A 112,153-nucleotide genomic window follows, 5' to 3' on the forward strand; every position below is an offset into this window, starting at 1 on the left:
CTTTACGTTTTTCAGCTATCCGTGAAAATGTCATTTCAAAAGAACACATTCATCCACGTAAATGGGTCACATTATGCATATCGCAAACGAATCGGCCTGAAAATAAAACACGTGACTTTTAGCGGTTCCATGTACGAACCAGAGTAGGTATATTAATGTGCGACGTCGAAGGAATAATATAATAGTCGTTTTGAAATGTGTATAAAATGCGAACATGGTCACATTACATAATATCGTATAAGGACATCATACATAAGTATTGTATATAGGTATATGATAATAATATACATATACAATATAAATAAATGTGTCTGAGTGTATATTTATATAATAGTAAAGACGTTATTATTATTATTAATGAGTTTTTCATTGCTCGTGAATTGTTATTTCTGGTTGGTATATTATATGGTAATATTATTATAAATTATTGGATTGACTTTTAATATAAACGTTCACAGTGGCACACACGCGTACATGGTTTTCCAATTATAAGAGTGGTGAGGGAAAAACACTATTAAAAGTTTCTATGAACAAAAATATTATAATATTTATCGCAAAAACTGTGCATTTTATTAAATTTTATACGTAATTCTACTGAGCTGTGCATCGGGTGCTTATTTAAACATTCTCTAAAAGGGAAGGGCCACTAAATTTTGTTTTACATTCGCTTGCCCAAAAACCATAATTTACAATCGAAAATGTTTCAGATTATTTGAACTAAAAAATTTATGATTATATTCGACTCATTTAAATATTTTAGAGATATGATGAATAATGTAATTATACTTTCATAATATCATAAAATAATATTTAACCATGTAGCCATAACATACTAAGTAGATATATTAAATATTTTTTTTTTAATTTTTATAAATATTCATATAGTAATGCAAAAATACATAATATTACCTAACTAAAATTTAATAATATAATAATACATATTAATTGATTCAAAATATATTAACTAGACTAAAATAAACCATAAAATGCTGTGTATCCACTCCTATACATATGATATGAAATAATTATTTGATAATATTATAATTTTAAATTTAATAAAATTAAAATCAAATTGTTGTAAATATACATCAATCATAAAATTAAGAAACTAAATATAGCTCGAAGGGGGATAAATTGCCCCCCCCCCCTAAAATATGCACTGGTGTCACAGGATTTTAATACCCCTAAATGTTTTTACCCCCGGGGGTAAAATATACAAGGATATTTTGTAAAATTGTTCTACAGGGGGGTAAGAATATCCTAGTATATTTTATATACCAGTATATTTTCACCCCCTCTGGAAGCGTTTTACCTGGGTTGGGATAGGGTAAAAATATCCGGGGGTAAAAATCGCCTGTTACACGTTTTTCAATTGTATTATGATATTATGATGACTTATGTGTCGAATTTGTACAGGTAGAAACTTAATATGTTAATTAATATAGTTAGTATATGTTATAGGTACAGATTTAGAATTTCTTTTCTTAGCAATTTCAGATTTGGTTGGATTTGAGATAAATTAAATACAAATGTTTTTCACATGTATATTTTATAGTTTTGTACACAGAAAAAATATTAGTTTATACAGCACTGAGGAAATTATTATAGGTACCTAATGGCTAATATATCTTTATAATACGACATAACATTGTGTGCAGAGTGCGCAAAGATGACTTTGAGACATAATTATGCGTACAAATTGCAACATTAATTATTATAGGTATTATTATAGAGGTAAGTATAAATTTGAAAATGTTCAATATCGATTTATTAACGACTGTTCGCGCTATAGCTTAGATAGAGGGTTAGGGCAATGTTAATTTAATTTTTGCTTACATCTCCAGCACACCCGTCATTAGCAGGCCGTCGAACGTACCTACCTGCAGCGTAAAATGTGACTGATAAAAATGAATTCTATACTTTGTCCATAAATATTAACATGCTACGGTAATAATATGCTATATATACTATAATGTTATTGAGTCACAATTCGAATATTTTTACTGCGTATAACAATATTGACCAAAAATTGGTGACGATTTCAAATTTAAAAGCCATAAAAAATGACAGTATAGATACGCACTTACTATATATATTAAGGGTTTTGTTGTGAGAGTAATATTTTCACAGATAAATCAATATAATTTCATATGAAACAATAATCAGGTAACTTTTTATAGTTTTTAGAGGATAATGATAATCACCTCCTCGTATTGCATCCTCAGGATAACGCAAAATGTATTTTAAGAATGTCATAAAATAATTAGTACCTAATTCGATGTAATAAGGTCTGAGCATAATTATTTATATTCGAGCCGAGTTCACATGTCAATCATTTTAACATGAAAAATAATAATATTTTGAGCTTATAATAGACCTTTTGAAAAAAAGGGTAACATTTAATAGTGTTTTTAGAAAAATTTAACTAATTCAAAATATATTTATTTAAAAGAATAATAATCGTGACTTAACAAGTATTTTATTACTTATCAGTACGTAATTTTTGATAGTTGCGTGATGCTAAAATTTGATGTAATACTTCTTTTTTTTTTTATTAGAAAAAAATCTCGAGAAGGCTTAAAATGTAGCAAAATAAGTTGTTGTTTAAATTAATAAAGTAAGAGTGTAAAAACTGTTAAAATACCGTTGTTTTTAAATTGTTAATCTCGAAAAAATTAAAACTCGTCATCTGTGGCCATTAGTTATAGTTATGGATATTTCAAAGTTATATACAAATATATTTAAATATCGTTAATATCGTAAAAATCTTTACCTAAAATATATATAAACGACAGTATAAAATATTAACTTTTGATTAAAGTAGGATAAAAACCTGTGTTGTTGAAACCTTAATAAACTTATAAAAAAAATAAAAATATTGTTTAAAAGTTGTTGGACTTTTAAAAAACATTGTTCGTCGTCGTGGTCTTTTCGATTTAGGAGTTAATTGTTTAAGACGGGTGTCCGTGGATTAATTACACACCGTCGGAAAATGAGGCTCCCTGATCTAAACGTATATTTTTCGTTTTGAAAATACCGCGATAGATGGAATATAAGACCCGAGAAGAGTCCTGCAAGTTATTTCATACACTAAATACGATTTCCAAAGAGTATTTCCCCTCGGAGATGCGATCGACGTTTCATCTAAAACAGAAGAATATAATGTAATACTGCAATGCATTCGTAACCGTCAGCGTAGTATCAATTACAGGTACTGCGTGGGTCGTTGCTTATACATAATAATAATTATTGTAAGACATAAGGCAGCGATGTGGAAAAAGTAGAGTGTAGAAGAAGCTCGACTGGTAGAAATGATAGAGGGTGATCGACTTTTTCAGTACTTTCATCATTTATACATTCATAGTACTTCAGTATAAATCTTCAGGGAGGGATTGTTTGAACCCCTTGAATCACCCCTGTATACTGGCTTATGCGCAACTAAACTCTTGATACGCAGAGGGCTGCACGTTCGATGACTCGTGCATTATACAACTTCTTGATTTTTTTTTGTGGTTTTTTTTTTACGACAGTAATTTATTTATTTTTTATTCTAGTTAATGCCTATGTGAAAAAAACAATTATTGTGTTGTTGTAGCCAATAAAATCGTAAACATCTAATAGAAAAAAACCGATGCCCAGCACACTTCATATATCTAAGCAGTTAAGTAGGCAAGGCGCTATTCGCAATTTATAACAATATTGCACATTTAGAACTGTCGTTGTGTAATATTTTTATCCGCGCAGGTCACCGTGGTCGTTAGCACACTGAATCATTTTTACAAACCCATAAGGATATCCAATTAAAAAAAGGATTTGTAATATTATATTAATTAACGCGACAATTTCAAATTATTCAACCAGCTAAATCATCGCTATCGTCGCGTGTGTATGAAGGTATTTTAATATTATATTAAGAAATGTGACTGAAGGTATAAGGATGATTGGCATTGGAATTCATTACGAAAAATGTGTCACCATTATTGGGTAATTGGGTTACGCGGCGACGGAAGGTTATAATAATAATATTATTATTATTGTTATTATTTTGTATGTACGGTGTTTTGGTAAGAGATCAGATGCCTATATAATTGATATAAAAAACAAATCCGTTTTGACGATTGAATTTTAAAATGTCTCGCTTTTAAATGACTGTATATATTTTTCTATATACATTATATACATCTAATAATTTCGCTACAACTGCCCAACCTAATGGTATGTACATTACGATATTACGAAAACACGTTTAAATATTATTAATAAAAATTTATTTTTCGATGTTTTTGTAGGGCACTCGAGGCAATGTTGAATAGTAACGTGTTAAAAATGATTATAGAAAATAATATAATTTTAAATTTAATTAAATTAATCGTCGGTATCACGCGTGCTAGTTAGATCTGAATGATAATGTTAAATGGATTGACGAAATGAATTAGAAATAATACGATAACTATTACCCAGTTCCACGAATGCGTGTCAAAACGTAATTCATTAATTCATTCATCACTGATTTTACCGAAATGTTTAAAAATGTTGCATTCAAAAATAATTTTTACAATATTTATTTTTCTGTTTTGTAATTCAAAATAATGCAAAAATAAATTTCATACCATTATAAATATATACATTTTTTTTTTTTTTTGATCCAAACAAAGACTCATCAAATAACTATTTTTATCTGAATATGATGTCATTGATCATTTTTTATTTTAATCATATTGAAAATCGGTATGTTATTTACGGTACCGTATAATATTTTGAATGATATTAATAAAATCAATTTGAAAAACAATATTGGATATTATATTTTTCTACAAACATTTTATTATTTTATGTGTTGGAAACAATACTATTTCGCCAAAATTTATCAAAAAAACCAAAAACAGTGATGAGCTGATGGTGGATCAGGACGATGCTTCCGCAGAATTCTACTCTTTGGTATGAACACATCAGAGTTATTTATCATCGGAAGTATTTTAAGACCAGTGTATTGTAGATAGATAAAAAATATACATAGTGGTCAGCTATAATAAGTGTTGTCACCACTATTTTTTTCGATTTAATAATGCACTTATAAAAATTCTTAATTTTGGAATTTACAAGTATGATCTAGCATTATTTTTTTCAGATCTTTAGATTTTTATGCCATTCAAAGTTTGTCTTATGACTATAGAAATTAAAAACATATTTTTTTTCTGATACACTTTTTTTTTACGTTTGTAAGTAGTTTATATGAAAAAATAAGCGTATCTACTATTCTACATACCACAAAATTCAAACGAGTAGTTTCAGAAGCATTAAACGTCGATCATGTTATACTACACAGTAATAGTCCACAGTAATGATGACTAAAAATTATAGCAATTATAAGTATAACTAATTTTATGTTTGTTAGAATTGCCAGAGTATTAAAATAAGTACTACATTGAATAATACATAAATAAATATATTAGATGGTTGATGTACAGCCACATTATTATTTAGGGATTATTACCCTTGGAATAGGTACCTAAAGTTTTATAATTCAGAAACTATTTATTTAAATTTAAATTTAAATGTACCCGTCAACTTTTTCAAAATATTGGTAAGTGTACTGTACAAAAATCAGTATTTGAATAAATACAATAGATACAATCCGAGTGAACCACTCAGCAGTATTTTCAGATTGATTTGAAGTAAAATATTCATCTAGCAAGATGCAATTTTTAAGAGTAAGCTGAGCTCCAGGTTTTTAGTGAAACAGTAGATACATTTTACTATTGCTTTTGATTATAATAAAAATTCCCAGCACTCTATTTTATAAATATTTAATGACTCGACGATTCCAATTACTCTGATCGAGATAGCTTTTATTGTACGCACATTAGTACAACACACATTGGTATAACATATTACTCCGTTAGGTACCTACAGCTCTCGTGTAGTGAATGCGTACATGTATTATTTATATTCATTGCTAATTATTTTGAGCGGGTACCAATATTGCACCGTGAATAAGGGTTAGATAAGTGGTTTAGTACCCAAAACAATTGTGTGATGTGTACCTATGTGTATATGGGAGGCTGATAATAATAATAATAATAATAATAATATACATCGTGATGGTTTCAATGTATATTTTAGAACTTACGGTCAATTAATATAATATAATAATAATAATATTTGTATCCTTGATGAAAGTGATAATAGCGACCGACGATATATTATGTCGAGAACGAAAGAAAAAAAACCAATTTATTGGAAACGGCTGTAGACATTAGTAAATTATTATTTATTGTTACGATTACTGCGATACATTATATTTTGTATACACCACAGCGGCGCGGCGTCGTATTTATAACGCCCCAGGAATGTGTATTTATAGGATGCTGTTTCGAAATCTAAACAATTATACCAGTGCGTACATTAAATATTATTGTCACGACCTATTTGAAGCTTTTCGGTCCCGGATACAACGTCATGGTTTGTCTGGAAAACACTGTTAATAACAACACATTATGTACATCAACCATAAAACATATATATAAATATAACGGATATTACAGTATATATTGTATTTCCGGATGGGAAATGGCGCGGAGGGGGTAGGCCGACGAATTCGTGTATTTTAAACGCACTTCTCGAGAGGGCGCTGTAAAAAAATAAAACATGTATTATTTTAAATACAATTTTTGCGCATAAATATAATACTATGTCTTTATGATATTGAATTTTTTATTTTGTTTGATACAATTGGATAATTATGTACGCAGGTACATCTAGATTTCCTAAATGCGCCGGTACAGTGCATCGATATAGCAGGTGTAGCTGAATCCCTTATTCGGTGTGCATCTACGCCGATCAAACACGAAAACCATCCGAGCCGAACATATATACATTATATTCAATTAAATCTCCAACAACCTGTCACACACTGTCTACTATAGTACTATATATACATGTATTTGAATGTATGTATGAATAATTAATAATTAATAGTTTGTATAATCATTTCTCTATAAACGACGGATAGTGTCGTCATGTGCATACTATTATATTTTCCGACCATTCCGACCTTCGTAGTACGGACTCGGAAATGACTCGGATACGTATATAGTACGTACGTGGGTACCATATTATGCATGATGTATGCACCGTCCACCTGTCACGCATTGGGTCCGAAACAGAGGACCTGTTAGGAAAAAAAGTGACGTGACGGCGGGGGAAAAAAGCCGGAAAATATGAAGAAGAAAAAATGTATGAACACGCTGAAGAAGTTTCCGGTATTAATATTACGCTGTCGGGTTATTACCGCGCATCCCCGCCGTACATATAAACTAACCGGACGGCGGCGCAATGTCGGCGCTCGGATGACGAGAGAGGGTGTGCTACGAATGGAAAGTCCTATATACATCATCATAGCCGCCGCATCCTATCCGCGAACGACGTGCAGCGCGCTCAGCATCCCTCGCGTGGCGTTACTAGAGGGATGTTTGTGGCTGAAGGGGTGGGGGTGGATGGATTGGAGCTGCGCGAGGGTAGTTTGCGGAAAGTCGGGGCTGACGCGGACCGCGTGTCGGGCGGGGGATGGTGGCCGGATGATGGGGTGGACGGGGTTGGTGCCGATGGTCTCGCCGCCGGTGCTCACTGCACGAACCGTCGTCGTTTGTCGTGTGCCGGGGAATCAGTTTTGGCGGACCATCGTCGGCGGACGGACGGACGGACGGACAGACAGACAGGACCTGTACCATTTACGTCGTCCTCGTCGTCGTCGTAGTTTGGTATTTGGTATATATATATATATATATTATCGAATCAAGAACGTTTTATTTTTAACAAAATTATAATATATTTGTGCACGTCGGCGAAATATTTTCGTGTGCACTAGAACAAAATAATAATTATTATTATTTGAACCGATGTTGAACCTTCGGATTGCCGTTGGTGATGGTGATGCTTTCGAACCCGATGACTGCTTAGCCTTCCGTGACGCATAGTCACAAACGCCACTTGTTGTCTTCCCCGCCGTCCGATACCCACCGACAACACGCGTTCGGTGCCTTTTTCGGTGAGTGTATTTGTTTTTAAATGATCATATTATTACAAAATAAATATTATTATCATAATGTTAATTTATTATATTCACAAACTTTATCAGTTTATCACTATCTTCTGATTTGCAATATATACTACCCATCTAAATGACTTATCAAATGGGTTATGTGAAATCAAGTATCTTTTCTGCATGGAATCACACTCACGTGGAAGATAATTTGGGAGTTTCGTTGTGACTGCAAAATTAGTATTTGTCATAATATTTTTACGTTTGACTTTCCATTGTTTTGGATAGGGCAGTTTATTAAGTGCAATATAAGTGTATTAGATGACTTTTTCGCACCACTGATACATCTTTTAAAATTAGAACAACTACAGTTTAATAACATAAAAAGTTATTCTCTCGTCCTGTAAATTGTAATGTGCATATTGTTTTGTTTACTAATTATAAAAATAATTATTACCTAATATAATATAGCGTAACCGCAATTTTTTCTCCGAAAAACACATTTAAACATTTTATTTTTATCGACATATTAACAGCACAATATTTGAGCCAATAGATTAAATTATAATGATTTTAATATTGAACACAATTTTTAAATATTAACCTGCAAATTACGCAAATTTATAACATATGATACGAAACCTAATGAAAACGAAAGAATATTGTGAAATTCTATTGGAAACTGTTAGATCATTTTAAACTTAAAATGTTTAAGAGAAATTCATAATTTGTAATAAAGAATTATCGTATTATTATTTGTACATCACATAAATAATAAATTGACAACATAATGTATATGTACACTTCTTGCGGAGTGCAGTTTTGGTTAAATATGCGCATGCTAAGTAGTTTTAAAAAATATAATCTCAGTATATTTTCTCTGTTGCGAACCCTCTGGCAGATAAAATATAATCCGATTAAAAATTATAGCTGAAAGGCGAAAGCACTATATTATAATATATATATATATATATATATATATATATATATATATATATATATATATATATATATATATATATATATATATATAATGACGTACTTATTCACAGAGTACGAATTTGTCACTAAAACGTATAACGATGATACATAATATTATAACATTAGTATACATTATAATTATACAACGTAATTTTATTTAAATTTATCGTCAATATTAATTTGCTTATCTTTCACACCGAGTAAAAATTTGATAAATTACTCGAAAACATCATCGTGATGTGGAAATCGATTAAATTATTGAATTGGACCACCGAATTAACGTCCGGTTCAACGAAATCGAAATAATTTACATGTTCAGTCAAACTTAAATACCTGTCTACAGCGTATATATTTACTTTACAACTAGTGAGACCTGTACGAGTATACGACGAGGATCTTAATTAAATATTTGTAGAATAACGTATATAAACATAAATACAATAATGTAATAACTTTCTCGTCCGATAGAGGACATAATATTTATTTTTTCTCTCGTTTATTTTCATTGTCAACTTCAAAGGTTATTTAACTTACCTACCTAAATATTTGCATTCTTACATTACATAACACTGCGTATTTTAATTTTTCAAGATGCGAAATTCCGTTGATATAGGGTTTGAAAATAGACCAATTGTTTCATATAAATTTTCCGGAACGATAAATCAATTTCGACTTTGTGTTTGTGTTGTATGTCGGGCATAAGCAGTGGTTAAACGCACCTAAAATAATTCACGAGAAACCTAAAATTGATTCACTCCATCCAGCAATAAACACACGTACTTTATTATTATAGTATTACTATAATTATTATTTAGTAATTGTTTTTTCACTTTCGTAGATAGCACCCGTCCACTATTAGAAAAAAATCGAGAAGCGGGTAAAGGACTACTTTTCAAAGAAAACGTTTGTTGTCATAAAGATAAATTTGTCATTGTTATCATAATAGGTGTCTGTCTTTGAATTTAGTGTGGCCAATTTTTAGTTAACCTCTCTTTTCCTATACTTGACTTTAATAGAATATTTGATTCCTATCATTTTGACATTATATTTTATTATTCGGATATATATTTTATACAAATATATAACGTAAAATCTGCTAAATAAATATTCATTATTATTATTATTATTATTAAAATAAAATATCCGTTTTACGTTTAATATTATATCCACGTATACATCATATATTACCATTATATATGTTGCAGAATCGTTTTATTTTATTTTAGTCTCCATGTCATCGTCGTCATCGATATTATTGTATTATTATTATTATTATTTTTTTTTTAAGGAGAACCCGTGACAACATAGGCCATTGGATGTGGGGTGGTATGGTGGAAGTTGTTATTGTATATTTTTGTTTGTAGGTTTTTGAGTTGGTAAGATTATTGTAACTCGTGTTTGTGTATGTGTGGTAGGGATATGTTGCTAAAAATCTCGGGTGGTCACTCATCCGAGAGCTAGCAACTACGGCCAGTATGTACGTACGCTAAGTGTGTACCAAGCCATTATTATTATTATTATTTCTTTTTTCATAGGATAAAAGGAACCGAATACACGCTTGCGGTGCATATTATTATTATAAGTGTGTGAGTGAAGGTTTATTATTATCGATACCGATACGTTTTAACAACATTATTACGGCACCTAACCACTGAAGTTTTTTGAAACAAAGACGAAATTCATAACATTTCGTAGAGACATATTTTCGCATAAATACGTGAAACAAGCTTATTCCATTTGTAGCCATTTTCACGCCAATTCTTGTTATTCTATTATTGTATACGATACATTATGCAATGTGTCAACATTATATTATGTATTATATAATATATTATTATAGATATTTATATTTATAGTTTCACGTTTCACGTTTTCCGAATTCTTGTTTAAAGGTTTCACCAATTTAATTTAGTAGGTATACACTCTGTGCCGTGAGGCCAGGATTAGTATTTGGCAGCAACGCTGCAGCGATGGAGTTTTTCTGCAAAATGTGTCAGTGAGCTGCACCATGCAGGATGATATTATTATTAATTTAGTAATTTATTATACACATACGTTGCATAATAAGACGTGTCGGAGAACAGTCCAATCAATACAAAACAATTAAATACTATACAATATAATATTGTAGGTATTTATAGACTATAGCTGCGAGTTTTCCGATTTCCCTTTCCAAGGTTTCCCAATTTAAATTGTATGCATTTTGCGCCTCGGCCCGGGTCAGCACTCAGCAGAAGCAGAATATGGAGGGTACTATCATTAATATTAAATTATACATACGTTATATATTATACTATAAGCGTCAGAGAGCGAACCCATTATACGCTTTGCAATTTTGAGACCAACCAACACCTCCTTGTCTACACGCTGCCTAGTTGGATCATCGTGTATAATTTATTGTAAATTACAGTCGAATCTCGATAACTTAAATATTAAGGGGAACAAAAATAAATTCGATTTGTGTATTTTTCGAGTTACGGATTTCAAACAATACTTAAAAACACTTAAAAGGCACAAAAAAAAAAAAAAAATTGGGACATCGAGGTTTTCGACTTATCGAGACTCGACAGCAGTATGTCAAAATGGGTTTGGACGATTTACTATAATTAAAACGATATCGGATTGGTACGCCGTACCTGTGTAAGAGATAATAATAATTATAATAAATACACAGGTACCTATATATTATATTATCCGATATTCGTCTCGTTTAGACTTCCTTTGATCATAGTCTCCGTACCGAGTGTGAGTTGACAATAACGTACGCGTGTATACATTGTTATATTCTATAAGTAATTGAAAACTGGAGACGTTTGCTCAAAAGCGACACGGACTGAACGAGGATAATCTGTGATGAGTAATCTTCGATGTATGTAATATTACAATACTTTATAACGCATATGCATTAATGGCGATTTGATTATTTTAAGAGAGTTTTTTTTTCATTTCATTGAACAATGCGATGCAAAAGGGACGATTCGAAATAGAAACGGCAATAGGTTTGTTACACGTTAAAACCACGATTATAATCTTTATAATCGTGGTTAAAACAAATAATGAGGTTATAGTGATGGGGGCAGATCTTCAACCAGAGCTTTTCGATTCTGAGAGGAGCGATGAATGTAATAGTGATACAATGAAATATTTTTTGACATATTGTTTGTGTCAGTATACTGATTTTACTACTTTATACGATGTTCATCTTTAAAGATGACGTCTGATAAGGAATTAAATCTAGATTGTACTTTTAAGAGGTAAAAATTGAAAATTCTCAGAATTTTTTTAAATAATCAGAAAAACCAAGGAAAACAGGTTTTTGAAAAAACCGTCAGAGCCAAATCGTAACTACTTCATCGGTTTAGCCTAACCTATAAGAGATCTGAAGGGGGTCCGAGGTCGTGACGCACAGTGTACAGGCTAATCGAAATCGTTTTGTTTTTTGAAATTACTAATTAAGGGCCATTCTTACAATGCTCGGTTAGTGCCTGATAACACTAACCGGAAGAATTTATCATGAGTTAACCGATAGAATTCTACCGGTTAGTCTTAACCGACACTTAACCGGACATTGTAAGAACGGCCCTTACAATTATAATATGTTTTATGAAATATGATTATCGATGTGCCTGAAGTATTACCCGTTTCGATAGATTTTTATCGAGTTCAGTACAAAATAAAGAAGATTCAATTAATAACGCTCGTCGTCCAATTATTTTTCCAAAGTAAAACTCAATTTCACTTAGCTTGAAACACGAATAGAGTGAGTTTTCTTAAGACAACATTCGTAAAGTTTGAAAGCCCTTGTCATTTTCACTGTGAATGTTTACATTTATTAATATGATAAAAACCGTACAAATATTATTTTTATTTTTCACTCGAGAACTTCAAAGTTAATATTATTATTTATTGAACTTTCAATTTGTACGTTAGTGATACTAGGGTATAAAACCTTTTTTTTACGTATTTAAAGAGCTAGGTTTAAAGAGGCAAAAGTAAATTACTTTTTACATTATCATCACTCATCACCAACGTTAAGTTTGTTTAGTCAGCCTCTTTGAATGTATAATATAATATGCATAAATATTTTTTTGTTTCACCACTTTATGTTCATTTTTAAACAAACAATAGAACGAGTCAAGTATAATACCTGTTTATATATCTGACGACTGTATTTAATATAAAAAATGTAATATAAATGCATAGTGTATTCCTTAAATATTAAGACATAAAATGTAAATATCAATAAGAATATTCTATTGGTTTAAATATTTTATAATTCTTATAATCGGATTTACGCTACAAGCGATGTCTTAATAACCATCGCGAGACAAGCAATTTATTCGTATAAAGAAAAGGATTTAAGTTTTCAATCTGTTGAATTGATTGAATTGTAAATAACACATATTATTATAATATGCGATGACTTGCAGTGCCGTGTTATGGGAGGAGTGGAAATGAGGGACAGTTGCCGCGGGGGTGGCAAGCAAAAGTTTCCTGGCTTACCAGTTTGCAATATATACTCTTTATAAAGTATTATTAATTTATTATTAATAAACACGAATAAAATATTCATAAAAATTTCCGTGTAGGACATTTCACTGTGGCGATGATTGCTTTGGTTTCCTCTATGGTGATAAATATTATAATATTATATATGATCCATCGTCACACAATATATCGCATACCATACTGCAGTGGATGCAGTGATATCGCTATTTTGGAATGCGTGAAAATTCGTGTTCGAATATTTTTTTTTTGAGTTTAAAATTTATACACGTACACTAAATGGTATTATTCGAGTTTCCCTGTTGCAGTTGTGTTATAACTTTTCACCATAAAAGTCTTTTACGATTATTGCGTGCATTTCATATACTATGTACGTATTTTATAATTTAAAATGTTTTATTGCCTAGTAATTATTTTGGTTCAATTTCATCTGCAGATCAAAAAATATAGGTAGTACATGCTATCATCAAAGCGATTAAAACTGAGTGGTAAAAAATATTACTGATTGTGGTAGATTTATTATAATATTAGTATATAAGGGTAGTAAAGGGTGGCATATTGCTTAAAATTGCATTGGCAGTAAACCTCCTATATGAGGTATAGCATATAATAATATATTATTGTTATTGTAGATACCTACTGCTGCAGTCTCCTACGATTTCGAGGTCTCGGACAGCTAGTGATGGTTGTTATTGTTTTGGCATGAACGACCGTTGCGAATGCCAATGGATATTCGTCTTATATTATAATATGGTAAATGCGATGAACAATATAACGTCGACTCAGCTCTGCAAACGGGTCGTTAGCAGATAATTAATTAAAACGTCGGTAATCACTCAGTATATTTCACTTCATAGTTCATACACCAGAAATTCACAATAACATTTACATGGCGAGTTTGGTCGACGTATATATATATATATTTGTGTATATATAAAAATATTACTTCCACCCAGCTGAATGACCTGATTTGAAATATTAAAATTAATAAAATATACGGTGTAGATAGGTATACCAGTGTATATCGATTATTTTGGTATACTTCTGCTGTTTAAATATATTAACCCTGGTATACTTTCGAATGCTGTTAAAATTACTTTCTAAACTTTTCTGATATTCCCATGTAAGGAAAATCTTGAAAATTTTCATCAAAATCTGTCGAGGAGTTTTTGAGTTTAGCCGCAGGTAACAAACATAAATTAGAAGAATCATTAATTTATAATTGAGCTCACTTATTATAATATTTGTTTTAAGAATTAATTTGTGTATTCGAGAGCATAAACTTGACGATTTTATGCATGCTTTTACCTAATTTGACCGAGTAACCAATAGTTATTATATTTTGTACAAAAACAATTATTAAATATTATTAATTTTTTCAATTATTACAATTAATCATCTCAATCTGTAACCAATGGCAAACCTTTTTTATAAACAAAAATATAAATTTCCAGCATGAATGACAAAATTCTTGTGTAAAAACATTTCTAAAGAATGTGAATTTTGAAAAATCCTTTTTTAGTGATCCACGCTACACACGCCGATGGTATGAAGGTACGGTGAAAATGGCAAGTGTCCTATGGCTATTGTAGTTAAGGCTCTATATATGTTGATCTGTCAGTCAGTCAGGACGCGTTCGATTGTATACATAATAGTTGTACAAATAGGACGTGTCTGGAATATCGTTATTCTCTGCTGAAATTATATATTTTAAATATGCCGTCTTGACTTCCACCCGTACTGCCGGACTGTCGTAAATGTACACGACACGTGCGAAAGATGAGACCGTCACCGTATAATATATTATTATATCGGTTGCGTGTCCATCCGAGAAGTGCTCCTTAAGGGCTTATGCCACGACGATTTAGAGTTGGGTTAACGCACAAAGGTCCTTTCCTTCATCCGTCCTCCGTCATATTGCAATTGTTTTTTTTTTATTTTACCCGAAACGTGTGCCGAATATAAGAAAACGATATAATAACGATCTATATTATATATATATTATTATGTGTAGGCAGCGGCGCGTGCAGGGTTGACGGTGTGTCGTTTGGCGGGTCCAATCGTTCCGAGGAAACAATATAAAATTATAATGAATACGAGTCGCGGAGAATAGTTTTTTTTTTTTTACGTTTAGAAATTAATTGTCAAGTGTTGAGACAGAAACTAATTACGACCGTTTGACATTGTCTAATATAATGCTATTTCGTTCATACGAATATAAAAATAATTTAATTTTTAGATACATTCAAATGTATGTAAAATCGGAATTTGACGCATATTTATTAAACATTCACACGCCATGCATGATTTATAATACTTTTCGATATTGTGTTACATAAAAAAACAATAGGCACTTTTGTGTGTGCAAATTCATTAGCGGATAATAGAGGTATATACATAGTTTCTAAAATCGAAGTATAGTTAATATTGTATTCATTGTCGACCGATTATTTGTATACAATAACATGAATAAAGTTTATAATAATTTTTTAAAGACATTTCACATGAATTTCATCAAATAAGAAATACTATGCTTGAGTCTTGGACAAAGTGTCAAAATTAATAATCAGTTTTAATTTTATAAATTCTTTAATAGTCATCTAAACAAACGTAGTGTTTATTGCACATCATCTAACAATAAAACATAGGTAGTTATTCGATTGGCCTCATAATAAGGTTAGATCAACCTTTTAATTTATTCGAGGAAGAAACCCATTCTAAATATCACCTAAATATTTTTACTATTTTGTTTAGGTTAATCGCTCTTCTACTTATAGTTTAGTACTGAATTGGAGGTTACTGTATGCACTGATGTAATTAATATTAACATTAATCTTATGTTTATGTAATCAAGGCTCGTGGTATCTAATCCAATGGCTGATAATTGTGTTATATTAAAGTCACGATAACAGATACAGTGGAGAAAGACTTGAAAAAAATCGCTAATTACATTCAATGAAATCTCAAATAGATACATAATGAAAATCAATATAAATAAAACTGAAGTCACGGTATTAAATAAGAAAAGTTGAGTCTTATCGTTAATATACAATTAAATAATCAAAAAATGACTAATAAAACACAACAATACAATAATATATATGTTTCAGTACAATAATCGATAATTTATCACTCACCCTTTCCGATTTTAAAACAGTTTAAACATATCAGTCTTGAATAGATATCACAACTCGACACTCAATGAATATTAATTATAATTCCATATTAAGCTATTGGTGATAACAATTAAAAGCTCATAGGTTGAAATGTGATTTCGAGTGTCTCATATTCATTATTACTTCACTCCACAAACACGAATGATATAATACTTTTTTGAAGTCGAGTAGACGGAAATTGATTTCCTATGCATAAACATGACATAATGTGTTTGATGCAACGTTATATTTTCATTGCTCATTAATCAAGAATATGTTTGCACTTTTATGCTTATTCCTGTAAAACAACTACATTATATTATTATTAATATATGACTTGAGTATTTTATGTATTAATTGTGTACAGCTTATACTGTCACTGCGTGTGCTGCATCAAAATATCCAAACTTTTATATGTATACATATTATATAATTATTTGAGCACAATAAAAATGCAGCGACATAATATTAAACCGCGTAACTATTGAACACTTTGAAAAATAATGTTCTGCTATATTATACGGATGTAGCTATTTTGCCTACACATTACGCCGTGTGTACAATTTACGTTAATAATGAAAAATTCGGTAGGGTATAATAGCGACCAACCGATATACAAGACGGTAATGTCTTGTCTCAATACAAAAATATTTTTTAAAAATCAAGTGGTATGATATTGCGGAGTCTTTAGCTTTTTTTCCAAACAATGATAAACTTGCCTGTTTTGCAAAAAACTCGCCCATCGAAATAAAAGATATGTAATATATTCGCAACGGGCTCGATGAAGCTTTTCCGGGCGTTTTTTTTTTATTAATGTATGCTAAGTTTATACTATATACGATCGTTTACTTTTTCTCCCACACATGGCATTCGAACAATACCAGTTTTACGTGTATATACGTATATATACATACACACGATAAAATATTAATATACGTATATGTATATATAATATATATTTTATTTTTTATTGGCTCGGTGCCGAAAACCGTGACTGCGGATTTTTATCGATCGTCCCTGAAAAAATTCCCGGCGTTTTCCCGTCTAACTTCCTACGCGTTTTTCCGTGGATAAATAAATCTGTTCGCCGCACAGCGTTTCGGACATGGTGGCCGGTTCGCCTGCGCGATTCTCTTCGCTATCGAATGAATAATATTATAATTATTCAATATATACATCGAAAAAAAAAAGGTGAGGCAAATAGCATCTTTATCATTATAATACTTGGGAAAGCCACACTACTGTTAAGATGTTTTAGTTACTGTTACGTATCACATTAGTGTAAAAGCGCAACGCCAGCACAAGGACACTTATTTTCTCGAAAAATAGAAAAAAAAATATCTGTACTAGAAACACCGATCACTCGATAATGATTGGTGATAGAGGAGGGGGTAATCGACACACGATATCATAATATATTGGTATAGTTTTTTTTTTGTGTAACACGATATGGAAAAGTTTGATAAATAATGATTTATAGTGTGCGAATACTTAAAAAAAGAAGGAGAAAAGAAGAAAGAAAAGAAGAAGAAGACGAATACTTAAAAAATGTGCGTTAAATTTCAATAGATGGGTTATTAAAATACGTATTTCAAAAAATTGAATTCACTCCGCACTCGTCGAAAAGATTATGTCGATTGGTCGTGACTAGTGTTTGAGACTCAACAATTGATTTCTGTGCGTTTGAAACAAAACCATCCCATGCGAGTATTATTCTCGACAATATTGTTTCTCTCTAAAATAGAAACAATTTTAATCTAGATAAGATATACCGAACACTCAATGATTAGGAGGAACTCATCTGATTTGCTCGTTTCTGCGACAAAGGATATTTTAACAGATATGTATCGTTTTTTTGTGTAACATAATATATCTAAAGGTATAGTAAATCGCAATAATATAATATATGGTGTACAAATATTTAAAAAATGAGCGTTAAATTCTGTTAAATCCATGTCCAAGAGTTTCTAATGTGAAACTCTTATTCAATTAAGTTTTTTATTTTACCACCTTGTTTTGTATTCGTCATCACTAATTTACTTATTGTACCACTTATATTGTAAAGATCGCACATTTTCAGTCAATTACGATTTTTTTTTTTAAGAAGCATAAAAAAGTAGTGCTGGCCAACGATATCGATGTCGTGGGTATTTTCCGAATAATTTCGATATCAATATCTAAAAATAATTATCGAAAATACCGCGGTATCGGCTCGGAACAATTAAGTTGTCGGATATTCACTTTTATAACTTTTATCTACTAGATAATAAAAAATATCATTATATTACGATATATTTCAAAAAAAATAGTTACCACAATAAACAATTTATTCTAAATTCAGTGCCGTTCGTTAATTCGTAATTATTTTAAATACAATTTATTAAATAAATACTCAATGAATACTTTTCAGTCAGTATATTAAATAATTTAAAATTTATAATTAATTTACACTCATAATATATTAATGTAATATGTATTATATACTTTTAATATGTTTTTAATAAACTAAATTATATCAAATGTAACTTGTAATTATATAAAAATTTAAATCGATATCGATTATTAAAAATATATCGTTGGCCAACGATAAAAAAAAAGTTAGGTAATTAAAATATATTGAAAAGTGTAGGTACTCGACGAATTCAACTCGTGTGATCGCCGAATAGATTATGTCAAATGATCGTGACTGGCGCTTGACTTGGCAATTGATTTCTGCGCGTTAAAAAATAAAAACCTTTCCTGGTGGGTATTCGATATTGTTTCTTTCGAAAAATATTTAAAAAAATATGGACAAGACAGACCGATCACTCGATGGGGGGAGGGAAATCATATAATTTCGCTCATCGCCTCGGTACGCGATATGAATTATATTGACCAAGATTAACCCATCCCACTATGGCGTGAAAATATTTCGAAAATGTGCGTTATTAAAAATATATACCGGAAGATGACTAAAACCGCTGAATAGATTATGTCAAATGATTTTGACTAGTTTTTGACTGTAAACAATTGACTTCTGCGCTTTTAACACAAAAAAATCTTCCCGGCAAGTATTCGATGATATTGTTTCCCTGGAAAAATAGGAAAAAGAAACGGAATAATGTACACAGCCCACTCGATGCACACGTGGTATTTGTTCAACATCTCTCCGCAATAATAATTACAATGTTTATGCGTTATTTTGTTTATTTTTTATATTTATATTCTCTGGACCGAACTGGAATTAAAAATACAATCGTCCCGAGTTTAGTGGGTACCTGTTGTGCCACCGGCCACCGCCCAACAAAATTCCCATAGTAATAATAATAATAATAATAATAATACAATCGCACAGAGCTGTATAATATGCTTTGTATACAATAATAATTAATAGTGTGGTTACCAGCCGTGTTTGTTATTTTGGTGTCACACGGTTCACGTGACTTTTAAATGCATCCGGATTAATAATTAAACTCTGGCTGGCCAATTCGCTATGGCTGCGGTTGTTGTTATGATTATACAGATGTGTATATTATTTCATAATGATGTATGTGCAAGCCATCGTTTATTCACATTTTAACGATAAATTACTAATTTCCTATGATGATCCAAAAATATATACATATACATTTATAATTTTTTTTCATTTATTATATTTTAAAACGTGTCAACATATTACATGTTATTACAAGTTAATTAATAAAATTAATAATTTATATATTAAATATGGTATGATCAGAAGATATGTTATGTGTATGTTAATTTATTATGGAGTGGGGTTTTGTTTATTAGGCATGTTAGAGCAGCTAGGAGGGGGTTTAGGACTAATTTTAACTGTTTAAGGAAATTGGTGACGAGTTGCAGAGGTGATTAACTCGATCAGGGTGGTGGAGTGTTCGCTGTGGTTTCGGCATATGAAGGTTTTTCTTTTGGATTTGAGCTTAGCGCGTCATGTCTTCTTCTGTAAGGTGCAGGTGGTACAGCATCATGTGTTTGAATGTGTTGATGAACTGTTTCTGTCAATCTGGTTTTGGATTTGATGCGGCTTAATATTTTTTTAAAGGTTTGACATCCTTTATAACTAACAGAGTGGTTTCTCCCACAGTTTGCACATTTTGCAGGTTCCTCCAGCTTTTTTGTTAAATTTTTGGTGTAGCGTTCAGCTCCACATTTCACGCATCGCGGTTTGTGGAAACAGTAATTGCGTGTGTGTCCATACATCAGTGATCGCATTGGGAAGGGCCAAGTTGTTTCTGTGGGTATTCGAATTTTACAATTGAGTTTAATATTTTGACGATTCTGAATCTTTTACGATTACCTGTGTTGCGAACTAGGCTGATGTTAAATAGTGGAAGTGGCAATTTGTTCGTACGGTGTGTTATGTTTGTAATGCTGATTTCTTTATGCCAAAGGTCACTTAGACAGTTTTTGAGTGGTAGGTTAGGTTAGGTGTGGTAGGAGTCGTAAGGTGGAGGTGGCATAGTACGATACGGAATGGTTGAGGGGAACTGGAGAGATAAGAGTGGTATTCATGATCGGCGTCTATTAGATATGACTTAATATAGCCATGAACCCGTGTGTTCGGTCGTATGATAATATTAGATCTTATCGCTTTATACATGTGAATCCCTCTGGGCCCCCCATGCGAGATAAGTCCTTGTTAAATGTACTAAAATTGGTTACATTTGTTGGGACGATATTCGGAAGTTTACTTTGTTTTGTTGAGGTATCACCATATTGTGTGACGAGTTGAGCTTAATTCTAAATAAAAAATAGGATTCAAACATTTTGTGATTCGAGGTAACGGATTTTTCCAGATTTTAAACTATATAAATATTAAATGTATTACCGTTATTTTATTATAAACGATAAAAAAATCTATATTAGTTTATGATGCATATTTCTTTTTTTTATTAGAACAAATAAGAACATATACACAATTTATAATAGAAAATTGGTATTATGGATGTGGAGGGGGTCTGGGGGCGGATCCATAGTTTGGGAACTGTGAGTCAAGCCATTTCAAGAGACCATTTATATTAGAGATGAAATTGGATTAGAAATTAATACCTTGTAAAAAAAAAAACACAATATGCTCAAAAAATGTAAAAGTATATTTATATTAGATACCTACAGTTATTTTATTATAATAATTTTCTTCTATTTTTCATTTCTGCAAATGTTTCAATGACCTAACCTAATCTGCAGTACATTTTTCTATACTAAGTACTGCAAAGATTGATAATTTTTCTTCAGACATAGTAGAGCGTAAAAATGACTTCATAAATTTAAGCCGACTAAAACTTTTTTCAGCCGTAGCACTACTGACAGGCAGTGGATAAAATTTTTTATACAGGGTACATAAATTTGGATAGGACGAAACCATATCATAAGTTATTATAAATTTCAAAATTTCATTCATTGAAATATCTTCACATTCCTTATTTAAATGATAGTAAACACAACTAAATGACTCATATTCTGAAATAAGATGATCTTGATCAATATCAGTTTTGTAAATTTCAGAAAGCTTCTTAAGTTCACCAATGGATTTTTCATTGGTTTTTTTTTCTACAAAATCTTCAAACCTGTGATTTAAAAAATTAATGAATGAATCTAAAATTACAAAATATGTTTTAATTTTGAAACTTTGGTCAGCTGATTTATTTAAATGATCATCTACACCCATTTCATCAAACGTTTTTTTTTGCTTTTTTGTTTCTTTGTTCATCAAACGTTGTGATACTATCAAATTTTTCACACAACACAATCACATTTTTTTTAATTTCTATAAATTGTTCAGTAGTTCTCATGGATTTAATATTTTCTGAACAAGCTATGATCATATTGAAGGCAGCTGTTAAATCAATTTATGCATTTTTTTAATAGTAGGATAATATATAAGCTTTTGTTAAAATATTTTTACACACAACCAACAAAAAACTAAACTTAAGTATCATAACATGAAACAGCAAACCTTGTGCTTCTGAAACTTTGACGGTTGAAATATTGTAAAATGTAATGAAGTCTTATACAAATATAAATTACATATTTCTTATTATAACTTTTTTACAAATCTATAAACTATTTAAAAATCAAAAAAAAATTATATTTTTACTTTTGCTCTTACAAGTTTTCTGGCCCCACCGGAAAGACGATTTTTTTTGGAGGAAGCTGACATGGTTCCAATGGTTTCATACTTGTAGTTTGTTATTTTTTCACGGTGTAATCGATGTATTATTTATTAAAAGTTAAAACCACTAATTACTAAACACATTAATAAGATCATGTAATAAATAATCATATGCTGAACGCCTGAACACTTTTCCGTCAATAAAAATCGAGATAAATGATGGACGTCGAACAGTCGAGTTTGGTGTGATTACTGCGATTGTGATAATACGTGATCCGGGGAGAGATATAGACATAGACTTATTGGTAATTATCCAACTACGGATTTACATTAGATTATATTATATATATAGTTTTGTTAGTTCTGTGAATACACGTCGCAACCGGCACACACGATAGCCATTTCACATTTTTATAGGTACTATAAATAGACACAATATACCCAATAATGTTCAGTCATACGTCATACCACAGAACTGATTAAATTTAACCTATTCTGTGGTCATACTGCCGATAGAGACTTATTTACGATTTCTAAATATAATCTAATTTTATCAGCGCAACAAACGTACGGAATAAAATATGATTTACTCAACTTTCTACTAAAACGATATAATTAAAAATATAAATTATGAATTGTAATATTGTAAATTTGGAATATACATGGCACTCATTTTTCAAGTAACTCCGATGGGCCAACCGTCCAAGAGTCCATTCCAAGGTCTAAAAATGGACAAAAGTCGCCAAGAGGCCAATTTTGTCAACAAATTTTAATTGTGGGTCAGCTGACCACCTGACCCTCCCCTCCCCTAGATCCGTCCCTGGAGGGGGTATAAATATACAGAACCTAATGATATGAATGAAGGGGGGTCATTTGGACCCCCTATTCAATGAACCTACTTCATACTTAAAAGCTGTTTTTTAAAATTTTTTTTGTTTTTTTTTTTTTAATGTTGAGGAGGTCACTAGGCAAATTTCACTTAAGTCGGCGAGGTGGGTTATCAGGAAGTTTAAGAGGGAGTAAAAGATTAAATTAGTGGATTTGAATTTTTGTGGAACAAATAATTTAAAACAATAAATCGTTCAATAGCAATATTGTCGCTGAATATGCACAATGTAAAATGATTATCGATTGCCACACGCTTTTCTATACTTCTTCTGATAGTAAAACAATGATATTTTGTTATTCTAATATGCAAAACAAATATTATTGGTTTATTCCAGTGATGTATGTTATAGTTGTAGAACGTGTTACTATAAAATAGTATAGAATTTTAGGTGATTTTTAGGCACTTTTCAAAACTTTGCACCCTCACCATGTTCTTCCTCCCCATTACCCCCTCTTTAATCCGATTATAGGCTGCTGCAGAAAATAGCATCACGTAGTGTCAAAAACGATATTATATAATGTTATATTTTTATAATAAAAAAACTATTATTACTATCCACTTATTAAAAATTACATATTTTCTTTATTTAAATTTTTAAACAGCATTACACCGGATAATAGGCAAATAACAAATTGGACAAAATCTGAATCATGTACAAAAGTTGTTATTTCTTACGGTCAACTATATAGTTATAAATTATTATATTATATAGTTCTACATGTATAATTTTATGAACGATGCTCAACAAATCTGTACCATGATAATAACCTATTACTTTTGTTTAAAATATTATTATCGTCGTAGATTTTATTGGAATCGGTAGCGTTCGCGATGTATATATTATCGTGAAATTGTTTTCTTTACCGAATCAGAATTCGCAAAAACGCCGTGTCTTAAATATATCCGCAGTAACGGCTCTAAAATTGTGATAAGCCCGAGGGTGACATTTTATTATTATTTATTATAATATATTTTGTCTGATAATAATAATAACAACGAACGATGAGTCTCTTTCATCGTTGCATATCTGCAGGTGCGAGTCTTCCTATATATTAGTTTTCAGCAAGATAAAGGCAAATACTACTCGAAAAAAACAGACACACAATAGACCGTATATGAGTAAGTATATGCATACGCATATTAAAAAGTCGCAGCTGGTGTTTACTATAGGTATACAGTTTTTTTAAACTAAAATTTTCTGCTCGCAGGATATATTTTAATATTATATTGGTGCGCGTATTCTGTAGCCCAGTATCCCAAAATTAAATTTCGCATTTTTAATTTTTTAGTCAAAAACAGTAACTAATTTGTAATGTAAGATTTGGAAGCTGTAATACAAAATTTCACTTCGAGATTGATGTTTCAGTATAAGTGGCGCATTCTATTTAATTAAGAAATAATGATTTTTATTTAAAGCAATACTAACTTTTGATAACAATTGTTATTAATACTACACTCCTAACACCGAAACATCAATTCTAGGATGACATTTCGGATTACAAATTTGAAATTTTACATTAAAAATTATTACGAATTAGTTACTAACTTTCTTAAAAAAAAGTACGAAATTTTACTTTCGGTGTGCTAGACTGACGGAGCTCTATATAAGTATTCACACACTCTACGTCATAATTAATGATTTTAGCAATGTTGTGTAACTGTGTATCATAGATTATTACATTATTTTACATGATTCATAAAAAATGAAGACTGATTATTGACCCAGATTTACCCAAAATCACTGAAACATTCTATAGTGGGAAAAAAACAAATTTTTTTTTAAATTCTTGTACATCATTAGTTACATTGATAAAATAATCATGTTATTTTAAACGCAATAAACAGTGAATAATAAAATAATTATACATCCTTCATTAGACATTAGAATGAATGACATCCCAATACGAACCTCAAAATCAATTAAAATACTAGGAATCACATTCGACCGCAAAAATACCTGGAACCCACACCTTAAAGATCTCCGAAAAGCAACCATGCTAAGAATGAATATCCTCAAAACTCTAGCTCACACTTCTTGGGGAGCAAACTCCACAACCCTTAAACAAATATACACATCGCTCATTCTTTCCAAGCTAGAATACGGATCCTTCCTCTTTTTCAATTCTAAACCATCCAGCTTAAAAATGATTGACACCGTACACAACCTGGGACTGAGATTAGCCTCCGGAGCATTCCGATCGAGTCCAATTCCCAGTTTGCTCAACATCTCTTATACTCCACCCCTAAGTCTCATAAGAAAAAAAAACATCATGCTTCTATCTGCAAGACGAGCCCAGAACAACCTAGACATCCACCACGGCATCAGAACTGAACTACGAGACTCCAATTTCAAATTCTCTGACTTAATTAAACATGAATGTCCGACTACTCCCCCTTGGACTATGGACATTGACATCAACCTCAAGTTATCTTTCCTCCCGAAAAGCGAAACTACACCTAACATTTATAAAAGTGAACTACAAGCTATTCTCGAAGGATACCAAGACCACACATTCTTCTTTACGGATGGATCCAAAACAGACGCCGGCGTAGGCGCTGCAGTTACATTCGGTGAAACCAGACGAATGCTCAAGCTCCCTGACTATTGTTCAATCTATACGGCCGAAGCCTTGGCTATCTCCCATACATTAGATATTATAAAACAGGACTCAATAAACAAATCCATTATACTAAGCGACTCCCTTAGTACACTTACAAGCATCCAAAATTACTTCCAACCTAATAGCATTTCACAAAAAATCCAGAACCAGATATCATTTCTCCAAAACAACGCACAGACTATCTCCATGATATGGATACCTAGTCATATCGGCATACCTGGAAATGAGATAGCAGACACATATGCCAAACAGTCCATCTCATCTCCTCACTCTCTAATCATCGGCTCACATACTCTGCAAGACTCAAAAAACTTTATTATTGATCACATTCTAAAAAATTGGCAACACTCCTGGTCAACCCAACGTACTAAACTAAACGAAATCAAACCCAGCATTCTCCCATGGCCAACCACTCCACTTACCAGGCGTCAAGAAGTAATTCTTAATAGACTTAGAATCGGTCACACATGGTTAACCCACAAACACTTAATGTCTAAAACGGATCCCGAACCTTGTTTCTCATGCGGCGAAACACCTACAGTCAAACACATCATATGCTTCTGCCGTGAACACAACAATGTTAGAGTCAACCTCAAACTAGCTGACAATCTCTACGAAGCTCTTGGTCCTGACCCCGACAACACTCAGAAGATATTTACCTTTTTAAAATTAACTAAATTATATAACTTAATCTAAACACACCTTCACACCCCAAGCTTGAATTGTATAAATATCCCTCCTTTATCACCATATGTTAAATTTAACTTCAGCCAATAATCTTTGTTGTTGCGGCTTAATTTTAAATAAAAAAAATAAAAAAAAAAAAAAAATAATTATAATATTCATGCATCCACACAATTTTAACTAAACTTGTTGTGGTGTAAGGAGTTATAGTCACATATGAATTATCTTCAATTACACAAATTAATAAAAACGCATTTGATTTCTAAATTTAAATTTTCTTTTACTACTTTTTTAATACATATTATAATTACAATAAAATTGTATACATTGAATTATTCAATTTTAAACTATTAAGCATACAAATTAAACAATAATATACAATAAACGTTTTATGATTATAGAAAGTATAAATAAAATTAAAACATAAAAATAATAATTTGGTCAGAGGTATAGTCATCATAATGTGATATTATTTTATCGAATACCCTTGAATAATAATCGTAGCCTTCGGGTGTGATAGAAAATAAATATTTGAGTAATTCTAAATGTCATTCAATCGTTATAATAATCTAATTATAGTTTATGATAATCATAATAATAAACATCTGATTGGAACGTTACAATATCAATTTGTCATGATTTTGAACAATTATTTTATAAATTCATTGAAGTAATATTGAAATTATATTCATTTGCTCAAGAATAATATTAATTTATTAAAATATATACCAAATAATATTATTTATGTACCCAAAAGTGAAAATAATATTTTAAAAAAGTGATTACAGCAACTTACTGTTCACGCTCGCGTTGAGTATTTAAAACCATTATTATAATTCGTTCAGGCTTGAATAGAAAATCGCGTATTACAGCATATACCGTGTATAGTGTACCTACGTATATCAATGGAAGAATTTATATAATATCTGCGTGAAAAAAATGAACACGTTAGTTGTACACTCAAAACGTATTATCATTGTTTCGTAGATTAAGCCCTTGAAATATAAAAATGTCCTCCGAACATAACGTATTATTAAAACGTCGTCGTCGTTGTTATACTTCAGAAATACGTTCTGCTTTGTCATAAAACATTGTTCGTAATCAATAATCATAATATAGGTGTTATCAGGGATGATATAAGAATGCACAGGCTATGCAATTTTTTCACGCGGCCACTAATTGAGCAGTTTTTTGAGATTACAATACGAACGCATATTATTTTTTTTTTTTTTTTTTGTAAGGAGAACCCGCGGCAACATAGGCCATTGGGTGTGGGGTGGTACGGTAGGGATTATTTTTGTATGTTTGTTTGTAGGTTTTTAATTGGGTAGGGTTGTAACACGTGTTTGTGTAAGTGTGGCAAGGATATGTTGCTAAAAATCCCGGGTGGTCACCCATCCGGGAGCTAGCAACTGCGGCCGGTACGTACGCTCAGTGCGTTTCCGCAGATTGAGCGTACGACCGCGCCTCACCAAGCCACGAACGCATATTATTATTCATTTATTTGTTTGTATAATTAAATGGGGGAACTCAATTACAATTATTATAGGATTTTTGGAATAATATTTTGTAGTTACAGTTACTGTTACCTGTTGGTAACCTTAAATATTATATAAAAAGTACAAATAGTAATATAATAAAATTGGTTAATAGATAGGCTTAAGTATAATATGTGAGACGTTGTGAAACATATTAATAATACGAATGATTCACTATACATAAAAGAAAATGTTTTAAAAAAATTAAAAATTCTCCAACAATGAAACACTTAACACGATAATAAGAAATTGACATAGAACGATGTAACATTTGTCCGGCCGTAAGATGATTTAGTTAAAAATTAAAATCTATTTATTGATGTGCAGGAAAACATAACTATAGTATAACATAACAAAAGACCTTTTGCGGCTTTGCGGAAGTGAAAGACCGCCTTTCTCTCTTGTTCGGAAAAGACCGTTACCCACCGCGTTGCATGGCCTATCCATTCTTATATATTATCGATGGGTGTTATGTATAGCCCACTAGCAGTATGCTAATCAATTTTACAGGGTAATTATTTTTAACTGTAAGCACACATTTTATCTTAAAAATTTTATATTAACGTTCTTTTTGCTTACATGGTTTGAAGTAATATAACAACACAACATTTTTTTTATCGTTATTCATTTTTTTTTTTTATTATTTAGGTAATGAAATAATTATACATTTTTGATCTTTATATATTCCAATGCAATATTTTCGGAGTATTTCAATGAAATAAAATCACATTTCAAACGAAAATCTAATTAGTTAGAACTTATAAATTAAGCTTCTATGCAATTGGAGTGGCACAGTGGTACCGCAAAAATGTTGGACTGCTTATCCATTCATCAAAACTCCAATTACTTAAAACTAATTAACTGCTCGGATTTTTATACGACGAAATACCCAGGAAAATATTGTACTTCATAAAATTAAATTAAAGATATAAAATGTCATTCCAAATCATAAAAAACTGTAAAAAAGTTCTAAATTCTAAAATTTTAACTTTTTAAAATTTAGAAAAAAAAAAAAATATATTTTTTTATGTGTTGTTATAACTTCAAATGATCTAAAAAAATAATTAAAATAAAGCGTTATTCATTCTTTGTGTATTAACCTTTAAGAGAATCATCCAGTATAAATAATGTAGAAAAAATCGAATTTTTTTTTGTAAATGACACCGCTTAACTTTTATCCTTTTGGTTGAATAATAAATCACTATACATATCATTCCTATCTGATCGGTCGCTCAAAGTCGTTAATATTTTAATGAGATCGGAAATACCCATACAGCGAGCTGATATCTGTATAGTACTCGAGTTACATAATATATTATTAAGTTTAATAATAAATTGAATTGCAAGCGCAAAAATTGTGTTCATATTTGTTTTTTTATTTTATGAAAATAGTACTTATAAATTATACGCGAAATTTAGAATAAATTTTTTACAAAAACTTTACGATTATTTACCGTGTTCTAACTTATACACCGAAACACGCCAATCGCGAGGTAGGTACGTATATAAGACGTTAAATCTACGTATACCATCACCTGCACATTTCAGTTTATTATCACACTGTATATACACTTATATATAGCCACTTACAGAGACGCTACTGTTTTTTTTCGGGTGCTTTCACTTGATTATTTTTCATTTAATTTATGAGACGTTCGGCTCGCGTCAGCCCGACGAATCGCATTATAATATTATAATATTACACACATACGAGCAGGTTACTTGTCTACACGTACCTACGATGGATCGAATGCAATTTATAGTGTTTCAAATAGCTTTAAGCACACCTGCAGCAACTATTTTATTTGGAATTATGTACCATTTGAAACACACCACCAACCAAGGTCGTGTGTAACGTATACAATAATGGTGAGGTATTTTTATAAAAAAAAAAAATATATATTATATATATATTCTTTCGACCGCGAATGCTATTTGCCATAATCTGTGCGGTAAACGCCTGCGTTATATTATTATGAATGATATGCGCAAACATTCCTGTATTTGCACAGGTTTCAACTATATATTATAAATATATGTAGGTATATACATATGTGTGGGTATGACATGATATAGTTCTTCATCCATGAAGCATTTTGTTAGTATAATGTTTTACGTTTACGTACTATTCATATTTGTATTACCTAAGTATATAATATAAAAACGTATGGTATATGTTATCGTACCAAATTATGTTTATGTGCGATACATTTTGTAAACTATAATGATAAATGTGATGACATTTTTAAGCCCCAACTATCCTTATTTCAGTCCTATAAATAATTCACTCAACTATTCATAATGTTAAAAACAAAACAGTATTGAAGCATGCGATTCTTAAATTCATCTTATTATAAAAAATTTCATCTATAGGTACTGTATTAAATATGTAAGGGCGAATGGCGATGTGGAGTAGTACATTTAAATTGTCCTAATGTATTTTGTCTGTGGTTAATTAATATTTTTTTTTTTTTTTTTATTAAAGTAGAAAAAAATATACAATCTGTATAACATAATACAATAAGTAATTTAGATAACATTTTTACCAGTCTGGACGGCTTGAGGGAAGGGAGAGTCCATTGACACTACTTCCAATATGAACTTTGATTAAATTAAACTTTTATTGTACATAATAAGTGTATTTGTAATATAATTTTGATTTATTTAGTTAGAAGATCACGTGGCCATTTTCGTTTTAGACGACGGGGAGGGTTGTCAGGTAGGGTTTTAGATGCTAGCTTGGCGACTAGAGGATTAGGATGATTTAGGACATTTTTGTGGAAGTTATTGTAGTTGTACAAAGCTAGTGCAGATATCGTTGGAACGTTGAGATCATGGTGTAGGGATCTGTTACTTACATACCATGGAGCGTTTGTGGGGAGACGAAGGTTTATGGATTGGAAAGCTTGGAATATTTTCAGGTTAGACATTTTTGTAGAGCCCCATAATTGGATGCCATATGTCATTGCCGGGCGTATCAATTGTTTATAAATTAACATTTTGTTTTCAAGTGAAATTTTAGAGCGGAGTAGTTGCCTTAGCTTGTGCTGGTTAATTAATATAAAAAATAATTTGATATGGTTATACTGTAAGTTTCCTTTAAAGCACAAACATTAATAGTATACATTAATTTATACTTATCCTAGACGTACACACTTTATTTTATTAATTATAATGATTAAGATTAATATTAATATAATTTAATTTTTTTTTCTTATACAATATCTTATGAAACCACAACACTATTTGTGCTTATGATGTAAATTTTGCTTTATAGATTGTTCAATCACTAGATTAAAATAATAATAATAATAATAATATAACAATTTTAGATTCTGAGCGGAGCGAGGAACGTATTGATTTTACCATGATGTGTGTGTTTTTTAAAATTTTTTTTTGTGTCTGTCATCACGTTTTGGGGAAGTAAAAATGCTTTGAATTTCGACTTCAGTACTTCGTTCGATCAGAAAGTGAATCTAGTTGGTTCTTTGGGGGGTCAAAAGTAAAAAATTCTCAATATTTTTCTAAATAATCGGGATAAACAGACTAAAAATTAAGAGGAAAACTTGAAATTTTACGCACAATCAGTTAGTCAACAAAATTGATTTTGGTTTTTGATTAAAGATTAACTTTAAAACAAATAGACACAGATACATGAAATTTTCATCGAATGTTTATATAAGTATATTCTATCCACCATGCAATTTTTAAAAAATTTTGAAAAGTTTAACTATTTATAGGCACATGCAGTTTTCGATTATTAGTTTTTTTTTAAATTAATATCAATAAAAATTTATTTTTTTGGGTAAAAAAGCTTAAAAATGTAGTACAAGGCTCCTAACATATTGTTACAATAGCAGTTGAAAAATAATAAAGAAATACATAATCCCATTTTTTTTTACAAGCATTCGAAGTTTGAATATTGAGAACATACGTAAAAATCACGAAAATTCGCAAATTATTTTAAACTAGAAATTCATAAAAAAAATGTCTTTTTAAATCTAAGATTTGAAAATTTTTAATAATCTATAATATACCCTAGACAGATAAACCGTCTCCGCTCAGAATCGTTTTTCGTATACACTATACAAAATGATATAATATCAATAGATTCAAATTTAATTCCATCCATTACAGTACCTCATTTGTAGCCTATTGTACAGCAGAGTGATACATACTTTCTCGCTTTTTTGTTAGTAGTTTTGTCAAAAAAATAAAAACAGGAAAAATAAAATTTTATTTTATTCAAAATTTCCACTTTCTCTCTTCTATAAAAGTGTACTTAGAGTTGTAGGATTTTATTTATTACCTACCTATAGGTACCTCTATATTAGATTTTCTTTTTAATAGGCCAATAGGCGTGTAATTTAAATAAATAGGATGACTTTAAAATGTATTTATCACCGTTCGGATAAACCCATCAATATACGATTATCATTAAAATCATTGAATTGGTCATACATATATGCGGCGTTATTGTGTCGTTAAGACTATTATAATAAGACAATAAGTATAAGACTTTAAATAAAAGTTTGCAAAAATACGTGATTATTATAACATGGACATGTCGCATGATGTAAAAAAAGATCATCACACATCATATTCTCACCACACTGCAGACACGCGTATAAACGCAGGCGAATCGGATGAACGCGTGGCAGAGCGCCCTGTATAATAATAACGTATCTACGTCTGTTTTATTATGTAGACGAACATCATCCCTTATACGCAGGTATAATAATAATAATAATTTCAGTAATATTATAAAACACGAGTCGTATAATAATGGTCGTACGTACGTCGGGGGTTGGTTAGGCCGGCGCTCGTTTTAGTGGCGTTGGGATGGACGCTTTAGCCTGTAATCATTGCGAAACCTTTGCAGAGGCAGCGGTGGAGGTGACGGCAGTGGCCATTGTACTGGGCTAATAATTATAATGACCCAAGTTGCGTAATATAATATATAACTGCGCTTATACATGCAGAGTGTTCACCGATTTAGGAAACACTGAGTTTCTCGGCCGGATTATATCGGAATAAATAGAATTTTTCTTACAAGTTAGTGGTATATGAATACACATTTATAGATGCATTTAAAAATTCAATAAGTATAACAGTTTTAAGTATTTTAATGAATTGTAAAAACGTATAATTAATTAAAAATGAAATGGGTCTTATTCAATCAATTTTGAATTTAGACCATAGTTGATTCATAAAAATTACTTTAAATTTAAAAAAAATAGGCATATCTGAAGATAGTGTTCATAATAGGTGTTGTTATTTAAAAAAAACCTATTTTACTGCATATTATGCGCATACCAAAATAATGAAAATTTTGAAGTGTATCCATAAATGTGTATTTATCACAAACTTAAAAAAAAATCGATTTATCCCATTGTAATTAGGCTGCAAAATTCAGTATTCCCTAAATTAGTTAACACGTAGTATATATATTATGTATCCAAGAATATGTATTACTTTGTTTGAAGTTTCCCCAATAGTGTGTATTATAGTTACAGCCAGCTATTTTGTATACTTTTCGCGTAATATAATAATTATATTATATACAGTAATTATTACTATAAAAATGTAAAACTATCAACGGAAGTGGCAGTATAAAGAGAAGCAGTAGAAAAACACCACGTGCGTACAGGGTGGATAAGATGATTTCTTGTTTTTAACTACATAAAATTGTGTGTTTAATACCTATACAAAAAAAAACCGTGAGACGACTCAATATAGTCACCTACCTTATTATTATGATGTATATTGTATATTCATTAAACAATTCGACAGGTACGAATCTCTCAAACAACCATACTTATATATTGTTACAAATTGTTACGATCCACGTAGATATTAGGTATATGACGCGATAGTATATATATATATATATATATATATGTGTGTGTGTGTGTGTGTGTGTGTGTGTGTGTGTGTGTGTGTGTGCGCGCGCGCGCGCGCGCGCGTATTATTGTGCAATATATTATAATATGATACTCAATTGTATATTATATTGTCACGATTGAAACATTTGACAATGATCGATGGACCGGTCACCATGTGTAAATGATTACATATATTAATATATTATAATCGTAAATTTAGATAATCGCGTATATTATATTATAAATCATAGAAATGGCGAATATATATATTATATTATATATAGCATCCGTTTTGGACACATTTAATCCTCGTCGTGCTGATTATTATTTAATTACGTTCTATTCGAAATTAAAAAGCAAAATAATTGACATGGAAATATGAAATATATCAACTTTTTGGAAATAATTAATATTTTGAAATGTTTTATTAGCCAAAAATAAAATTTGATGGACTGACGTGTCAATGATTTTTTATTCATTATATTGAGAAAATCTAAATCAAAATTCCGTCATGTTGGTACCCACATGACATATTATTGTATTGTATGCATACTATTACATTAATATTAGTCTTAAAATTCATAAAATATTTTTACTAATCGTAGTTGTAATATCACATATGTACCTACTTAATAATATTTTAACTTAAAAAACAATATAATCCAGTAGCGTGGCATACTTATATAATCACGGTAAATGTTGTTTGCACTAGTTAATTGGAGTTTTATTTTTTAAGCTTTTTCTCGTGGATATTAAATATTTGTATTTTTAAATTTTTAAATTGGGTTATTTTAGGTGGTTTCTTATATATATATTTATATATACATAGTTTTATGGTTACATTTTATATTATTCCACAACAAACTAATAAACTGCTTCTAAAAAGTAATCAAATCAGTTCTGCTCAAATTTTTATAATTCATGATTTTATTTTGTATTATTGCATATCCATACCATGAAAATTAAAATTACATTTAGTAAGTTAATAATATATATACTATTATAATATTTTTTTTATCATTCAAATGAGATCAGTGGCTGGGGACTATGGATGACAGTTTTCAATTATACATAATATATTACCATTTTTTCTTTCTTTACTGGTTGATTCACCAAGCATATTTTTATCATGATTTCCTTTTATGTATACTTAAAAATGCCAAAAATAATAATTTGAATAATTTCACTATTAAATGAAAATATGAGGATGACACGCTTGGTTGGTGAATCATCATGTAGAATAACAAAAATATCGGTGACCCAATTAAATAATAATGGTTTTGAATATCTGTTTACAATCCATGATTATAAATAATTATCTAAGTTAGTACTTTTAAGAATTTCAGGACTTGTTCGTCGGCCATCACATTTTGTTTTAATGTTTGTAGGAGGGATTCAGAGACATTATTATTTCCTTCTGACAACTTCCGTCTTCTATGTCGATTGTTAAAAATAATATTATCATTTGATACCCATTATGTTGCTATGTAATGCAATGAATCACGCAAATCTCTAAAGTTCATAATATATTGATATAAGGTTATATATTTTTTTTTCGATAATTCACGATCATGTTTAGATTCCATAAACGTATTTAGTTCTAATTACATTGAAATGTTTTCAAATTATATTTGCAATATTATTTTTAGAACGGTATGAATTATCCGCAAAAAGAAAACTTAACAAAGTTTAGAACTAACATATTTTAAAACAGGGTTAATTTGTAATGGCGGCTTTCTGCTGTCGTTTCAATGGTTGAACGATGTGCTCTTTGCAAAACTTATTGTAGCTTATATATAGATATAATTGCGGCACAACTGTACATAAATATACGAAATTGAAAATATAATAATTGTTTGTAATGAAACTTAAAGGATTTTAAGATTTTATCATTACTTACATACTTACATGATATTATAAATTATAGTATTATGCGTTATCATATAAGGTTTTCTCGAATTACTACATTTTGATTTATTACTATTCTTATAGTGCCTACAGCTTATTTCTATTTATGGAACACGAGTTAAATATAAAAATATTATACACTTCTATATAATGTTTTAAAGTCATTACGAACGTTCTTTTATGAATTATGCATGATCGCCCGGTTATATTCATGCAATCAATCTTAATGCTATCACATATCCCTTTGTACACATTTTTACTTGTAAAGTAGCTGTAATCAATTTTATAGCAGCATATTATGTAACGAAAACTTCCTCTAAAGTATACCGCAATAATAATTATAACAAAAATCGATTCCGAGTATGATAATAATATGAAAACGATCAATCATTCCAATATTATATATACTTTAGGTAGGTTGTAGTATTGAAATTAACCTACAAATCGTATTATTTTTTTAATAAGCAATATTATATTTTATAAAAACTGACAAAAATGTCTATCTGACAGAGAGTCACTAATAATGATTTAAATTTTAAACGTAAATCATTATTTTTGAATAACTCATTTTATGTGATATTTAAATATTTTATGACGTGATCACATGAAGATTTGAAAACTATTAGGACTCTGCATTTTACTATCGACAGAAATTCTAAAATATTTGTATGACAATCTATAAAATTTCTCCAAGTAAATGTCCGTTTCTCACCAGTGGGTTTCCCATTTATAAACCTTCTCATCGGTGAACATAAATAATGATTTTAGACGATAAAAAAATGTTCTTTATTTCTTTATAAAATTACATATTTGAGTTTATTACGTTTCAGGTCATTGAGTATTTCGTTCTGTTGTCTATTTATTTTACACATGCCTCGATAATATATATTTCGTAATATCATTGAAAGTTCTGAATGTTTTGAACGAGCATTGTAATATTTGCAGCGTTCGGTCGATATGATTAAAATCCAAAATATCTTCGTAGACTTCGTAAAAAGCTGTAGATTTACTGCTGTTTGTCACCAGCTACAGATGAATCCCAGTATCCGTAGTACTGCGATATATAATATATATATAACCTAACGAAAGAGATGATCAATAATCGCATAATTATTTTGTCCAGATCTCATGTACCTGTCTATATATATTCTACAAGCATAAATAAAAACACGATCGGTATTTGGTAAAAATCTATCGACCTGTCCGGCCGTTCTCATCCGCGTGCGCGGTGGGTGAAAAACTATCGTCGAAATAATATATCGTTTTAAGAGTTTTTCGTTTCATTTCACTACGTCAGACGTACGGATAATTACAAAAGTTTTGTCGTTTTGTTTCTAAAACTTATTATATTTGATTTCCGGTGCAATTACTGTTAAAAGAACGTCGATTTCGCCTGTCCAATTACGAAATCGTATATAAGCTATATACACTTTTTGAAAGTAGCACACGTATTCCGTTCCCATCGAAAACAACGCGAATAGTACCAACAATAATATATTACTAATTATTAACACACTCATCGGTTCGACGTATTGGATATTCGTCCGTTTCGATGGTACTTTGGATCCCGTCATCGATATACTTTTATATATTTATTGATATAATAGAAATAGACTTCAGTTGTTAGCAATACATATGTTCTAGAAATTTCTTTAGTATAAAATAAAGGAAGTCCCATATAAAACAACATGTATTTAAAAGTGCGTTCAATTATAGGTACCATTTAGTCATTATTGTAATAACAATACAAAACCATGGTAGACCACTGGAGACGGCTGGGCGCTGACGATGTATTCTGTCAAAAACAGCACAAATAGTACAAATAATATTATATCATAAATAAATACCCAATTCAAAATTTTGGATTTTCGACTATTTCGTCAATGGTATACGTTTCGAATTCACCGTCGATGCAAATAAATTACTAAAAACTAAGAATAACATAAAATAAATATTTTTAACCCAAGCTAACCTGAATGGGTGGCTGAATATTAAAAATACAAAAAAACATAAGTAATGTAATAAAACAAAACAATTAGGTTTTTTACTGCAAGCGATCATTTATAGGATATTTAATTTTATATTTTGGGGTAGGCGGATCCTGTATGAGTGTATACCTATACAATACCATATATTATATTATTATTATTAATTTATAAACCCAATAATTACAGTAAGTTGGAACCACGTGACGCTGTTCGAGTGCTAACGTGTGTTCGACGTTTAAATTAAATAAATATTTTCGTCCGGTAGTATTGTCACGTTTTCCGTCGAGTTCACAAACGTCGTCGATCGGAATATTTTTCCCTTATTATTTTTCAGGGTGCATCACCGTAAACATAAAGGAAACAGTCGATGGTAATATAATATAATTTATTATTTTATATTTGCACGCGTAATGGGTAGAACATTTGTCAATATATATTATATAAATATATATGTGGAACTATAAACAACAATAATACTATGACGTACGTATTTGTAAAATAGTCGACTTGCTCAAAATGTCATGTTGTCAAACCCCACTAAGAGAGATCATTTCACATTTCGTTTTTTCGTTGTTTTTATATTTTCTCCTTTATTTTTCACTTTTTTTTTTTTTGACATAATAATGCTCGAGAGCTTTTGCTCCGTTCGTCGTTACTCCATTCCGACGGTTAGTCACGTACTCCAGACTGCAGCTGCTGCGGCATTTTACGTTTTTCGTAAGGTAAAAAATGTGCGTCAAAATTGAATTCCGTTTTTATTTCTACCACAACCGTGTCCTTATATTATATAGGGTTATTCTCCAAACATGGCCATTTCAATTTTATCTTTTAGTGATAATTTTTTTTGTTTTGTCATTCAAAAAGCTTTATTGTCAAATTAAATTTCTAATGCCATTTAGCTATTTATATAAGCTGGTACTACAATAATTTCCCGTGATAATAATCAGTTTAGATGATGTAAAGGTTAATTTATAATTTATTACATTGTTATGTGGATTTGAAAATTTGATTAATTGATATTAATTCATAAGTATTTTATAATATTATAGAAATTCACCGTCAGGATAATATATTATATTATAAGTATTACCTAGCATAAATGTCGTCATCGAAAAGCGGTTGCTTTTGGGTGCTTATAAGCATCCCCCCTACCCCCTACCCCCCCCCCCCCAACGGAATTTGAATAGCATCCCAAATAAAATTGTATTTACACAAATTTATCGTATAATAATCAGAGCGTATACTTTGAACGATATATTTTCTCCAAAAATAAATACCATCGCACGCTACTCGATATTTTTCATCCACGTGGAAAATTTATAAATCATAAATATTTTTTCGTTAAAAAGTAACTATTACAATAAACCCTTACGAAAAATCGTTCAGAAACATTTTATTGTACCCATCAAAAAACATAATATTTGTGTTAAAAATGCAAACAATAAAATATGGTTCTATGAGTAATAGATAGAGTTTTATGTGTACTACTTCTACTAGTACTATACTACTATTACAACATTGTTTTTTTTTTTTTTTGTTAATCGTCGAACCGGAAGAAACTGCCTATGCTTTACATTCTCACCGGTCTGCCATCATTTATTTTTAAAATTTCAATATTATAGACAACAGTATGTATAAAATTTTTCCAATTACAATAAATTACAGTTAACATGATAACGATTTACATAGATTATAAGTTATTACTAAACTACGATTTTCTAACGCGATTTGTCGTTGCGGCTGCTATGGCTGTCTATGGTGATTCTTTCTGTCTCTGTTGATCCTCTTTATCCTTCGTGCTTAATATCGTCGCGATGAACAGTTCAACTGTGTGCAAATTTACACTCGTACAATTGATTCCAGATTGATGTCCTCACCTATTGTGTTCTCCAGTTACTACTACTACTTTTTTTTTTAATCTGAATTGTCGAACTGGGGGGAGGACTGCCTGTGCTTTGATTTCCCGCCGGTCCGCCATCGTTTATTTAAATTACATAACAATATTAATTATATAACAGCATCTACATAAATTAAATTAAAGGTTTGCATTACAGATAATAATAATATTTACAGACTACTACTACTACTGTCTACTACTACTAGTACTACTAATACTACTACTACTACAACAACAATTACTACTACTATTATACTATTACTGGCTATTAGATTAAATATATAATCTATATTCTGTTAAATGTATAATCATGGCCATATATCTAATATGAAGAAATGTTGTACTTATTTCAAAATATTTAACAACTCAGGAACATTTTGTTGTGATTTTGATTTAGATGGATAAAAAACAGGGGGGGAGTAAAATATGATAATTTTTATTTGACAAAATGAATTCTTTAACCTCACCACGTAATGTAGGCATAACAAATCTGAGTATTTAGTAAATATATATGGACTTTACGCATACTTTAAAATATTTGAATAACCTGCAAAATTTCAATAATTTTACTCAATAGAGGGGTAAAAAGGGGTGTAAGCAGCATGCATGGTGAATCAGAAAGCTTGTATACGAATACACCAGACGGAATGTATATTATAATATTATATACATTATAATTTATAATATGTTTCATGTGACACTATGATTGCGCAATATACGAACTATTAAAACAGACGAAATCTATTAAAGTATTATTAATAACTTAAAGGTGTGAAATTTCACAACAAAACCTTCTGTAAATTAGTCTTTTTTTGACAATAGGTTAATAATTACGTGCTTTTATTTTCTTCTATTCGAACTATACCCTTTAAGACAAGTGAGTGTTTTCGAGAAAGAATTAAACACAGTGGAGAAAGTTTATCGAACGCCATTGTGGGAATAAAATTACACGCGCGAAAAAGTCCATGGGTGTGCGCGCGCATTTCGAGTTGAAAATGTCAAATGTGCACAATAGCTACCATTAAAGTTATATGCATCCCCTGGTATTCACTCATTATTCAGGTAGAAGTTTTCGGAAGTTTCGTACGTCATCAGAATATTATTTTCTGAACCATCAACGAGAACTCTACTTAAGACGATAATATTATTATTATAATAATAATTAAAACTCAGTTTTAATTGATGGTGATTGAAACACGGCAATTCAAATTACTAAATTAAACAATCGCATTATTGTTTAACGACTATGTCAATTTTGCTATGCATTATAATATATATTATATAACCTAATTTTATAATTATGTATTTCAAACTATGATAGGTATGAACATTAAAGTCTATTCGGTTAGTATTCGTATACACATATATTAACATTGTATGAACTGTTATATTATTATTATCATATCAGTAGGTATTTAATACTGAATCAATATGATTGAGGCAGTGATATAGCCATTTTTATTTAGTTATTTCTATTCGTGTAACTATTATTAATTATTAGAGATGAAAAAAAAAAATTTCAAAAGACATTATTTACAATTTTACATTACGATTTATTCTTACAAGAATGATTGATAGTAATTATATTGATTGTTGTTATTCGTGTTTACGTCGCTATTTACTTCATAATAATTATTACAATAATACCTGTGTTTAACGGACAGTGTTAAGGTACCATTAAAAGTGTCGTAATAGGCTTTGGCATTTATATAATGTATATACTTAATTGTATTTTGATTTTATTGTTTTAAAATTGTTTACATAATATGCTATAAGTATTATGAAAGTATTAGATATTCTTTCTCTGAAATAAAAATTGAAAATCGTAAACATATTTTTTTTATTTTTTTTTTTTTTTTTTGGGGGGGGGGGGTAAAGGGACAGTGGAAAGATATCTATGGTTGCGTGCTAGATTTAATTTGTTTTTATTGATGATTTGCGTTTATATGACAATAAACGAAGTGTGACGAAAATTGACCTCGTGAAAGTCAGTAAGAAAAAAATGAAGTACCCTGACCAAATATAATATAAGCCAATATAATAAATATATATTGGTAAAAATTACATTCAGGAACATGTATAATAGGTATAGCTTACATATTTGTTTAAACATTGTGCATTATTATAAAATTGTATCACTTAAAAAATATATAGGTAGGTTTAAGGTTATGATTGCACATTATCTTTTAAAAAAAAATTGAAAATTGATGTTGGTTTTTCGGATTTTGTTATTTCCAGCTTATGATGTTGGAAATTAATTCACTCACGTGTGCAGACCTTTTTTCGTCACCTTTCTTGAATAATCCATTGTGTGTGTCCAAGAGATTTTTCAGAAGTTTCTAAACATCTCAATTTTAGAGGAGTCTAATCGGTCATTGTTACTACTTTACTAGAGTTGCTCATAATCTGCTTTTGTAAGTTTTAATTCGGAGCGAAAGTTAACTATTTTTTTTGTCTGTGTCTTTTGTAGGATATTTGATTTTTCTAATAATGGTCGGCAAAATAAACCAGCAATTTCATCAGTCATAAATTACATTACGTTCACCTGTATCTCATCACTATGTCCATAATACCATAATAATTGATGTTCACTCATTGATAACTGTTACATATTTTGTAGAAGTGCTGATTCTCCACAAATTGATCTAAAAATATTATTTTGTGTCGTTCTTCGAAGTTCGAAGTATAACGAGAAGCCGTTGGAAGCTTTGAAACTGTCGTACTTGACGATTTAACAAGAAACTTCAAAACATCGGTTTAGACATTGGTAGGTTTTTATTTACCACTCCAAAACGACTTTATCAAAATAACACACCTGTGACCTGCCTCATTTCTCTAGAATCAGCAAAATTTGTCGTTTGTGGCGTTTTCATCTTATCGAAGTAAAATCCTCCTTTATTCTTCAAAAGTTTGGACACTATTGCGTTTTCCTGGACATTTTTCAACAAGTTTAATGAATAGGCAGGCTACTACAGAAGCCACTAGAGTATTTACACTGAATAAATTCCATCTGTTCGTTTAAGTTGAACGATTTACGCGAAATGATAAATCTTAACGCGAATAAATATAACATTTTCTTAAATAAAACGTTTTATTCATACACTTGTATCTAGTTATAATATTTTTGTCACCGTAATTATATTTATATTTATCGGAGATGCAACCATGGTATGTTATCTGTGTAGTAATCCATGTAATACTTGTAATTGAACGATAAGTTATCACGACCAGCAAAGCCATCGCGTTGTATATATTATGTTTGTATATATTATGTACGTATATATCATATACCAGTAGTCTAAAAAATGTGACATAATTTATTTTTCAAAAAAAAAAAATCAATAAATACGTAATAGAAGAAGCACACATTTTTGTCTCCATTTATTTTATTTATTTTTGACTTAGTATGAAGATGAGTAAAAATGTTGTGAAATAGGTACTGAAAGCATAGACCTATTAACCGGAATATTAACCTATTAACTGTTAATAGGTCTATGATAACAGCCACATAAATCTGATTATTTTCTTCTGAGTTACACTCATACATTTCGTTTATTATTTTCCGTTTTGATAAATAAAACAACAAATTTTGTAATGGTCGACTTGAACAATTCCAATGTAGGTTTGTTTACACTGCCAAAACATTAAATAAAATAAAATTTGTTTTAACGCCTCTGTCGCCGGAAAATGAAAAATATTGTGTTGCCGTGTCTTATAAGGGACAGTTGTTGAATTATGGGTAACCAGTTGTGAATTATTAGAATAAAAAGATTATGATCTCATTTTTATTTATTTAGAGTTATAAGTTATAATTTACCAGTTAGTTATACCATCATAGTTGTTCACAAGACAGGTTTGATCATTTTAAATTTCCTTTTATCCATCTTTGTATAATAATGGGTAATAAAATAATTTTAATTGAAAATATTATTATTTTATTTTATTTTAATACAAACCTAACATTCCATCGGATGAATGACTCGTCAAGAATGCTTCACTTCATCCATGCACTTCATCGCTCATAACAATATTTTTTTTTTAGATTTGTCTATATTTGTGTTCATTGCTTACTTTGTCGCAAAACATCTGCGCGTATTTGGTTGTGCCGTACATATAATTTGTTTTTATTATAATATAAATAAAATTATTATCTATATCCGTCCTAATGTCCACGGACCCGTCGAATAACAGCTGTGCTGTCGAGATTCTTGTGATTCGAAACAAAACGGTTCGTGCTCTCTTCGCGGATCGGAGAAAACTTTAGAATTTTCGCAACAAGCGATAGTTTTTGATAAATTCGCTTACGACAAAACTCCGGGATGCAATTCGTATTCACACCACGTATCTGCAGTGTGTTCGCATTATCACAAGACGTGGGCAAATATTCGTATACGTATATACTCAACGACTTGCGTCTAATTGTTCGCACCAAATTTGTTAATTTTAAATGATATTATAATGTCATATGTACGTCATAATATAATCCATGTAGATATTGTCGAATAACAGCTGTGCCGTCGAGATAATTGTGATTCGAAACAAAACGGTTATTGTTCGTTCAACTGATGCTCGTGATCTCGTCGCATGTGGAGAAAACTTTACGATTTTCGTAGCGCACAATATTATAATATATGATAAACGTCCATATGAAGAGGGGAGGGTACACGTTCGTTTTTCACACCTTTCCTCGATTCGCTATACTTTCTGGCGCTCGTAAATTTTTATCAGTTTGGTACTCTATCGTACTCAAGTCGTGCTTTTTCCACAGCGTGCACAGCACCACCCAACTCGTCTTACGATCCGTTGAGATACGATGTATATGCATTTCGTATTCCAAATGAAAACTCGTGGCTTCTCTACGTGGGATTGAATAATATATTGAACTTGTGTAATGTGTACAAATATTTATTTATATATCGTACATATATATGTTCAATGTTCATTCACTTTATAATATATATGGAATATGTTCGATTCACGTTAACGACATGTCACGTATATTTTTTTTTTTTTAGTAATATATGAGTACTGTTTTATACGTTTTTTATATTCTCACGCATTACTTTATTGAACGAGTACATATGATATTGTGATGTTTGCTATATTGCTTCTTACATATGACGGCATTGGATATTGATATGATATATAGGTAATAATATAATAGCTGACAAATCGGATTACGTACTGTAGATAATGAATCTTTTTCATGTTTTATAATATTATGGTATATTATAATTTGTCGGGAATTAACAACGCAGTTCAATTTGAAAATAATTATATAATACCTAAAAAATGATCACTATATTAAATACAAATTGGTTTATATATATATTATATTTATGTAAAGATATTATATAATAAATGAAATGATCTAACATAACTCATAAGTAAGTACATGATATTATTATAGTTTCGGAAAATAATAAATGTTTTTTTTTTAATTAATTAAAATAAAAACAAATGTAATAGAAAAAAACTTCATTAAATATTACATTTATATAAAAAAATTAATATATATAATATACGTCTCATAACATCATAGAGTATGTTATATGCTAGAACAAAATACTTATGACCAGTTTGGTTAACATTCGATCTCTTGGATTCAACGATTTGATATACATTTTCCAATATTATCCATATTAGTTCGATAGTTTTTCTAAAAAAATATGCTCTCGTGACTCATGAAGTTTCAAAAAAATGGTGCATCTAAATTGCATCTAACTGTCAATTTAATAATTGCATACATAATTTTATATTATATCGAATTATATTATGGTACAATTAATTGAGAAAATATAATACCATATTTAATGATATAAATAATAATAAAAATAATATATCCATTCGAAAATATATAAGTCGTTTTATTATTTTTAATTTTAATTTAAATAGTGTATAGTATCATAAATTTAATTTAATGTATACTTTCCTATTATAAATGATTATGTACTCAATATATATTAATTATTCATTTAAAAATATTCTAACTATGTAATGTTTACAGATACTCAATTTAAGAAGTAAATTGCATGATGAATGACAACAACTCTATTCCAACACTATACACAATATAGGGGTGAAGAGGAAACTGTTCATTTGGAAAATAACAATACTATATTTTTCAACCTTTTCTGTAAGTTTTTATGTTCTTTTTTTTGATTAACTTTTCAGTCAGTACCTACTACTAGTTTTCTACAGTTTATTTTTTAAAACTATTGAATGATATTATTAGTGATAAATCAAAATACACATAACATGTACAAAATATTAAACGAAGCATACCAATTACCATTTTTCTTTTAGTAATGAATATTTTTGAATTTTGAATACAGTTTAGAATTATGTGACGATCCCAACTTATTTTTTTGAAAACTTTGATGTTTATATTTAAATTTTGATTTAAACTAATAATAGAGGTAATAAAATAATACATTTTAATTTAATTTGTTGAATTCTTAACTTTATATTGTAAGTATAAGTCCACGATATTATAATAATTATTGGAGGATATAGGGACTGCATGATTGGAATATTACAGTTATTAATATTAATAATTTAATATTTTATAATTTATAACAATTCAATAGCATAATAGACACTATATCAAATTTAAAACTATTTTTAATGACTATTATCCTTTAAATAAACATTTGAATCAATAAAAAAAAATGATACGTTCAAACATTCATTCGGATAAATCAATATTTTTATAAAAATAACTTTTAATAATCTACAATAAAAAAGCTTTGTAGTTATTTATAGTAAGCTATTGTATTATCAAATATCTGTGGGCTAGTGTTTAAAATTATTGAAATAGGCGTGCGTCTTAACTACAAATTAACATATTATCACTGATAATTATTATAATTATTTTTCTACTGAAAAATGTAGGTATTATTGCTATCAATATGGAAATAATGGATATTTTAAGTAACTGAATGTCTGAGTGTATGAAATGGATTTGGGGAGATTTTTGAAAAATAAGGTGTATATAAAACATAATCTATACTCACTGATATGTTACTTAGTTATATATTGTATTTAAAATATAAAAAAGTTGAAATGCTTTAACTAAGTTGAAATTTAGTATTAAAATTTGAAGAATGTGAAGGTTGGGTGGGAGGCAAAGCACTTCACTGCAGGTTGATGTTAAATAATTTTGCACTTCAAACGCAGTTTCAAAATTTTTGAATTGTGCTTCTCTACTTTATAATTATCAATAATTTGAGCCTTGGTAATAGATATATTGTCTCACCACACTGATGCTTGTCTTCGTAATTCCAAATCAAGAGTGTTAGAATTCTTGAGTGATTTAAATATTAATGAATTTTATTTTTCCTTCATACAGACATCTGCTTTGCGTCTAACAGATTTTCAGATATTTAATATTTCTTGTCACCACACAACTGCAATGGACAGTCGATAGTATTTTCCCCGAACGCGGGAACGATCTTTCGAAATATCTCATATAAAATAGGTATATAAAAGACACTCCACGCGTAAAGTGTTCATATTTTATCTCTGTTGACATTATCATTTATCATTCTCCTCCATTGCCGTAATTGATAATATTATATGTCCTCCCCTGCAGAATGATTATTTAATCTACGTGAGTTTTAAGTATGCCCGAACGGCTCTACATTTCAACATCCACCGAGAGTGAACACGAACAGGAGGTGAATGTGCAGGATAATAATGCATTATTGCTTTTCGAGATGTCAGCAACTGCGTGTACATATATTGCCAGGATTAAGTGATAAATCGCTTTCATGTGACACTTGTTCGTTAACACCGTGATGTATTGGTGTTTCATTGCTGCGACGCATAACAAAACCAACAAGACGTGATTTTATAGTAGTAATATTGTATGGCAATGACCTTAAAATGTTAAAATTCAAAGCTTACACATCAAACCACAGTGGTCTGGTATACGTAGTTATCTGCCTCCTAAATAGAGGTAAAATATGTTGAAGCTTTATATGTTTTGAAAACCGTTTTGAAATGTTCTATTGTATCTGATAATCTGGTTTTGAAGTGTGATTATCGTTCAATTATGTTTTTTCTTGTCTCAACAAAATACAAGTATGGTGTTAAATTTTAATTAACACATCGTTATATATCTATTGAGAATAAGAATATTATTTTTATTTTGAACTATACAATGCACATTTTCAGATCAAAGTCATTGAGTCGCAGTTATCACATTAGAATATAATGCTAATAATAAATGTTCGACAACAGTAAATGTTATCTTACCTAGGAGCACCTAAATATCTTTTTCACTGAATTCAAAACATTAAATTGAGAAAGTAGAAAACGATTTTTCATCACAAACAGCCATCCAAAACGCAATGTTCAATTTTAAACTGTACTACGTTTAATTTATGTAAAAGAATAAAGTTTGTGTGGTGAAATGTTGTCATTTACAAATGAAACGAGAGAAAAGCGTATTTTAACGCAAAAAAGGATTTAATAAATAAAATAAATGGATTCAAACAAGCAATTTATAAGTTAATTTCTGTAAATCAAATAAGTTTTTAGTTGACAGTTGAGCAGCGCTTTTGAATTCGAAATTTGTTTGTCTGAGACTAAAACTGCGATAAAAAGTTCAATTGTCTAGCGAATCGTGATAAATATTTCCAATGGTAGAACAATTTCGTGAACTTTTTGATTCATTGGTATTATACTTAGAGGAAAAAACGAAATATTTAAGAGAAAACTGAATTAATTTATGAAATAATTATCAACGTTCTCTTTATTGAAATATAACATATTAATAAAATATGATTGCGAAATATTTAAAATGTTTTGTTTGGATACAATGAAATGGATCACTATTTAGATGAAACTATTATATTATATTTAGGTTTTAGTGCAAATAAAAACGAAAATTATTTACCTTTGAAAATATAATAACATCACTGTAATATAAGACTAATGATTCTTCTTCGGAGTTAGACATGAAATGAATGAAAAAGTATTTGGGTTTTATAAAATATAGAATTTATAAAAAAAAGTCAAGACGATTTTGTAAGCATCAGTATAGATCGTTAATCACTATTCTCTTACAATACTAAGAAACTAAAAAAAAAAAACAATATAATCATTTTCCTGAAAATTTTTTCCAGTTACTTTCCTATTGCAGTAGCCCAGTAGCTGGTAAGACAATAAATACGTTTTATTAATAGTGCAAGATTGTTTCTTAAAACTCACACGCGTTAGTAGGTAATTATTATAAATAACAAACGATTCTCAAACTTCTCTCGTTGAATAATGTTAGAAGAGAAAAAACCTAACAACTACAACTGCCTTAATATTAATAACTTTATTAACAATTTTATTAAGTACTTATTTCTAGCATCATATTGCTACGTCATTGTATCGAGTTTTTTTAAAATTATTTTTAATCTATTCTCAAACTAATAATTAAACAACAGATTTAGATATAGTTATAATCATAGAAATTTGTCACTTCCAAGCCTCTGACTACGTGGAAGTGAAAATCCTAATTTAAATATTATAAATAAAGCAATATCGTATTCACAAGATAAGGGGAAATTGAAGGTTATTACATTCCCTCAAAGGAATATTTATTTTATTTTATACTTTATTATTCTCATTATCTATTGATTACAAGTCAACAGTCCTATTTAATTTATAAATATATTTTTTTTTAAATTAAAATCAGAAGTTATAGTTTAGAGATATTGTTATGAATCAGATATTTTTGTTAATTATTTGTTAATTATATTATGTTTTCAACACCTTCAATACAAGCTTAGCTTATAGGAGGTGAACAGACGCTCATATATTTATATTCAATGACCCTGTTGTAAATTGTTTGTTTTAAAAATAAATAAATATCAAATATCAAATATCAAATAAGTTATAGACATTGAATAATATTTATAATTAACACTTCTCTTACAAAATCCTTGCTACGCCACAGTAAATAGTACATAATTTCCACGTTATAATTTGGTATGTAATATAAAATGTCTACATATCACTTTGATGCGGTTAGGTCAATAGTAAATGTCAATTTAGATTTGTGCGTACTATTTTGGTGGAATTCGACGTTTAGAAATGTCTAGGTAAAGTAAGGGATGGTCATCATTATTCCCTAGACGGAAGAAACGATTTCTCGAGTGTATAACACGTGCAAAAGAACAACTAACATGATAATACAGCGATATATTGTGGCTTTTTATACATCGAAATCATATACGTATCGAAAAGTGTCAAGTATTGTTATTACCGGTAATCATCACTTTTCTCGTGAAAATAAACATCGATTGGCTGCTGGATGAGTTTCGTTGGGGTGCTTGCGAAGAGTGTCCTTTACTAAACAAATAATTAAACGTAGTGCATGTTCAGCTGCTATGACTTACTATCGCAACCACTTATATATGATACACAATTTCGGTAAGCCCGCTTGACTTATAAGTGAACTTTTTACTCGCAATATTGCAAGAGAATACCTGTAAACGCTTCGAATTTCGAAAATTTTTTATAGTTATTTGCATATTTTTTTTCTTCTTTTCGTGTTGTAATGTGAGCAAAATTTTCATTTTACAAATTACAATCTAATGACTTTATTAAGTTTTTTTAAAATTATTATTTTGGTAATTTTCTTAAAAAATTCAATATTTATATAATTTATGATTTATGTATGACGTTTTAATGTAATTTTAATGCATATGTATAATATTTCTTATTTTCATATTTAAAGTTTGTATGTATATATTTGTCATACGTTTTTCACCTGTAATTATTATAAGTTTGTCTTAAAAAGCAACCGAGTATGTTAACGAAATGAGATATGTATTTCAAATTAGGTTCGTTCCAATATTATTAATTATTATTTAATTATCGATAATTCTGGGTTTTCCATAAAATGATTAATTATAATTTGTATATGTTTTTCTTGTGTGTTGCGCAAATCATTTGAGTATTGCTTTCATTGCAATTGCTTAGAAAAACATCATACAATAATAAATGTGATTATGCTAATAATTTTAATGAAAATGATCAAGATCGAAAATATGATCTTTTAGTCACTATCACTGAGTACTTTATTGTTTGGGCTCCCGATGACGATAAAAACCGTCTTGTTCAAACAACACTTCGATCTATGTGATGTGTTCCAACACATCAGCCATCTAATATATTGTGATTGTCGGTATGCCGAACACACTCTGTCTCATTGGAAAATAATAAGGTTTCTCACCAGCCCAGAAATGTATGATCACTATTATGACCGAATGACTTGACACACACACACGCATGTGTGATACAACTTACTTTCTTTTAAATGGTAACACAAATTATTTTTTATATATTCGGATACAGTACTTTTTTCTAAGCAATTTATGTATAAAAAGTTTTTTCTAATTATGAAATTTAATATTCACGAATAATTTGTTTTTTTACGAAATTTATACTAAATTCAACTTATTGTTACTCATTACTTTATTCGTATCTAATATTGTTAATACCTGTTTTCACACAGATAAGAATACTCATAAATATTAAATTTCATCGTTAAATTGCATATGCCAATTTTGTAATTAGAAAAATACTTTTTGCGCATAAATTGTACAGAAAAAAATACTCTATCCGAATATGTAAAAAAGAGTTGGTGTTACTATTAGATAAAAAAATAAGTTGTATCGCGCATGCGCGTATCGAACGTGTTAAAAACTTTAAATTTATCAAAAATGTGTATTTAAGTACTATCTGTCATTCAGTGAAAACCCCATTTCAATACAAGGTAATTGAATTTAAATATTTAGTGGTACCTCTCTTAGCGTGAATACACTGTATAGTTAAAAGTGAAGTCCTTATAATGAAACTTTTAACTACGGTTCTAAACAATTTATATTATACATCATGAGTATACACCTAAGTATAGACATATTATTTAGGGACACTTGCACTATTAAACCTTCAAAATGTAGATGCAGAATGATATAATGATTGTCAGCCAAATGAGATTATCTAACGGTGTTACTGTACATTACAATGGACAAAGGTTTATAAATAAAATTAAAAAAATTTTTGGATTTTTTTATACACCACAGTCGTAATATCCTAAAAATGCGTTAGTGACCTCACACGACATGGTATCATTATTATTATGGCCTGCATTGGCCACCGCCGGTTGGGTGTAAGATCGAACACTCTCTTGTGTTAATGTTTTTATATTGATGACAGTTGCAGAAGTGTTGTACTTTGGTTGTTAGCAACTTTTTAGAGAGTAATTGTGTAAATTCGCTTATCGCTGGCAAGAAAAGATATCACACAGCGCCTTAGATGTAATTTGATCTTAATCTGAACTTGGTCCTAGTTTGATCCTATACATCCACACAATTAGTCAATATTTTTTCGGAACACGGTTAACGAATGTGTATGCTTGATATAAAATTAACCAAGCAAACCAACTCAAACTAACTCTCATTTTATCTTTTCAGTGAGTTTTGGAATTTTAAAGTATACTTAAAGACTTTAAATCTTTAAAGGAATTCATCCAATTGACATGAAATATGGAATATTTAAAATTTTTTATTTTTACAGTGAACTTATAAACTTAAAGAATCAGGTTTCTAATAAATGCATAGTTAGAGGATTAAGGGAGGGGAACGAGCATGTTTATAGGTATTTAATTTTACGAATTTCTTGACACTTTATAATGTCGATGTTCAGTGGCTGTCGACTTTAAATTTATACTCAGCAACATTAAACGCAATATAATATGTTATTGACGAGATCAGTATCATAAAATTCGATGCCTCCTAAAAGCTCTACAATGGTTTTATTTGACTTTTCTTAATTAACTTAATTAATTTTTGATGTTTTTCTCGTCATATTATTTCTACTAAGCAAGCGGACGGATTTTCAAATTTCATGTCCATAGGTACAGTTATTACTTATTTTATAGCTACAAATTACGACGCTTTTGAATTTAAATTTCTACAGTTGCAATTACATTTTAAATCGCATTTCTAAATAAACACTTAGCAACAAAAAGATCTATAATAGAGTGGTTTTCAATTACTCATATTTAATTCTTTGTTGATTAAAGTTTTTAAAAGAACGACCAAATCGAAATTAAAAATGTATACACAGATTGGTACTATACATATACCTACACTTGCATTGTTTGCATAGTCACACAAGAATACAGGTAAAGTGAAAAATTATAAAATTTAATTTAAGATCTGGAGCTTGAAAAGGTGTTCTAAAATATATAAATTGCAATTAAATATTTTTAAGATGTTTCAAATACCTAATGAAAATTATATAACAAAATAATGATTGAAATTCATACTATAAACAATATTAAAAAAATTTTGTTTAAAAAATTGATTTTATAATATTAAGGTATAAAAGATGCACATAATATGCTGGTTTAAGTATTTATACCAAGGCTTAAGATCCACTTAAAGTCAATAGTCCACAAATGACACGAAATTTAAATGTGAGCAATGTGTTCAAGTGAACAAATACAATATAACAATACATGAAATTAATATAATTTTATATAATTAATGTAACATTTTTAAGCTTGTTCGATGTACCTATATTGCCTATTCAGTGCGCCGTCTTACAAATTAAAAATATATATACAACAAATTAATAATAACAGATATCAAATTGTTTAAGAGCTCGTCTTGATCAATCGACTTCAATGGAGGATAAAACTGTGTAATGAGTTAAATTTGAAAGAAATACTAAATCATTAAATCAAAGTATTTGATAAACTATTAGATATGTAATTCGGATAAAATATAAAACCACGATTTCTTAATAAAATGTAGGTCGTCGACAGTGTTCTTTCATGCATTTTGAAAACGCTATTGAAAAATATAAAAAATAGCCTATTTAAAGTACCAACAAGTCTCAATTTTCAATCAATATACACGTTGACACGTGAAACTTTTTAAGAACCTACTTTTTATATTATAAAGTTCGCAGAAAAAAAAATTTTGATAGAAATCATTGTAAAATAAATACATTCCTTGGTTTACACTTTATTTGGTTTATCATAGACATATCCCACATTTTTTTTTTATAATAACTGAACACAGATCAATTAGATTTATTAAAATATTTCATAAAAAGAAATTTGTAGATAATTAAACTTTATTTACATAATTTATTTGTATACATGCAAACTATTATGATTTATAATAAATAGCAAAGATCATCTTATAAAAAAATTAACAAGATCTGGCTACTTTACATGGCGTGAGGGTATTTCTTGTAAGACATGTTTTTGTAACACACTGATTCCGATGCCTTTAAAATAATGTTTTCAATACAATAAGAAAATTTTAAAAATAGCGATCTATTAGAATAAAATATTATATTTTATTAAATCAAATGTGCTAAGAAATATTTGGTATAAAAATTTAACGAACCAGTATCTAAAAAGGCGGGTAAGTGGATGTCGCTCTGCTGTACATTTGGTGGTGGGCTGGACCTCTGTCTAGGGTAGGTTAGATTTGAATGCAATGATAGGTATCATTGTATACGAAAAACGATTCTGAACGGAGATGATTTGTCAGTCTAGGATATATTATATTTAAATATTGTCATATATTCTATTTTGAAACAAATATTTTATTTTTCAATTAGGACGCATTTTGCATAAGGCATGGTTAATCAATTTTTCCAAAAACATTGCATATAACTATATAATTCTATATAACTATCATAATTCATAATACCTTATATTATCATAGATATACATATACCTGATTTCATAAAAATTTAAAACTCAAACACTCAAAACATTTTTCCTATAGTGACGCTTCGAGTTTTCTCTATAGCTACTTGAAGAAAAACTTATGGAAAACTTAGTGTTGTATTTTTAATCCTTAGTTATGAACACAAAATTTTTTATGATTTTTCAACTTCAAAATAATTTACAAATATTCATGGTTTTTACGAATTTTTGTCAATATTTGAACTTCAAATGCTAATAAAAAAAAAATTGTGCCTATGTATTCTTATAATTTTTTAATCACTATAAGAATTACTTTTTTTTTTTATTAGATAAAATAGAATATTTACAATCTGTAATTTATATACATGCAATAAGTAAATATGATAACAAAGAAAAGGTAGGTATAACATGAATGGCGTGAGGAGGGAGGCCCATCAGTGTGGATATCCTCTAACTTGGGGGAGAGAGTTTTATTTTATTTTATTTTTAATTTTTTTTTTTTCAATTAGTGCAGGTCGGGATTTAGGAGATCACGACACCAGTGTCTTTTTAATCGACGTGGGGGGTTATTAGGCATGAATTCACTGGCCAAGTTGGAAATCAATGGATTTATGTGGTTAGCTGTTTTGGTGTGTAACTTTTTGTAGTAGTTTTTGGCTGTTTTGGAGACTGTTTCAATTTTAAGATCCTTGTGAAGTGAGAGGTTTGGGACGTACCATGGCGAGGATGTTATTAGGCGAAGGGAAATAGACTGGAAGGCTTGTATGGTCCGTATTTGGGAAGGCTTGGCACATCCCCAAATTTGTATGCCATATACCCAGATAGGTTTTAGCATTGATTTGTATAATAGTAATTTGTTGTCAATAGAGAGTTTGGACTTGAGGATAGGTCGTAGTAGATGAAATCTGGTGTTGAGAGTCTTTCTTTTAATTTTGAGGTGTGGGCCCCAAGTTAGACGCTGGTCTAAAATTAGACCTAAGTATTTGGTTTGAGTTGTGGTTTGGATTGGATTGTTTTGAAAATAGATTGTAGGAAGAACAGCTTTTCTTAAAGTAAAAGGAATGTGAAAGGACTTGTCTGTATTGATTTTTATTCTCCATTTGGTGGACCATTGTGAAATATTGTCAAGATGAATTTGTAGGTTTTGGTATGCTGTTGTGGAATCGGGATGGGATGAGAGGATTGCCGTGTCGTCGGCGTAAGTGGCTATCAGTGTATTTTCGGAGTTGGGAATGTCAGCTGTATAAATGTTGTAGAGGTCTGGTGATAGATCACTTCCAAGAATTGCTTATGAGAAACTTTGTATTAAATTTTCAAATATTTTGATAGGGCCAAAAAAATCTTATCGACACTTAAAAAAAAAAATTTTTCAGAAAAATTGAAAATTTCAGTCGTCTATAAATATCTCAAAAAAAAAGTCAAAATATTTTGAAAATTAAACTGTATATAGATATTACTAACATAAACATTTGGTGAAAATTTCAAGTATTTATAGTGATTAGTTTTTGAATTAAAACCATATAAAAAAATCGATTTTTTTGAAAACTGTTGGAAAATGTTTACTTTTGACCTCTATAATGCACCAAGGCTATTCACTTTTACATCGGAGACTACCCCCAAAGTTTGAAATTAAAGCATTATTTCGACTAGTTATGCTGTACACAGCCCTAAAAAAAAAAAAAATAAAAAAACACACATCATTGTAAAATCAATACATTCATCACTTCGTTCAGAATCTAAAATGATAGGGTAGGTAGTACTTAGATACGTAATTTTTCATTCTGGCATTCTATGATATATATAATTAAGAAAAAATATTTTTTACATTATTTTAAATAAACACAGTAACAAAAAAAAATTAATGATTTTTTTTGCTTTTTAATTTATGTATAATATTGTTGTTATGTTATACTCTATAATTAATTTGCTTTTCAGAGAAGCTATAAACTTAGTTTATTTCAAATCATTACTATTTATGTTTTGTTAAAATAAACGTAATAAAAATATTTATAGATATTTGAGTGGTATTGCGTTACAGCCTTAAAAATAATAATTTAATAAAAAATATACACCGCAATGACTGAAAATAATTAATTATATTTTACTTATATAAATATTTTGTAAACAAAATAACAAAATAAGTCGATTTTTAATCGGAATAAAATATTTTTATTCTAATTTAGTAATGTTAAATATATTTATGATGGAAGTAATAATATTATTGCTAGACTTTGGAATCTCCATCATCTGTGTAACTCACTGTAACTTATATATTATTTATTATGATAATATATACTAATAATAATACACTTAAGAATATCAAACTAATCCTTTTGTGGAATTAATTATTTTAGATGAACATTATGTTAACTGCTGTAACGTAAACGTTGTGTGAACTAAAATAGTTAATTTACGGATCAAATTTATCTCTACTGGTCTACTCGTTTACACATTTTGTAAATCAAACTACCAAAAAGTTAAAGACGCTAACCTACTTAATTTAAGTATACAATTCAATATTGAGTTATCAATGCAAATTATGCAATTTAAAAGTACAATACAAAAAAATATGGGTTTATATTATAAAATTAAAATACATTTTAAGATTTGCCCTCACGTTATTTATATTACGAGTAAGTTGCTATAACTATTAAGTGTATCAGTGACATAACCGAATGAAGAATATGAGATGGTTTTTATAAGACGCACTACGGTTAACCTAGTACAGTAAATCAACGCACTTTTAATGAAATATCGTTGTATGGAATGCAAATATCGTTATATATTTTACTTTACCAATTATCTGGTAGTACAGTGCACAGTCTTGTTAAAAATACTTTTCAAATTTATTCAGAATGAATATTTAAATATAAATAAAAATACATTTTAAAAGTATTCAAACTACTTTAAAAGTACTTTTTTATATTAAAATAAAATTTAAACGTTTATCACATATAAGTATTATATATATTTATATTATTTTTAATAAATATTAAAATTAAATATTTAATAAAAATAATTTTTAAATGTTTCAAGAATTATGCCAGATTCCATGTACCTATATTTTATTCTAATCTGGCCATGTTAACTTCAGCTTGATAGATATTAATGTTAGCTCTCGTGTATTTTATGATATCTTATAAATTCTCAGAAGCATTTTAAAATTATTTTATGAACGATTATTAAAATAGTAATTTATACGGAACAAAAATATAAGTCATTGAATATAATAAACAAAGAAATAGTATATTTAAAAACACTTGTCAAAAAATATTTGCGATAATATCAATTGGACCAAAAAATTGTTTAAGTACAATTCACGCTTAGATACTAAACAATACTAGAGCTAACGATGTAACATAACTGCTTTGGCACACAGATTTTTGCTGTGAACAAGAGGGATATTATTAAATTTTTTAGTAAAGCGATCAAATAAAATTTGTGGGGATAGAACTCCGTGATGAAATAGAAGGAATTATATGTTAGAATGAGTGATGACTGATAACATGCTACGCTCATGTTTTGATAAAAATACACATATAATATATATGTATTGTATATTCTAGATTAACTATTAAGTATACCTTTTGATTGGATTTAGAACATTAGAATTATTGAGTCTATGTGAAAATCGCGAAAATAAAACGGCAAAAATAAAAATCACGAAATGTTTTAACAGCGAAAAATAAGAAATTATTTTCGTTAGAGAGTAAACTTTTATAATATAATAAGTAATAATAATATTAGATAATCAATAATGTAATTTTGTACTTTTGCGTCTCGGATCATGTAATAAAGATAAGCCGTGGTTAAACCTAACTACCACTTGCAAGCTTTTTCATAATAAATAACCATATTAATCAGTCTTATAACCTATAACCATTACCGAGTCGTTCGTTGCCATATTTATACGTACCTAATGCATTCGTAATGGAGTTTATTCAAAGTCAAAAAAACAAAAATATATTAAAATATAATGGTTATTTGTATAGGTTTGACAAAAAATATAAATCTACCACCTATTGGAGATGTAATGAAACACTTTGTAAATCACGCCTTAGTTTAAAAAACGAAGAAATCGTTAAAGGACCTAATGAATATAACCATACCATATCAAATTTATAAATTGAACGGCGTGTTAGATTTGACAAAATGAAAATTCGAGCTCTGTCATCTCAAGATAATCCACATCAGGTCGTTTCAAAAATGCCAGCATTGTGTTCGCAAACAGTTCACGGAGCTCTCCCTCCAGTAAGTTATATTAAACGCACTTTGTGTCGAATACGACAAATTAATAGTTCTGATCCATCTAACCCATTAAAAATAACAGATATTAAAATACATATTCCCAAACTATTGATGGTCGTCAATTTTTAGTAAATGACATTGAATTAGTTGAAAATCGGATTTTAGCATTTGCTACGAAAGAAAATTTATATTTGCTGTCTAAATCTGATCATTGGTTTGCAGATGGAACTTTTAAATCATGACCTCCATTATTTACACAAGTATACACGATACATGTTATAAAGTATAATTTGGTAATAGTAGTAGTTTTTGCTTTAATGCCAAATAAAACACAAAGTTCGAATGAAAGGTTATTTTTGGCAATAAAAACACATAATATTCATTTAAATCCCAAAACAATAATGACTGATTTTGAACAAAGCTCATTAAACGCATTTAAAATACAATTTTCAAATTCCGAACAAAATGGCTGTTTTTCATCAAAAACATTTTGTGTTGACGAAAAATCCAAACTATTTCCGGAATGGTAGAAAAATATAAAGCAGACTCAGAATTCTCATTGCAAGTCCGTTACTTGTATGCCTTGGCTTTTGTACCAAAAAATGACGTACTTGACGCATTTGAGACATTACGTGAAAGTACGTATTACATTAATAATGAAGACGTATTAGAACCACTTATTTCCTACTTTGATGATACATGGATCGGTCGTCTAAACAGACGTAGAAGAAGGAACCCCAGATTTCCTATTTCACTGTGGAATTGCTTTATGTCTACTATATCTGGCTTACCTAGAACAAATAATTATGTTGAAGGGTGGCATAGAAGCTTTAATAATTTATTGAGTTCATGTCATCCAACAATATGGAAATTTATCGAAGCAATCCAAAAGGAACATAGTTTAAATGACATGAAAATAAATCAATACATAGCGGGTACGATCGATCCACCCAGAAAACGAAAAAGGGATGCACACTTAAAAGAATTAGTCAATGAATACGAAAATAGGGACAGACTTAAATACTTAAGTGGTGTTGTCTATAATTTTTCATTTCAAATTTAAATTTAATTGTGTGTAATATTTAATTTTTTATGTTTTTAATTTAATTTTTCAATTTTTTTTCCTATTGTGATCATAACATTTTATTTTATACATTATTTTGATTTTTATGGTATTTTAATGTTTATTATTACTTATTATATTATAAAGGTATACCCTCTAACGAAAATAATTTATTACTTTTCGCTATTAATGTTTTTTCTGTTAAAACATTTCATGATTTTTATTATCACTGTTTTATTTTCGTGATTTTTACTTTCGAGTTTTTTTTTCGTGATTTTAACTGGCACCCAGAATTATTACGTAGTCATCCTGATGATATGACTATAACACTGGTTGCTGTAATCTGTTTTTATTCAAAATTAAAATAAAATTTTACATTTTACTATGTGCTTTTATTGTTTTTAATAAAACGGTTATTAGCGGAAATGATAAATTCCACCGGAAGTTATTTAACCGCAACAATATTTACCGACTAGGAAATGTGTTGTGACATTTAATATTTTTCAAAGTACAATAAATAAACTAACATATTTAATCATTTTATGTTTATATCTGTGGTTTGTTCAAAAATATTCAAAAAAAGTACCTATCAATAATTATTAATTAATCACGATATGAAAATATATGGGAGATATTAAGGTCATAATATAATACTAATTTAAATATTTACTTAGTCTTTGTAATAATCAATGGATTATTTACTTCACCAAGCATAAAAGCTAATCTTTCATTTTTATGGTTTGAAACAATTATTATTATAAACTATGTTTTTAGTAAAGAGATAATACGAATTATTTCTTTTACACAAAAACATTTTAATTTTTTTATTCCTGTATTTTAATATATTTTTGTTCCTATATAAAGTTTACAATGGCATGGCACACATTAAAATTTATTGTTATTTTGGATTTTAATTATTTAATAACACAAACAGTAATATTAATTATTTATTTTGTTTGTATTTTAAAATGATGTGAAATAGTTAAAGCTAAATATACATTTGGTAAATATATTATAATAATGAATATTATGCAAAGCTTTCAGTAGGTACTGAACTCAAACAAACGACATAGTTTCTGAAAATTTTAATTAAATGGTTGAATCAAATTCTAGTCAGTATATTATAGTGTTATTTTTCATAGGTGTATCAAAAATTAGGCTTTATAATTAAAATATGTACCGATATACAATATAAATTACATAGCGTTACATAAAATAAGTAAAAATGATTTAGTAGATAATTAAAATTCAAAGTTTCTATCAATTATAATATGTTAATAATGGTATTTGAAGGGATTCCCACTATTTTTATTATCCCCTTATTGGGTTTTTCTGTAACAGTGATTAATGTGGATCGTATTTGAACAACAACGTTGTAATATACATTATCAATTTAACGGAGAGATTATGGCAGAAAAAAAGTTTCAATATTATACAATATTGGATTGCTACTGAATCAGTTTGATGCGAACGATTCATCTCCCCGCGTGATGATATCTGTACAAAACTTGTTCTTATCTCGTGATTAATTTGTAACTTTTTTTTTATCTCATTAGTTTATTTGTTTATTTATTTATTGATATAAATGCCTTTGTAGGCTCAAGTACAATTTAGTGATAAGTTTAATAATACAAAGTTATGAACATATTATTAATATTAATAAGTACAATTTTAAATAATAAAATTTAAAATAAAAACAGATTAGTTTAAGCAATATAATTACTCAAGGGAAGATATTTACAACATATTAAGGAAATCAAGCTTACAAACTATAAATTTTGATTAAAAAATAGGTCCACATTTCTCAGGTTACATTCACAAGCAATATGATCTAACGGATTATTATATCCATATAAAGTACGATGAAATGGTATTGAAAATGTAGAATGATATTTATATTATAAATTATATTGGGGAACATTAAAATTTAAAGAATGTAATAAATCTGGACAGGTTATATTGCCATTTATTAATTTAGATATAAAACGAATATCTATAGAATTATGTCTAGAAGCAAGAGATTCTAAATGAAAACTGCCTTGAATTGACGATAGAAACGTTGAGACATGGGTTTACGTGACAATGCAATTTTCTCTTATACTCAATTAAACGTAAAAATTTTCTTTGGACCCGCTCAAGCGATTCAACGGGTCCAATTTGTGTAGGATTCTAAAGAACAGAAGAGAATTCAAAAATTGATCTAACTAACGAGGTATATAAAGTTTTAAGACAAATTTCGTTGTTGAATTCTTTGGTACTACGAATTATAAAACCAAGACTTCTAAGTGCTTTTGAGCATAAAAATTTAATATTAGAAGAAAATAATAAGTTAGGATGACATTCCCATCCTAATATCTCTAGATGTTCCGAAACCATCGGCACAAGAACAAGAATCAGTCATACCAACTTCCCCCATACATAGGCATAACTAGGGGGGACTTGGGGGGCTAAGCCCCCCGCCCAAACATATTTTTGCCCCCCTGTCAAAATTTCTAGTCCCACTAACGGAAGCTACGTTTTTAAACTTAATTATCTTTTTAAATTTTAAATATCTTTTTTTTAATTAATATCTTGGAAAAATATTTATTTTTTTGGTTATCAAATTGTTGTGTAATGACCCTGTGACGTAATACGTATCATTTCGTGTATTTTTAACTATATAAATACTACTTAGAAGTTGTCAATAAACTAAACACAAAAATTGACGTAAAAGACGTACGATTATTCGTAAAAAAATGTTATAATAATAATATGTTACTATTTTAATGTTAACCTACCTCAATACCACATTTTTATAATTTGTTTTATACAATATGCTATACACGATACACACTACAAAAATTATAATAATAAAATAATGTTATGATTTAAGGAATAAGTATAGGGGGTGTGTGGGGGCAGAGCCCATTTGTTATATATATTAAATATGTTAGGGCTTCAGCCCCCCTAACTTTAAGGTCTAGTTACGCCTATGCGCCCATATACATATCATAAAACATGGAGTACATCCTCTATGTGTCCAGTGCAACGAACCGCTATCGATCAAACACATAGTCCTAGATTGTCCGCTATATGTCAACGCAAGATCTATCCCCAACCAATCTTCTTGAATGGAGGAAGCACTGGAAGAACACAATAGTCACTTAATACACAGATCTTCAAATACATTGGTATTGACACCAAAATCTAACACTGTAAAAAATCGCATTACTAACAAACTGAATTGTAAATATTTAAAACTGTAAAAACTACTAACACATAATCATGCAATTCCCAACTATATAACAATATAAACTTACCGCAGGCTAATGATCTTGTTTTTGAAGCCTTATTAACAATAAAAAAAAAATAAATAAATAAGTAAGGCTGGAATACCACCCCTAGATTACACGAATCAATTTCTAAGAGTTTTTCACCATTAATATGATAGGAAAACTTTAATTTATACTTAGTTTGGAAAAATGATATTTTGAAACAATCCAATCGGCACCAATCACTGACTCTGTTTAGATCATTTTGGATTAAATTAGAGTCATCAAATGAGGAAACATTGGCAAAGATTTTTAAATCATCAGCAAACAGTAAGTAATTACAACATTTAAAGCAATTACTCAAATCCATAAAAAAAATGGAAAACAGCAAAAATAATAAGTAACCTTCCTGGGGAACACCTGAAAGAACTGAAAAAATATCAGATAAAAATTCATTGATTTTTACTTGTTGAGATCTAACAACTAAATAAGAGCTAAACCAAGATAACAACGGATCATGTATATCTAACAGACCTAGTTTGGCAATAAGTACAGAGTGATTTACAGAATCAAAAGCTTTACTAAAGTCCGTATATATAACATATATTTGTCTGCAAGACTCCGTTGTATATATAAGACTATAAGAGTATTAAAAAGACAAAATAAATTAGTTTGTGGTTGCTGTACTTTTAACTTAAAATATATCAACGCACTGCACCAGACGATTACACATTCTAATAGTGTATACCGTTATTTTAATTGACTACTATTATACGCGTTTTTGATAGGAACATGCACGGTAGTAAACAGTCTTCCGTACATTACCACCATCGCGATTTCTTCAGCAAAACGTTTTTTTCCCGTAAACCCGAACATATTATCATTAATTTAGTAGTGAGCAAGAAGTAAGACAGCTTAACGCAATAATATTTTAAGTGATGTCTCATCTGATTGGAGCACGTTAACTCAAAACTGTTATATTATTATTAATGTTCTCGAATACAATGATAATAATCATTACCTGAAACTACCGCTGCATCGTGTGGGTACACTGTTCGTAGCTGTCCAACATCAAGTGACTTAAAAACGAAAAAAAAAATTATAAAATCACTTCCGTCGTCTGCAATGGTGAGCACTGCACTAAAGCAACACGCGCACAAGCACCACACCTGTCGGTTACGCCATTGTTGTCTAACCTTTAAGTCTATAAGCACTTGGCCATATTTTAAGCTTCACAGAGATTTCAAGTGTGTCTGTTAGAGAAGCCCATATACACATGTACACGCGATGAGAAGAGGGCCGCGTTCGTCATGCTAACGATACAACCCATTTCCGTTGATTGCAATTCGCAATGCGTTTGAATTCATGGCGGTATTATTTGTGAAAAAGATTTATAAAAATATATATGATGAAATGAAACCTTTAAAAAATTAACAGTCCAACTATTTTTTGTTTGACGTAAAATTTTCATTGGAGGTTTTTGATTGATTACTCTAAAAATCGACTAAAAAAAGCGCAACGTGTATACTACACTTTGTATGGATTTTTAAATTGTATGATATGACAAAAAAGTAAATAAAAATTATTGTTAGTCTATAAATACTTGCCCCTGTTTGGAGCTTTCTAGAGGTTCAAGTATATCTGTAAATCTGATAAATAAGCCCATATTTATATACACATGACGAGAGGAGGTCTATTCAGCGTATAGTTACGATACGACCCATATCTGATGATGACAATGCGTATTATGTATTATGTATTCATTATGGCGTTAGATGCGGTGACTTACGTCCAAAATTTATAGAAGTTTACATCTTCAAGAAATTAACGCACAAGTTATTATGTTGCTCAAACCAGGAAAACCACCTGAAAATGTCACATCATACCGACCGATATCACTCCTTCCAAGTTTATCTAAACTTTTAGAGAAACTTCTGCTCAAACGCCTGAAACCGATTATAGAGGAAAAAAATCTTATACCAGAACATCAGTTTGGATTTCGCAACAAACATTCAACAATCGATCAAGTACATCGAGTTACTAATGTGATTAGTAAAGCTCTTGAAGAAAAAAAGTACTGCTGTGGAGTATTCCTTGACGTAGCTCAGGCTTTTGACAAAGTCTGGCACAAAGGACTCCTCATCAAACTGCGTGATCAGCTGCCACATACCTGGTGTGCACTTCTTGAATCATACTTGACTGACCGTCAATTTCGAGTCATACACGAAGAAGTGATAACCGAATGGAAAGATATATCAGCTGGAGTACCGCAAGGTAGTGTTTTAGGACCTATCTTGTATTTACTCTATACGGCTGATATACCAAACGATGTTAACACAACATTTGGTATGTTTGCCGATGATACAGTAATTTTGTCAACACGTAATAGTCAGCTTACTGCAATCAATAACTTACAGAGGTCAATCGACAATATCTTTGCCTGGACAAGACGTTGGAAAATTAAGATTAATGGCGATAAATCGGTGCACGTTAACTATACGTTACGCAAAACCGAAACCATCCAAATAATATTGAATCAATCCCACAAAAAAATTCAGCAAAATATCTTGGAATGCACCTTGACTCTCATCTAAACTGGAAACACCACGTCCGTCAGAAAAAAATTCAGATTAAAGAAAAAATGCGAAAAATTTATTGGTTAGTCGGACCTCACTCCGAGTTAACCATAGAAAACAAACGTCTACTGTATGTAGCAATTATAATACCGATCTGGATATATGGCATTCAATTGTGGGGTTATGCCAGTAAGTCTAACATCGATGTAATACAACGCTGTCAAAATATTGCACTTAGGACCATCACTGCCGCTTACCGGTTCGAAAGAAACAATGCAATTCACCGTGATATGATGCTGCCTACAAAAGCAGACGAAATCCAAAGGTTTGCTCACAAACACGAGACGAGGCTAGATCACCATGTCAATCCATTGGCCATTCAATTATTAGATAACTCCAAGGATATCCGACGTCTTAAGCGTCTGAAACCATACGACTTAGTTTAAGATTTTAGATTAAGACAGGAGACACTTCATTGGAAGTGACTCCATCAACGTGTAATATATACGAGTATATATATTTTATGTCAAGTATATAAAATATGTGTAATTGTCAAACATATTTATAAAGACCTTTGGGTCGTTAAATAATAAAGCCCCAGGGCATTAAAAAAAAAAAAAAAAGAAATTAACAATATTAGTTTTTTTTGTTTAGCGTATGAACGATTTTCATTGGATTTTTCAATTAATTACACTACCAGACCAATTTACCTTTGAATATAATATATCATCAAACATATTATTGTAAAAAATTTACAAAGACCATATACAAAGCAATGATTGAGATAATTATCAAAAATGTATGAGACAGAACACAATCTTGTAAAGTATTCGAATTAATGTATTTAAATAAAAATATTCAAATACCATATTTAATACTTTTTGAAATCTGTATAACTATTTTTTTTATTTTTTTATTCATTAAAAAATACTTTCTTAACTCAAAAAATATTTTATATTTTAGGCAAAATAAATTTTTCCATTAAAAACCGGGTGCATTATAAGTTATGAACAACATTTTTTCTCTTTGAATGAAATATTGATTATTTATATATATATATATATAAATAAAAATTATTGACCCACATTAATTTCAAACCATTCCAAATCTGACAAATATTAGCTAGAAAAAAAAATATATTCTATAATAGTATGATTTACAAGGCTGCGGCGAAATGAATGAGTTTAGAAGTCCGAACGCATACAGATGCAAGTGACATCATCACGGGACCAACATATTTTTATGTCACTGTAAGCATGAAAGAAAAGTGTATAAAGAGGATCAACATTTAGCCAATTTTAGTAGTTTCAATTTAATTTTAATTTTTTTTTCTAAATGAAAATTGATAATATAAAGAGGATAACAGTTGAAAAATAAAACTATATTACCCATATATCCATTCGATATATGCTTATAGCTGCAGAACAGATATATTTGAATATATTTTTAAAAGGTTTTCCGCCGAAGGTATTTTTAGTAATGAAAATCCAAACCAAAACTTTGACTCAGAAAAAAATTATATATTTATCAGATACGAAAATAACTATTTTATAATTTGTCGCCGGAATGCTGATATTCCATTCATTTTATGTCGGGTGAATAAAGGATTACTCTCACTAAAAAAATCTGTTACACTTATAAACTCGAATGGCGTTGTACAAAAGTGTTCGATGGTTGCATTTTAATTTAATTTTTATATTTTATAGTGTAAGAATTTTGAATAAAGCAGTTAACACTTATCTAAGATTACAAAACGCATAAAATATATGAACATACACTATTGTATTCATAAATAATTAGTAACTGAAAGTTAATTAAATAATAAATACATGTTTATTCCGATGTAAATTATCCATTTTTTTTTTTAACTAGAAAATTTTACAATCTGTAAAATAATTATTTACAATAAGCACAAGTGATTTAAGAATTAGATATAAAATATAAAATAATAGAGATAAAATAACAATTAAACAAAAAGTTAAATTAAATAACAAAAATTATTTGCATCAGTTCGGACACGGACAGGAGTGAAGAATTCATTGATGGTACTTCATGAATGTTATATGGGGGGGAGTCTATTATTAGGTCACGACATGATGTTTGTTTAAGACGTCTTCTGGGGTCACCAGCAATAGCGAGAACTGTTAATTCTGAAATCAAGGGGTCACGATGATTGTGGAGATTGAAGTGCATACGTTTGTACAAGATATTGGCAATATTAAATTATTCGTTTATGAAATAGTTATGTCGTACGTGACATATTTTATTACTAACTATGAAAAAAATTTAAAAAGCTTCCATCTAGTCAGTGTTTTTTTTTTTTTTTTTATCTGTTAACGATAATAATAATCATCCAAAAAAATATCTGTTAATTAAAGTCGAGGCAAGTTAAACTTTAAAAAAAAAATGTATGACACAACGCTTTGTTTTTCAACATTTTATATTATAAATTAGGGTTCGGATTTGAAGGCAATATAATCAATAAAAAAAGCATTTAAAATGTAAAAAAAAGGCAAAAAAGGCATTTAATTTATATAAAAAGGCAATTCATAAATATACTACAAAATAAAATAGTGAACATTTTTTAAACACTTTCAAATGCACACATTTTGAGAAAAATACAAATTAAAAATGAGCATGAATGCTAAACTACATTAAGTTTATGCTATTTTGTATAAATAGATTTGGTACCTTTTTCTTTAACCAGGTTTGTCCTCAAAATTAGTTAAAAACAATTTTAAATATTAACTTACTTGAGTTATACCAGTTAATTTAAAACAAAATAGGCAAAATAGGCATTTATAAGTACAAAAGGTAAAAAAAAGGCGAAAAGGCATTTATAAGTAAAAAGGCAAAACAAAAAGATCTATCGTCTAAGAAATTAAATGAAACACATTTTTGTATAAAAATTATTTTTCTATTATGATTAATAAAAGAAAGGCATTTGCCTTCAAATCCGAACCCTAATTATAATATAATATTGTAAGTATTTACAAAATATAATACGGGAACGTTACGGATAATATTTAGAGATAAAATATGAGTATTGCGTTTTAATTAGATGCAATTCAGATAGTGAGATCCTAAAACTCCTCATTTGTAGTTTGTTATTGTAATTTCAGACACAGAAGTCATATTATGCTGATTCGTGTAGTGAGCCTCTTAAAAGTAGGCAATAATTTTAAAAATAAGTTATAATTAGATAATACATAACTGTATAATATAGGTAACTAATTATTTAAATAAATTAATAACAATTTGTTGGCCACAGGCAGCACCTCTCTTTGGACAGGTGACTGTCTGGAGAGAGTGACCGTCATCCCCCAACCACCAGGCATGGCAGTAACCTACTGGTGCCCAATTCGAAATTCCACCAAAAAATTTTATTCACGCATACACAAACACGTATACGCTTGAACTATAATTATTAGTTTTTGTTAGTTAAAAAAAAAAATAAATACATCTAGAGGAAACGATTTATATTATTTCATTATTTATATTAATCAGAATTATTTTTATAGAAATGTTAACGTTTACTGCTTGTACCTATAATACCTAAATAATATTAGTTTACGAAATCATTCTTAAATCATTATCCATGAACATTTTGTTGTTTTTATATTCTGCGCTTAATACTGATTATAATACATGATAAACTACAACGCGTAACCCCCCTCATGCGAAGTCTGTGATGTCCAAAAATTAGTGAAACACATCATAACAGAATACCTAAAATACCAGCAAGAACGACAGAACACCGGATTGGATACGACCCTCGACATCGCATTGAAACCCAATTCTGTGGAGAACAAAAAGATGATTCTTTTTTTGAAGTAAACAGGCTTCTATAAATTAATATAATTTAATGATTCACAATTGTTTTCCTCCTTTTTTTTTTTTGTTTTGTATATAAATATTAAGAAATTATTGTTATCGTAACCCCTTAAAAAAAAAAAATGCTGTTAAAATCTTAAATCTTGCAAACATAACATTACTTTAACTAATGGCCATGTAGCTGCCGAGTTTTTATTTGATCAATAAAAATAAAAACTACAACGCACAACTATTTATACATATTATAATATATAATGCTCAACCACTGTGTACCTATAATGTGTGTGTATAATATAGTATTAAATTCATCATATTATTCTCACTTGGGTAACTCGAATGATGTATACCGTATATAATGTAATGCGCGAATAATAAAGATCCTAATCTACGCTCGGCCGTATATAAAATTGTACTTGGGTGTACCTGGTGGAAGTACAAATTAAACAATTTCCACTGAGTACACTCAAAGAGTAACAGAAATACCGGAAAATGAAATAATTTTTGTTTGAATCAATTTTTTTAATTTTATTTTTAAGGTCTTGTCCAATAGGTACTTCAATATATTTGTAAAGTATAATAAATGTTTTTATTTTTAAAAGCAAAAATTTAAAATTGAAGAAAATTGTTTTTTGACCAAAAAACAACCAATTTTTATGTTTATTTTTAGACAAATTTTGATGGTAAGAAAACGCATTTAAGACAAGTAGATTATTTTTATTTTTATTCTTTACACCATCAATTTAAGTTTATTTTTTAGTACTAAAAAAAAAACAATTTTTTTGGGATAAATTCAAAATAGCTTATTTGTGAATCTGATTATAAGAACAATTTTGATGATAAAAAGATTTATCTATGACTATTAATTTATTTTTAAGTTCAATATTGTTTTGGTTAAATTAATTTGAAACGTAATAACTTTTTTTTAAATATGATTTTCGAGTATTTTTTGATATGAGTATATTTCTTAAACTATTTACTATCATATGATATTAACCATTTTTGTCATACGTTTAATTAGCACATTTTTTTTTAGATTCTGAGCGAAACGAGGAATGTATTGGTTTTACAATTATGTTTATTTCTTTTTAACACTGTTTCTACCTCTAAACTTGTTCAAAAGTATCAAGTGTAGAATCTTTTCTGCAGGGTAATGTTCTTGAGTTGGTCACTTTTTTTTTACAAGCATTCAAAGTCTGAATTTTGACAACATATGTAAAAATCACGAAAATTTGCAAATTATTTTAAGTTAGAAATTCATAAACATTTTTCTTTTTATACCTAAGATTTGAATATTTTTAGTAATCTGTAGTATATACTAGACAGATAAACCGTCTCCTCTCAGAATCGTTTTTCACATACATTGATACTCAATGTAATATCATTGGATTCAAATTTAATTCCATCTATTACAATGAAAATATGTTATTTTCATAAATACAACTAATGTTAATATAATATTATATGTAAATTATAAATTTTAACAATTTATTTTTTATTTTTTACACGCCCTATCAATGCGTGAAACTATTTATAATATTTTCAGAATATAATGTATTTTTGTTCTTTTTAACCTTTAGCTAGGTAATATAGATTGGTTTTAAAAAATTATCGGTAAATCTAAAAATTCGATGCTATAGTCTGATGATGTATCTACTCGTATATTTCAATCTCATTATAGTATTGAATCGTGGTTAAAAAATAAAAACAAAATGTTCATAATATTATTTGTTTACATCGCACGACTTACTGAAGATTTATTTTAGGAACAACAAGACATTTATGGTTGGTTTATCGTCTGTGGTAGTGAAACAATCTTGAACGGGTCTCTGTGGAATATAATTCGCTCCATCTGAATTTTGTAAGCGTTATTACGGTAATAGTTTAGGGTAAACTTTAAAACGTTAAAACGTTAATTTTTATTTTTATGTAGCATTAACGGATAGATAGGTATCTATATAAAGTTTAAGTAGTTTAAATTTTAAATGTAATATTTTAGAAACGATATGCGCTTATCGGCTATCACGTCGTGGCACTACACGTAGTGATGGTACGTGTAAACTGTAGTTTGTGGCGAAACGTGTAGGTACCTAACATCGAGTCGATCGTTCGAGTAATCAATATCCGATCGATTTCCGATTCTTTTTCAACCACCAATAACCGGAGCCAAATACCTAGGTATATACCTATTATAATAATAATACCAGACACGATAAGAAGAAGAAGAAGAATTTACCTATCTCCACACTTCAACTGGAGTGGTTTAGGATACGTCCTGCGAATGGATCGACCCCCCCAGATCGCTTTAGCACGATGTAACATGTGATATTTACCCCCACAATTATTAGTGAAATTTATGATATCAAAATACCACGACATCGGCACTTCGTTTTCGACATTGTCGCTAAAATGTTGTCGTAAAAATAAAAAAATAAAAACGTATCTTATGTTGTTAAACGTACGTGCTCGCTGCATGACAAAACGATAGGTGAGTTGAGTTCCACTAGCTCAGTCAGAACCAGCGGCGTATCCAGGGGGGGATTAAGGGTTGTACCACTTCCCCGAAAAATGTTCAATGTTTAATTAATTTGATGATCGATCGACACAGCACGCGCCACTCAACGGTCCCCATTACTCGTACAAATCAAAATATTATTACTTTTAGATCTCTGTAACTTTCAAGATATCTTATAGTATAGGACATATTATAAATAAACTGCCCAAAAATTAGCATTACATCGCTCCTACTAACCCGAATTACATGATGTATGATACAGAATACAGATATAATATTATAATAATATAACTGATTTGCCACCCTAACGATTGCGATATCGATATCTTAACAAACTATAATCCTTAATGTATTTTTTACATTTTTAGTGCATTTTTGAATATTTCAATAGCGTTTTTCACAATAGTATTGCCCGTATTTAAATGTCTATGTAGACAGTCTGTTCTCTACTACACTGTAGTGATTATACTTATTTGAGAAAATCTTTTGGACAAATACGTTCAAATGGTAGTTTAGCCTAACTAAAAATTCATCGCGATATTGATGTGGTTATTAATGATGTTATGGATGTTATGAATGAACTTGCTAAAAAATTTGTTGTTATGTATATTTAAGTGGGTACAATACAAAATACAAATTATTATTATTATTCAACCGTCATGACTCTGCTGCAAAAATCATCATCACGCCGGACTGCGAGAGTCCCGACACTGTCTGGAATATTTCATACGTAATAATGTGATATAAAAAATACCGGCTGCATATAATATTGTATAGTTGTAATCGCCTTAGGACATTATTATTGGTGTTTAAATTTTGGGGTGGGAGGGGGAGAGGAAGAAATGTATATGCTTGATTCGAACGGTCTCGCGATGTTGATTTTATTAAAGCCAGTGAATCGGAAAAAAAAATAAAATCACTCCAGCAAAGTAACTAGATTATTATTTATCACACAAAAAAACAGTCAGCGTGCTGCTTGGGAACCGGCGTAGTTGACGTAGTTTCGTTCAAATTCTACTTAGGGTACCCTAAAGATCTATCGTGTTTCGTTTATGCTTCGCGTAAAAATTCGAAACATAATCCTTTAATCGCAGTAGATTATAAAAAGGTCACAATTTTTTACGGTTCGGAACACCTCACTCAAACTCGCTGACACGTTGAAAACTTTTAGCCCAAAACAAATGGTGTTTTTTGGACGCAGATTAATCGGTTCGGGTGCACCGGGTCGAAACGGATAAATTACATTACACAAGATGATTTTCAAAATATGTTTATTTTATATTATTATATAAGTTTATTTTTTATTATCGCTGTCCGTATAATACGTACAGTATTAATGCATTATAATATATAAATGTCGTCTGAGATGATAATATATCGTAATATTGTATGGTAATGTGTATGTTTACTATACGCGTGTTTTATTCTAAAATCGATAAAGTTGGTCGTGGCTAGCTGCTCTCGAAACAGCAACCGGAAAAAAAGATTTCCTAATCGGTATGTATGAACAGGAAAATTGTTCGGAACCAGTAAGGTGGTAACCAGTAGTAGAATTTCTAATTTTAATGGTAATTGATTACGGATTACCAAAATAATAACATATAAACATGGGATTATCTGTAATCGGTTTGGAAGTGGTTTTAAATCTTCAAAATTACCTGCTGTTATAACCACTCCCAAACACGTTTTTCGTTTTTCCTTTGTTTTCACTTTTTTTTTCTGTTGTCCGATTTTAATCTTGAAATACATATTTTATAAAACAACAAAATCACATTAATAATATATTTTATTTTACTTTAGGATAAACACAAAAATTTAAAAAAATAACTGATGGCAGTTTTATAGACTGAAAAATAAGTTATCAGAAAATATCTCAGCATTTGATTATGATTCTTTCATTCATATCAGATAAACTGTAGTACCGCCATCGCTGTGGTAACCCACGTTGTCATTTTTATTTTGGTATTATTTTAAATGTTTATTTTTACGACATTATTCTGTTTATAATCTAATTAGTAATATTATCTTCTATTTTTTATTAATATTATAGCTTATAAATAGAATAATTTGTTACAGAATAAGAATACAATCTACAAAAAATTATTATAACTTTGATTTTCTTTGAGATTTATCGATTTTAATTAATTATTCGGTTTTTGAAAAGTTTTCCGAAAGGACGCAATTCATCCAAGTAGTTTTGAGACGTTAACATTTCCGATGTTTTGTACACATTTACTTCACGTTTCATACAATTCTCGTGAGAAAATATAAAACAATATAATAATACAATAATATACTGTATACGCATCGCAACTCCTCGAACAAAGTTAAATTCAAAGGAGCAACACACAAAAGAAGCGAACGTCCGTGTTCATAGTCTACTGCACTACAACCAGTCTGTGTGCATAATGCGTATGCATATACCGTGTTTTAATTTTTTTTTTTTTTTTAATTTCAAATACTACATCAGTGTAGGGCACTCTGAACAAAATATTGTGTTTTATTTAAAAAGTATTGAGTGCATATATTATGTAGGTGTGTGCGTGTCTTGTGAACGGATTCATTTTAATATAAAATTATATTTAACATATTATTCTAATTATATACCCATATGTATGTACTGCAAGCTCGCAATGACAATTTATTCGAAACCCTTCGGACGATGGTGGAAATATGGATGTTCGGAGAAAGCACAAGTGGCACAACACATTTCCACTTCAGTTTATGTTCCACTTCCACCTTATCCTACTCCACCTTAACCACCATGTCCTCGGCGCACGTCGACGGAGACTTTTCAGCTGGAGACTGCAACTGGCCACCACAAGTACCAAGTACCTACCCCGCCACCTCTGCAGTCACCCGTCACAGTAGACGCACGCCCTGAATCGATAATCATATTCATCTGATGTCCCTTCGAGGTGTCGAGTATCGTTCGGATTAACCCCCCACCCGATTGAGTCGACAGATCGTTCAAGTCCCTGTCCTCTTAAGTTAATTGAAGATATATTTTATGTGTTCCCAAACGTACACGTCTACAACCATACAGCGATGATAGCTGTGATTAATAGATATAATAAATGTTTTGTTCCCATTTTTTTTTTTTTTTTTTTAATTAACACACATACACACACACTCTCTCTCTTTCTCTCTCGTGTCGTTTTGAAAAAATATAAATACATGAGCGCGTTAAGAAAACCTACGTATAACATTATCACATAATACTCTACTATTACCTGATGATCATCAGATACATCTATAAATTATTTTTATCTCTTCTATTTTTATTGAATTTATTATATTTTAATACAAAATCCGTATATTATATTTTTAAAATAACGACGTTTTTCTCAATACACATATAATATCATACTTATTATTATGACCCTTTTACCCATTTACTGCTAATTGGATCTTTTTTTCGAATCCCTGTTTAACTTATGTGTATATTAAATTAATATTTGATTATTGTTTCGTTTTCTAAATTGATTTATATATCATCTCTGCTATGTAGATCTACAGTTATCTCATTTCGATTGTCGTCCTTACGTTTTATATTAATTTCGTTTTTAATTTAATCCCTTCTATTTTTATGTTTTTAATAATCACTTTAAATCTAGTTGAATTGTTATACAAATTACAATGTTATACATTTTAATATTTATATTTGGTAAACTTAAAACTTAATATTATTTAAAAAATAATTTTTAGAATGAGGTTTAGGTACATGAAACATGAACCTCGTTTAACATTTAATTTCTACGTAAAATATTAAAACCAGTATAACATTTTTAGTATACAAAATATGTTTTTCAACTTCTCGCTACAATTATGCGTCTTATTTAGAACAATAAAACTCAACATTGCAAAATATGAGCTGTTTATAAAGTTAATATGAATTTGAACATAATAGTGCCATCTTCAGTTTAAAATAACCAAGTCAATATTGCTGTAGTCAAAGTTTTGTACTAAAGATGGCAACACTGTCGCCAAAAACGTATTTACATACTCCATACGTATATATTTATTTTTTATTTTTATAAAATTTGAATTCATTCTTTATTTTGCATCAAACATAAGAAATAACTTTACGTAACTTTTAAAATGTATCTGTTATCTTTGCAATTTATTCTGTTCGATATTTTATACTAGCATACCTTCTTAATATTCTTTGTTTTGGTAAGTACGAGTATATTATAAACATAAGTAAAAAATATATATATCTACTAATGTTTTTATTGGTTTAAGATATATAACATAGTCCTGTGAATATATTTCAATGTATTTTGATACTTTGCAGTCTTCTCATAATACCTAAATAAATAAATAATTATAACTTACATAATCTTCAATCTTTAATACTATTATCCATTTGATTAAGTACTTAGTTGTAGTTATACCTCAACATAATGCGTACTTAACGACTACATAATTTATAATACTTGCCCATTGTTACAACTAACAATATGTTGTATATAAATTAATAATAATTATACCTTACAGTATTACAGATTCTACACGTTTTGAAGTTTGTACCAAAATTAAATTGATTTCCGAAAATTCACAACAAAGATTTAACCTAATCTAGCCATAATACAATATAATATTATAATATTGCAGATTACTATAGTTATTAGTTAATACAACAACATCAAATAGAATAGGTACAAGTATAAATATCTAGATATCTATTAATTATTAATCTATTGTTGACATATACGACGTTGATATTTGTTTATAGACTATAATTTGAGTTTTGAAAATTAAATTACCATAATAATTGTAATCAATATAATTATACTAAAATTACATATTATAATTTATAGGAAATAATGAATAAAAATTATGACATAAATATAAAAAATAATATTGTATTATTATCTAACATAAATTACAAATATTCAAGACATTTTTATCAATTCTATCAAAAACATATTTTGTCATTGGATAAACGAATTTCAGGACTTTAAAACAAATTATTACGAATAGATAATGTTAATACTATAATCGTGTTTAGTCCTCATAATAATACAGTCAATAATATTGTTGACAATAATAATATAAAAAGTGAATAAAACACACGTTTAGATTGGAGAATTCATATTATTATATTGTTTAGGAGTGAAAAAATATATCAAAAATCATATAGAAAATGAGTTGTTATTGAAATATTATAATACATTATTTATAAATTTATAATTTATTAACAAAATAAAATATGACCCATGCTAATATTATATGTTGTTAAATGAATTCTTTTAACACACGGACGTTATATTAATTTGGGTACATATTGCGGAGCAATATAGTGTATAATCAATCTAATATATATTTGCCCCAAACTAATAATGTCTGTTCCAGAAACGTGACCATTGAAAGCATAAACAATAGCCTCAAAATTTCTTACATAAACATATAACCACTAAAGTACATTTACAATGCCATAAATCATCCTGATATCCCTTATTGTTTATCTTAGTAGGTTCATCCTACCAAAATGCTCATCCAAACGTTTAAAACATACATGAAGTCAAATGATATATGACTAACATTTTCGGTTGGAAAATATAAAAACAAAAACTACTATTGAAACTCGTTTCGTTTCACTCTGCACTTTGGCGCAAGCCAGTATTGTATTTTTAAGGAAATGATGAACCATCACTTCGAGAGGAGATCATCGGGTCATTCACTATATATCTAATATGTTATGGACATTTTTATTTTATTTATTTATTTTTATATTATTGGTAATTTTAGAATCGAGTTGTTCTGAATAAAATTGTATTTACGAAATAAGTTTGTCCTTAAAACTGTACAGTATATTCAGTGAAGAAGACATAAGCTACAAAACGAGATGAACAAAAATTAAGCAAAATCCCATATATCTGTGTACTTCATTTCAAATATTACAATTAAATCTAGCTAATAATAGTAGGTATATCATTAACAAACGCTAAACCTACAATCTTAGTCGATGAATGTGTTGTCTGAATATAATAGAGCATTAGAGTTTTTGTACTTAATCATCATATTATTTTGTTAGTACTTAGAGTTGGTTGTACAAAATCTATATAGTATATAGTTAATTTAACAAAAACGATTGCGTGCAATGGAGTGTCATGCGTTTTTTAACTAACATAAATATAGGTTTTTACAGTACCTAATATTTAATATACTTAACAGATATTATTGAAGATTTTCGATATTTTGAAATATATTCATATAGGTATTATATATTCAATATATATTCATAATATGAACCGTCATAAAATATACTCGTAATATTTATTTTTTATAACTCTGCAAGCCCTTATCTCATTTATATGATTATATCCCACTAAATTTAACACAAATGATATATGTATTTATCTTTAATACTTATGTCATACAGCAGTCAGATGTATATATTACCTATATTACCTATATAGTGTACTATCGAGTTATAAACTAAGGTTTAAATGGTTTAATGCTTGTATTCTTTATGTCTATTTTCTAGTAAAACAATTTTTATTCTTCGAGATAAAACAATCTTGTATAACAATGTTATGACTTAATTTTAAGACAATAATTAAATCATAAAATAGTAAGACTACAGATTTTAATCAAAACTATAAGATAATGGTATTACAATAGCATTATTGTTCGTAGAACTAATTAATTTACTAATCATTGCAACTTGAATTGATTTTCTCATCATTGTGTAAACCTACTGGTATTTTTCTTCCCGACATAGAAATTACATTTAGGTTTTGAACTATTAAGTATAATGGATGAGACTACTGTATTTTAATGAAATGTCACTCTTTGCTACAAAATTCCAAAAATAAACTATTGGTGTAAAATTGTCGGTATGTTAGAGAGAAACAGTACGTATAGTATTGTACGTCAAAAGCCTTAATTAATAAAATATTATTGTTAAATCAGTATTTAGATTCTGTCTAAATACTAAAACCAGAATATCTATTGTAGAAACTCCGAATTCAATACCGATATTATGTACGTATACTATTATCATGACGCTATAATAATGGACAGTATTTTCACTTGGGTTACGCTCGTGGTGTTAAATTGATTTAAAATGTACAACTTTAATAAGTAGGGTATTTATTAATAGACCGTGTTTATAAATAAACACTAAACACAATGTAAAGATGAGGATTAAATTGAGCGTATGAATATTGAATTAATTCTTCATACTTAAAACATTATGACGGGTTATAAAATGTTCATTTTTCTTTTATCTACTTCCTCCTTCAGTCGATTTTTGTTTTTTATTAACAGGAAGTTTTATTATTCGGTAATTTCAATCATTCTACTATCACATTTTGTTTTGAGAGTGACTTATGGTCAATATACTGTAAAATTTACATTTAATAATTTTATACTTCAATATCTATTTAATTTAATTTTTTATGCTTCGGTGTTTCCAATGTTTTTCCAAATCAATTTTCTCTATATCTGCAATTTTGCCTACCATGACAATTTTTAACAATATTTTCTTCCCACAAAGCATCTTATCCACCGAACATATAGTAATTGGTATCTATACGTATATAGATACATTTAAAAAAAATTTTAATATTTTATTTCAGATATTTCAAAAGCGATATTATCAAATATTTGATTGTAATTAATATTCACAGAATTTACAGAAATTAACAACCCTTCGATTCAGTTTCTCGACATTTTCAAAGTGCAATAGTCACCTGTATTGAATTGATTGATTCATTAACATCTAATGCAGCGTGAAATTGTAAAGTCAGTATCTTTTTCACTCAGTTTTCAACGCGTGCCTTTTCGGTCGAATATTTATGACTTTTTGTAATAATTCATCATCTCATATTAGATATTTTACATCCTTACCGTATCCATTACTTTTAAAATCAATAGGTGATAGTAAAAAAAAATATAAGTGAGGAATCCTATAGAATATGTTTGAAGTCTCATTTTTTTTTTTTTTAACTAACGATTTTAATGGTTTTAGATTCTGAATGAAGTGATGAATGTATTGATTTTACAATGATGTGTGTGTTTTTTTTTTTTTTTTTGTGTCTGTGTACAGCATAACTAGTCGAAATAATGCTTCAATTTCAAACTTTGGGGGTGGTTTTCGATGTAAAAGTGAATATCCTTGATGGATTATACAGGTCAAAAGTAAACATTTTCCAACAGTTTTCAAAAAAAATTCATAAAAACAAATAAAAAATGACAGAAAAACTGGAATTTTTACGCAAAACCAGTTTTCGAACAAATCGATTTTTTTATAAGGTTGTAAATCATAAACTAATCACTATAAATACTTGAAGTTTTCACCAAACGTTTGTCAGTGATATGTATATACAGTTTAATTTTCAAAAATTTTTGACTTTTTTGAGTTATTTATGGACCACTGAAATTTCCGATTTTTTTGAGAATTTTTTTTTAGTGTTAGTAAAAAAAACGTTGGATGACCAAAAAAACTTGAAAATTTAATGCAAGGTTCCTTATGAGTTTTTCTTATTGTAGCTAAAAAAAATTAAAAATCGTAAGTCACAATTTTTTTTTATAAGCGTTTATAATTTAAATTTGTACGAAATCTGTCGAATACGCTAAAATATGCAAGTAATTTTGAAGTTGAAAAATCATAAACTTTCTGTGTTTATAACTAAGGATTAAAAATACAACACTAAGTTTTCCATTAGTGTTCTTTCAAGTACCTATGGAGAAAACTTGAAACATCATTATACGAAAAATTTTAAGTGCGTTCGAATTTTAAATTTTTATGAAATAGCGTATCGATAACGATTTATCCTCAAGCGATTTTAAATATTTGTTATTATTTAAAAAGTATAAGTCGTAGATACTTGGAAATTTCACAAGTTATTTAGATTGGCATTTTCTTATATGATTTAATTTTCAAAATATTTTGACTTTTTTTGAGATATTTATAGACAACCGAAATTTTCAATTTTTCTAAAAAAATTTTTTTGTAGTGTCGATAAAATATTTTTGGCCCTATAAAAATACTTGAAAATTGAATACAAAGTTTCTCATAAATTATTCTTATAGTGATTAAAAAATTATAAGAATACATAGATACAACTTTTTTTTATTAGCATTTGAAATTCAAATATTGACAAAAATTCGTCAAAACCATGAATATTTTTTTTTTGTGTCTATCATCACGTTTTGGGGCAGTAAAAGTGCTTCGATTTTTGACTTCAGTACCTCGTTCGATCAGAAAGTGAATCTAGTTGGTACTTTGAGGATAAAAACTAAAAAATTTTCAATATTTTTCTAAATAATCGGGATAAACAAACTAAAAATTAAGGGAAATACAGGACATTTTACGTACAGTCAGTTTTCGACAAAATCGATTTTGATTTTTGATGTAACATTAAAACAAATGACCATTGATACATGAAATTTTCACCGAATGTTTATATAAGTATATTATATCCACCATGAAATTTTCAAAAATGTTTGACTTAAGTTAAACTATTCATAGCTATATGCAATTTTCGATCATTATTAGTTTTTTTTAAATTAATATCGATAACAATTTATTTTTTGGGTAGAAAATCTTGAAAATTTAATAATACAAGGCTCTTAACATATTGTTACAATAGCAGTTGAAAATTAAATGAAATTCATAGTCACAATTTTTTTTTATAAGCATTAAGATTTTGAATTTTGCAAAATACGTAAAAATCACAAAAATTCGCAAATTGTTTTAAGCAAGAAATTCATAAAAAATTTTGTTTTTAAATCTAAGATTTGAAAATTTAATACAAGATTCCTTGCAAATTTTTCAATCTTTATCACAAAAAAAATGTCCACCGGAAATTAAAATTAAATTTTTATTAGCATTTGAATTTCAAATATTGACAAAAATTCATCAAAACCATGAATATTCGTAAATTATTTTGTAATTCAAAATGCACAATATTGTTTGTATTTATATCTAAGGTTATAAAATTAAACACTAAGTTTTCTGAGAAAATTTATATAGAGAAAATTTGAAGCGTCGTTGTAGGAAAAATGTTTTGAGCGTTTGAGTTTTACATTTTTATGAAATCGCGTAATGATAACGATTTAATCTCAAACTAGGTATATGTACATATGTCTATGATAATATAAGGTATTATGAATTGTGATAACTACATGCAATGTTTTTGGAAAAATTAATTAACCATGCCTTATGCAAAATGCGTCCTAATTGAAAAATAAAATATTTGTTTCAAAATATAATGTATGACAATATTTAAATATAGTATATTATCCTAGACTGACAAATCATCTCCATTCAGAATCGTTTTTCGTATACAATGATACCTATCATTGCATTCAAATTTAACCTACCCTAGTCAGAGGTCCACCCCACCCCCTAATGTACAGCTGAGTGACATCCACTTACCCGCTTTTTTAAAGTTGTCAATTGTTGTCAAAAAAATTATAAAACGATAATTAATAGACACCAATTGTATAAATATTTATATAGATAACATCATATATGTAATGTATCAGGGGCGTATTTAAGGGAGGGCCACATGGGGCCCGTGCCTCCCCCATTCGCCGTATTTTATACTTATTTTTATTATATGAGAAATTTACTCTACGCCCCATGCATGTAAATTTGAACTTTTTGCTTGTGCCCCCCCCCCCCCTTAAGACATTTCTAAATACGCCCCTGTAATGTATATATTATATATCGTTATAATATTTTAATATGGATAACGAATACTACTATTGAATAAATTAACTTTTCGAAACTCGACTCAAATACTATCTGTTTTTTTTTTGCAATAATTAAATATAATTTGTTAAGACATACTTTTCTACGGAAAAAATATGCACACGTCATGTATTTTCTGTATACAATGTACGTACCGTAATATAATGCTTATTGTAGGTAAGTATTGAGTAGACCAAGGTCTGTTAAGAATTATTTTAATATTTTTAGTATACCTAATAATAATTAATTAATGACCACAAACCACTACCTTGGTATGTCCTGCGTCAAAAAACGTGCAAAGCAAAACGAATGTACCCGCGGCTCTCCGTGTATACCTCGCATGTTCGGCTTTTCAAAAATCCAAAATTTAATATGCATGGAATATGAAAATTATATTATCGAGAACAGTCACAGTACATCTTTGGTAAATATTCGAATTTTGTACAATTTCTGTTGAGTTTGTGTTACCTATCCTACTTCCTACGTTAGGGTTAACATTTTAAGTTTTGTGATTATAGCTCTATAGAAAAAACACAAATTGATGAAATTATCAATCGCATGAACGTAATTTCTTAAATCTGTTATAGCATTTTACTGTGGAAAGAATAATATACCTGATCAATAAATTAATTAAAAAATAGTATCAAATAGACCATTATAGTATATGAGACTTTTTCACCATATTTAAATATTATTTGATTAGGCTACCTAATTTTCCTGACAAAAAATATGCACAAAGTATAATGTAGTTGAGTATATAGTACCTACAGAACAATAATATGTTTATTGTATAGTCATACGGTAAACCGAACTCTGCTTAGAATTATTTTTATTAAAAAATAATAATAATAAATTCATAGCGATGTTCAACCACTATCTGAATATAATATACGGAATGTCCCCGGTTTTTCAATGTGCATATAATATCAGGCAAATACAAATTATACGACCACTACCTAGGTATGTTGCGTCAAAGTGCTTGCAAAGCAAGACGAATGCCCTGCACCTGATCTCTGGGTACATAATATTATGTGCCCATCCTGCGTGTTCGGCTTTTCAAAAATCTCTAATTTAACATGCATGGAATATAATGAATATTTAATAATATTGTCTAGTGCAGTTACAGCATAGCTTTGGCGATTATTTGGATTTCGTACGGTTTCTGTTAATTTGCGTGGGGATTAAAATCTCGCGTTTCTTTGTAAGCTGCCTATATATTAAACGGTACAAATCCCAAAAGCCATAACCCTCGCCCTAGAGGTACACAATATTATTCCGATAAGACGTAATTACTTATAGGTAATCGTTTGGATGAAAAATATTATGTTTATTGCGAGTAAAAAGTCAACCCGATGAACTCGTAAGAACTACTTTTTTCGTATATGATAGGCTGACAAAAAAAAAAAAAAAACGTTGCGAGCAAATCATTGTTGTTCACCATATTTTGTTGTGGATATATTACTTAGTATCTAAGTAATTCTAGCTATTGACTTTTCTAATGTGGAATATCGATGACATTTTTTTTTTTCAACATTATAATATCACTAAAACGGAAATTTTTTATAACGATGGTTGAGTACTCATCAGTTTTACGTTAGTTATTGTTTTATTATAGACTTATATATATATATATATATATATATATATATATATATATATAATGGCATAATGCCATATTGGGCCAAACACACTGCGGGTTTCTATAATAATTGACTTATAACGTCTGATTATTGCATGTTGACTTTTGTGTGTATACGGTGTAAAATACCGTTTTGCAAATTATTATTTTAAACGTCCTTAAAAAATTCAAACTACCATGAATGCAATATAAACCGGTTACTGGTGTTCAACTATAGATAAGTAAATATAATATTTCTCAAATTTTACAATAATCCATTTATCATATTTTGCGTTAACTCAGCTATTCTATTGCTTGCTAATTGTTCACCATCACTATATAATTAATAATATTTATTTTATTTAATTATATTATAATATTATGAGTTTGAGATAATGATATTAATTATTGCATAATTAAACATAATAAAAGACATTTACTTGTAGAATATACTATTAATTTAAAATTGAAATTAAAAAGGGTAAAATATTAAAATCATATATTATGATGATAATTAACATATTAACTCATTCATTATAATATTGTGAATACACAAATTAATATATTCTGTAATTATAATAGCTAAATGTTACTTACAAACCTATTTTTATTTATTACAAAAAAAAAAAATTATTTACATGTTAAATTGCATATTGCTATTACCGTCTATTACTTCAATAATAACAATTGATATTTTTCGATTAAAAAATGTATACTAAATAATATTATTTTTATATACTTAGGTTCTTCTGATAATACCATATTTAATATATAAGTTCTTAATTGTATTAATAAACTTTTAATAACATGTAATATGTTGACACAATTTAAATATAATAAATGAAAATATATATATATACGTAGGTATGTAATTATGCAATTAATCATATTTATCATCGAATACTTTTATATTCAAGAGAATTTTAAATAGCCTTAAAGTCATATCAAATCAAATTAATACTATGATATTATTATGATTATTATGATTATAATCTATAAAAATCATAATATTCTGTAATTGCAGTGAATAATCAAATAATAATGCATGAATACAGTACTCTATAACTTATTATACAATCTAATTTTAAAATAACTGAGTGATTCAAATTTAAAATTGAATACGATAAAATGATAATATTGTATAAAAATTAATTGTACCTATTGTATAATTAACTTTTGTATAAACATTTACACAAAACGCGTTACTTATGAACAAATCTATATTGCATATTGATGAATTAAAAACGAAAAACATTATAGGAGATACAGTAGCAGTAGCAACAGGTGTGGCTAAAACTTACTCGTGAATTAATGGTAAAACGAGGAGGAGGTAACAATATTTAAATTAAGAAAAAAATGTTGAAGAGTAAATATGTACTTATATCATTTAAGAGTTTGAAAAAAAATATTATTTATATGCTACGGGTTACTTCAATAGTAATGAAAGTATATTCGTGATGAAAACAAAAATGTCACCTTATTGTGTCATTATATATTAAGTGCAATTCTTTCATTTTATTCTTGTATTTAATTTATGTATCTTTTTTCTTCATTTTCCAGGTAAATTTTATCCTAACTTTTTAAACTAATATATGTATCAGTATCATTTAGCAAAACCATCAAAAAAATACAATATTGAGTAAAACAAAATGTTGTTGAATATACATATAACCTTAATTCAACTTTTACACATCTCACTTTTCGTTTAAAAAAAACGTCTACTCGTAATTTGTATGATTAGCTTATAAAAGATTTTTTTAGAGAGAATAAGAATTAAATTATAATACACCATCTACCAATACAATTAATAACAGCTATTATATGTATCATAACTGATTATAAATACTCCTATTTAATAATACTTTTATAATACATCTGATCAGTGGTATTATAATATATTGTGTTTTCAGCTTTAGTATTTTAACATTTCACTATACATTATTTTTTATAAACCAATTACGTGTTATTAATCGAATTATTTTATATGATAGCAGGTTGCAATGTGACTTTCGGTGATTGTTATTAATCGAAAGCTTAAGTAATGAGTACGAGTATTCTGGTACAGGAGAAGGCAGTTTCCACAGACCCGGAGCAATTAGGCGATGTGAGTGTCATAATATATTATTATGAAACAGTTCATTGTTCTAATGAAGTTTTAAATGAAACGTTATTATTGTTTTTCTTCTTACAAAATATTATTTTAATATTATATCATTTAAGTTTAATATTTGTAATTGATCCGTACTTAATTAGCTAGACCACGAAGATTTCCGAGTGCATCACATCCTGGCGGCACTAGTCAACCGTAAAGTCATATCCATCAAGGCGGATATTTGTGAGGCCAAACTTAAATGGAGGATACAGCCAAAGTTATTAGTGCAAAGATTGGCAGAGAAAAACTCAAAAAACAAACGCAAACTCAGGTATGTGTTTATGTACTCTGCGAGGAGAATACAAAGGACGAGGGTTGTTAGCAGTAGACATGGGAAAATTTACATTGATTTTTAAAAATTATGTTATGTTTCTTGAAAGTCTAGAGTAACAGATTTAGAATCATTCCAATTTATAACATTTAGTTCAATAAAATCAATGTTACACAAATTACAGATAATAATAATAATTTATTGCTTTTCGTTGAATTTTTTCCATAATTACGTATTGACGTATTTTCAGTAGAAATATTATAATATATTATTAATATCACAATCGTAAGCAATTTTTAAATTATTCACGATTTGGGTAATCGATCAAAGAAAATAATAATTAGTTAAAAGGTCAATACTTAAATAAATACAAATTAACTGAAAATGTAAACAACTATAACAATTCACAAGAAACCCCAGACAATCTTATGAAAGTTTGAAATTGTTATATTTAATATTAACAATTTCGTTTTATTTGACCTATTTAATAAGTTACTGTGAAATTATTTGTTTCATTTTTTCATTCTATGTAAGTTATCAAAAGTCACATTTTATATTATGCACTATGTATGGGTTTCTAGCACATATAAAAAAAAACCATCCGCCAGAATAAAAAACGTTTCACTTTGTTTTCCCACTTAGGAAAATCAATGCATTTTTATTTTTATTCTTACACATCGGTACTAAAACCTCTGATGTATCAATTAAATCTATTTATCTATCAGTTGAACTGTAAAATATAACGTTGAACAAAAAATCCACGTAATTAAATTTTTTAATTTATTTTATCGACTAGATATTGTGTGGTAAAAATAGCCAACTACAGAAATATGTTTGGTTCTAGTGAAAATAAATACAATTGCCTGCTAAGACAATATTTATTAGATAAAATATAATAAATGTATAAATAACAATTTTAATTTAGGAACTAACAATAAATTATATTGCAATATAGGTCAATATAGTAATGTTTAAATGATGTATGAAATAAAAGATATCCACGTATTTTTTCAAAACACCAAATTCTCACACAAATATAATATATATGTACAAGACTAAATGTCATATAAAAAGTAATAAATAATATAAAGTTTTGTTTACTTTAACTCTTGGTCAAAATCATTATGTTTATCAAATATGATAATAATGGTTGAAGTTTGTACGGAATAAACATTAAACTCCTAAAATATACAACTAGTAGCTGTTTCGTTAATGCATTAATTTAAATATATATCGCCCATACCCGTATGATATAACAAGTACCTTTGTGAGTTTGTTGGTTATAATTTATAAGTTTATAAAAATAATAATATTTAAAGCTCTTCAAATATTAGCACTGTTATTTATGTTTTGTTAATATTTAAGGCACATTTCCACTTACATAAACCATTACATAAATCGATTGTTTATTTCGAAACACACTTTTAAAGCGATCCTATAAGCGGTTCAACTTTACTGTAATTACTCAGCTTTGTTACTTTTTAGTTTCTCAATAGAACGACGAATGTATTAGTTTTATACGATGATGTGTGTGGTTTTTTTTTTTATATAAGTACTTGTACTTGTCGTCTTAGTACACTTTTCAGAAAATAATTGGCTATTAAAGTACCTACTTTAATTTTCAGTATAAGACATAGTTTCTAGTATAACCTAGGAACTAGTTTAGTAGTTTGTACTCAAGGGGGTCAAAAGTAAAATACAATAAAAAACAAAAAAAAAACAAATAGGTATGGGAATATTTACGCAGCATAGGTTTTTGACAAGATATATTTTGTTTTATTGTTGTAATTAAAAAATAATTAACTATAAATAGGCGCTTGAAGTTTTAAATAACATGATATATTTCAATATTTTCTATACATGATAATATGTATCAGGAAATATTTTGGCTTCTTTTAACCTAACACATTTGACATTTTATTTTGTAAATGTTGATAAATATTTTCTACTCAATTCAAAATCTAGACAATTCAATGTAAGGTTCCTCATATACGTTCTTCTTTCAGAATTATCATTATATCGAATATACGTCGTATATCCGCTGTTTTAAGATTATAAGAACTTTAAAACTTTGATGAAATTTGTCATAACCATAAAAATTGATTAGGTTATTTTTGATTAAATTCAAATTTTGATAAAATCACAAATTTATATAAAAAATAAAGATTTAATATTTTTGTAATTTCATTATGTATACAATAATATTTATCCAAAGAAAATAGAAATGCAAACTTTTGACTATGTCACTGGTAGATTGTTTTAAAAATACACCAAATTACTGCACGTCATCAGTATTTACTTAGTCAATAAGAATACAATAATTTTACGTGATATTAATAAACGTAGTAGTGCTATACTATTTTTCATATAATAATACACTCAATATTTTTTTTTTAAATAATTATTTTTAGCTTTACAGTACTACAAAGCAAAATATTAATTACTAAAATCAATATAAAATAAATGTATACTAGAATATCCTAAGAAATATAGCTCAATTATCTGTCTACACTCCATATCGTTTTTCTTATTCATTAATTTAACATTTTACTTAAATTTAACACATCCACTACATGAAATTATGGTGAAAGGTTTTTATTTAAAACTATTTTGGAATGTCGATACTCATAAGCTATTGGGAATAGTACCATAGTGGTTATACTTATTGTCCCAGGGCGCTAATATATAGTACCTACTTACCATTTCAATTTTTTATACTATACTTTATGGGAACTCAATCAATACAATAAAAATTGGATGATGTTTAGATAAGTCTAAAATAGAGTAACTGGTTTATTTTGTTGTACATTTTCAAAAATAAATTAACAGACGTCGAAAGGGTCGCTGCATGCATTCATGTCAAAAACACCATCATCACCACCACCACCATCATCACCAGCATCGACATGATCTAGATCACCAATTGTTTCACCACCATCACCACCATTGTGATGGGATTGTTCGACAAGAGGAACCTGTCCAAGTTGAAAAATGGCCTCAGACTCAAAGACCGGCTGTACCCTATTTAGGTGGTCACATCCTTACCGCCGCACTGCAACGGTATGTTCTTATAAGCTATCAACCTCAGAAAACTAAATGAAAAATAATTTGTTTTAAATCCTCTAAAAGGGATGTATAGAAAGAAAAAATTCAAAAATGACTATAGAACTATATAATTTAATGTATAATTTAAATAATTTAATTCATATTTCAAAGTATAAAATAGATGATAACATTTTCAAAATCTGAAGGTATCGCAAAAAAGACAACAGTTTAATATATACTCTACACAATCATATCCGGCGTAATATTTATATATAAATACGACGTTAAATTTCAGAATGTGATAAATCGTAAGAAATAAGGTTAACTTGAATACAGACTATTATAATTCAAACTTGCTTAATAAACTAAACCAATATTACTTTTACACAATTAAAAATTCCGTCGTTTATAAGATTAAAATGATTTAGTTTTCAAAAGAAACGCCAAAATTAATGAGAAAAAGTTACGAAACTTTAATAAGTTGTATTATGTAGGTGTATATGTAGCTATATATAAAATAATCATTTTAACAGTCTGAAAACACTAACACTCATTATCTTAAAAAGTTTCAACTTTTTGAGGAAGATTTATATATTTTTATTTATATAATTTTAAGTCATTAAGAAACAATATTAAAAAAAAAAATTTTTTTTGTTTGTATTATTTCCACGGAAAATTATTTTTTGAATTAAAATACAAAAATTGAATTTTGGACGAGTTTAGTTTATGTATTGAAGTTAAATGAACGAAGTAGAGTAACACATTATGTGTACAATGTATATGTAGTATTGTGCTCTTTTAAACTTGAAAATTTAAATACTTATAAATTATATATTCTTATACAAGTTCACTTATGAGTGTTTAAACTTAATAACGATCCATTCAAAATTCGATTTGTATACCTCAAAATTGTCAGAAAAATATTTTGTTAAGGAATATTGAATTAAACATTGATGATATCGATCAAAAAATAAAAATTTAGAAAATTATAACAATGAATAATGAAATTTTTTTTTTTAATGTTATTTTACAATGACTTAAATATGTAAAAAATTTATATAATTAATTACTTAATCACTTTTTGAGTTAACGAGTATTTGTTGATTATTATTGTAAGAATCATTTAATGAAACTTTTATTAAATTATTCATATCATGTACCGGTGTAGGTATAGGTAGGTGCCTTAAAAACAAAAAGGTAAGATTAGTAGTTTTGTACTCGAAACATATTATACCAGTTACTATAATAGTTGTAATAATAGTCAATGAAAATAAAATCGTTGAATTCGGTACAAAAATCAAGTGGTAGTAGTCTCTGTCTTAAATTCCAGTATCAGCTGCTTGCGAATCGTATCTCCGGGACCTCGTAGAGACTGGATACTAGAGAGCTGGTATCTTTGACCCCAAGTTTATGGGGGTGGATTAGCACGACCAAATGAATTACGTCCAATCTCTGACACGGAGACTTGTGATATGTAGTAGGCGAAAGCGGTCGCCCACCCGCATAACCCAACACCGCCGTCACATTCGTACGGACTGTGATTATATTATATACGCGCTGTCGGCGTTCAGTATAGTTGGACCCGACTGTCCCTCAGGACGTTAATTCTGTACATGGGTCGATGCCGTTGGTGCTAGTCGCCGTTCACCATCATGACCCGTGATGGTCGGTTCTACCACCTCGGGATAAATAAGACTCGGTGCGGGCTCGGCCATGTAGGTAATGAAAATAAAAAGGTATAGGAAGATGTAAATAAGTATTAAATTTTAATCCAAATTTACACGTGTTAAAAAAATCACTCGGTATATGTAGATACTTATATGCATATACTTTTTGTATTTAGCTGCAGGTACTTAACATAAATTTATTTCATACTCTTCGTCAAAATATTATACTAACATTTTCAATTAAAACCAACTTCATAGGCTAAATAGGTAGTTACTTGACTGTGTATCACGTTAAAAAACATTTTGGCAGCATTAGCTATAATATAAAACATGTTATGAGATAAAAAACACATAATACTATACCTATTAACATTTTTATAAATTCCGAAACGTATTAAATAACTAGAATGAAATGTTATAACTAATAGAATGACAAAAATTTCTATATAATATTTGTTCAACTGTAAAATTATGGAGAAAAAAATGGTAACAGTTATATAATTTTAATTACATAGTTAATGATTTTTTTTCAATTTCAATTATGCAATTGACTATCAATTAATAACTGATTAAAGACGGATCCAAAAGTAATCAATCCTTTGGAATTAAAAGTGTTTTAATGATGTTCTCTATTATGTATTTTAAAATAAGTGTTTATACATTAATATAGATCTACTGCTGGCATGTTAGAAGAAAATCGGCATTATATAGAGGCTCAAAACCCAAAGACTCGGTTGAAAAAAAAAATCCGAAGAACAAGATTCGGAGAAGACAAACATAATGTAATGAGACCTCATCCCGTACCTACTATACATCCAGACGACTTACCTCAAAGAGCGAGATGGACAATTATAATCACCGCCGGACTGTTGCTCATCACTTGTATGCTGTTGGTGGGCGTAACACTAAGAATGGCACCCGTCATTGACGAACTCGGTGGGTAATTTTTCATACGATTATGATATAACGATATAACATATATTATGTTTATTGCTTTGTGGATATATCACCCGTTTAGAGTGACACACAGTAAATACTCTCTCTAAAATAAATTCAGATAAGCAGTATTTTTTTTTTTTATTAGGGTTATAAGGCTTCGACAACTGAGGTCATTAGCCTGGGGGAACTGTAGGGGAAGGTACTGTAGGTTTTAAACACGTGGGTATTTTTGGCAGAATTTCGAATGGGCACTCGTAGGTTTCTGCCATGCCCGGTTGGAGGGCGGCGGCCTCTCTCTCCAGATACCGCGAAATGCCCAATGAACGATGCCGCCCGTGAGTCGTGACCGAGGTTCGAACCGGCGACTGCGTGCATGGCAACAGACGCCTTAGTCCGCTTGGCCACTCCACCCCCCCAGATAAGCAGTTTATAGACTCATAGCTTTTTATATTTTATTTTGAAAAAACCTTGTGTTTGTTATGATTTATCGATGATAATTTGTCATATTTTTTTTTGCCATCTTACAAATTTACCATTTTGTCATTCGTGTTTAACAAAAAAATTTTGTTTATAAATTTTAACTTGAAAGTAATTTTATGATCAAGTGTTACTATTAAATCAAAAACTATGTCTTAAAACACGTAATTATTAGTGAAGTCATCACATGTCATACACGACATATTTTTATATCATGTTATATAGTGTACGAGGTTATGATATTATACTATTATGAACCAGTCGTGATGATGATGGCATTATTATGGTAAAAGCACACACATACGTGACTGCCCAAATAATGTCCGTCCGCTTATTACTATTTGTCGGACGAAATCATATAGTGTCGGATAAGTTAAATCATTTCGTCGGATTCACATGGACGTACATACACGTTACAGACGTACACCGTTCTTACATGTATACATATTTACTAGAATTTACCTTCACACTTCGTGCACTTTTATAATTGCTCACTATATCTGCAGCAATTTTATAATAATATTAACTTTGCGACAGCTGTTTCTCGTGAACTCTTTCGCACACTACACTCTTATTATATAATAGTGTTTATTAATATTCTGCGCAATGATTTTGTATTCTCTCTATTACCTTCAACAAGACCAAACGGCGTGAGCGACTTCATGATGCGTATATTATATTATAATATTAGGTATACGTTATAATCATCCATTCAGCGTCAGTATAATAATAATATTATATTGTACCACATATGTAAAAAGAAATAAAGAAAACGAGCATATAGCTTATTCCTGATAAGTGATGCTATTCCTCCGTCTTTGACCCGAAATAATAATTTATAATCATAATACGACTATAATATTTGTGCGATGTCACCGGTATCTATTCTGATGCTGCAGTTCTCAGATAAGACCGTCATTGTGCAGGAGTATAATGATTTAAAGTAGTGTTTCTCAACCTTTTTGTATCCGAGTCCCACCGCAACACTTTTCGAAAATGTTCGAGTGCCACTTGAGGATCTAATAATCTATTTTTCTTTTGCTTACCTATTAAAAAACATTGACGTTTTTCTTACAAGCATAGCCTATTTTATTGTAGGAGTTGCATAATTATGAAAATACAAGCGTTTAATGCACAAGAGTAAAATCCCTATATAATATGTAAGTATAGGTACAATTATTGTTTTTATTGTTGTATGGTTTAAAGTTTAACTACTTAATGAATAATGACATGATTCATCGTTTTAAATTGAGGAAATATATTTTTTGCACAGATTTATCGACACAAAAGGGATTAGAAACAGTAATGCTTGATTGGACAACTTCGATATTGGTTGTTAAAAATAATTTCAATTTTTTTTATAAAGCAAGATTTTCTTTGTGTACCACCTATGACTGGTAATCATACCACAGATTGAGAAACGCTTATTCAAAAAATAAGACGAATGAGAAAAGTGCAATAGTATAACAGTATAAGTACACACAATAAGTTGATAAACGCGTCCATGAGTGTAACAACGAAAAACAGACTTATTTCGATTGATGACAAAGTAGGAATATGCGTGATTGTGATGTGTCATAAATATATTATAATACATTATATTAAAATTATGCATCAAAACACATCTTAATATATTATAATATTAATAATGCATATGGTACTATTTTACAATTAAAAAATTAAAGTAACTGCTAGCGATATATTAATAATAAACATTAATGCACCATGTATTACAATGTGTATTAATATAATTTTGTATTTATGATGACTGCTGCAGTCAGCAAGGTTGCAAAACCGAGACAAAAACACTGTTGGCAAAAGCAGATGTGCACGTATCATGTGAATAATAATTTATTTTACATGGGTGTTGGAAGGTATAAATAACTTACCAACATCGGAGTTGTTCGCTGCAGAGAGATAATGTTAGGGATGGGGAAGATCTCTTTTTAGTTCCCCTCACCAGCAAATGTTTTGCAATATGAGCAGCAATTTTCGATTCCCTCAGATAGACTGCCCTTTTCATACATTAGAGTGGTTTTTTTTTTAGCATCAAACACTATACGAGTCACTATTTCTTTCAGTTTAAGTTGTGATATATTTTATTAACAATCACTTATTTTTTGTATACACTCTAAAATTAGCATAATACTGACTTAATATTATTTTTAATAAATATCACGCCATAAGTAACTATCATTATTGTTGACAAAATATGTTTTCTAATTTTGAGTTAGCGCATTGTAATATTATTGCTGTTTTACAATTGTTATTAAATTATAATTCTTTAAATATTTAAAATATTTGACCATCAACATCATAATACTTGGTCATATCATACACATCTGATTTTAAGCTAATAATTCATGTACTGTGATTTCAGTTCGAAATAAAAACGAAGAGTTAATGAATTCACTAGATCGAGAAGAATTTGGACCATTGGACAATAACACTGAATACATGTATAGGTAACAGCTTCAGTAGTTCAATAAACTACAATTTTTACTAAGAACGTTATAAAATAATAAATATACTTGACAAAATTACTTTAAGGTAGCTGCTAATGATTATGGTATAATGTAAGCATTATAATAATATTGAGATGTTAATTTGTTATACGATTGTAAATATTGTTGCGTAAAAGAAATCTTCGTCCAAAAATTAATCTCTAAATACAAATAATAAATGGCAATCACTGATTTCTAGATTTTTGTACTCTGAATGTTAAACTTACCTCAAATGTTATAATGTCTATAGAGGATATATATAACCTGTAAGTGATAATATTTTATGATTTTTTTTGAACTATTATGATAATATTTGTATAATTATAATTGATAGTTATGTTTTTATTGTAGGTAAACCAAAACTAAATAGGTTATCAGATATACATCATAATATATATATATAAATGTTAAACCAAAGTTGTAACCTAAATGTATTTTTAAGTTTTTAATTTGTATCTCAAAATGTTTGTTGAATTTAATGGTATAGTCTTATCTACATTATTTATGAAATTTTATTTTTTTTTTACTTACGTCATCAAATAATTCATAATTTTTTACAAGTACCTTTTTTTCGTATATTATTTACCTCAAAACGTAAAGAAATGACTATTAATTTGTAATAAAACTTTATCCAACATATGTTATTATTTTATTGAAGTGCTCGTTATTTTTGACAGGTGACTAGCCAGTGACTTAGTAGTGAAGATTTTTTTTAAAACACGCCACAAAATTGGGTGCAATAAATTTTTTTAGTTGAAGTTAGGATAAGTTAACGCATTACACATGCTATGGCCCAAACAACAACTGAGAAGCCCATTAATGATTGATATACGAAGACAGTTAATTCACTCAAAAATGGTTGTGGTTCCAAATATATTAGATGAACGAATATGGTTAAGCATCTTGAGCATTCAAAGCATTTTGACCACGAGGACTTCTCGAACATCAACCCTATGCTCGTCAATGACCAGACAATATAAAACGTAGAAATCGCCATGCACGTAATATTAATTTCCTAGAACAAAAATAAACAAATGTTAAATCGTTATTCCATTAACCGAATATCAATAACCAGCAACTAGGCATATTACAATAATATATTAATATTATAAACACTATATTTTACACTACTAAGATTACCAGGGCTGTGTGTTTAACGATTTTTCATATCGACACTCAATAACTACAGTATTGATGTTTATAATATATAAATTATTCAGAAATGTTTTTTTTTCCCATTATATATTTTGTTTGTACAATTTTAACATTTATTTATATTATACTATGTACCTTTCAACACTACTGTTTAAGTATTAAAGGTACATAACTGTTGATTGTTATTTGGTATTATTATTATTATTATTACTTAAATTTAAATAATAATAATAAAAATACTGTGCATAATTATTTCACAATTATATAGGAATTCATTGCGCATACTTAAAACCACGTACTGGCCTATATAATGAGTGCATTAAATTCACAACCTTTCCAATGACTATAATATGAGATTTCATACTAATACATACATAATACAAACCATAGAACATTTTTAAATATATATATAAGCGTAGGTACTGTATCATCTTAATCTATTGTAATTATTATTGTTTTTTTAATATTTATTATATTGTTTGTCCACTTTATCACTCTAGTATTACTCTAATAATAATTGAAAAATTGAAATATGAATAATAAAAGCATGTTCAACTATAGGCCTAATATATATGTAATATATAATGTGCTTACAATTATGTATTATTAGTATATTTATCATTATTTAACTTATATAGGCACTAAATATAATTACATTTTTAATCTCATACTAACAGTGGTCAGTGATTATTAAATATATCAATATTATATGTTTGCCAACACCAATAATTTTTTCGACATTTCTGACTTTTAATTATTATTATAGTAATTTCCTAATGTTATTAAACTATATTTTTACAGACTTTTTTTTAATTCATATAAATATTTAAAAAATAGTCTGATGACGCCGAATTATTAACTCAACTTTTGTTCTTTTGCATTATTCAAAAGTAATACATAACATTTTTTATGATAATTATTCCGATTTTTTTCTAAGTAATTGTTTTGGTATTTTATATGCGATTACATTTTTATAAATTTGGAAAATTAAATTAAAAATAAAATATTTTAACAACTACTACCTATATAATTTCAATTCGCATACAAATAGTACAATTAATTATCTCAAACGGTTTCAATGGCTTACATTATAATGTGTTCAGAATTCACAATATAAAATAATAGAATTTTTGTAACTTCAGAAAAATTTATTAGTTTTCTCTACTGTATCTTGTGGTCCCAAACTTACAAAAAATATAATGCGTTACAAAATCTCAGTAAAATATTATTGATATTGAACATTTTTTTTATAAACATTGGATACATATTATTTTTTTGTTAATCGAGAGTTTTTAATAATTGAGACCTATGTATAAACATTAATTAAAAAAAAACACTTAAACATTCATGACAAACATATAATGAAAGAAGTACCCTAAGAACAAAACAAAAAAAATAATATTTTTGATTAATTTCACTATCTTTTTTTTTTTATAATTGTTGTTTGATATACCACATACATTTATTGTTTAATATTAATTTAGTTATATTTTCAGCTCAATGTTTCGAAAATATGATGCCTAACTAAATTGACAACTGCGTCCTTCATATTTCTTAAAATAAGTTACCTATAATATGTTTGTCGTCATTACATATTTGCATGAGACATATATTTTTGTTATTTTAAGTTATGAGATAATAATAATAAAATTAAGTAAAAACATATTTTTCTTCGAAAATTAACAATATCATAAAGCAAAAGTTTCACTTACGGTAAAAATATAAATAAATCTCGAAAAAGTCTCTCTTTACAATTAGTGAGGATATGTTCGTTATGAAAGCATTGATAAAAGGTTTAAACTTTCAACAATTGATATTTTAAAATATACAAAATATAAAATTACATTATTATACCACAAATAAATAAATTTGAAACATGTTGGGTTGTTAAGAAATTACATAGATTTTAAATTAAAAACATACTCAAATAAAATTATTTGAATTTTAAGTACCTATGTTTTTATTTGCATTAGGACATAAGTTGGCGATTATAAAGCAGAATGTTACAATGTTGTGTTTCGTTTACAAATTTTATGATCATTCAACATCATTCACAAAATGTTGAATATACTTCATACCCATAAGGAATTAGCAATCAAACTCTTCACGGGGGCGATCGTAATAAATTAGTTGAACCATTTTGCTTAGTATATGTATCCTCCATTAGAAATGAAGTTTTAAGTTTAAGTATAATATACCTAATACAATAAAATATTTAAAATTTAAATAAATAAAAACAAATATTTTGATAACAATCATCATTAGGTATGAATTATGATGATAATATTTAAGCTTCATTTAGCTAGAAATCTTTTTAAGTTGAATTGGTTTAATTAAAAAATGTATTACTAAGAACATTCAAGTGAAATTTAAAAAGGAAGATTATATTACATGCATGTTCAGTTTGTTTTTTAAACACTGATATAGCGTTATATAATATTATTTTACTTAGATAGCTTCGAAAGTATAGTTGAATATAGATATTATATAAAAGTAATATATAGTATAAAAATGTGTCCAATTATTAATTTTTATTTAACGGTTTTTTTTTTAAATTTTAATAGGTACTGATCTAAACTAAACATAGTAATATTAACAACTAAACAATAAGAATTATTGTTCAATTTATTTTCCAAAATCAAATATATGGGTAAAGTAAAGTAAAATTTAAATGGACTAAAAATAGTTTTACTTCAAAAAATAAAATTAACCTAATTATTATCTAATTAAATTAACATATGGTTTTTGTTAAATTGTTAACCGAACACATTTAATTTAATTTTTATTAGGTAGGTTAATAATTTAATATTTGTGGTTTTTTATCGATGATGTATGTAGTATAACATATTATAGTTATTATAAAAAAAATTTATAATTATATTCTAAGATTTAAAATATAAATTTTATAATATTATATACCTACGTACTATGTTATTTCGTTATTGTGATATGTTGTTGTAATATTATTGATATCCTTAAATCATATTAAAGTCATAATATACTATTGTGTGTGTTGTTGATGTACATTTTATTTTAAATGGTTAGCATTATGATTATTATCGAAATAAAATTGTTTGTTGAGTGAATTATCAATATTTTAATTTGTTATTTATTATTAAACCTAAATTGTTGTTAAATTTTATCTGTACAAGATACTATATATAAAAAAATTTTAAGAATAACTGTTCAAATTATATCTACAATATTAAAAATAATTGTTATAGTACACTTACAGAACGTGGAATTGTAGTTAAAGTAGAGTAGCCATAAACGACTGCAACGAAATGAACTAATAAATATGACTTAAGTGCATATGATATCTTCACGTCATATTTTTTTCTATGTCCTGCAACCTAAATCAGATATTTGAAGCTTAAGTTTGATAGAACTAGACTTGAGATGATTATATTCATTACACTGGCGCGCCTTCCGTCGTGACCTGTCCATGATAGACCTGGTATCCAACTTGGTCCCTTGATGACTGATCTTAATTTGTTCTTCCAACCCTTCATACTTTTCCATTTATAATATAAATTTAAATTGTAGAAAAACTAAATTGTGTTCAAAAAAAATATGTATGTTTAATACGAGCACACAGACCTACTGTCACCTGCAAGATAATTACTTGTAAAGATAGAGGATTGAATGCATTTTTCTGGTATACTAAGCCATACGTGATGGGTTTATTCGGATAGAAGTCTTGGAATGTCCCGAATATCCTGTCCCATATGATTAAAACGCCTCCATAGTTCTTGTCTAGACAATATAGATTGCTCCCTAAAAAAAATTAGATCTTTGAATAATATATTTTTTTATCATGTGCCATTTCATCAGAGTTCAAATATTATGCCTGTACCGTGATGCACCCTGTGAAATGCCGGAGTGTTAAAGACATAGTCCAACGGTCCAATAGTTGTTATTGTTTCGGTGTGGATCCAAATTTGGTATAAGAGACTCAACTGTTGATGTACCAACAACAAGACTGGTGGAACAAATAAAGCCAAAGGAGCATAGCACACCTAACAACATTTTGACGCAGTATAAATGTTAAATTAACCTATTTTTTATTTTTTAATATTTTTTACTAACAATGCCCACTAAACTTTGAAATACCGATTGTCTTATCCCAACAGTGACATTAAATTCCTCAGAACTGTGGTGAACCTGGTGTTGAGCCCAAAAAATATGAATTTCTAGAGCACATAAATTGTAATTACCTAACTGTATGTTTTTTTTACAGAAATCAAAATTATTCACCATGACTGGCTCTGTGCATCCAATAATAACAGAAATCAACTGCGATCGCAGAAAAATACCAGAAAGCTACAGAATTCCAAGGTAGTTCGCAAATTTTATAATTGTTATAAATCCAAAAGTATAGACAATGTTCTGATCCTCTATAAAACAATCTATAAAAAAAATTCATAATATATAAAACATAATAGTATTCAATAGGCATAGTTATCTTCAATATATTTTTTATACATACTTGGCACACTCTTGCAAGATGGCATGACTCATCGAGGTAATGCTGTCGTTGAGTCTAGGTATTTCTTTTCTTTGCCATAGTCGCAATCCATTTTCTAATACCAATAAAGTCAAGAAGTATGGCCAAGCCTGAATAAATCGTGAGTATATTAATGATGATTTTCATTAAATGATAACACTATGAAACATTGTTGAAATATTCGTGAATACATCATTTACATGTATATTTTTGGTTACCGCGAATACAACCACGCCTTTCCAGTTGATTTAGGGTGCAATTTAATCTTCTAACACTAATATATATCGTATTGCGTTCGTGACTCTTATAGATCCAATTTACCTGTGCGTATATATGCGGTAAATGTTTGATGTCCTTGTACATGTGTCGATGAGGATTACCCAAGTAGAACATATCCCACAGTAAAACTGTTGTATTGGCGTTTTCAAAATTCATCGTTTTGCTTTTACTTATATAATTTGATGCAATAACATTAATAATTATATAAATAACAATAATATTGTGTTAACTAGGTACGTTATAATATTTTCAGGGTTGGCGATTACACTCGGTATTTGGTACGAAAATGTTGCCAATCGAAGAGAGAACTGCACTGACAAAATATCGGTATTATCAACACATATCAGTCATGAACAAATTTTTGAAGATGGACGTTGAACATTTACGGCTGAAATGTTGAACAAACGACAAGAATAGAAACCGTATTGTTAAAATTACAGAACAAATTGAAACTGATATAATGAGAATCATAGCTTAAATGAAATATAATATTTATAGGCAGTTCTTTTTTTTTTTTCAATACATATGTTTATGGCTTCTTAAACATTTTTCTATATTCTTTTTATAACTCGCAGTTATGTAACAGATGACAGTTTTGTAACTATACGCACCACGCTGTTGCAGGGTATAGGTATTACCTATAGTTGCAACTGTAGTTTTATCTGACCACATGTATTACGGTAAAAGATGTTGGACATTTGAATGATATAAAGATAACACTAAAGTGTATAACAACTGTGCAGTTATATGAACGATATAATTTTTAAATGTAGAGTCGGTATCGTTAAGTCCAAAGATATTACTTTGAAATATTATGCAAATTCTATTTGACAATTAAGACTCGATATATATGTATATTAAATAAAAATAAAGCAGTATTCAAGATATTTTTTTTTAACATAAACGACCAATTTACTCGTTTAAAAAAAAAAATAAAAAAAACTAATACAACAAACTTATCAATAGGCAACTGCTGTAATCATATTTTTATAAATTTTGTTTAAAACAAAAAAAAAAACAATGGGTATACAACTTATATAATAATATTTAATTGTAAACAAGGTGTTCGAAAAATTCGGAAACGCTTAATTATTGTTTACATATTTTTATACAGAAAAATGTGTACGGAAATATCAAGTAACACTGCTGCATATTTATTAGATAAAATATATTTTAATCACCTAATTATTTATATAATATTAACGTTTATCGCAGTTCTAATTAGTCTAATGACCGTTTAGAAACTTTTTAAGCACTCTGTATACTAAGCATAACCTATATATTATGTTTTGTAGCAAATATTAATATTTTTAACTAAGCAAACCATAGAAAATTATTTTTGACATTAAAATAACTATATATAAAAGTAATAATTAATAACACTGCTATATCAAGCATTATGTGGAACGCAATCTTACTGAATTAAATTATACACATAATATGCAACATAAAAAGTTTATGAAGGGTGTATCAAAGAATATAACGTGATCGTAGAAATAGAGAGACTACCAAAATTCCTTGGAAAATAAAACGGAAGTATAAAAAAATCAATTTGAAAAATGTCCAAAAGATAAAAACTCCAATACATATAATTATGTAAGAGTAATAGCAGGCAATGCAATTTGATGAACAATTTACGTTCCAATTAGTATTAATATAAATTGTGATTAAATGATTTGCCCAACCATTAACAACTAATCTTGTATGTACTTATATGGAATATAATATGAAAACATGTATTTTAGTGATATCATTATTTTCTTTGAGCTTTGCACACTAAACGATTTTTGGGGGCACGCAATATTGAACCATTGTTTTTATCTATATGAGCTTATTTATCAGGTTTTACTCATACATCCATACATATACTTTTTTTCGTATGAATAATGAATTAAATTATTTAAATTTGTTTCTTTTATAGAATAAGACCTATACTTAGTATAATGATTTTTAGTTATTGTATTCTTTTTTTTTTTTTTAATAAAAGATTAAATTTCTGGTTTTACTTTAAGGATGCCTTAGACATATTATGCTTTACTCTTTTACAGAGGACTTTTTTTACCGCAGTTCATAGAGAAGCTATTACATGATCTTACCATGTAACAATTATCACTATACAATTTACATATATCAAATAAATTACTATTAAACAGTCACATTAAATTAAATTAATTAAATTTTATCTGATAATTATTTTGTAAAATAATGTAATGTATTTACGTAAAACGTAACGTAATACCTACTTTGTGAAAATAGTATAAGTAGGTAGCGATCCAAAAGGCAACCATCACATCCATACACACATTTTTTTACAGCCCATAATACATCATATTATAGGCCACGTTTGAACTTGATGGTTTTTAATTCAATATGTTACATAGATACTTACCCCCTGCTGGAACATTCTATAACATCAGAGTTTAAATTATTAATATGAAAACGCTTAAAATATAAAATATATTGGTTATAGTATGACAAACGCTTTTCTAGTTAACATTTTTTTAAATCTTCAAAAAATATTAGCTGTAACACCAAAATAAAAGCTGTACTTTTGGCAAAATTATTACACTGTAGTCGATCACCCTAGAAAAAAATTTATGCAAATTTGTGATATTGCTGAATTAATATAATATACGATATACTAAAACGCATAGTATAAGTCACTGATATCCCCATACTCCAAACAAAATTATGATTTATTTGCACACTCATTCGGATACAGTTCAATACCTATTTAGTTATTTAAAGATAAACATCTCATACCGTACAGTAACTCAGTAACTGTATACCGAGTAACCCGAAGACCAAAATCAAAATTCACACAATCCTGTATCCAATGACAGAACACGCGAATAATTACCATTCATCACTGGCCATCTTAGTTAAGGTCTCTACACCATCTGCTACCAACTACAAATATTGAAATATATGCCATAGGCAAATCCCATAATGTGAGGTCATTATTTGACCACGTTGAAATTTAATATCCGTTCATGTGTACATATTTACTTTATTTTTTATTTTTTTAGTAACAAACATAACATTATTAAATTGATTATGTATTTGAGATGATCAACGTGATTAAATCAAATAACATAATATTATCATAATGATATTATACCAAATCGTTCATACCACTCTATTTAGTTATTTATCAATACCAATATTCTGAATTGTGGCAATTGTGACTATATAATATAACAACGCAAAATCTAATCCCGTTGTTCGAATAGACGAAAACCTCAAATACATATGAATACGTCATTTTAAAATTTCTAATAATACGAAATAATTATATAGGTACCACTATAATTAAATAGTAATTAATAGTAAAAAGAATATATTAGTAAATATTTTCAATTTTCTTAAACACATTGCGTAATTATAAATGCCATAACATAATATTGTAATATTTCATATTATTATTTATTTAGGTTAATTCTGGTAAATGCTCCTTATTAGCCGAAAGAAATGTTTTTTAAAAATGTGCAAATATGCTTAATATTAATGACTGTAGCAGTCTGAATGGCTTATAAAATTAAAAAAAATACCTTATACCATCAACTATCATATTATAGGTAAACAGTAAAATAAATTCCTACTCCACTAATTAACTTCATTCATCTTTTAACACATCAATGTTATTTTATATATTTTTTTTTTTTCGTATGGCGCTATGTCCAGGAGTAGGCCTGAAGGCCTACTATGATATATGAACCCTATGTACTGAAAAACATTTTAAATATTTAAGTTAATAATTACATATTATATAATAACATTTCTAAAAACTATATTTTAACTTCCAGAAATACATAGATAATATTACCTATTGCTTGGATAAATAATGTGTTAAGTATTCTACAAAAAATAGGAAGACTTTGTTTGACTATCGAATGCATAATATAGTATTATTTGATAGTTTTCTAGCATATTTTAGATTCTGAGAAGTGCAATGAATTTATTAATTTTGCAATGATAAGTATATTTTTATTTGTGTGTGTGTACACTGTAAGTAGACGAAATTATACTTTTATTTTCAACTTCAGTATCTTTTCCGATGAGAAAGTGAATTAAGATGGTGGTATCGAAAAGTTACACTCCCCGGTAGTTTTCAAAAGCGCCGGGAAAAACGAAAAACGAGAATTTTTTTATTTCCACTGAAATAATATATATAATATATATATATATCATACTACCATTATCTGTGAACCATAAAATTTCCAAATTATTTTAACTTGTTTTAAGCTATTCACGAACATATTTTCTATCTTATTAATTTTTTTTCTTTTATTGTTACCATATCAGTTCAAAAAAAGTGGATAAGTCGTGGATGTCGCTCTGCCGTACAGAATGTTACAAGTGGGTTACTTTAATGGATGGAATTAAATTTGAATCCCATGATATTATATCGATCATTGTATACGAAAAACTATTCTGAGCGGAAACGGTTTATCTGTCTAGAATATATTATAGATTATTAAAAATGTTCAAATCTTAGATTTAAAAAGAAAATTTTTTATGAATTTTCTAGCATAAAATAATTTACGAATTTTCGTGATTTTTACGTATGTTATTAAAATTAAAATTTAAATACTAGTAAAAAAAAAATGGTCACTATGTATTTCTTTTATTTTTCAACTGCTATTGTAAAAATATGTTAGGAGTCTTGTATTTAATTTTAAAATCTTTGATTTAAAAAGAAAAACTTTTATGAATTTCTATCTAAGATAATTTGAACATTGCCGTAATTTTTACGTATTTAGTCAAAATTTAAACTTTAAATACTTATAAAAATAAATCGTGTCTATGTATTTTTAATATTTTTCAACTGCTATTGTTACAATGTGTTAGAAGCCTTGTATTAAATTTTCAAGCTTTTCTACCCAACAAATACATTTGTATCGATGTTTATAGAAAAAAAACTAAAAAAGTTAAAAAATTTAAATTTCAGTAAACAGTTCAAAACGTAGAAAATGCCTATATAAACAATATTCAGTGAAATATTCAGTGAAAATTTCAAGTATCTGCGGTAATTTATTTTAGAGTTACACCAAAATAAGAAAATCACTAAATGTAAAATCCAGTGAAAATCCAATGTTGTAAAAATTTAAATATCAAATGCTCATAAAAATGTAATTTGAATTTCGGTGGACATTTTATTTTTGATAAAGATTGACAAACTTGTAAGGAATCTTGTATTACATTTTCAAAATCTTTCTAAATTTTTAGTCTGTTTACCCCGATTATTTAGAAAAATATTGAGAAGTTTTACTTTTGACCCCTCAAAATACCAACTAGATTCACATTCTGATCGAACGAGGTACTGAAGTCAAAAATTGAAGCACTTTTACTGCCCCAAAACGTGATGACAGACACAAAAAAATATATAAAAAACACACACATCATGGTAAAATCAATACATTCATCACTCCGCTTAGAATCTAATACATGGACAACATTTTTTTACAAACATGTTGAAATTTTAACAACTAATATCAAATCAATTATTTTGTAATTAAAAATGATTATGCTATAAAATCCCCCAATTTTCATAGCCAAGGATTGAAAATTTATAACAAAGTTCCACGTAAATAGTTCGTTCTGTAACCAAAACATCTAAAAATATATGGGTATAAACACAGTTATTTTTATAGTTATTTTAAATTCGAATGTGGACGAAATTACATATTAAAACCAATAATAACGCTTTTAGTTATTTTATTGCAAATCAAAAATATTATTTGTATGTACATGCAACTTTTAAAGTGTATTAAATTATATTTTTCACTGTATGTTTCATATACAATGACATTTTCAAATGTGATTTTTTAGGTCAAAATAAATTTAACCTAATGTAGTACTAATAATTAGTAAAATAGTAAAATAGTCTAATAGTAAAATAAATTGTTTTAACACAAAAATAACATAAAGTATACCTTATACCTACCTAATAATATTATAGGCTAAAACCCGTCTTCGATCAGAATCGTTTTTAATTTACAATTATTTACATAATTGAATTAAAAAGTGACTCTATTGTAGACACCTAATGTACAGCAGAATCGGCAGGTCATTATCCACTGACCCTTTTTTTTATATTAAATTAAATAAAAATGAATTCTTTTTTTTTAAATTTAAAATGTATGATTAACAATCTGTTTATAAATATTGAATAAGTTAATATTATTCTCAGTCATTATAATAATGATGATATGAATCTTATGAAATCATCTATTCATTTAATAAAAAATCTTCAATTTTCAAAGAGGAATTTCGACAAAATTAATAACTAAACTACAAAAATATATAATATTCTTGCAATAAAATTTAAAATCATATTTAATATTATTATTATAATATATATATGTATTTTTTTTAATTTTTACTGTGCTTTATAATCGATTCGGGTTAAAGATATTAAGGTATAGGTACTTATATAATCTATTACCTTATGGTTTTAAATAAAAATTAGTATTTAGTATACATGGTATCCTATAAAATTATTAATTCTCCTCTTTCTTATATGTATAATAACTGTGTAAGTGAGTATAACAAAATAATAATACTTATAATCAAAATCACATTTCATTATAATCTTAAACGTGGAATAAATAATTTAATATTAATACCATATTACTATGTATGATTTATAAAAATTGGCGTAACTATAAATTGTATATAAGAACGTAATCTGTATATTTCATAAAACTTATATTATTTTTTATCTATAATATATAATATTTGTATTTTGTATGGTTAACTATTTACATTTGCTTTATTGTCTATTTTAGTATTTTATTATTTGGTTGAGAGCAGTATACACAATGGCCCAGAAATGTGTAGTAAATATAGTTACCTAATTGGACTAGAATAATAGTAGTGAGTGTTAATAGTGTATTTTAAAATATTCCTAAGTACATAAGTACAGTTTTAAACTTTTAAATATATTTCGTTGATGACCTAATAATTTAATTTGTAATGGATTTTTATTTTATTAGGTATCACATTCAAAATGAATAATTTTACAACATTGTAAAATAGTTATTTGATATTGGTCTGCTGTTTGGATAATTTAAAAATTCGATAAATAAACCAACTGATGAATGACATTTTCCAGATAAAAAAAAATTGATAATAAACTCAATAAGCTCTTTTTTATGTGCTATTAAGGCGTAAAATGACTAAAATTATGGTTTAATGAATTTAAACATACCTCAAAGTTATTCCGAAAACTATTAAACTCTTAATGTTTTTATATTTTTTTTTGTGTATAAATTTTAAATATATTGAGGGGCTTGAAATGTTTATTAAGAGGCTAAGCCCCCCAAAGCTATTTAGAATTTATTTAAATTTATATATGTGTTAAACATAAAAATGCTCAGTTCCCGTATTTTTATAATTTCTTAATATTATTCTTGCTATTAAAAATAAAGTATTTGTAAACAAAATCAAACAGTTCACTACAATTACACATACTTACTACTTGACGATCATAAAGAGGGGAATAATTAATTTAAAAATATTTTCACCATGAATACATAATATGCATATTATATCATCAAGTAATATTACATAATATGTATAGTCAAGCCACGATAACTCGAAGTCGAAGGGGGGTAAAAATTTGATTCGAGATATCTAACTAATTAATAAGGGAAGGTTTTTCTAGAGGAATAAAAAAAATCTAGTAGTCAAGTTTTTCAATTTATCACGGCTCGACTGTATTAATAACTGCAGTTGTTCTAAATACATATAGTTAAAAATTTGAAATTAACATTTACCACTATATAATAAATAAATTTTATCATTCCATAACATAAATATTAAATAATTCTATTTATCTGCATTAAATTAGCAATAATAAAAATACACTTCAGAGCAGTGGCGTATTTTGGGTGATTTCTCGGAGGAGAGGTATTCATTATTAAAGTACACGATATGTAAATATTATTTTACAAGCGTATATGTGATATGGAGATGACAGATACCTATAGTAAAATAAGAATATTAATTTATAAAATAAACGATAATACCAGTATTTAGGCCTTTTTTGTTATATTCGGGGGCTATCCTGACAACCCCTCCCCAAAATACGCAACTTTTTCGAAGTGCTTAAATTACAAATTTGAAATTTGAACATGTTCATATGTTATTCTATAATAATAAAACGGGTATTAAACTTATATTTGTACTTAAGTACTATAACATGACATTTTAGCAATTAAATATTCATAAACTTTAGTATAATATAGTCACTAAAAAGAAGTCACTATTTCTATATTCCTATAAAAACAATTATAATTAGGTCTAAAAATAATTTATATAAAATTAAACTATATAATTCATAGGTACTATTAGTTTACGTAAAAATCTCTTATATATACACGCATTAGTTATTAATTAAATACTATTTATAATACATTATTATATATATATATAGGTATTATAGGTACGTAAAGTATCACAGAGCCACAAAGCGGTAACTAATTTAATACATTTTTTCTACCTTACAAATTTTAATATTTTAAACAAATTAACTATATAACAGGCTTGTTATTACAACAAGCTTTAGACTTACTTAAGAATTATTTAAATCCTATGAAATGCACCTAAAAGGTTTCGTGTTTATTTATCATGTTCTTGACCCACTACTAATATATTTACAGCGTACCCTCAGAAATGCTTATAATGCAATAAAGGTTTTGTTAAGCTGGCCAAAATAAGAGGTACTTATTTTATTTTTAAATGAAATGAAATAGAAATATTTAAAATATTTAAACTATAATTATTTGAGAATCAAAACTTATGAAAAAAAATCTAACTAAAAACTATAATGTGCATTATAGGTACACAACGTTAAAACAATACTATGCTACTACTGCTAGCTATGGGCATAAATAATAAGTTAACATAAAAGATTTAACTGTTAATTATTATACTATAAATTAATGATATTAACTTGTTTATTTTTCGAGAATAAAACTTATTTTTATTTACAAATTAAAAAATTCAATATAACTCAATTAAAATATATTAAATAAACTAAATTAATTTTTTTTTTTATATTTAGACGATTATAATTTATAAGACATTGTTTTTCAGTAACAAACTTAAATAAATATTTTTATTTATTTCAACGAATTTTAAATTAAATAAGCAAAACTGAATTATTTGATAAGTATTTTAGTTTTAATTTTAATTTTACTTAGTAAATCTATTAATAATCATAAGTGCAATTTTCTAAAATATCAAAAAGTAATCATAAACTAATTTATTTACATTTTCCAAGAATTAGTTCACGTTTAGTTAAGTACATTTAATATATTTAACAATAAATTATATCTACAAACATTTAACATAACATATAATTTTATTATAATTTGTCATTTAAATAATTAGTAATTATATTTTCCAAACTATTATATGTCATTCAAATAAGTAATAAAATATGTACATTACCTAATCGATTAGGTAGCTTAATTATGTTATTATAAAGAATCGAAGTATTTTTAGTTTAGACGAATTTCTATACCTACCATAGAATAGTTTATCCTCAATTTGTCTGTACACCTTAAAAAACAAAATCAAATTAATAATTTATTGCAAATACTGGCACATAAGATACAACAGTTTTGAATTAAAATGTAAATTAATATAATATTGTCAAATAAGTTGTATTGTAAAATAGAAATATTTCTTAAAATGTATAAACAAAAAGATTTAAAAAAAAACTCTTGAACTGATTTTAAAACAAAATCGGTATCGGGTAATACATGTTCATATTTATATAATCTTCTATAACAATATATAATATTAGATAATATCTCGTTAATGAATATACAGCTGCAGTGTAGAAATCGACTACAATAACAATACCATTCGTTAGTAGTTGTTTATTATAAGTGTATATTATGTGATTCCATTATGATTACATTCATGTTTACGTACTTTTTATTTAAATTTTAATTAGAATACCTGCTTTTAAGATATACACATGTATAAATACATATATATATATATATATATATATATATATATATATCAATAATATATACGGAGCCTACACTCTACACATAAACAGTTCATTAGTACATAATAATATATCCATATACCATACAGCTGATGGTACGTTAAACAATAGTCTCGACAATAATTATAATAATAGCAATAATTATACCGTCATGTGCACGACCTATGGTCTGTGTGTTAGGTATTTCAACAACATATTATAATATTATTACACCAAATTAAAGTTGTAGACTTGGGGTGATCACTATATTATTTCAATATAATTTGATGGTAGTTTATTTTTTAATGATTTAAATAAAAACTATGTTGATAACGATTTGATTATAATAGTAACCACCTTAAGAAGAATAATAAAAAAAAATGTATCATACAAATA

At 28.4% G+C, this 112,153-nt stretch overlaps 4 protein-coding genes across 8 annotated transcripts; 3 read left to right on the forward strand and 1 right to left on the reverse strand.

The window, feature by feature from the left end:
* Positions 1 to 7,654: 7,654 nt before the first annotated feature.
* Positions 7,655 to 102,249, forward strand: LOC107173088 (uncharacterized). Of its 5 annotated transcripts, none has more exons than XR_016190337.1 (9): positions 7,655 to 8,047; positions 46,213 to 46,341; positions 86,747 to 86,856; positions 87,006 to 87,175; positions 90,005 to 90,235; positions 92,558 to 92,823; positions 95,684 to 95,768; positions 101,203 to 101,300; positions 102,002 to 102,249. XR_016190337.1 is itself a non-coding variant. In XM_089219907.1 (8 exons), exons 3-8 carry the CDS (start codon positions 86,794 to 86,796, stop codon positions 96,486 to 96,488), a joined length of 819 nt encoding a protein of 272 aa, XP_089076033.1. In that variant the 5' UTR covers positions 7,656 to 8,047; positions 46,213 to 46,341; positions 86,744 to 86,793; the 3' UTR covers positions 96,489 to 100,279. The 5 variants fall into 5 exon arrangements, 2 of the variants coding, with proteins under 2 accessions (XP_089076033.1, XP_015378949.1); XR_016190336.1 differs by having other exon boundaries at positions 7,656 to 8,047; positions 86,744 to 86,856; XR_016190338.1 differs by lacking the exon at positions 46,213 to 46,341 and having other exon boundaries at positions 86,744 to 86,856.
* Positions 25,571 to 27,001, forward strand: LOC149058864 (uncharacterized). Its single transcript, XM_089218505.1, has one exon. It carries the CDS (start codon positions 25,571 to 25,573, stop codon positions 26,999 to 27,001), a length of 1,431 nt encoding a protein of 476 aa, XP_089074631.1.
* Positions 59,711 to 60,250, forward strand: LOC149058865 (uncharacterized). Its single transcript, XM_089218506.1, has one exon. The coding sequence runs from the start codon at positions 59,711 to 59,713 to the stop codon at positions 60,248 to 60,250; it is 540 nt and encodes a 179-aa protein (XP_089074632.1).
* On the reverse strand, positions 96,421 to 102,009 carry LOC107173082 (alkylglycerol monooxygenase-like). Its single transcript, XM_015523454.2, has 9 exons — positions 101,791 to 102,009; positions 101,452 to 101,579; positions 101,220 to 101,371; positions 101,052 to 101,155; positions 100,819 to 100,981; positions 100,588 to 100,739; positions 100,379 to 100,513; positions 100,196 to 100,315; positions 96,421 to 96,822 (listed from the first exon to the last, which is right to left on the reverse strand). The coding sequence occupies exons 1-9, from the start codon at positions 101,902 to 101,904 to the stop codon at positions 96,577 to 96,579; spliced, it is 1,314 nt and encodes a 437-aa protein (XP_015378940.1). The 5' UTR covers positions 101,905 to 102,009; the 3' UTR covers positions 96,421 to 96,576.
* Positions 102,250 to 112,153: the final 9,904 nt, after the last annotated feature.

The sequence above is a fragment of the Diuraphis noxia genome, unplaced genomic scaffold, assembly GCF_037042655.1.
Source record: "Diuraphis noxia isolate RWA-SAM2 unplaced genomic scaffold, SU_Dnox_SAM2 contig0002, whole genome shotgun sequence".
In the NCBI taxonomy this organism is placed as follows: Eukaryota; Metazoa; Arthropoda; class Insecta; order Hemiptera; family Aphididae; genus Diuraphis; species Diuraphis noxia.

Bases quoted from the DNA above. Each gene is read 5' to 3' on its own strand.
- LOC149058864 (XM_089218505.1), top strand. From the start codon at position 25,571: ATGAATGACATCCCAATACGAACCTCAAAATCAATTAAAATACTAGGA.
- LOC149058865 (XM_089218506.1), top strand. From the start codon at position 59,711: ATGGTAGAAAAATATAAAGCAGACTCAGAATTCTCATTGCAAGTCCGT.
- LOC107173088 (XM_089219907.1), top strand. From the start codon at position 86,794: ATGAGTACGAGTATTCTGGTACAGGAGAAGGCAGTTTCCACAGACCCG. The intron at 86,857-87,005 runs GTGAGTGTCATA...GTACTTAATTAG, and splicing joins ACCCGGAGCAATTAGGCGAT to CTAGACCACGAAGATTTCCG. The intron at 87,176-90,004 runs GTATGTGTTTAT...ATAAATTAACAG, and splicing joins AAAAACAAACGCAAACTCAG to ACGTCGAAAGGGTCGCTGCA.
- LOC107173082 (XM_015523454.2), bottom strand. From the start codon at position 101,904: ATGAATTTTGAAAACGCCAATACAACAGTTTTACTGTGGGATATGTTC. The intron at 100,982-101,051 runs GTTAGTAAAAAA...AAATGTTGTTAG, and splicing joins TTCAAAGTTTAGTGGGCATT to GTGTGCTATGCTCCTTTGGC. The intron at 100,740-100,818 runs GTACAGGCATAA...AATTTTTTTTAG, and splicing joins ATTTCACAGGGTGCATCACG to GGAGCAATCTATATTGTCTA.